General features: G+C 39.3%; 6 protein-coding genes and 1 long non-coding RNA gene across 24 annotated transcripts; 4 read left to right on the top strand and 3 right to left on the bottom strand.

The window, feature by feature from the left end:
- Nucleotides 1-9,726: 9,726 nt before the first annotated feature.
- On the top strand, nucleotides 9,727-13,364 carry LOC120568571. Of its 3 annotated transcripts, none has more exons than XM_039816170.1 (5): nucleotides 9,727-9,952; nucleotides 10,726-11,028; nucleotides 11,113-11,391; nucleotides 12,364-12,510; nucleotides 12,611-13,364. In XM_039816170.1, exons 1-4 carry the CDS (start codon nucleotides 9,904-9,906, stop codon nucleotides 12,492-12,494), a joined length of 762 nt encoding a protein of 253 aa, XP_039672104.1. In that variant the 5' UTR covers nucleotides 9,727-9,903; the 3' UTR covers nucleotides 12,495-12,510; nucleotides 12,611-13,364. The 3 variants fall into 3 exon arrangements, with proteins under 3 accessions (XP_039672104.1, XP_039672105.1, XP_039672103.1); XM_039816171.1 differs by having other exon boundaries at nucleotides 12,667-13,364; XM_039816169.1 differs by having other exon boundaries at nucleotides 9,729-9,952; nucleotides 12,664-13,363.
- An 11,609-nt stretch (nucleotides 13,365-24,973) lies between these two features.
- LOC120568569 lies at nucleotides 24,974-43,839 on the top strand. Of its 7 annotated transcripts, none has more exons than XR_005640735.1 (5): nucleotides 24,974-25,070; nucleotides 25,657-25,962; nucleotides 26,044-26,273; nucleotides 26,871-27,005; nucleotides 27,147-27,375. XR_005640735.1 is itself a non-coding variant. In XM_039816164.1 (5 exons), the coding sequence occupies exons 1-4, from the start codon at nucleotides 25,022-25,024 to the stop codon at nucleotides 26,993-26,995; spliced, it is 765 nt and encodes a 254-aa protein (XP_039672098.1). In that variant the 5' UTR covers nucleotides 24,974-25,021; the 3' UTR covers nucleotides 26,996-27,005; nucleotides 27,147-27,375. The 7 variants fall into 7 exon arrangements, 5 of the variants coding, with proteins under 5 accessions (XP_039672098.1, XP_039672096.1, XP_039672099.1 ...); XR_005640734.1 differs by having other exon boundaries at nucleotides 27,150-27,375; XM_039816164.1 differs by having other exon boundaries at nucleotides 26,044-26,328.
- A 1,049-nt stretch (nucleotides 43,840-44,888) lies between these two features.
- On the top strand, nucleotides 44,889-58,677 carry LOC120568570. Of its 2 annotated transcripts, none has more exons than XM_039816167.1 (4): nucleotides 44,889-45,017; nucleotides 47,367-47,666; nucleotides 47,751-48,035; nucleotides 57,396-58,677. In XM_039816167.1, the coding sequence occupies exons 1-4, from the start codon at nucleotides 44,969-44,971 to the stop codon at nucleotides 57,524-57,526; spliced, it is 765 nt and encodes a 254-aa protein (XP_039672101.1). In that variant the 5' UTR covers nucleotides 44,889-44,968; the 3' UTR covers nucleotides 57,527-58,677. The 2 variants fall into 2 exon arrangements, with proteins under 2 accessions (XP_039672101.1, XP_039672102.1); XM_039816168.1 differs by having other exon boundaries at nucleotides 44,890-45,017; nucleotides 47,751-47,980.
- Nucleotides 58,678-61,085: 2,408 nt separating this feature from the next.
- On the bottom strand, nucleotides 61,086-86,251 carry LOC120568565. 5 transcript variants are annotated; one of them, XM_039816157.1, is made up of 9 exons: nucleotides 85,921-86,248; nucleotides 78,933-79,050; nucleotides 74,175-74,254; nucleotides 72,085-72,269; nucleotides 65,897-66,193; nucleotides 65,528-65,812; nucleotides 64,617-64,667; nucleotides 63,884-63,927; nucleotides 61,086-62,074 (listed from the first exon to the last, which is right to left on the bottom strand). In XM_039816157.1, exons 4-9 carry the CDS (start codon nucleotides 72,161-72,163, stop codon nucleotides 61,892-61,894), a joined length of 939 nt encoding a protein of 312 aa, XP_039672091.1. In that variant the 5' UTR covers nucleotides 72,164-72,269; nucleotides 74,175-74,254; nucleotides 78,933-79,050; nucleotides 85,921-86,248; the 3' UTR covers nucleotides 61,086-61,891. The 5 variants fall into 5 exon arrangements, with proteins under 5 accessions (XP_039672091.1, XP_039672089.1, XP_039672087.1 ...); XM_039816155.1 differs by having other exon boundaries at nucleotides 64,557-64,667; nucleotides 72,085-72,147; nucleotides 85,921-86,247; XM_039816153.1 differs by having other exon boundaries at nucleotides 64,557-64,667; nucleotides 85,921-86,247.
- Nucleotides 76,481-77,562, top strand: LOC120568573. The gene is made up of 3 exons (XR_005640736.1): nucleotides 76,481-76,902; nucleotides 77,096-77,156; nucleotides 77,383-77,562. It is a non-coding gene; the product is annotated as an uncharacterized LOC120568573 (long non-coding RNA).
- A 10,559-nt stretch (nucleotides 86,252-96,810) lies between the features above and the next one.
- On the bottom strand, nucleotides 96,811-110,360 carry LOC120568566. 2 transcript variants are annotated; one of them, XM_039816158.1, is made up of 6 exons: nucleotides 110,102-110,360; nucleotides 100,850-101,152; nucleotides 100,474-100,764; nucleotides 99,481-99,606; nucleotides 98,824-98,867; nucleotides 96,811-97,294 (listed from the first exon to the last, which is right to left on the bottom strand). In XM_039816158.1, the coding sequence occupies exons 1-6, from the start codon at nucleotides 110,157-110,159 to the stop codon at nucleotides 97,127-97,129; spliced, it is 990 nt and encodes a 329-aa protein (XP_039672092.1). In that variant the 5' UTR covers nucleotides 110,160-110,360; the 3' UTR covers nucleotides 96,811-97,126. The 2 variants fall into 2 exon arrangements, with proteins under 2 accessions (XP_039672092.1, XP_039672093.1); XM_039816159.1 differs by lacking the exon at nucleotides 98,824-98,867 and having other exon boundaries at nucleotides 97,124-97,294.
- A 105-nt stretch (nucleotides 110,361-110,465) lies between these two features.
- On the bottom strand, nucleotides 110,466-127,958 carry LOC120568564 (ATP-sensitive inward rectifier potassium channel 10-like). 4 transcript variants are annotated; one of them, XM_039816152.1, is made up of 6 exons: nucleotides 127,674-127,958; nucleotides 121,412-121,725; nucleotides 119,350-119,561; nucleotides 115,409-115,540; nucleotides 114,182-114,359; nucleotides 110,466-112,935 (listed from the first exon to the last, which is right to left on the bottom strand). In XM_039816152.1, the coding sequence occupies exons 2-6, from the start codon at nucleotides 121,548-121,550 to the stop codon at nucleotides 112,544-112,546; spliced, it is 1,053 nt and encodes a 350-aa protein (XP_039672086.1). In that variant the 5' UTR covers nucleotides 121,551-121,725; nucleotides 127,674-127,958; the 3' UTR covers nucleotides 110,466-112,543. The 4 variants fall into 4 exon arrangements, with proteins under 4 accessions (XP_039672086.1, XP_039672082.1, XP_039672085.1 ...); XM_039816148.1 differs by having other exon boundaries at nucleotides 121,412-121,757; XM_039816151.1 differs by lacking the exon at nucleotides 127,674-127,958 and adding an exon at nucleotides 125,489-125,633.
- Between the last annotated feature and the right edge of the window lie 16,221 nt (nucleotides 127,959-144,179).

Consider the following 144,179-nt stretch of genomic DNA (forward strand, 5'->3'; position numbering starts at 1 on the left):
CCCATGGTAAATTAGCTCAGTAAGGTAGCCAGTGGCTACAAGTTTTAGATAACGTTAGCAGTATAGCTAACGTTAAATGCTAACTTAAAAAAGCTTTACTAGCTAGCTAGCTAGTAACTTAACACAACGAAACAACAAATGTCTAGTAACCATGCTTGTAACGTAGATCACAGATAATATATATATGATCAATACTTACACTTTATTAATCTTATAGTAATCCCCTGTGGAGTGGCTTGTGTGTCCTCCAGACCAGACTCTGAGTCTCTAACGTTAGTTTACCTGCACTGAGGCTGAGCTGTCACTCAAACTTTCCCTGAACTTTCCCTTAACACTCATTAGCCAATGGGGACGCACCCCTGTAAGACCCGCCGACGCGAGATATTTGTGTCAGAATCGCAAGCAAAAACTCAGGGAGCGCAAAGGAGAAAGCTGACTGCAAACGTGATGGAGAGAGCAAAAGACTGATCACTGAGAAAGAAGCAGAGGGAACTGTAAACAAAAAGACATAATATAAAACAAATAAAAGACCAATAGTTTAAAACTACACAAATGTTTTGTTTGCAAGTTTTAAGTTTTACCTTTGAGGTGACAATTTTTTTGCTTGAGTTAGTGTTTTTTGTTTGATACTTGAGAAGTTTTGCTTGGAATTAAAGTCACAAAACTAATCCCATATATGATATGCCAATTTGTATTCCATTTTTGCGTGTTATCAAGACGCATAATCGCATTTTTGCGTGTATATCAACGCAAATCAGCCGCCACCTACACTGCGAGTCAATTTCCGCCGTAGCGAGTACTATAAAGGAACGGGGGATTGAGTAAGGAGGTAGGTTGGGGTGGCGGATGGGTAAAACGCATGTGGCAATTTTTCAGCCGTTTCAGCTGTTTTTTTTTTGTTTTTTTTTAATAAGCCTTACCCAATGTTTCTTTCCTAAACCCAACCATTTATTGTTTTCCTAAGCGTATTTTTGTCGTTATTTTCCATGTTTTTGTCACTGTTTTGTTACTAAAGCCTTTCCCTGTGTTCTTTTCCTATTTATTTTTTAACAGGCGTGTGACGTTGTTCTCGCAATAGTACATCGCGTTCTCGCGATAACACGCAACGTGGCAAGGCCACGTGGTGGGTATGTTTACATCAGCTGTATACACGTGGATAGCTGAAAATGCGTACAATAACACGCTTTATGAAAGTGGCGTGTATATTTACGCAAAGTCATGATGCCATGTTGTCTATTACTTATAATATATAGGTAGCCTGCTGAACTCAGACCCACACAAGACACAATAACTTCTTCAGGGTTCGTTTATTATAATTTTATTATTATATATATTATTATAATATTGGCAGTACTTTCAATTTGACAAAAGGCCAAAACCAAAAAATAATGAAAACAAAATTATCCAAAACATATGTCAGTGGGCTTAGCACACTGACATAGAAAACAGCAATAAAACAATATAAAAATACCTTCACAATAAACTCCAGTTGATTCTTAAATGTACAGTTTGATTTAGAAAACAATTACATTTCACAGAATACAGACTCTGAAAAACGGGCTTCACCAGGGAGACACTTGTCACTCTGATGTCTAAATACAATAAAAAAACACATGTTGTACTTTACCAATAACCATATAAAATAGCATAGGTGAGGCTTTATGCATGCTAACAATACCTTGCTAACACATGGAAACACTGGCGTCGGCCGCTACACATGAAATCGACATCCATCCAAAGTAGGGTTGGGTACCGAAACTCGGTGCCAATAGGGAACCGGTGCCGACGTAAACGGTAGTAACGAGACCGAATAAGAACGAAAGTTTCGGTGCCTCATTTCGGTGCTTGACTTTACACTACACCTGACAGCATGTAACGTTAGCCTACCTTTAGCTAGCTGCAGCTGGATTAAACACCGGTAAAATGCTGACAGCTAACGTTAAACAGTGTAAAGTGTGACTGTATTTCACTGTGGAGGACTTCAACAGCGGGATGTAACAGTCTTCAATGCAGCGCAGCAGCAGCTGCCGTTGTCGCAATTCATAGATATACAGTATGTTTATATGGTCGGAATTAAACAACACAGACGGTGCTTTCACTTGCAGCTGCCGTCGTCGGAATTAAACAACACAGACGGTGCGTTCACTTGCAGCTGCCATTGTCGGAATTAAACAACACAGACGGTGCATTCACTTAAAACATCGTTTAGTAGCAATGCAGCCGGTGGTTATTTAAAGTTATTGTTATAGTTATTACCTTATTATTATTAAATCTTTAATTTTGACCATGGCCTTAGCAATAAACAAGTCACTGACTGTTGTTTACTACCCTTATTTTTTTTCTTCTTCTTTTTTTTTAACTTTATTGAAAAGTACCGGTTCAGGCACCGTTTAGGCACCGGCACCGTTTTTAAAAGTATCGATTTAGCACCGGAATCGAAAAAAAAAAAAACGATACCCAACCCTAATCCAAAGTCAATCTCATCTATAACATATCATCCAGTTAAAAGATTAACACAGATATCATTTTAACCTTTTGTACATACATGTTTTTAAACAGATATGCAATATTTATGTTGAGTTTTAACTCGGGTTGCTTTTATTACTATAAAAAAACACCAATGAGTAATACTATGCCAGTTCTTCAGTTCTTCTAGGATTTACAAAACTCCTATACCACTCTGTTGCAACACCCTGATACTGATATTTTTACATTCCCTGTTCCTTAGGAAGATTAGCTTAGGAAGATATATTTTAATAACACTAAAGGCACTTACACAATGACATATAAAGCAGTTAGAATAGACTTTAAAACGTTGCATGCTTCCTACAAAACTAATAGGAATTGCAGTTTCTTTCTCTCCGTGGCTTTAAGCAAACTGACTGATACAAATGACATCATGTCTTCTGATCATACATATAAATGCCCATCAGGTTATCGTGGCTTGCAAATGTTACTGTAAACACCAAAGAAGCTCTCTTTTCTGTGTGAAGTAGGAGCCTTCTGCATGTCCATGTGTTTTTAGAGTTACTAACATTGTTGAATTAACAACAAACATTTTGTCCAAGCCCCTTTTATTTCCAGTCTAGACGACAGGAACATGGGGAGGACCACCAGAGGGGAGTGCTGAGAATGGGAAAGTGATGTAGTAAGTCACTGATAATGATTCTATATGTGATGGTGAAGTGTGACAATGATGAAGCAAGGATGAGTATGATGGATATGAATATGTTGGAATTGGTATTTGTAACATTTTCTGAATCAACATTAATCTCTGGAATGTTAATAGTGTTTAAAGTGCAGATAGAGAGATTGAATTAGACAATTATTTCCAAAAAATGTGGTTTAATAAAGATGATTATGAGTTATTAAAGGCCATAGTTGTTTTGATATCTTGTACAGGCGGGTAGTAGAGTAAAGGATGTAAAGTAGATGTATCTTAAATTGATGGGAGCCATGACACAAGCCACACCCTACTGTATAGTACACACCATGCTCTATATATACTGGTTTTATTTGTGTTGCTCAAATAATAGTTGAAATTGATGAAATGGGACTATTTCTTTTCTAGAAACAGTTCCAGCTGAAACTCTTTACAGTGGATTGGCCAGAGACATTTCTGAGAATATACATTACCACTTCCTCATATGGAGCATTTTGCATAATGGAGCTTGTCGTACTTCTCTGTGCAGTTTCTCTGCTGCATTCATGTGAAGCACAAGGTAAGAAACACAAGGTTTTATTCATATTCCCTGTTGTTGATTGACTTAATCTGTTTTTAAAGTCTGTTTTTTAACTGTAGCACTTTTCAGCAATAGAAGTTGGAGCTCATTTTTGAATAATATAACATTCATTCCCCATCCAACACCTGACAATGGAAGGAATGGGGTAGCATTCAGTCATACAATGCCCAAATAACCATATATTGTGTGATTTTGATTGTATGGTGTGTCTACTGTTTTACAGAGCCCAGTGCTGTGACTCCTGTGTTTGTGAAGAAGGGAGAGGATGTGCTTCTGAATGTCACAATAGCTGATGATCCTAAAGAAGATGTTGTTTTCTAGAGATTCAATAAAACAGTTATTTTAGTATGATTTTTATAGAAACAATAGTCTCTAATGATTACTCTGGAAGGATTGAGTTGCTTGAGAAATACTCTGTGAAATTGAGGAATCTACAAGAGGCAGACAGTGGAGTTTATACTGCAGTAGTGTCTGGGGCAAGATGAGTTTGTAAACATTTCACTTAAAAAAAAAAAATTTAAACGGTTTCAAAACAGTATCCTGACTAAACTTGATATAAACCAGACTGTAATTCACTCAGCATCCTCTGATCTCAACTATTAGTCAAAATAATTCATACATTTTAAAAAGTGACAAAAGCATAGAAAAAAGGAAAAAGCAACAAAAAAAGTTCATTTTCAATTTGACCCGGAACGACAACAGGTTCATGGTCGACGGGAAGACAACACAGGGGTTGAAGGAACATAAAATGACGATAATATAAAAAATAAAAAAATAAAATGTGTTACTGTGTTTGGCATAGAATGGGCCATCTGCCATTGATTGTGAGTGTTTGAATTAGCACAACTACAACTACTGTGCAAGTGCACAAAGATATCTTAACTGATATGTTACGTCCAGTCCTGCTGCCCTGCAGAGTCACAGTGTGGATCTGTTGAGTGAGTTTTGTAATATTGTGTTCCAGGTCCAGAGAGTGTCTCTGCTGGTCTCTCTGTGTGCCTGCTGAAGACAGCCGTGTTGTCCGTCGGTCTGATCAACACGTGAATCCAAACAATGTAAGATTTAAAAAAGACAAATCTGGGAAAGATTTATTTAAACTCATTTGTAAAGCTTAAATTATACTTTAAATGCAGTTTTGAAAATATAACTTCATGTAAATATTGTTTCTTTCCAAGAAAACTCCACAGGGCACCTTTTACACAAATGCTGATGATTCTAAATAATCCATTGATTATACCGAATAATCACTGTGCTCACTTTGTAAGAAAAAATATTGGACAGAGATCCATCCATCCATCCATCTTCGTCCGCTTATCCGGAGTCGGGTCGCGGGGGGAGCAGCTCCAGCAGGGGACCCCAAACTTCCCTTTCCCGAGCAACATTAACCTGCTCCGACTGGGGGATCCCGAGGCGTTCCCAGGCCAGGTTGGAGATATAATCCCTCCACCTAGTCCTGGGTCTTCCCCGAGGCCTCCTCCCAGCTGGACGTGCCTGGAACACCTCCCTAGGGAGGCGCCCAGGGGGCATCCTCACCAGATGCCCGAACCACCTCAACTGGCTCCTTTCGACGCAAAGGAGCAGCGGCTCTACTCCGAGCTCCTCACGGATGACTGAGCTTCTCACCCTATCTCTAAGGGAGACGCCAGCCACCCTCCTGAGGAAACCCATTTCGGCCGCTTGCACCCTGGATCTCGTTCTTTCGTTCAATTCAATTCAATTCAATTTTATTTATAGTATCAAATCATAACATAAGTTATCTCGAGACACTTTACAGATAGAGTAGGTCTAGACCACACTCTATAATTTACAAAGCCCCAACAATTCCAACAATTCCAGTAATTCCCTCAAGAGCAAGCAGTGCGACAGTGGCGAGGAAAAACTCCCTCTTGGGGATGAAACCTCGGACAGAAACCCAGGCTCTTGGTGGGCGGGCGACTACGAGCGGGCCAGGGGTGTGTGATGAACAGTGGCGATAGTAGTCACATTAATAATGGAACAGTGACTGGATGTAGTGGGAGGCTGCAGGGTTCAGCAGGACGCAGCATGACATTGCAGGGCATCGCTGAGCTCAGCAGGGAGTGCAGCAGGACCACGGCGACAGCTGCAACCAGGATCTTGGTGCCAACGTTCTCCAAGGAAATACGCTGGGGAAAGAACATAAGGACTCGGGGAGTAAACTCCCCAGAAGCTAGAATTAGTAACAAGCATTTCTGGGGTTGGCTGCACACAAATAGTAATAGTAATAGTAATATAGTAACAGTAATAGAAGGAGAGAGAGAGAGCAGCTCAGTGTGTCAAAGGAAGGAAGTCCCCCGGCAGTCTAGAACTATAACAGCGTAACTATAACAGGTAACTAAGAGAGACAGGTCATAAGGAGAGGTAGCTTTTCGGGCTTAGAACTCTCCCCCGGCGGACTGGGCTTGGCGCTGGCCTGCCTCCTTCTACTTTGTTATGTATTATTAATCTAACAATTATGAAGAGAAGCAGTTGGGCCAGTTAGGTGAACACTGCAACTCCTCACCCCCTAACTATAAGCTTTATCAAATAGGAGAGTTTTAAGTTCATTCTTGAATGAGGTGACAGTTTCTGCCCCCGAACCCGGATCGAGCTGGTTCCATAGGAGAGGAGCCTGATAACTGAAGGCTCTAGCTCCCATTCTACTTTTAGAGACTCTAGGTACCACCAGTAACTCTGCATTCTGGGAGCGTAGTGCTCTAGTGGGACAATAGGGTATTAGGAGCTCTTCTAGATATGATGGTGCTAGACCATTTAGAGCTTTGTAGGTCAAGAGAAGGACTTTAAACTCAATCCTGGATTCAACAGGAAGCCAATGCAGAGAAGCTAATACAGGAGAAATATGATCTCTTTTCTTAGTTCTTGTGAGAACACGCGCTGCAGCATTCTGGATCAGCTGGAGAGTCTTAAGAGACTTATTTGAGCAACCTGACAGGAAGGAATTACAATAGTCCAGCCTGGAAGTAACAAATGCATGGACTAGTTTTTCAGCGTCGTTTTGAGACAGGATATTCCTAATTTTGGCAATGCTACGAAGATGAAAAAAGGCTGTTCTTGAGGTTTGTTTTAGATTGGCATTAAAGGATATATCCAAAATACTTTAAGAGCATGATATCTACTTAACAAAAAAACTACATTTATATGTATATGATCAAGAGCAACGATACAACAACTAGCCTTGATGTAACCCTGAATGTTATTAACAATGTTCTAACCATATATATGTGTATGTTTATATGTACAGGATGTTATTATATTTGTTCATCTTTGGGTGAATGCAGTATCCGAGATTCATTAAAACTATACTCATCTTATACTTTGTGGTGATTTTGTGAATTCATGGAAGGATCCTGGCCTGATCCCACCCCCCACTTGTATATTGTGAGTTTTTCAGCAAGGAATCCATCAGTGCTACTGAATTGCTATAGGAAACACACTGACTGTAAAACAAAATATTAATATTTAATGACACAATAAAAAAATTTTATGAACTGAACTTGAAGGAATACTTCACTGAAATTCCATCTTTTGAGTATTATGTAGCATCAAAGGCTTCCTTTGTTACTTTTGGTTGGTTTTCTGATAATTGTGGCAGTTTCCTAGTGCAGAGTGGTTATTTACGGTGGCCGGGAAGTGCAATGCAACATTACAAAGAATGAAACACTTTTACATTTTGGAAAACAAATTTACATTTTGGAAAACAAATTTACATTTTGGAAAACAAAATAACATTTTGGAAAACAAATTTACATTTTGGAAAACAAAATAACATTTTAGAAAACAAATTTACATTTTGGAAAACAAAATAACATTTTAGAAAACAAATTTACATTTTAGAAAACAAATTTACATTTTGGAAAACAAACATTTAAACTTTGGAAAACAAAATAACATTTTAGAAAACAAATTTACATTTTGGAAAACAAAATCACATTTTAGAAAAAAAAAACAAATTTACATTTTTGGAAAACAAAATAACATTTTCGAAAACAAATTTACATTTTAGAAAACAAATTTACATTTTGGAAAACAAAATAACATTTTCGAAAACAAATTTACATTTCGAAAACAAATTTACATTTTAGAAAACAAATTAACAAGATGCAAAACACTTTTACCAGGCCCCAAACAAATTTACAAATGACAGATTCTTCCGACGGAAAGGGAATGTACCACATACCGGAAGTGATGAGATGTTGTTGGTGAGCGCAGTCAATTTGTGTTGTTGTGAGTGAGTATATGGCGTGAATGAAGTTTATGGTGACTTTACGTGTGGTCGGTGTTTGGAGTTTTCATATGACGCGAACCTGACGGAAACACAGGAACGATCGACAGCCGCGGCCGGATCGAAGCTACAGCGGAGGGGGCAGCTGAGTCCGTCTGCAGCTGCAGGACCTGGAGCTCACTGCCCATTCCTGGGAGCCAAAACCGACACCACGCAGCTGGGAGACCCGCGTATTGCTGGGCCCGCTGGAGGAAAGGGAAGCCCGGGAGAATCAGATCCAGGACTGAACGGAGCGGACTGTCACAGCCTGCTGAAGTTTAAATCACAGGTTTCCTAAAGGGAGTCTGGCGGGACTCGGACTGTGGAGCACGCTAAACACCGTACTTAAAGTCTAAATAAATACATGCAGAAATAAATGAATCATTAGTGGGGAGCGGCAGCACATTTCAGTCTGTTTAAACTTCACTTTGAAGCAGAACCTCTTAGTTCAGAAGGGTGAAGTTTCCGTTGGTACTCATATCTGTGAACTGATTATAATAAATATTCTTTGTATTAACACATTAATTAGTCTCTTTGTCTTTTGTTTAAAAAAAACTAGAACATCGCATGAGATTTTGACGATTTATAGTGATTTTATTCGCTAGACCTTTGCCTACATTGACGCTGATGCATTAAGGACGGCCCATAGACAGTATATAAGGCAGTGCCTCCCTGTTCCAAGATGGCGGCTCTATTGACGATTCGATCCATAACTGCCGTAGTCAAGGCGACATGTATACAACACCTCATCACTTCCGGTATGTGGTACATTCCCTTCCCGTGAAGAATCTGTCATTTGTAAATTTTCGTGACTGGTAAAAGTGTTTTGCATCTTGTTAATTTGTTTTCGAAAATGTAAATTTGTTTTCGAAAATGTTATTTTGTTTTCCAAAATGTAAATTTGTTTTCTAAAATGTAAATTTGTTTTCGAAAATGTTATTTTGTTTTCCAAAATGTAAATTTGTTTTCTAAAATGTTATTTTGTTTTCCAAAATGTAAATTTGTTTTCTAAAATGTTATTTTGTTTTCCAACATGTAAATTTGTTTTCTAAAATGTTATTTTGTTTTCCAAAATGTAAATTTGTTTTCCAAAATGTTATTTTGTTTTCCAAAATGTAAAAGTGTTTCATTCTTTGTAATGTTGCATTGCACTTCCCGGCCACCGTAGTTATTGTGTAAAGAGGCCTGTGCAGGTTCTCCTTTCTTCAGCAAACAATGTCTGTATTCAGAGAGAACATACAAGTAGTTTACCAGTTTACCAGAGGTCTGTTTAGTTTTTCACACTGAGTCATCGGAGACGCAAGAGGTGTTAATCATAGAGCTATGAGAGAGGAAGTGGTTATTGTTGCAGTGCAATGAGCCACCAAGAAGACACACAGTATAAACTACAGTAGTTTGTAGTTTTTATGCAGTGGACTCAATTTTGATGTATTTTACTTCTTTTGTTCCTCATCTTTTTGTCCTTTCAAATGACATGGAGAAAATTATATTGAAGCTAACTCTCGGGGGAAACTATTTCCTCCTAAGTTGATTAAAAAGACATAAATATACTGCTACCATTTATTTAAATTACCCAAAGGAGACTGCATTACTCTTGTTTAGCATATTTTCCATGACTTCAATGTTCAAATCTGCTTCCATGGATGGATTGAATTTAATACCTTCAGTCTTTCTCAATAGATCTCAAGCCTTATAGCAGAGCTTAGAGAGGAACGTCTAATAGAGAAGTTCATGAACATGGTAACATTCTGACAGTGTTTGTGGTTTTGATAGGAAAACTGTGACAAAGGTTTAACCCTGTAGTGTGTCTGTTAGAGCAAAACACAACCCCCACACCGTTGTGTCGTGCAGTCAGGCAGGACAACTGGACTGGACTCTGGCATGTCTATCTTTGTGATACTGGGACTGCTGGTCTGCATAGAGGCACAAGGTAGGATCAGAACACTGTCTAATAACATTTGATTAACAGATACAGCAATGATACGGCAGGCTTCTTTATGAACTGAGGACCATAAGGTTGCTTCAGATTTCATCTTATGATTACTGATACACACGTCAGGAGAGTGATTGAATTAGCTTTCCTTTGTTTGTATAACCAAACAAATTAACTAAATGGTCACATATCTAAGTAGAGGGACTGATTTCTAAGAATTAAAGGAAAAGTGGTTTTATTCAAATAAATATTTTGCTGGTTCTTTGTGTAGATAAAAAATAAAAATAAAAATCAGTTACCAGTTTAAGATTTAAAACATTTAAAGGTTAGGGATTGGGTTAAGTTTCCTCTCTATCCTGGGCCAGCTGTGTCAAAAGTTAATATTATTAGTGGTCATAGTTGTAGTCATTTGGAATAAAATGGTGAAGCATTTGTTTTATTACACGTATGTTCACAACATGTATTTTTGATGATAATGATGATCCAATACAGTATGTCATACATGAAGTATATAAATGGAGTAACAGTCAGTATTGACTGAATGACTTTATAATATGTGGTATTTTGATTGTGTGTCTACTGTTTTAGAGTCAAGAGACATATCTGATACAAGGCATTTTTAGAGACATTTGCTAACGCTGAAGTTAATTAATAATTTTGAACTAATGATCCAATATGTCAGAAATATAGTAGTAACCCAGTAACATTTAGTATTGACCAAACAACAATATACTGTGTGTGATTTTGATTGTGTGTCTACTGTTTTACAGAGTCCAGTGCTGAGACTCCTGTGTTTGTGAAGAAGGGAGAGGATGTGCTTCTGAATGTCACAATGGCTGATGATCCTGAAGATGATACTGTTGCCTGGAAATTCAATAAAACAGTTAATTTAGTACGATTTTTACCTGGTATAGGACCAAAAGTCTCTGATGATTACTCTGAAAGGATTGAGTTGCTTGAGAACTACTGTGTGAAATTGAAGAATCTACAAGAGGCAGACAGTGGAGTTTATACTGCATTAGTGTTTGGGGATAAAGAAAAACAAATAACTGGATACAAGGTCACAGTTCAAGGTGAGTTTATTAACAATCAGACACTGATGGAGAGTTTTTGCTGCCATGTTTCTAAAACCTCTCCACCTGCCTCTCCCCCCTCAGATCCAGTGTCTCCAGTTAAACTGTCAGTGGACTCTGTGTCTAACAGCTCAGACTGGTGTAACCTGACAGTGAGCTGCAGAGCACAGGACTCTCACATTAACAGCACCTTTAGATGTGAGACCCACACCTGCAGTCAGGAGGGAGGAGAGAGACCACAGGTCACACCCTCTGCTGCTGCTCTCCATGTCTACCTGTCCAATGGCTCCATCATCTGTACCCATAGCAACCATGTCAGCTGGAAAAAGGACACAATTAAAAATGTCTGCTCCCGACTTGCTGGTAAGACTGAAAGACTAAACCACAAACAGCTGATAATAGCCTAATGAACAGTTTGAACAAATTGAAAAACACATATTTTTCAACAAAAACCTATATATAAGTTCTGAACATGACTAAATCACCTTGCAGGGTGAAATAGAAACGCAACAAATGTACAGAAATGTTATGTAACCCTTGTGTTGTCCTCGGGTCAAATTTGACCCATTTTCAAAGTTTGTTATATGAGAAATATGGGTTTCTTTGAACCAAAATGTCCAAAACTAACACGGATATATAGGTATACAACGTATATCTATATATCCATATATAATGTTCTTTGCAGGTAAAATTAATGATTACGTTCATTGAATTTTGGGTGTTTTATTTCATTTATAGCATTTAAATTTTTTTTTTAAATAGTTTCAAAACAGTATCCTGACTAAACTTTTACATAAACCAGACTGTGATCCACTCAGCATCCTCTGATCTCAACTATTAGTCAAAATAATTCATAATTTCTTTTGTTTTATTAAAAAAGTGACAAAAACATTTTAAAAAGTGATAAAAAAGAGTTAATTTTCAATTTTACCCGGAACGACAACAGGTTCATGGTTGACAGGAAGACAACACAAGGGTTGAAGGAACATTAAATGGCGATAATATAAAACAAATGTGTTACTGTGTTTGGCATAGAATGGGCCATCTGCCTATATATGTGTATTATTAAGCACAGAACATATGGGACGGCCCTTGATTGTGAGTGTTTGAATTAGCACAACTATATACCTGTTAAACTGAAGAACAAATAAACAGCATCAACATCATGCTGTTTAACAGTCTGTAGAACTCAACTGCACTTTACTGTGCATGTATTTTGAAATGTTGGAATTAAGTACACAAAGATATCTTAACTGATATGTTATGTCCAGTCCTGTAGCCCTGCAGAGTCACAGTGTGGATCTGTTGTGTGAGTTTTGTAATGTTGTGTTCCAGGTCCAGAGAGTGTCTCTGCTGGTGTCTCTGTGTGCCTGCTGAAGACAGCCGTGTTGTCCGTCGGTCTGATCATCATGGTGGCTGCTGTCATCACTGTTCACCTCATGGAGAAGCTCAAGAAGCACGAATAAAAACTCCAAGTTAAAGGTACACTGTGCAGCTTTTGACTACTTATAGCACTATGGAGCAGGTTTTTTTAATGAGTGAGTCCCTGTTTTGTTTGTATTGTGCATGCACAAACCCTCAGAGGGACGTTGTACATTCCTCCCACTGATGTCATGCTGTTCCACTGATTGACAGTAGGTGGCAGGAACACTCCAGGAAATGCACCAACAAAGGAGAGGAGGTAGAATGCTGCAAGCCAGAAAACGTGGATGCAAACAATGTAAGATTTAAAAATATTTGAACAAAATCTTTGGAAAATGTATTTCAACTACATTTTTAAAGATTAAATGATACTTTAAATGCAATTTCACAAGTATAACTGAATGTAAATATTGTTTATTTCCAAGAAAACTCCACAGGCACCTTTTAAGCAAATGCTGATGATACTAGATTATCCATTGATTATACCCAATAATCACTGTGCTCACTTTGTAAATAAAATGATTGTACAGAGATGAAGATACAAGAGCCTTGATGTAACCCTGAATGTTATTAACAATGTTTTAACAATATATATGTATGTTTATATGTACACACATACAGTATGTTATTATATTTGTTCATCTCTGCGTGAATACAGTTTCTGCTACATGCACCATTATCCGAGATTCATTAAATATATACTCATCTTATATTTTGTGGTGATTTTGTGAATTCATGGAAAGATCATGGCCACTGACTCCCATTTAAATACGTGAACAAAATTTGGGAAAATATGAATCCCAACACATTTGTAAAGCTTCAAGGTTTTTTACAATGCAATTTGGTGAGTACAACATCTTGTAAATATTATTTCTTTCTGAGAAAACTCTACAGGGCACCTTTATTACAAATGCTGATAATTCTTGATTATTCATTGATTATACCCAATAATCAATGTGCTCACTTTGTTAATAAAATTATTGTTTGTTTATTGTTTATTATTGTTCATTAAAAGGATCCCTATTAGCTTATGCCGTAGCAGTCAGCTACTCTTCCTGGGGTCCACACTAGACACGCAATACAAGATTACATCACATTATATCACAGACGTTCCATTAGAAAATGTGATTAGAAAAATCACATCAACATGCATTTAACTTATCCACGCCCACATACATACACATGTATGTGTACACCCACAAACATTACACAGGTACATTTCCCATAAAACATTTCCCAGAATCAAACTGACAATCACACTCAGTAATTATCTATTATATAATATTATAATATTATTATAACATACATTGGTGCTCATAAGTTTATGAACCCATGCTTAAGTTGACTAAAAAGAGGAAATAAAAAAGCATCTTTTGGAAATTGATCTTACAGTTTTTTTCGATTGCTAAACGACAGTGGGCACAACTGGAGTCACATGTGCAAAACTCTAACTACAGTCTGCACAGCAGCAGTTCATGTGGACCAAACTCTAGTTCATTTTTCATTGCTTGAACACAGTTTTCAAAACTCTACACACTTATCCCATGACTTTAACCACAACGTGCAAAACACTGTAGATTTACAGCACTTTGTTCCAAATACTAACACAGTGCTGTCAAAACTTGTAAACCACAACACACAATCAAAACAACAGATTTCAGTCTGGTGCCTATCAAACACTGCTGATTGCAATTTTAGTGGAAAGCCTAAGCAGGTGTCTTGTTTTAGACTAGTTAGTGAACATATATGGTATTTATACAAAGAAAGCTCAGAAAGTCTTTTTTGTATACAAACACCAAATAAGAATGAAACAATCATACACTGTACTGTTTGAGAGAAACGGGTAAAAGAGCAAAGATACCAATATGTCCAGGTAAGATGTCTGAGGTTATGTACACAGCTATAAAAAAAAGTGAAAAACACAATATCTTTACAATAGTAAAACTGCATTCTTACTGTTTTTCAGAAAGTAATGGAGGTGAAAGCAACAGAAACACCACATTCATTTCTATTTAGAGATGATGCAGACATCCAATGTGATGAAGAAAACCTGCCACATGATGCTGGAGAGAGGCAGGATTAGTCACACTATTCGTTGGTACTGTTATGTACCTTTAGTTTTTTTCCCCAGTAATTCCATAAATTACTAGAGACAAAATACTTTATTGAAGAAAACTGCTGATTTTCATTCCTTCTTGTTTACCTTATGTAAAAATTGGTATGCTCTACAATCTAAATTTTTTCCTTAAATAAACTGTTGAGTAGTGTCAAGTCACTCAAATTGTTCAAACTGTAAAGATGAGAAAGTTTGTAATTTCTGTATTGGTGTTTGATGCTAGTGTTTTTACCCTCAGTGTGTTCTGAGTGACAGTGTGTGTTATCTCAGTGAGGCCTGTGCATACTGTTTGAGACGTGTGTTAAGAGTTGTGTTGCTTTGAATGAGTTTTGCAGGTGATGTGAACTGTTTAGCTCAGGTGACTGTAGGTAGTGCAGACTGTAGTTTGAGTTTTGCACATGTGACTCCAGTTGTGCCCACTGTCGTTTAGCAATGGAAAAAAACTGTAATGCCTTAATAAAAAAAATGAGGAAAAATCCAACCTTTAAGGACACCAATTTCTTTGTGAATGAATAATGAATCTTAAATAAATAAATGTTCTTCTAATATACAGGGGGCATAAGTGAGTACACCCCTATATTAAATTCCCATAGAGGCAGGCAGATTTTAATTTTTAAAGGCCAGTTATTTCATGGATCCAGGATACTATGCATCCTGATAATGGTTTTATTTCTGTTAATAATAGCTGGTTTGATTTGCATCGAGAGATGATTTTGTGGAAAGTACCCCATGCCAATCTCTAGTTATGGTGAAGGGAATGTGATGATGTGAGGCTATTTTAATTCCAAAGGCCAAGGGAACTTTATCAGGATGAATAGCATCCTGGATCCATGAAATAACTGGCTTTAAAAATAAAAATCTGCCTGCCTCTATGGGAATTTAACATAGGGGTGTACTTACTTATGCCCCCGGTATTTTAAGGACGAACATTTATTCATTTATTCACGATACATTATTCATTCACAAAGAAAATTGGTTTCCTTAAAGGCTGGATTATTCAAATTTGTTTTAATTAAGGCATTAAGATCAATTTCCAAAAGATGATTTTTTTTATTCCTCTTTTTAGTCAACTTTAGCATGGGTTCATAAACTTATGAGCACCACTGTAATAAATAACCCACAGTCGAAAACCTGTTCGCACGTAACAAACATTTTTATAGAAAAATAATTATTAATAAAACACAATAGGAATATTTTACAATAACAGTGTAAGAATCGTACAAGACCTATACAGTTACTTTCCAGTATTCAATCTTTCATGTGCTTGCCAGACAGATGCCTCTGCACATACTTTTTGAAAGATGATTTATCCTTAATCAACCGGATATCACCATTACTAGGAAATGCAAATCCGTATTATTATAGTAAACAATTTGGTCGAATAAAAACGTTGGCATATTTGAATTTATAACACAACTAAAAAAAGTAGCCATACTTAAGGAGATCCTTTGTTCAACAGCGAGACAAGAAATGGTGGCGAGCATCTTTTCTCACAGAGCAAAACAAGTCTAGCAGCCCTGTTTTGTGCAATTTGTAATTTTGCAAGATTTGTTTTAGATGCAGAGGAGATTATGCAGAGATGATCAAGAAAATTTATACAGTATGTTTTAATATTAATTGTTTCTGCTACATGCACAATACTTATAAAAGCTATACTCATCTTATATGTTTTGTAATTTTTTGTGAATTAATGGAAAGATCACGGCCATACACACATACACACATACACACACGCGTTACATCTCTCTGATAAATCGGGAAGCCTCTGTATGTGTGTGTGTGTGTGTGTGTGTGTGTGTGTGTGGTCTGTCTTTGAAATATCTCATGAACCGTTCATCCAGTCTACTTTGCACTTGGTTTCCTGGGTACCCAACAAACATCGGGATTGGAATTTGGAGCAGTTTGTACTGCGTTGGATATTAAACTGTGAATAAAACTAAAAGGCTGCTGAAAAAATGCTATGGATAAAGAGGGCTGCCATAACACTGGCTCTTTCGTGTCTACCCTTCACAATAAAGGTCCATCTTAAATTCACTCAGCATTTTTCTAAGAGGAAACTCAATAAAAAACGCTTTGGGTGGCGCATGCCTGTGATTACTCCACATTTTAATTGTGATATTTTGTGATTAAATTCTGAAACTGCCACATCTGTCAGGTAAATGTGGCAGTACAATGTTTTTCTCTGAAGTAGGAGTACACAGTAAGTCAGTAGTAGGCTATAGGGCCTACAGTGTGGTTGCTAAGTGCTTCGGGGTCCTTCTGTAAGTATTTTGAGTTACAATGGTGCTGGAGAAAGCTTCAAGCAGCAAAACCACAGGCCAAGCAATCGGCCCGCGCACTGTAGTAAATATTAACATAACACTATAAAAAATACTAATAATATTACACTGTATTACCGCTGTTTTCATTGAAATGTTGAAACAACATTAGGAGCCAAGATTACACATTTTACTGCCGTAAGCATGTAGCTACATGCGACAATTAGAGGGTGACACGGGAATCAATTGTCGCTCCCATCCCATCCCTAGCCCCCGAAAATACTCCCGTCACATCCCGATCACATTATTTATTTATTTATTTGACAGGGACATTGCACAACAAATGTGTTGCACAGACCAGAGATAGCTGCAAGCAAATTTTCATCTGTAGTCCCTGGGCAGAGGCAAAGTGACAGCAGGTATAAACAGTGGATGATGAGCATTCCTACTAATAAGTTCATTCACAATATAAAATACAGATAAAATACAGTTACAGCACCTACACAAGGATCGCCTCAACAGAAGTGCAATTTCAATATTTACAGTACGTACAATTATTACAGTTTTTAATTTTTTTTAATTTATTTTTTTAACTTTTATTATTGCCTACCTAAAATTTTAACAATACCCTAGTTTACCAGTTTTGGATTAATGATCACAAATCTGACCGTCTTTCAACCACTTCTTGAGGTTAACTTTAAACTGTTGCAAAGTAACACTCTCTCGAACAACAACTGGCAACACATTCCACATCCCTGCGGCTTTCACAGAAAAGCAGTTCTGCCCAAAAGTAGAGGACCTAAAGTTAACATAACAATCTCCTCTGGAAGAGGCTCGTGTAGTTCTAATACCTGCCTCTTCACAAGGTTTCACAAACTTTCTCAGGGGCTGTGGGGCCAAATTATGAAGAATCTTGTATACTAAACTGACATTTAAAAACACAATGAAATTGTCAAACGTTAATAATTTATATTTCTTCACAATGTTACAGTAGTGGTATGAAAAAGTTTTTTATCTAAAATTTTAAGTGCCTGCTTGTACAATCTTTGAAGTGGCTGTAACGCAGAATTAGTTGAAAGAGTCCAATTTGTGATGCAGTAAGTAAGATGAGAAAATATCATTGCATGCATATAAAGCTTAGCAGCATCTGTGCTCATTTGAGGACGAATATATCTAAACTGTGATAAATTAATTTTTACAGTTTTTATCAATTTTGAAATATGCTTTTTAAACGATAGTGTCCTATCCAACACTACGCCCAAATACTTGACCGACCTTTTACCACAATTTCCGGCGCATAGTGAAAGGTATTTCTTATTGAAAAGAACATGCTGACTGTTTTACTAAAATGTAATGTCAAGCATGATTGTACCATCCAATCTGAGATTTTTTCCATCGCTCCCTGGAGCACAGCTGCTGCTTTTTGACCTGATTTTGCATGGACATATATCACCGCGTCATCGGCGTACATTTTTACATGAACGTCAGGACAGATAGCTGGAAGATCATTTATAAAAACACTGAACAAAAGAAGGCCCAGAATGGAGCCTTGTGGCACCCCAACTGGGCAGACAAAAAAAGAAGACATAGTGCTCTTAATTCTTCTGCAGTGCTTCCTATTCTCTAAATATGATTTAAACCATCTTAATGTCTTGTTAGAAATATTGTGAGTGGACAATTTAGATAGCAGGATGTTATGGTTTACCGTGTCGAAAGCTCTTTTCAGGTCTAAAACTATGGCACCCACCACCCCTCCTTTATCCAACCCGGCTTTAAGTTGTTCAACAAAATAACAAAGTGCCGTTTCAGTTGAATGATGTTTTCTAAAACCGAATTGAAGTGGATTCAGGGGGTACTCTCCATAGTTCAAATGATCCATCAGTTGCCTGGCCACTACTTTCTCAACTAACTTCGATATTACAGGTGTTTTTTTCCGAGAAATAGTATTAATGTGCTTCCAGTGATTGTTTCCTTTAGCTTGTGTTATCAAATCAATAAAAAAGTTCGCTTAGTTCTTAGTTCGAAGTCCTTAGTTCTTTCACTACTTTATTCCGATAATCCTTGAATAGACGCATATCATTTTCAATGTTTGATTTTAAGGCTTTTTTAAGCAAGTAATCTCTTCTCCTCATCAATTTCCAAAAGTCTTTTGTCAACCAGGGTAAATGTGCTTTTTGCACAAGTTAACACACTTTTTAATAAATTTCACCTTGATATTGTTAATTAGATCTAAAAAGGTCCCACAGAATGAGTCTATTTCATCATCAGAATTCAAAACATTCTAGTCTACCTTCACTAACTCTTGGTCAAAATGTGTCAAATCTTTATTAGGTATTTTTAAAAAGGTCTCTTTCTTATTTGTTCTGAATGTAAATCTACTTTTGTTTAGTTTCCGTGCTATAAGAATCAAATTATGATCTGACACGCCTGTAATAAAATTAAAAGATTTTATTATTCTGTCAGATTTATTTGAAAATACCAGGTCGATTTGTGTTTTAGAAGTTTTGGTTATCCTTGTTGGTCCTTTTATTAGCTGTTCCAAGTTATAAAGACCTGTTATTTCCTTTAACCTTTTCCTACTGTTATTATCTAACCGATTTACATTAAAATCCCCTAGTACAATTACTTCTTTACCAAGGGTATTTAGATATTTTAAAATCACCTTAAATGATATGTAAAATTTAGCATCAGCAGAAGGTGGTCTCTAAACACCAACTAAAATGAATGACATCTGGTGTGACACATTTATGGTTAAAGCAATACATTCCATCTCTACATCCAGTTTATCTTGCAGATTTATCTGTTGGCATTGTAAATACTCCTTAACATAGAAAAGTAGTCCACCACCTCTTCCAGTAGCCCTATCCCTTCTAAATATGCTATAGCCCGGAAAGCAGAAGGCTGCCTGAGGAGATGTGTTTGTTAACCAGGTCTCCGAAAGACAAATAAAGTCCAAGTTCGATTCAGTAAGTAGTTTTTCCACCTGCTCGGTCTTAGAGGAAATACTCCTAACGTTTAAATGTCCCCCCAGCAGACCTTTAGGTTTCGATTTAGCGTCCCAGATAACTTTAGCGTGGTTGAGTGTATGAAGAAGTGTCAAATCATACCTCCGTGATTGTAGTTTTGACTGAGGTAAGTTACTTCTCTTATGTTGCAAATTAATCCGTTCCGTGGCGTTCAACCGCCACATGCTCCCCGAAGCTCCATGTCGTTCTCCCTCTGCTCCTCGGCTACTGTTTCCCAACTGATCCAACTCCAAACTAGACTGATCGTTTGTTGCTCCTTCAGGCGCACACAGAGTCGCCACAGCCCCTCATTTCGTCAGATTCGCTGCTATTGAAGATGGGGCCTGGGCATTGATGAACGTCTCCCGATAATAGGAGACACAGGATAATGATCAGCGTTTGAGTCTTTTTTTAAATGAGGTCATGAGGCTGGGAAACATGAATGTAGCAGCCACAATGGTCTTTCCGTAGCCAAAGTGCTTTCCCCCAAACTTGATGGCAACATTTGCCTCCACCGGGTTACCAAATCTATTTAAATTCAGGTGCCGTGCTCGTTCCTCAAACTGTGGAACTGATAATGTCAAAATAAACACATAAAGCAGGAATGGCCCCAGCACACCAAACCTGCTGCACCTGCCTGCCGCCATGTTGCCACATGACTGCCCCCCGAAAAAAATCCTGTCCTGCAAAATCCTGAGAGAAAGATTCCCGAATCCAGTCCCGCTCCCATTTCATTCCCTATGTTGTCTAAAGTTATCAGACTCAAAACGAAATGCCTCGCAATCTTTGGGTGCACTCACCGCATTGCTATGGAGGAAATATTTATTCATAATTCAAATTGAAAGTCCAAAGAGAAATTGAAAGTCCAAAGGGAAAACAAAGCGAGATCAAATTAAAAATATTACTTATTATTTATTTTTTTTCCATTTGGCTTTGGCTTTTGAATTTAATATTTGGCTTTTGAATTTCAATTTAACATTGGCTTTTAATTTTCATTTAATATTTGGCTTTTGAATTTCAATTTAACATTGGCTTTTGATTTTAATTTCATATTTGGCATTTCAATTTCCATTTAACATTGCCTTTTCGTTTGGACTTGACACATGTCAATGTAAATGAGGAGGCATGGCCCAAAGGCTGGTGGGAGGGTCTGAAACGAAAGGGGTGCAGAGGCACCTTATGACCAGCAGGGGGAGCAGACTGCTGAGGAGCATCTGTCTGCAGCTTCAGGCTTGATGGCCTCTTATTTCACATGATAGAAAATGATGATGTAGGCTAAACACAAACGACATTTCATGCAACAACAGTGAAGTTTTCATGTAGTTACTATAATTGGGCCTGTGTTACTGAGGACTAGATTAGGACTGTATTTAAACCTGATTCTGGTTCCCAACTTTGCCCCAGGTGTGTCTGTTTAAAACACGGACTCAGACAACTTTTCTCTTTTGATGTTATATTTAATTAAGCAACAGTAGAAACATGGGTGTGGGTAGCTCTGCTACGTGTGTTTGTGTGTGGTCAGATTTCGAGGACGCACACACACACACACAATCTCAACCGGATAGTCATCGTCCGAACTCCGACCTCTCTCTCTTTTTCTTTCTCTCACTTTTTTCTCCGGGTTGTGCGCGCGGTGTGAGTGCGTGTCCGCGCTATTCTCCAACATGTAGGCTACTCACAACAATCACTCCTGATTGACGGCCTTTTGTACAGCCCGTGTACTTTTTCAGACTTCCAGCTGACAGCGGTGTCTGTGAGCATCACCGGCCGGCCAGCAGGGAGGCGATCCCGGCCGCCACCAGCTGGCTGTCCCGTCAGACTGAAGCTTCTGACAACATCGGAGAAAATGTGCAGTTGGCCATCAACGTTTGTAAAACTGCCCATATTCAAACTCTACACAATTAATTTATTGCATAAAAAAAGTCTCAGAAGTGAATTTAGTGGTGAAAAAGCAGATGGAAATTATAAAAAAGCAATCGATTCTATAATCTAGATCGAGAGTTTGCAGTAGTAGCAGCAGCAAACAACTGGAAACTTTTTACAATTTTCATCTGCTTTTTCACCACTAAATTCACTTCTGAGACTTTTTTATGCGATACATTAACTGTGTAGAGTTTGAGCAACTCAATCCTTCCAGAGTAGCCTAATAATTAGAGACTATTGGTTCTATACCAGGTAAAAATCGTAGGCCTACTAAATTAACTGTTTGAATTGAATTTCCAGAAAACAGTATCTTCTTCGAACATCAGCTGTGGTGACATTCAGAAGCACATCCTCTCCCTTCTTCAGGAGTCACAGCACTGGGCTCTGTAAAACAGTAGACACACAATCAAAATCACACACAGTATATTGTTCTTTGGTCAATACTAAATGTTTCTGGGTTACTACTATATTTCTTACATATCGGATCATTAGTTTAAAATTATGAATTAACTTCAGCGTTAGCAAATGTCTCTAAAAATGCCTTGTATCAGATATTAGAGTTCGGATCGGGCCGAATTTTTCTGTCCGAGGCCGGCCCACGTCCGACAGGTATTAAGAAATTTGTGTCCGAGCCCGACACAGTTAAAATCTTTAAATCTTTTTTTTCCCTCATACTAATGACACATGTAGGCTACGTTTGTTTGTGTGGAAAGCCCGCTTTTGTTAAGCAACTGTAGGAAGGCATTCAGAAATGTCAACAGATGAGCGCATCAGCGTACGGGGCAACAAGCGCACTTTAATAAGCAGTTAAAATGTTCAATGGGTCGTTTACAACTGTGATCAGAAAACCAGGGGAGACTGGTTACCTCCAGGGCCGACGTTATAAAATTAATAACCACTAACTCTGCTCCGGTTGCATCTACAACACGTCTGCTTCCTCTTTCTCTATCTCTCTTCTGCCCACTTACCACACACACACACACAACACGCACACACACACATGTGCATGTTAACAATACCTTGCTAACACATGGAAACACTGGCGTCGGCCGCTACACGAAATCCATCGACATCCATCCAAAGCATACCTGTCAAGTAGGCCCTATCCCGTTTTGGCCGGGAAAGTCACGTATTTTACCCTTCTTTCCCGCCGTCCTCCCGTATTAGTATTTTCCCGTAAATCTCCCGTATTTTAATCTGCGTTATTAAAAAATAATAATAGCCCGGGCCCGAGCGGAGTAAAAAAAACAAAACATTCCCAATCTGAGCTCTGTCACTAGCCTCGCAATAACTTGCAGTAGGCAGTAGCCTACTACAGCATATATCTATGCCTATACTGTAGGTGGCAGTTGACGCAAGGTTAGTGTGTGAGGTCAGATGATGAGTGACAACGCAGGGGAAAAAAAAGAAAAAAAAACAGAGGGATGATGGACGCTACGACAGAGACGGTGCGCTGCCAAAACTTATGAAGGCTTTACTATGTATTCCCCATAGTAATGCAAGTTGAGAAAGGGTGTTTAGCATGGTACAAAAGATTGTTACAGAGAATAGGATGACGTTAGCAATGAAATATAATTAAAGCAGTTAGAATAGACTTTAAAACGTTGCATGCTTCCTACAAAACTAATAGGAATTGCACTTTTTTGTCCAAGCCCCTTTGATTTCCAGTCTAGACGACAGGAACATGGGGAGGACCACCAGAGGGGAGTGCTGAGAATGGGAAAGTGATGTAGTAAGTCACTGATAATGATTCTATATGTGATGGTGAAGTGTGACAAGATTAAAAAAATTGAAATCTGGGAAAAATTTATTTAAACTCATTTGTAAAGCTTAAATGATACTTTAAATGCAATTTTGCAAGTATAACTTCATATAAATATTGTTTCTTTCCAAGAAAACTCCACATGGCACCTTTCACGCAAATGCTGATGATTCTAGATTATCCATTGATTATACCCAATAATCACTTTGCTCAGTTTGTAAGAAAAAACATTGGACAGAGATGTTTCAAAATACTTTAAGAGCATGTAAACTCCTTAACAAAAACAACATTTATATGTATATGATCAAGAGCAAAGATACAATAACTAGCCTTGATGTAACCCTGAATGTTATTAACAATGTTCTAACCATATATATGTGTATGTTTATATGTACAGTATGTTATTATATTTCTTCATCTTTGGGTGAATGCAGTATCTGAGATTCATTAAAACTATACTCATATTATACTTTGTGGTGATTTTGTGAATTCATGGAGCGGAAAGATCCCGCCCTCACCCCCCCCACACACACACACACACTTGTATATTGTGAATTTTTCAGCAAGGAATCCATCAGTGCTACTGTATTGTTATAGGAAACACGCTGAATGTAAAACAAAATATTAATATTTAATGACACAATAGAAAAATATTTATGAACTGAACTTGAAGGACTACTTCACTGAAAATCCATCTTTTGAGCATTAAGAAGCTTTAAAGGCTTCCTGTGTTACTTTTGGTTGGTTTTCTGATAATTGTGTTACAGTTTCCTAGTGCAGAGTGGTTATTGTGTAAAGAGGCCTGTGCAGTTTCTCCTTTCTTCATTAAACAATGTCTGTATTCAGAGGGAACATAAGTAGTTTACCAGTTTACCAGAGGTCTGTTTAGTTTTCCACACTGAGTCATTTGAGGATGCGACAGGTGTTAATCATAGAGCTATGAGAGAGGAAGTGATTATTGTTGCAGTGCAGTGAGCCACCAAGAAAACACACAGTTTACACTACAGTATTTTGTAGTTTTTATGCAGTGGATTACATTTTTATGTTTTTTACTTCTTTTGTTCCTCATCTTTTTGTCCTTTCAAATGACATGGAGAACATTATCCTGAAGCTTACTCTCGGGGGAAACTTGCTAAACTATTACTCCTAAGTTGATTAAAAAGAAATAAATATAGTGCTACTATTTATTTAAATTAGCCAAAGGACACTGCATACTCTTGTTTAGCATATTTTCACTGACTTCAATATTCAAATTTGCTTCCTTGATGACGGATTGAATTTAATCCCTTCAGTCTTTCTCAATAGATCTCGAGCCTTATAGCAGAGCTTAGAGAGGAACGTCCAGTAGAGAAGTTCATGAACATGGTAACATTCTGACTGTGTTTGAGGTTTTGACAGGAAAACATGTGACAAAGGTTTAACCCTGTAGTGTGTCTGTTAGAACAAAACACAACCCCCACACCGTTGTGTCGTGCAGTCAGGCAGGACAACTGGACTGGACTCTGTCATGTCTATCTTTGTGATACTGGGACTGCTGGTCTGCATAGAGGCACAAGGTAGGATCAGAACACTGTCTAATAACATCTGATTAACAGATACAGCAATGATACGGCAGGCTTCTTTATGGACTGAGCACCACAAGGTTGCTTCAGATTTCATCTTATGATTACCGATACACACGTCAGGAGAGTAATTGAATTAGCTTTCCTTTGTTTGTATAACCAAACAAATTAACTAAATGGTCACATATCTAAGTAGAGGGACTGATTTCTAAGAATTTATGTAAAGTGATTTCATTCAAATAAATATTTCCTGATTCTTTGTGTAGAAAAAAAAAATCAGTTACCAGTTTAAGATTTAAAACATTTAAAGGTTAGGGATTGGGTTTAGTTTCCTCTCTATCCTGGGCCACCTGTGTCAAAAGTTAATATTATTAGTGGTCGTAGTTGTAGTCATTTGGAATAGAATGGTGAAGTATTTGTTTTATTACACGTATGTTCACAACATATATTTTTGATGATAATGATGATCCAATACAGTATGTCATACATGAAGTATATAAATGGAGTAACAGTCACTATTGACTGAATGACTTTATAATATGTGGTATTTTGATCGTATGGTGTGTCTACTGTTTTACAGAGCCCAGTGCTGTGACTCCTGTGTTTGTGCAGAAGAGAGAGGATGTGCTTCTGAATGTCACAATAGCTGATGATCCTAAAGAAGATATTGTTACCTGGAGATTCAATAAAACAGTTAATTTAGTACGATTTCTACCTGGGAACCTCGGAGCAAAAGTCTCTGATGATTACTCTGGAAGGATTGAGTTGCTTGAGAACTACTCTGTGAAACTGAAGAATCTAACAGAGGCAGACAGTGGAGTTTATACTGCAGTAGTGTCTGGGGATACAGATAAACAAATAACTGGATACAAGATTACAGTTCAAGGTGAGTTTATTAACAATCAGACACTGATGGAGAGTTTCTGCTGCCATGTTTCTAAAACCTCTCTACCTGCCTCCCCCTCAGATCCAGTGTCTCCAGTTAAACTGTCAGTGGACTCTGTGTCTAACAGACCAGACTGGTGTAACCTGACAGTGAGCTGCAGAGCACAGGACTCTCACATTAACAGCACCTTTAGATGTGACACCCACACCTGCAGTCAGGAGGGAGGAGAGAGACCACAGGTCACACCCTCTGCTGCTGATCTCCATGTCTACCTGTCCAATGGCTCCATCATCTGTAACCATAGCAACCAGGTCAGCTGGACCAAGGACATGAAAATAATTAAACATTTCTGCCCCCGACATGCTGGTAAGACTGAAAGACAAAACTATAAACAGCTGATAATAATGCACAATTTGGAGTTAGGACTTACATACAGAGCATACAAACATTTATTTTTAAAGAAAACTTGTATATGTCGAAATTAATAAGTTCGGAACACGACCAAACCACCTTGTCAGGCTGCAAGGGTGAAATACAAACTAAACTAGTTTTTTCAGAACCTGTACACCTCCAGCACGCTGAGGAAGGCAGGAAGGATTGTAGCCGATCCCTATCTCCCTGGACACTAACTGTTTGAACCCCTCCCCTCTGGCATGAGGGGATGGCCTCATGCCATCCCTAGTCACTACACTTTGCTCTAACCTTCATCCTTGTCTATACATCTGCCCATTGCACATACTATATATTTTGCACATTCTCCATTCAACCCATTCAGCCTCTTTTTTTCTTTTTTCTGTATTTATTGTTTATTTCATATTAATGTTCAGTTGTTTATGTATGCACCAACCACCAAGGCAAATTCCCTGTAAGTGTTACTTACTTGACAATAAACCTGTTTCTGATTCCAGAGAGTGACCCTGCTGGTCTCTCTGTGTGCCTGCTGAAGACAGCCGTGTTGTCCGTCGGTCTGATCATCATGGTGGCTGCTGTCATCACTGTTCACCTCATGGAGAAGCTCAAGAAGCGCAAATAAAAACTTGAAGGTACAGTGTGCAGCTTTTGGACCACTAATAGCACCAGCGATCAGTTTTTATGCTTGAGTCAATGTTTTCTTTGTATTGTGCATGCACGAGCCCTGCTACACATTCCTCCCACTGATGTCATGCTGTTCCACTGATTGACAGCAGGTGGCAGTCACACACCAGGAAATGAACCAACAAAGGAGAGGAGGTAGAAGTCTGCAAGCCAGAAAACATAGATTTTAATATGTGTACAAAATCTGGGAAAATATGAATCCTAACACATTTGTAAAGCTTCAACGGTTTTAACAATGCAATTTGGAGAATATAACATCATGTAAATATTGTTTCTTTCCAAGAAAACTTCTCACCTTTAATAAAAATGCTGATTATTCTTAATTATTCATTGATTATACCCAATAATCACTCTGCTTACTTTGTAAATATTCCATTGTCCGCATTCCAAAGGCTTGCTGTTGCTTCACTTTTTGACTTGTATACTCCTGCCAAAATGAGCAACCCAATGTAGGCATGGAGGTCTGTCACATCCACACGACTTCCCTCTGAATTTGTCATCTCAAGTATATCTTTTTCAACTGATGGTGTCATGAAAATATCTTGGACATGGCTGACAGCATATCTGGTGGGGCCTGGAATCATTTTTATCACATTAGCAGCACTAAGTCTACCCTGTCGTTCAAGTGGGGAGAGGGACCATAATAATTTTCCATTTTTGGAAGGTAACGTGTCTGCTGGTGGTTGAGAGACAACAGAAGGGTCAACCCCAAGAGTCTCATTTTCTTCAGAGGAGGATGCCTCATAATCAGGGTCCTCTTCAACATTATCCTCAGTCTTGGACACATTCTCCTCTATGTCACTTTCGGTGAAAGAGCTGTGACAAAACTTCACTGACAGAAAACAGAAAAGCCATTTTCAAATGAAAGTGAGTGTACAGAGAAAGCACATCGAGCACCAAGAGAAATGGTTTAGAAGGCCGCGGTGCCTGCGTATGAGTTTTTATATGTTTGCCCCTCCCCTGTGTATCATGTGATGCAAACCATCCCTGCGAGAACCATATTTTCCCTCCCTCAGAGTGCGGGAACAACATTTTCCCTCCCTCAGAGTACGGGAACAGTATTTTCCTTCCCTCACAGAGGATGGGTGCGTGGGTGCGTGTGTGGGGTGGGGGGAGGGGAGGGGAATTGAAGATTGTGAAATTGCAACAACCTGCATGTGAAAGTGACCTCAATATCAGCCAAAACAATCTCAGCAAATTTGTGTAAAATGTTCATATTTTCTGTTTTATACAGCTAAAACAGCCTGGAGTCAAATTGACCCCAAGGAACACCGATGCGTACAAAATGCATACAGGACATTGAAAATATATGATCATGTTAATTTTATGTTTACCCAGTTGTCCCCATTAAATTAGGAAAAGTCATTCAATATGAAGCAAAAAAATTATATCAAGCACTTTTTTAGAGATGTTAAACATTGAAAGGGGTCAAATTGACCCCAAGGATAACAGGAGGGTTAACAGTTTCTACTACATGCAGACTTATTCAAGCTATACTCATCCTATAGGTTTTGTATTTTTTGTGAATTAATGGAAAGATGATGGTCATTGACCTTTTCCCCCTCTGGTATATTGTGAGTTTTTCAACAAGGAATCCATCAGTGCTACTGTATTATTATAGGAAACACACTTTATATATTGAATGTAAAACAAAATATGACCTGACATGGCTCAATTAAAAACAATCATGAACTGAACTTGAAGGAATACTTAAAAAATCTGTCTTTTGAGCTTAAGAAGCTTGAAAGGTTTGAAGCTTGTTCCAGCATAATCTACACTGCTGTTGATCCATATGTTCAGAACAGCTACAGACTTTGCAGAGTTGTGGTTGGTATCCTATCGTTTACTGGCTTGACCTCTGGGAGTTGATTCTGAAAGCAGTTACGAGCTTGGAAAACAAAGTGACACGAAGCAGGGTTTAGTTCACAATGTTCTTAAGGTTTATTGAGACACACAAGAATATATACATTTTATAACAATCGCTCCATTCACTTAGATGAGTTTTTATTACAGTTATTTTAGCACTTTCGTAACAATGCATGCACGCACGCACACACACACACACATGAATATTAACCAAACATAACACTTAATCAGTAACTACACATTAACTAACCATTCATTCCTCATTCATTCCTCAGTAGCTACCTACATTTTTGTGTACCTTATTGTAAAGTGTTCACAATAAGTACACTCCAATAAGCCATCTTTCCATACCAGAGCAGGTCACATAAACTTAAACATCAAAATCTTGGACAATACTTAAATAAAAACTGTGAATTTATGCCGGTGTAGTAGAATGTAGAACACCATGCTGATTACTTCTTTAAGGACCTGGCAGGTTTATCCACCTGAGCATACAGACACTGGATCTGAGGGGGGAGAGGCATGTGGAGAGGTTTTAGAAACATGGCAGCAGAAACTCTCCATCAGTGTCTGATTGTTAATAAACTCACCTTGGACTGTGACCTTGTATCCAGTTATTTGTTTTTCTTTATCCCCAAACACTACTGCAGTATAAACTCCACAGTCTGCCTCTTGTAGATTCTTCAATTTCACAGAGTAGTTCTCAAGCAACTCAATCCTTCCAGAGTAATCATCAGAGACTTTTGGTCCTCTACTAGGTATAAATCGTACAAAATTAACTGTTTTATTGAATCTCCAGATAACATAATCTTCTTTAGGGTCATCAGCTGTGGTGACATTCAGAAGCACATCCTCTCCCTTCTGCACAAACACAGGAGTCACAGCACTGGGCTATGTAAACCAGTAGACACACCATACAATCAAAATCACACACAGTATATTGTTCTTTGGTCAATACTAAATGTTACTGGGTTACTACTATATTTCTTACATATTGGATCATAAGTTCAACATTATGAATTAACTTCAGTGTTAGCAAATGTCTCTAAGAATGCTTTGTATCAGATATGTCTCTTGACTCAGCTTGCCTCAGTATAGAAGACTTGGCTAAACTAAGCCCACTGAGAGTAAGATGTTACTCAAAGTCCTGATTTTGATTTTTTGCAACGTGAAAAAGTCTTACCCTTCTGCCTCTTTCCCAAAATTAGGGAACTTTTTGTTCACCTTGTCCTCTTTTTCTCTCCCCTCTTACCCACATTATTGTTCCCCAGCTTGTACAGAGGAAACAGACAGACTATTAGACAGTCAGTGGCTATAACCACAGAGTGAGGTTGTTACACTATGGGAGGAGTAAAGTTTGCACATACATCTTGAAAAGACAGACATGTTTTCAAGATTTGGTAATGCATCTCAAACCACCTCCAGAGATTTGTTTTTGAAAGTTCCAAATTTGAATATGTATTATAATGTAAAGCAGAAATTAAAAAAAATAACTACAACAGACTTAAAGAGTGCGTACCTCCACCAAAGACACACAATCCTATAGATGTGTTACTTAAATAACACAAAGTGTTTACAGTATATCTAAATCTGTGTCTGGATCCACATCTAAATCAGAATGCAGATACAATTGAAATACAGTAATAAAATTGTTGACTGGCTGATAACTGTTTGAGAGAATGATCATTCTGTCTCAGCATAGAGATTAGGGCCTTGTACAAGAATGAACACATTTTAGTTAAATGTATCACTGTATTGTACGATAATTTTGGGACCCATGGGTAAATAATGGGGTAATAACTGCCATAACTGTTTATCTGAATATATATCAATTAAAGTTTTAGTTTTACATGTTATTAGGATTACTTTTGAAATAATTGACAATTAGAATATTACAGATAATTCTACCTAGATTTGTATACATGTCTCAATACTAAATAATTCAAAAATTAGTTCCAATAAAACATTTCTTACCTAACTTCTATACTGCTGAAATAGTGCTACAGCAACTTTTACAACTTTGACTTTTAAAACCTACTAAGTCAATCAACCACAGGGAATATAAATAAAATAAAGTTCTTAACTTGTGCTTCACATGAATACAGCAGAGAAACGGCACAGAGAAGTACGACAAGCTCCATTTTGCAGAATGTGCAATATGAGGAAGTGGTATTTATGAACTGAGGAATGTTTCTGGCCAATCCACTGGGAAGTGTTTCAACAGGAACTGTTTCTAGCATGGTGTGTACTGTACTGCACGATGTGGCTTAGCCTTAGCTCCCATCAATCTAATCTACTCTACATCCTATACTCTAATACCTGCCTGTACAAGACATTAAACCAAATATGGCCTTTAATAACTCATAATCATCTTTATTAAAACATTTTTTAAAGAGAGTTGTCTAATTTGATCTCTCCATCTGCACTTTAAACACTATTAACATTCCAGAGCCTAATGTTAATTCAGAAAATGTTACAAATACATGCAATTTCCAACATATTCATATCCATCATACTCATCCTTGCTTCATCATTGTCGCACTTCACCATCACATATAGAATCATTATCAGTGACTTACTACATCACTTTCACATTCTCAGCACTCCCCTCTGGTGGTCCTCCCCATGTTCCTGTCGTCTAGACTGGAAATAAAACGGGCTTGGACAAAATGTTTGTTGTTAATTCAACAATGTTAGTAACTCTAAAAACACATGGACATGCAGGAAGGAGAGCTTCTTTGATATTTAAAGTAACATTTATAACCCATAATAACCTGATGGGCATTTATATTTATGTATGATCAGAAGACATGATGTCATTTGTATCAGCCAGTTTGCTAAAAGCCACGGAGCGAAAGAAACTGCAATTCCTATTAGTTTTGTAGGAAGGAAGCATCTGTTTTAAAGTCTATTCTTACTGCTTTAATTATATTTCATTGTGTAGAACACAACAGTGGTGATGACTACAAAATAATAGTAGTACCAGTTCAGGGCATTGAAGGGCGTAGCAGGGCACCGAGCCGGACCACGGCAGCAGCTGCAACCATGGTTCAGGTGCCACCCCAATCCAAGGAAAACTGCGAGGCGAGAATACATAAGGACTCCGGGGAATCAGCTCCTAAATAATAGCAAACTAAATAAGGAACAGAATAATTTGTGATATTTGTTTTTTTAAGCTCAATATGTGTCTGGTTGGCTGTGTTACATACTGCTTCCTGCAAGATTTTCAGTAATAAAATCTGACGTAGGAGTTCATCAGTGATAAATCATGTGACAAGATGATATCGTGCATATTCCCAATACATTTCCTCTTTGTAGGGGTTGGTGAGCTGAGCTCAGATGGTGTGAACCACTTGCCTGACAAAGTGTAATTTAGTTTGAGTCTTCTTTGCTGCAAATTAAGAGGACTTTCCATCTGTGACCATATGTTATTTCTGAAATTATTATGCAAGTGTGTCAACTTCAGTTTTTCTATTCTTTCCTGCATCTTTACGTACTTTTTCTCCCTTCAGTACCGACTTTCATTTTCTTGTTTCCTTACCCTTTCTGGCTATTTGTTTCCTTCACCTGTTCATTATATCTGCTTGGCAGCCACCACACTTCTTCTTTCTCCTTTTAATGGTGCATTGCCATATTTCTTGGTGCATTACCCCCACAAACAGTTGACCAGACCATTTGTATCATCTACCTGTGCATCATGAGCATCACAAGATACAAAAATATTGGGACCCGCTCACAACATTACTCTATAAGTAAGTAATTTGTAAGTAAGTAATTTATTTGATATAGCACCTTTCACAGACAGAGTCACAAAGTGCTTCACACAAAAGACATTTGATTAACATACATAAAAATACAAAACAAAAATATAAACAAGCAACAACAAATGCAGTTTGAATGAGGATTAAAAGAATAAAACCCAAAATCACAAACATTAGACAAAAGCCAGTTGAAACAAGTATGTTTTCAGATGCTTTCTAAAAGTGTCAACCGAGACTGTAGCACTACTAGGTCAAAAACTCAAGTGTACCTTTAAGCAGGGTTTTTTCCTACCATTGTAACGCTTAGGGGCGGCACCCAAGACGTTTTGGGCATCACCTAAGCCGAATGATTGTGTCAATGTGAGCATCAAAACTAATGTTGGGGACCAAGAAGCTGGTTAAACAGTGATTTGGCTCAGACTGAGCTGACTGCAGAGACACAAGGCAAGACAAAGGATCTTGGCCTACATGTGAATCCCAAAGCCAGTTTCACCAAACTCATACAGGCAGAGTCGCCAAGATGGAGATTCTACCTTCACCACATGCTAGGCAAGGCAGACTGGTGGTGAGACAAAGAACTGCTTCACACCTGTGACAAAGTTGCAGCTTTCCCATTGGCCGTCGGGCCTTTGAATGCACCACCCCGCCACTAGGAGGCGGGGGAAGGATAAAAGCTGTCCACGTTTGTGTTTCTTCGCTTTCACGGTAACCCCCGGTTGCTGACAGAAAGCACTAGTCCGGACTAGCTAGCCAGCATCACCTCGCTGGTCGAGTTGAGCTGGGACAATTTTATATCGGTCTGATATACAAAGGGGATCCGAGGAAATACTGGCCGGGTATTCCCTTTATCTGCAGCGGGTTTAATCAGCCTGGATTCAAGAAAAGGACGGCGTTCTGTTTCTTGCTTGTCGACCTGGATCACGTATCATCCACTGCTCTGGACGAAACGGATCGTTAAACTCTGGCAGGAGATTAACTGACAAACACAGTTCTGGGCAGATGTTAGAACTAGTGCGTTTTGGTTTGTTATTAATGAGCAAAGGGTTCGCTACCGCTTGTGCCATTAATGTGATCTGATTGTAATCATGTATTGGCCATATCTGGTTACTAATCTGTTGCTGTGAATGTATAACTGATCACTATACCGTTTGATTTTGTTGTGTTAAGTAGCTGGGTTAAAACCATAAGCGCTACCTGCTAAACCACTCCTTTCACGGAGTTAGTTACTGTCCGCGAGATAATCGCGGTGAATCAGCTGTTAGCCACTAGAGTGGTTATAGTGGCCGTTTCCCTCGGTAAATCAAAAGTCTCAGTCTGTCTTAACTACATTTGGGGTCCAGACCTGGGTGGCTGAGGGAGCTGGCCATCATCGATAACTAAGATCAGAGTGTTTCTTTTCTTTTCCTCTTTATTCTGTTCCTTTTACTAACACACACACGGACATATAAGCTAGCCATGTAGCTCCCGAGCTAACGCTGCTACTTTAACCACGTGGAGTCTGTATAGAGCTAATAGGTAACCTAGCATATGGTATAAACGTGCGCGTTGCCTAGCAACCCCCACCTCGGCTTCTTCAGCCCTCTCTGGGCACCCAGCACCACTACCACCCTCTTGAGGCTGAATAGTTATGTGCTGCTCACAGGAGTAGCCATTTTTGGAGTTGTTTTTGTATTAGAACTACATCTCGACACCGCCCCCTCCTCTTTCACTCACTCTCTCTCACACACACTCACACACACGCACACACACACACACACACACAGACACAGACGTGTCCACAAGACATGCTGCTTTTGTTTTTGCTTTGTTTGGTTGTGATATTGTAAAATGTATATACGTTTTATTTTTGAAGGATTATTGATTGGCTACTGATAATTGTGACGTTAATAAATTTGATTATACTTAATTAGCAGTTGCTGGTGATTATTTGTGTATTTGTTGTGATAATTGCTGGTCGAACGGGTAGCGCTCAAATTCACCCCTTCCTCTAATTCCTTTTAAAGGATTTTTACAGAAATGAGACTGTTCCACAGTTTGATTATTGGTCCCTGACTTGCAGGGTGGTGCCCCGTTTTGATTGTTTGTCGATTTAATAAAGTTATTAATAACCATATTCATAACTTTATTAATATTGATAAAACATATTTGATAATTTGGCAATGATCAAATCTGTACCCTACGTGAATCCTACACTAACTAAATGATTTTTCTCAGATCTAATGATTGTAGTTGATCCCCAGAGTTTTGTCTTCAAGCTTTTTAAGTTATTTATCTGCTCGAGCTTTTCCAACATTTTAGACACAGATATGGTAATAAAAACGGTCCAAATTGATGTGAAATTGTAATTTTTTAATTGAAAAACCTAAAAAAAATTTGAGGGGGCTAAAATCCCCGCCAAATACGTGCAAGTCATGTCAGAAAACTAGGGAAAACACTTTAAAGTTTTGTATTTTTTTATTAATTCTTATTTCCTCTCCCATTTTCCTTTTCATCCTCTTCCACTTATTTTCACACCCCTATGTAATGTGCCATCTCCACCCATCTCATGTACTTCCCCCAGGTGGAGGCCAGATTCTCTGGGGTTATGAGTTTCCACCTGTAGTCTCCCTTTCCCCATCAGGGAAAATACGTAGTGGACTTTGCCTTCTTCGACAAAGTGGTCAAGACCAAGCCCATGCTAGATAGGTCTGGTAGCTGTTTCCAGTAACCTAGGCTCAGCTATAAAACCTCACAGACTTTGATGCATGAGTGGAAAAAAGGGCGTAATGGTTTGAAATGTTAAAGTGGCATGTAGTCTATCATCTCCCTGAGGTTTATGATTGATTGATTGATTTATTAGACAGTAACAGAAATAAATGCATAACAAAAATGCCAACACAGTGACATTGTACATTTATCAGAACTGTCGAGGATAACACAAGAAAGTTACAAACTTATTTCCATTGTGGTCCTCATATTGAGGTACATTGAGGTATCTTCTTTAGTTTGGCCATCCAGCCCCCAGCATGGGTACCAGAGCAACGGGGTGCTGTGTCTGAGGGGTCGAATCCAGAGAAGATCCGTCTGGAGCAGAGCTACAGGGAGAGAGGGGAGGAACGTGGCCGCGTCAGAGACACTCCTCTCAGCGTTCGCATCAGCAATGTGTGAACAGATGAAATGGTTGAGAAGGGAGCGTGTCCTAGAGAGCAACACGCAGGAGACAGCCAAGTGCAATGTCAATAGCAAATGAATCAAACATCATCAAAACCACTCTGGAGACTGTCTTCTTAGACTGTTTTAACTTTTGAAAGATATCTATGCCCAGATGATGCAGAAAGGAAATATGGAAGACTATGGACAATAGTCCAGCAGCATGGTTGCCCAATGGTTAGCACTGTGGCCTCACAGCAAAAAGGTTCTGGGTTCGAATCCAGGTCGTTCCGGGCCTTTCTGTGTGGAGTTTGCATGTTCTCCCCATGTTTGCGTGGGTTTCCTCCGGGTGCTCTGGTTTCCCCCACCATCAAAAACATGTACTAGGTTCTCCAGTCAGTGCCCTTGATCGAGGCATTGGCTCAGATCTGGAGTTGGTCCCCGGGTGCTGTGATTGGCTGCCCACTGCTCCCTTGAGGGATGGGTTAAATGCAGAGAATGAATTAAAATCCTGGATGACCTATAATTTTCTGATGTTAAACCCTAACAAAACTGAAGTTATTGTGCTGGGCCCTAAACACCTCCGAACTTCATTATCTAGAGATATAGCTACTCTGGATGGTGTTGCCCTGGCCTCCAGCACCACTGTTAGAAATTTAGGAGTTATCTTTGATCAGGATATATCCTTTAATGCCAATCTAAAACAAACCTCAAGAACAGCCTTTTTTCATCTTCGTAACATTGCCAGCCAAAATTAGGAATATCCTGTCTCAAAACGACGCTGAAAAAATCCATGCATTTGTTACTTCCAGGCTGGACTATTGTAATTCCCTACTGTCAGGTTGCTCAAATAAGTCTCTTAAGACTCTCCGCTGCTCTGCCAGAATGCTGCAGCGCGTGTTCTCACAAGAACTAAGAAAAGAGATCATATTTCTCCTGTATTAGCTTCTCTGCATTGGCTTCCTGTTGAATCCAGGATTGAGTTTAAAGTCCTTCTCTTGACCTACAAAGCTCTAAATGGTCTAGCACCATCATATCTAGAAGAGCTCCTAATACCCTATTGTCCCACTAGAACACTGCGCTCCCAGAATGCAGAGTTACTGGTGGTACCTAGAGTCTCTAAAAGTAGAATGGGAGCTAGAGCCTTCAGTTATCAGGCTCCTCTCCTATGGAACCAGCTCCCGATCTGGGTTCGGGGGGCAGAAACTGTCACCTCATTCAAGAATGAACTTAAAACTCTCCTATTTGATAAAGCTTATAGTTAGGGAGTGAGGAGTTGCAGTGTTCACCTAACTGGCCCAACTGCTTCTCTTCATAATTGTTAGATTAATAATACATAACAAAGTAGAGGGAGGCAGGCCAGCCAAGCCAGATCCGGCAGGGGGAGAGTTCTAAGCCCGAAAAAGCTACCTCTCCTTATGACCTGTCTCTCTTAGTTACCTGTTATACTTACGCTGCTATAGTCCTAGACTGCCGGGGACTTCCTTCCTTTGACACACTGAGCTGCTCTCTCCTCTCCCTTTCTATTACTGTTTCTATTACTGTTACTATTACTATTACTATTTGTGTGCAGCCCGTCCCAGAAATGCTTGTTACTAATCCTAGCTTCTGGGGAGTTTACTCCCCGGAGTCCTTATGCTTTTTTCCCCCAGCGTATTTCCTTGGAAAACGCGTTGGCACCAAGACCCTGGTTGCAGCTGTCGGGCGGTCCTGCTGCACTCCCTGCTGAGCTCAGCGATGCCCTGCAATGTCATGCGCGCGTCCTGCTGAACCCTGCAGCTTTCCGCTACATCCAGTCACTGTTCCATTATTAATGCTGATTACTATCGCCACCGCTCAACCGCCTGCCCACACCGCCACCAACGCCGGCGCGAACTACCCAAAGAGCCTGGGTCTGTCCGAGGTTTCTTCCCAAGAGGGAGTTTTTCCTCGCCACTGTCGCACTGCTTGCTCTTGAGGGAATTACTGGAATTGTTGGAATTGTTGGGGCTTTGTAAATTATAGAGTGTGGTCTAGACCTACTCTATCTGTAAAGTGTCTCGAGATAACTTATGTTATGATTTGATACTATAAATAAAATTGAATTGAATTGAATTGAATTGAATTTCGCTATGTATATGTGACAATAAAGTACCTTTACCTTTTTTATAGTCAACTTCAAGTTTGTCATTGTCAGAGCTGGAAAAATATTGTACTCAAGTAAAAGTACCAATACTTTGATGAAATATTACTCAAGTACAAGTGAAATTACCTAACTGTAAAATGACTCAAGTAAAACTAATAAGTAGTTCATTTAAAATGTACTTTAAAGGTCCCATGACATGGTGCTCCTATGGATGCTTTATTTAGACCTTAGTGGTCCCCTAATACTGTATCTGAAGTCTCTTTCCCGAAATTCAGCCTTGGTGCAGAATTACAGCCACTAGAGTCAGTCCCACAATGAGCTTTCCTTATGAGCTCATAAGGAGCAAGATTCCAGATCGGCCCATCTGAGCTTTCATTTTCTCAAAGGTAGAGCAGGATACCCAGGGCTCGGTTTACACCTATCACCATTTCTAGCCACTGGGGGACCATAGGCAGGCTGGGGGAATGCATATTAATGTTAAAAAACCTCATAAAGTGAAATTTTCATGCCATGGGACCTTTAAGTAAAAGTTACTTAGATTAAAAAAAACTGTAAAACGGGGTGGGGGATCTCTCCCATGCAGCGAAAATAGGACTGAAACAGTCTCTGAACCGTCGTCGCTCAACTGATCCACCTCCATCTCAATCTCTTACAGAAAGACTTGGTGCCTGGTAGGCAGCCTAGATCAGGGCCGGAGTGGGACTCATTTTCAGCCCTGGAGTTTCATGCCTTAGACCGGCCCACTTTACTTCATGAAAAATGTAATCAAAACCTTAATACATAAGTCTGCAATAGCACCCTGTTCTCTACAGCCATGTGATTCAGTGGATTTTGTAAAATATCACTATTTCCAAGTGTTGCTTCACAATGTAGATTTGTTAGAAAAGTTAACATCTTAAGAACAACCCAGTGTTGTTCAACAATATCAGAATCTATTTTCTGTGCAAATAAGTAATCACAGATATCCAAAACATGAAATTAAATAAAGAACAAGATACATTGTATTGCACTTTCTAATGACACCATAATCTATTTTTTCCTTTGAATAATATTTCATATAACTATCTCTTCCCTTTTAGTAGTGGGCTTTGTATATTTACTATCATAATTTCGAGGATAAAGGCATAATGAGTCACAAGTAATATTTGGGCATAAAAAGTGATTATATTGTTACTAATCTGATCATGTTTGCTTGTTCACACACTGTGATACAACATCTTACAGTAGATGTGCCATCCACACTGACAGCAGCTATCCCTAATGCACACTACTGGCTCTGCTTCTGACACTAAATCACATTTTATAAATTGTCATAATTCTCAGCACAAATCTCTCCTTTTTACAAAGCTTTCTGATCAAGTCAAGTCAGTTTCATAATGGTAGTGCCATATCATCTGGCATCATTAATTATCCCAGGGCATTTTTCAAATAGAGCAGGTCTACACCACACTCTTATTAATTCTTATACTATTCAGTCAATGAGCGACCCTACCTGCCCAAACTGGAGTTCTGGGCTCATATAGCTGGTGCTTGGTAACGTTACTGGCTCTTCATTGTCACTGTTAGCAGCAAACTGGACTAGCAGCTGCTGCTGCGGAGCTACAAGAAAAAGTTTGATTCATAAACATAAACGCTGGTTTGCAGGCAACGTTGTATTGTTTTGCAAAGACCACTAGCATCCTGCACTTCTCCTAACTAACTTAGCTTACCCGTCTCATCGTCTTCATTTGGTGTTTCGCCAAAAAAAAAAAAAGTTAATCTGGCCACATCACTTTCTAGAGCTTTCCTTTTTAAATTGTTGCCTTTTCAGTGCCGTTTTGTGCTTTCTATTACCCGTTTAAAACAGCTTGTTTTTGCTCGCTGTGGCATCCTCCAACAAGCCCCAATGACTGAAGTGTACATAGGACGCGCCATAGGACGTTTTTTTTTGGCAAGGTGTCACCGTCCGGGGTCATCATTAACCAGGCTGCACCCTGCGAGTGGGCTGCAGGAATGTAGAGAACGGATGGGATTTGTAATGTAGCGAAATACAATACTTCACTCAAAACGTAATCAAGTGTATTTTAAATTAGCGATTTTAAAAACTACTCAATACAGTAACGCGAGTAAATGTATTTCGTTACTTTCCACCTCTGGTCATTGTTATACATTTGCTGGGATGACTCATGTTTTACACTGGTTTGAAAGCATAACACACTGCCTAATTGCAGCTACGTTTTACATTTGAGTGATGCAAGTGCACATGCACCTCACATATTAGGGCTGGGTATCGGTACTCAATCCCTTTAAGGCAGGGGTGTCAAACTCAACTTCACTCGGGGCCACGCTGGAAAATAAGAATCACATCAAGGGCCAGACATGTTTACTTTATTGATATGCTTTTATTTAATCGAAAAAGTCAAATATCTTTGACTGTATTATTGCATGTGTCATAGTCTTCTCACTTAAAATTTGGTCCTAAGGAAGTCAGGAAAAAGTTCCTCAGCCAAAAAGCACCCAAAAACGTCAGAAAAAGTTACAAATCGTCAAAAAGAAAAGATAACAAACGTCAGAAAAAGCGATATGCGGGATGCTTCCATTCAGATGATGTGGAAAAAAGGTATCAAGGGAAGTCTATTGGTATCTGTATCACTTTAAGGGAAGTTGTATTGTAATTGTTTGTATTGATATCCAGTCCTATCAAATATACTGTATACCATTTTCTAACTAAAATAACACATCAGGTTATTTATTTGCAAATAAATAAACATAAAAAAGATACAAAACTGAAGTAAACAAGCAGAGAAGACAATGGAAACCCCAGTTGTCTATTTTGGGTCCTCCCCAGCTTACTAAATGTTGAATCACAAAGAGAAAAACTTGTCGGAGTCAATATAAGTGGGGTTTTCCAATTTCAAGGGTTAACAGGGGACCGTAAGGTTAGTGTGATAAGGGGACAGGAAACACTCACAGACAGGGTAAAACCTTCTATACTTAAGTTATAATATATATGTAGCCTGCTGAACTTAGACCCACACAGGACACAATAACTTCTTCAGGGTTTGTTTATTTCTATAATATTGGCAGTACTTTCAATTCGACTAAAGGCCAAAACCTAAAAATAATGAAAACAAAATGATCCAAAACATACGTCAGTGGGCTTAGGACACTGACACAGAAAACAAAAATAAAACAATATAAATATACCTTCACAATAAACTCCAGTTGATTCTTAAATGTACACTTATATTTCACAGAATACAGAAAAACGGGCTTCACCAGGGAGCACACAACTCCACACACTTGTCACTCTGATGTCTAAATACAATAAAAGAAACACAAACAGTTGTTGTACTTTACCAATAACCATATAAAATAGCATAGGTGAGGCTTTATGCATGCTAACAATACCTTGCTAACACATGGAAACACTGGCGTCGGCCGCTACACATGAAATGCATCGACATCCATCCAAAGTCAATCTCATCTATAACATATCATCCAGTTAAAAGATGAACACAGATATCATTTTAACCTTTTGTACATACATGTTTTTAAACAGTTATGCAATATTTATGTTGAGTTTAACTCGGGTGGCTTTTATTACTATAAAAAACACCAATAAGTAATGCTATGCCAGTTCTTCAGTTCTAGGACTTACAAAACTCCTACACCACTCTGTTGCAACACCCTGATACTGATATTTTTACATTCCCTGTTCCTTAGGAAGATTAACTTAAGATATATTTTAATAACTCTAAAAGCCCTTACACAATGAATATAATTGAACATGAAGCAGTTAGAATAGACTTTAAAACGTTGCTTGCTTCCTTCAAAACTAATAGGAATTGCAGTTTCTTTCTCTCCGTGGCTTTAAGCAAACTGACTGATACAAATGACATGTCTTCTGATCATACTTACATATAAATGCCCATCAGGTTATCGTGGGTTGCAAATGTTACTGTAAACATCAAAAAAGCTCTCCTTCCTGTGTAAAGTAAGAGCCTTCATGTGTTTTTAGAGATACTAACATTGTCGAATTAACAACAAACATTTTGTCCAAGCCCCTTTTATTTCCAGTCTAGACGACAGGAACATGGGGAGGACCACCAGAGGGGAGTGCTGAGAATGGGAAAGTGATGTAGTAAGTCACTGATAATGATTCTATATGTGATGGTGAAGTGTGACAATGATGAAGCAAGGATGAGTATGATGGATATGAATATGTTGGAAATTGGTATTTGTAACATTTTTGAATTAACATTAATCCCTGGAATATTAATAGTGTTTAAAGTGCAGAAGGAGATATTGAATTAGACAATTCTTTCCAAAAAATGTGGTTTAATAAAGATGATTATGAGTTGTTAAAGGCCATATTTGGTTTCATATCTTGTACAGGCAGGTAGTAGAGTAGAGGCTGTAGATTAGGTGTATCTTAGATTGATGGGAGCCATGACACAAGCCACACCCTACTGTACACACCATGCTCTATATATACTGGCTTTATTGGAGTTGCTCAAATAATAGTTGGAATTGATGAAATGGGACTATTTTTTTTGTAGAAACAGTTCCAGTTGAAACTCTTCACAGTGGATTGCCCAGAGACATTTCTGAGAATATACATTACCACTTCCTCATATGGTACATTTAGCAAAATGGAGCTTGTCATACTTCTCTGTGCAGTTTCTCTGCTGCATTCATGTGAAGCACAATGCAAGAAATGTATTTTATTCATATTCCTGTTGATTGACTTTCTGTTTTTAAAGTCCATTTTTTAACTGTAGCACTTTTTCAGCAATAGAAGTTGGAGCTCATTGTTGAATAATATAACATTCATTCCCCATCCAACCCCTGACAGTGGAAGGAATGGGGTAGCATTCAGTCATACAATGCCCAAATAACCATATATTGTGTGATTTTGATTGTATGGTGTGTCTACTGTTTTACAGAGCCCAGAGACTCCTGTGTTTGTTAAGAAGGGAGAGGATGTGCTTCTGAATGTCACAATAGCTGATGATCCTAAAGAAGATTCTGTTATCTGGAGATTCAGTAAAACAGTTAATTTAGTAAGATTTATACCTAGTAGAGGACCAAAAGTCTCTGATGATTACTCTGGAAGGATTGAGGTGCTTGAGAATTACTCTGTGAAATTGAAGAATCTGTTTGGGGCAAGATGAGTTCGTAAACATTTCAGACACTTTTAAAAAAAAATTTAAACGGTTTCAAAACAGTATCCTGAGAAATACTCTGTGAAATTGAGGAATCTACAAGAGGCAGACAGTGGAGTTTATACTGCAGTAGTGTCTGGAGCAAGATGAGTTTGTAAACATTTCACTTTAAAAAAAAAAATGTAAACGGTTTCAAAACAGTATCCTGACTAAACTTTGACATAAACCAGACTGTAATCCACTCAGCATCCTCTGATCTCAACTATTAGTCAAAATAATTCATACATTTTAAAAAGTGACAAAAGCATAGAAAAAAGGAAAAAGCAACAAAAAAAGTTAATTTTCAATTTGACCCGGAACGACAACAGGTTCATGGTCGACGGGAAGACAACACAAGGGTTGAAGGAACATTAAATGACGATAATATAAAAAATAAAAAAATAAAATGAGTTACTGTGTTTGACATAGAATGGGCCATCTGCCTCTATATGTGTATTATTAAGCACAGTTTGTGAGTGTTTGAATTAGCACAACTACAACTACTGTGCATGTATTTTGAAATGTAGGAATTAAACTACAAAGTACACAAAGATATCTTAACTGATATGTTACGTCCAGTCCTGTAGCCCTGCAGAGTCACAGTGTGGATCTGTTGTGTGAGTTTTGTGTAATGTTGTGTTCCAGGTCCAGAGAGTGTCTCTGCTGGTGTCTCTGTGTGCCTGCTGAAGACAGCCGTGTTGTCCATCGGTCTGATCAACATACTTTGTAAGTATAACTTCATGAAAATATTGTTTCTTTCCAAAAAAACTCCACAGGGCACCTTTTATGCAAATAATGATGATTCTAGATTATCCATTGATTATACCCAATAATCACTGTGCTCACTTTGTAAAAAAAATATTGTACAGAGATGTTCCAAAATATTTTACGAGCATGTAATCTCCTTAACAAAAAACATTTATATGTATATGAAGAACAAATTTACAAGAAATAGCCTTGATGTAACCCTGAATGTTATTAAAATTTTTTTTACCATATATATGTGTATGTTTATATGTACAGTATGTTATTATATTTGTTCATCTTTGGATGAATGCAGTATCTGAGATTCATTAAAACTATACTCATATTATATTTGTGGTGATTTTGTGAATTCATGGAAAGATCCCGGCCACTGGCCTGTGCAGGTTCCCCTTTCTTCAGCAAACAATGTCTGTATTCAGAGGGAACATACAAGTACAATTTGCCATAGGTGTGTTAAGTTTTTCACACTGAGTCATCTGAGAATGCAAGATGTGTTAAACATAGAGCTATGAGAGAGGAAGTGGTTATTGTTGCAGTGCAGTGAGCCACGAAGAAGAAGCACAGTATAAACTACAGTATTTTGTAGTTTTTATGCAGTGGACTCAATTTTGATGTTTTTTTACTTCTTTTGTTCCTCATCTTTTTGTCCTTTCAAATGACATGGAGAAAATTATCCTGAAGCTTACTCTCGGTGGAAACTTGAAAGACTATTTCTTCCTAAGTTGATTAAAAAGACATAAATATATTGATACTATTTATTTAAATTAGCCAAAGGAGACTGCATTACTCTTGTTTAGCATATTTTCAATGACTTCAATGTTCAAATCTGCTTCCTTGATGATGGATTGAATTTAATCCCTTCAGTCTTTCTCAACAGATCTCGAGCCTTATAGCAGAGCTTAGAGAGGAACGTCCAATAGAGAAGTTCATGAACATGGTAACATTCTGACTGTGTTTGTGGTTTTGACAGGAAAACATGTGACGAAGGTTTAACCCTGTAGTGTGTCTGTTAGAACAAAACACAACCCCCACACCGTTGCATCGTGCTGTCAGGCAGGACAACTGGACTCGACTCTGTCATGTCTATCTTTGTGATACTGGGACTGCTGGTCTGCATAGAGGCACAAGGTAGGATCAGAACAGTCTAATAACATCTGATTAACAGATACAGCAATGATACTTTATGAACTGAACACAAGGTTGCTTCAGATTTCATCTTATGATTACCGATACACACATCAGGAGAGTAATTAGATTTCTTTTGTTTGTATAACCAAACAAATGAACTAAATGGTCACATATCTAAGTAGAGGGACTGATTTCTAAGAATTTCTGTAAAATGAGAAAAGTGATTTCATTCCAATAAATATTTCCTGATTCTTTGTAGATAAAAAAAAATCAGTTACCAATTCAAGACTTAAAACATTTAAAGGTGAAGTATTGGGCTTAGTTTCCTCTCTATCCTGGGCCACCTGTGTAAAAAGTTAAAGGGGTGATAGAATGCAAAACCGATTTTACCGTCATAGTTGAATAACGACAGTTCGGTGGGTAAATAGGACATACTCAAAATCCCATTGACACCCCTTTACTATGAAAATCTCATATTTTGAAACTGCCGCTGAAAACGGGCGAATCCCAACAAAGCTGGAAGTTGACGTCAACCTCCCAAAAACCGGAACCTTTGTCAGCCCATGGGTGTATTAAGAGAACGGTCACGCCCCAACATTTACATAGGCTACACAACTGACCTGAGATCAGGTAGTTTTCTGAATCTAGCTAGGTCACGCAGATCTCTGTTATTCCATTACAAAATTCACTTCTGAAACTTTTTTATGCGAGAAATCAACCATATAAAGCTCAAATATGGGCCGCTTTACGAAAATGGATGGCTAATTGCAAATTTTCTCCGACTGTGTGTCGGAGTTTAGTGCAGGTGTTGGTGCTGCCTGGGTTGCTACATCGCCGCCCTGACCGCAGTGTCAGCGAGCTTGTTACGCCCGCAATCTTTTACCGCAGCCCGCAGGTTCCAGTAAATCTTATAATGGGTATGTGTGTTGAGTTATTTAAACAAACAATCGGGGAAATAAACGCCTCTTGTCCGCGAGTCTCATTGATAGAGCCGCGGTGAGATGGAGTCCATCAATGAGAGCTAGCTAGCCTCCTCCTAACTCTGACATTCACAAAAATACATTCAATTGAAATCCGAAATCGGACAAGTGTTAGCTAAGCTTTGTAAGACTTTGAGGAACCTGTAATATTCATGCCGTGACAAAATTCAAACTGTAAATATATTTCAGTTATGCGAAAGTGAGCAAGCTGCGATACTTCCCCATTGTAATGAATGGGACATATAGCAAGCAGCTGCTCGTCCTACAAAGACGCCTCCCTTTCATAAAAATGCCTTAAAATCAAATCGGACACAACGGTTAGCTTTATAAGACATTGGGGAATGATGTTGTATAAGTGGCATGACAAAATTCAAACTGTAAATATAATTTAGTTATGGCGACAGTGTAGCCAGCTAGCTGCGGTATTTCCCCATTGTAATGAATGGGACATATAGCAAGCAGCTGCTCATCCTACAAAACCGCCTCGCGTCCGTAAAAATGCCTTAAAATCAAATCGGACACAACGGTTAACTTTATAAGACATTGGGGAATGATTTTATAAGTGGCGTGACGAAATTCAAACCGTAAATATATTAGAGTTATGCCGGCAGCTGGCCGCGGAGCCCCGTAGTGCAGTATCCACAAAGGGTGACTTTGCGCTGGGTATGGAGCCCAGCAGGCTGCCGCTTTCTCGTCAGACTGTATGGAGCTCCTAAAGTCCGACACGTCTTACCAAATTTGCAATTAACCATCAATTTTTGTAAAACGGCCCATATTTCAGCTTTATATAGTTGATTTCTCGCTTAAAAAAGTCTCAGAAGTGAATTTGGTAATGAAACATTGCAGTGTCTGGAATATGAGATTCTGTCGCTTCTCTAATGTATGTGTATTGGGGATTCGCTCAACCAATCAGCGCGCGCCTCTAATGTCTGTGTATGGCAAGTCGCTCAACCAATCAGCGCGCAGCTCATCTAAATATTCATGACCATACCATATTTGGAAGAAAAGCTCTTGTTACAAATAGGGCCAAAACACAGGGATGCATAAGGGCCAGTAAAATATCAACCAGGCCATTTTCAGCCCAACCAATGTTACATACCCCATTAGGAGACCATAAGGAACAGTGTGAAATACCCTATATAATCATTCTATCACCCCTTTAATATTATTAGTGGTGCTAGTTGTAGTTATTTGGAATAGAATGGTGAAGTTTTATTACACATATGTTCACAAAATGTATTTTTGATATATGATAATCCGATACAGTATGTCATACATGAAGTACATACATGGAGTAACAGTCAGTATTGGCTGAATGACTTCATAATATGTGGTATTTTGATTGTATGGTGTGTCTACTGTTTTACAGAGCCCAGTGCTGTGACTCCTGTGTTTGTCCAGAAGGGAGAGGATGTGCTTCTAAATGTCACCACAGCTGATGTTTCTACAGAAGATATGGTTTTCTGGAGATTCAATAAAACAGTTAATATAGTACGATTTTTAGCTGGTACAGAAACAATCTTTGATGACTACTCTGGAAGGATTGAGGTGCTTGAGAACTATTCTGTGAAATTGAAGAATCTACAAGAGGCAGACAGTGGAGTTTATACTGCAGTAGTGTCTGGGGGTAAAGAAAAAACAATAACTGGATACAAGGTCACAGTCCAAGGTGAGTTTATTAACGATCAGACAATGATGGAGAGTTTCTGCTGCCATGTTTCTAAAACCTCTCCACCTGCCTCTCCCCCCTCAGATCCAGTGTCTCCAGTTAAACTGTCAGTGGACTCTGTGTCTAACAGCTCAGACTGGTGTAACCTGACAGTGAGCTGCAGAGCAAAGGACTCTCACATTAGCAGCACCTTTAGATGTGACACCCACACCTGCAGTCAGGAAGGAGGAGAGAGACTACAGGTCCCACCCTCTGATGCTGATCTCCATGTCTACCTGTCCAATGGCTCCATCATCTGTAACCATAGCAACCAGGTCAGCTGGAAAAAGGACATGAAACCAATTAAAAATGTCTGCCCCCGACTTGCTGGTGAGAATGAAAGACAAAACCACAAACAGCTGATAATATCCTAATGAACAGTTTGAAATTTAGACTTAGAATATAAAAACACACAAACACACTTTTTTCAACAAAAACTGAAATATGTCTGCCCAAAATGTCTTGAGATAAGGGCAAGACCAGAACATATGTATGTGGTCAGCTGGCTGACTTTTACAGCAGGGACAAGCAGGATCAGCACTAGGGAAAATCTTGGCCAGTTTAGCCTTGGTCCAGTGTACTCTAAGAAGGATTTTAAGTTGAATTAGGCTGTGTCTGGCACAAGGAGAGGAGGTGTGTACTAGGCCAAGTGCTGCCTCCCATTGGTCCTCTCTCATTGCTTCCCCAAAGTCATCCTCCCAGAGCTGTCTTATTCCTTGCAGCGAAAGGGGAGAAATGTTGCAGATATCATTATAAAGAGTTGAAATTAAGCCTTTCCGATGCGCAAAAAAAGAGAGAAAATTGTCTATTGTATTATCTGTTAGAAAGTATGGGAAGGAGATCAAAGTGTGATCAAACACTTTTTTCAACAAAACCTATATATATATATATATATATATATATATATATATATATATATATATATATATATATTAGGGATGGGCAACGATTAAAAGTTTTAATCGCATGATTTCCCTGATTAATCGCGATTAATCACATTGTTATACACAAATCCAATAATGAATTCAAAAGTAGTGTATAGCGCAATTTTATTTTAAATGTTCTGCCATATGAACGAAAGTGCCATAACGTTTGTTCTGCAAACACTTAACATCAGCATTTTGTTTATACAGTAGCAGTTAAATAAAATATTTAGTGTAAATCTCAACTTAAACAATGTAATCAAAGCAAATACAAAATTAAAGCTTATTGCCACTGCCAGGGCATTCATGTTATCCTGTTTGTTATATATAAAATAAAACTGCCCACAAAATCCTGAGCCAAAATCATAACATTAAAACAGGCAATTTCTGAGATAACAGCAGAAACATGTTTTTCTTTTATCAGTGAGTAGCATAACCAGTCTATGTTCAGTACCAAATGTCCCTCTTAGAGTGAGGTGAGGCACAAATGTTTCAGTATAATGTCTCTACTGTTTTCATTACAGTCAGAGCATGTAAATGCAGCGCCCACTGTTTATCAATATAATGCACTGTAACTCCGAGGTAATTATGGTTACTCAGTGATGTCCAGTAGTCCCCAGTGAGAGTAACATGTTGTAAAGTTGTCGCTTTTGCGGTCCTCTCCTTTTCATACAACTCGTGTATTCTCAGGGGCGTAGCACAAGACCCTGGGCCCTATGCATAGGCAGTCCTGATGGGCCCCCATGTTCCTCACCCCCCCCCCCCAAAAAAGAAAATAATAATAACAATAATAATAATCGGGCCTCTGTACACATGAATCTGTAGATGTTAATAGGGTGATAACTATTAACTGTAATGCTTAGAGTAGCGTGATAACACACATTTCAAACCTCCTTTCTCAACATTCTCTAACCTACTTTACTGTGGTTACTACTACATTTTGTTGCTTGCCAGCCTGCCACATTTGATATTAACCTCTTATCCTGTAACCCAGAGCCGGATTAACCATTAGGGCAACTGGTGACTTGCCCAGGGGCACAGGACATCTAAGGGGCCCTGGGCTCCGTCAAATATTATGTTAGATCACATTATAAACGCAGTCATCACTTTCCGAATTATATGTGGATTTTTGCAACCTGTTCCATGAAAATATTATGTTAAATCACGTCAAAAACAGTGTCTGTAGCTTCCTGCATAGCGAGCGAGGAGAGAACGAGCTGACGCAGACGGTGGTAAAGTTGGTTTTATATTGGAAGGTCAAGCTGCATAATAGTTTATTCGAATGTGTCGAATATCCAACGTCCAATATAAAACCAACTTTACCACGGTCTGTCACATCGAGTCTGCTGTGGTGTGGTGGCACTGTATCCTGGCAAAGACTGGAGCGATTGAGCTGCACCCCGACCCTATGAAAGTGAAGTCAGTTTCCCCAGGTGAAGTTTAAACACACATTTAATTAAAATTTTTATTTGTAATGAATGTAATGTATGGTAAAGGCGAATCAGCATCAACAACAGCGCGTCTATTAGGTTAGCCAAAAGTCAAATTGCTCCCTCGTGATTTGTAGAGCTCAGCCCTTTGATTAGTTTTGATATTAGTAAAAACAAGAACAGCACAATACAAAATATTATAAACTGGCATGTTTGAATTCATAACGAGGGTCACTGTTTTGGTGGCGTTAAGTTACAACACACAACACAGTGCTTGCTGAGACCAGTGCACAGGAGGAAGAGAGGGAGGGAAATGAAGAAGGAGAAGGCAGTAAACTGGAGAGACCAGGCGGGTCAGAGCAGGAGAAGACCACAGAAGGAGATGCAGAAATGAGTGAAAGAGAAGAGGGAAAGGAAGAATTGACTGTGAGGGATGAAGAGGAAGCTGCAGATTCAGAGAGAGGGACAGAGGCAGAGAGTTCAGGAAGAGGCATATGAAGATGACAGGGATGAAGAGGAGGCTGCAGATTCAGAGAGAGCAACAGAGGCAGAGAGTGATCAGGAGGATGAAGATGACAGGGAGGAAGAGGAGGCTGCAGATTCAGAGAGAGAGACAGAGGCAGAGAGTGATCAGGAGGATGAAGATGACAGGGAGGAAGAGGAGGCTGCAGATTCAGAGAGAGGGACAGAGGCAGAGAGTGATCAGGAGGATGAAGATGACAGGGAGGAAGAGGATGCTGTAGATTCTGAGAGAGGGACAGAGGCAGAGAGTGATCAGGAGGATGAAGATGAAGATGACAGGGAGGAAGAGGCCAGTTGTAAGGCCATTTGTTAAAATAAAATAAGAATATATATAGTGCATCAACATAAAATGTTGATATAGTTGATTGTGAAACCATAAACCTAATCTTGACTTTGAACTACATGCAACAGTGTAGCCAATAGTTGACTTTTACTCCATACACACTAATTGCCTGCTTCATGATGATGATGTGATAATTTCACATTTTGCATTTTAGAAATAATCTCTGGTTTTAAGTTAAAGCTTCCCTAGCTGTCTGCTTTATTCACTGTTACAATCAAAAGATAACTGATTGGCTATATATTGCAACATTTAATAATTACTCTGTAGCCACCAAGTTCTGTGATAGATTAATTGTATAAAGTTATGTTAAACATTTGTGCATCTGTTCTGTCTCTTGAATGCACTCTTGAATGATTTGTTAGTATAGAAGTATGGGCTATATGCTCTTGATGATAGCGACTTTGCAATTGTTGCTTTGGGGCGGGGGGGCCTTGAGTCTTGTTGCCCAGGGCACATGAAATTGTTAATCCGGCCCTGCTGTAACTTAATATAATAAACACCTTTCAGTCAAAATGGCTAAACATGGTTTGCTTTAATTTTGATATAAGCTCACCTTGTCTCAAATCCAAAGAGGAGGATGAGGGGTCTGTTGCTACTCCACTCCCTGGTGTGACAGTTTCTGAAACTGAGGGCCATGTGTTTCACAGTGTTAACATCTGCTTCTACTGAATCTGACATAACTATAATGTTGACATGATATGTATCTACCGATGAGCTAAGACAATGATTAGCCTATTATTATTAATTATAGACATTATAGCCTATTAATTTAAAATTAAACGTGTTTTAAATTAGGCTATTACAATGGTGTGTTATATGCAAACAGCATTGTTAGTGTAGTTTATTTATTTAGCCTTTACCTCAGATTACATGTACAACCAAATTATCATTTGAAAGTGTATGTTCTGCTCTTTCAATGGGTTGTCTCAGTCCGTTTTTAGCACTAACAGTCGCGGAGATATTCAAGCCGTTTAGCACCATGGATTTCGCTTTTTAGTTTGTGCTCACCTTTCTTTGAAAAGAAGTCAGTTAACCCTTGTGTGGTCCTTCGGGTCCCAGTGACCCGAAGGACAACACAAGGATTATGTACTTCCCTTTACAAGAAACAGGGTTTAGAGAGCAATTCTCAACAAAGTAAAGTAAGTAAGTAAAGTTTATTTCTAGAACACATTTAAACACAGTTTAAGCTGACCAAAATGCTGTACAAACAAGAACTAAGGTGCTCTATTAACCCTTGTTTAGAGAGCAATTCTCAACAAAGTAAACGGAAGTACATAATCCTTGTGTTGTCCTTCGGGTCACTGGGACCCGAAGGACAACACAAGGGTTAACAATTGTTTCCCCTCATTTTGTTTTCTCTCCTTCTGCTGTCTTTCCTTTCTTTTTGGTAACCTGATTTGGCTTTCTTTGAGAAAGACATTTCTACAGCAGAAGTTTACGCTCCACCAGACGCTCAACTGAACTAACGTAAACAAAATGCGTGCAGATGGACTAAACCATTCGGCGCATTAGCAAGGGGTGGGTGAGACCTTATTAGATTGTCTTTTTTTGTATACAAAATGTAGTCAGTCAATCAACCAAGTTATTCAGCCAATACACTAACTTTACATTTCATCTGACAAGCATTAGGAAATTTAATTAGGAAATGAAAATATCCGGTAAAATAAAATATATTCCAGACTTTTCAAGGGCCCTCTCTCCCCTTGGGCCCTGGGTTGGTTTTACCCTCAGTCCAACGCCCCCGTGTATTCTTCTTGTGATGGTGCGTCTTGTAAAATCTCATACCTGCCGTCATTTGTTGCGATTCTCAGATTGTTTCTCAGACCGACGTCCTACACTAATAACACTAATCGGCCTGCAGTCTGCTGTCCACTTCGCTATGGCATTTGTTAGCTTCTTTTGCCTTTGTTTATCTGTACTTCTCCCACACGCTGCATCTTATAGCCAGGACACACCGACCAGACGGCCGACCGTCAACAGAAAAGCCAGTCGAAATGATCAGTCTCCCCGTGTTGGTCCAAAAAGTGCCACAGAACACGCCAAAGAGACGAGACGTAATACGCCTCCATAACAGCAGGCGGTGCTAATCTGTATTGTTGCCCAAGAAATTAAAACTGGCAACTGATTGGACGAACGCATCACAAGTGTTTGTTTTCTCCGGAAATTCAAAGCCAGACTGTCATGGCGGCCCTTCAGAATACGATTTCATATTGTACTAAAATAGTTAACTGAAACATGTTTCTGAAAACATTTGAAGCGAGAAATAGGCCGTGCAGTTGCTGAATCTGCCAATTATTTTCTTTTCCGGTTCCTGTAAGCGCGGCAGCAGTCAGCACCAAGGGGGTAAGCTAAAGGGGGTATGCTTCGCTTCAGTACTGGAACCTCCTCTGGCACCATTTTGATGCTACAAAGCGATCACCTCCCGTTAGCATTCCATTGACTGCCATTCATTTTGACGACACTTTGACAGCGAATAACTTTACATCTGAAGCGTTTAAAGACTCTATTTGTCCATTGTTTATTTCTAAAGAAACATGCCAATGTATACATTACCTTGTACCTCACGTTATGGCTCGGTAGCAGACGTTTTTGTAAAAATAGGCTAACGATTGTGTCATAACCACAGACTTACTGTCACTCTCTCAGTTTGAGGCGGCGCAGTAACGCTCAGCGCTCACCGGAAAAGTGCTTCTAATATCCTTCACTGGTCTCCGTCCAGAGCAACGGATCTGTTGATCCAGTTTATATACTGTCTATGGGTAAGCTTCGCTTCAGAACTCAAACCTCCTATGGCGCCATTGTGATGCTACAAAACGATCACCTCCTGTTAGCATTCCACTGACTGCCATTCATTTTGACGTCACTTTGACAGCGAATAACTTTACATTTGAAGGGTTTAAAGACTCTATTTGTCCATTGTTTATTTCTAAAGAAACACGACAATGTATAAAAGGCTCCATTACCTTGTACCTCACGTTATGGCTCCGTAGCAGATGTTTTTGTAAAAATAGGTTAACGATTGTGTCACATAGTAGAGGAATTACCGTATAGTACAGGAGAAGCTCGCAGGCAGTTTTGTCTTACATGAGCTGTTTAGGTTTAATTACTAATGTTAACTAGCATGTTAGTTAGCAATAATTAGCCTGTGCCCATGTTATCTCCTTACATACAGTACAGGCCAAAAGTTTGGACACACCTTCTCATTCAATGCGTTTTCTTTATTTTCATGACTATTTACATTGTAGATTCTCACTGAAGGCATCAAAACTATGAAAGAACACATATGGAATTATGTACTTAACAAAAAAGTGTGAAATAACTGAAAACATGTCTTATATTTTAGATTCCTCAAAGTAGCCACCCTTTGCTTTTTTGATAGCGCTGCAAACCCTTGGTGTTCTCTCAATGACTATGTTTACAAGCAGCCAATAACCCGTTCAAAACTGGAATATTAGCAATAATCCGGTCGCGCACGGCCATGTAAACACCGGCAAAAACACGAATATGCTCATATTCCTGTTTTTAAAAACCCGAAAATGATCCCTGGGTTACCCCTTTTCTAACCCGAAATTTTGGTCATGTAAACGCATATCGGAATATCCCCATCAAAAGGAACATTGATTTGTGTTCTGCGCATGTTCTATACGCAAGGAATCTTGGTCTTTTGAGTAGAGGAACTTCTTGTATGCGCCAGAAAACCTGCGCGCAGTATACCGGAAGTAAACAAGAGGTAGAGGTAAACATGGCGAGACGCAGCACAGCACCTCACTTTTGGAGCGAGGAGGAAACCAATTTCTTTATTAGTGTGGTGAAAACCATGAATATAATGTCAACTTTTGTTGACGGCAGAAAGTACCGAGATACTGGGATTTATAAGAAGGTGACCGAAAAGTTACGCGAAGCAGGGTTTGTCCGTCCAGACACTGACCGTGCGTCGCCGTTTACATCGGGATATTGCCAATTGATTACAAATTCCATGTATACAGGAGTAACTCTCTCTGCTCACGCATGTAAACGGGTTATTCCGAATGTTTCAGAAACCCGAATAGTGACCTTAACCCGACCATAACCCGAAAATTGACAGCTTGTAAACGTAGTCAGTGAGCTTCATGAGGTAGTCAACTGAAATGGTTTTCACTTCAATTAGTGGAATTGTTTCCCTTATTAATGGGGTTGGGACCATCAGTTGTGTTGTGCAGAAGTCAGGTTGATACACAGCCGACAGCCCTATTGGACAACTGTTAGAATTCATATTATGGCAAGAACCAATCAGCTAAGTAAAGAGAAACGAGTGTCCATCATTACTTTAACAAATGAAGGTCAGTCAGTCCGTAAAATTGCGAAAACTTTGAATGTGTCTCCAAGTGCAGTCGCAAAAACCATCAAGCACTACAACGAAACTGGCTCACATGAGGACCGCCCCAGGAAAGGAAGACCAAGAGTCACCTCTGCTGCTGAGGATAAATTCATCTGAGTCACCAGCCTCAGAAATCGCAAGTTGACAGCAGCTCAGATTAGAGACCAGATGAATGCCACACAGAGTTCTAGCAGCAGACACATCTCTAGAACAACTGCTAAGAGGAGACTGCGCAAATCAGGCCTTCATGGTCAAATAGCTGCTAGGAAACAATTGCTAAGGAGAGGCAACAAGCAGAAGAGATTTGTTTGCGCCAAGAAACACAAGGAATGGACATTAGACCAGTGGAAATCTGTGCTTTGGTCTGATGAGTCCAAATTTGAGATCTTTGGTTCCAACCGCCGTGTCTTTGTGCGACGCAGAAAAGGTGAATGGATGGATTCTACATGCCTGGTTCCCAGTGTGATGGTGTGGGGGTGCTTTGCTGGTGACACTGTTGGGGATTAATTCAAAATTGAAGGCATACTGAACCAGCATGGCTACCACAGCATCCTGCAGCGACATGCCATCCCATCCGGTTTGTGTTAAGTTGGACCATCATTTATTTTTCAACAGGACAATGACCCCAAACACATCTTCAGGCTGTGTAAGGCTATTTGACCAAGAAAGAGAGTGATGGAGTGCTGCGCTAGATGACCTGGCCTCCACAGTCACCGGACCTGAACCCAATCAAGATGGTTTGGGGTGAGCTGGACCGCAAAGTGAAGGCAAAAGGGCCAAAAGTGCTAAGCATCTCTGGGAACTCCTTCAAGACTGTTGGAAAACCATTTCAGGTGACTACCTCTTGAAGCTCATCAAGAGAATGCCAAGAGTGTGCAAAGCAGTAATCGGAGCAAAGGGTGGCTACTTTGAAGAAACTAGAATATAAGACATGTCTTCAGTTATTTCACACTTTTTTGTTAAGTACATAATTCCATATATGTTCATTCATAGTTTTGATGCCTTCAGTGAGAATCTACAATGTCAATAGTCATGAAAATAAAGAAAACGCATTGAATGAGAAGGTGTGTCCAAACTTTTGGCCTGTACTGTATATCTACCTACGCTCTCTGTCTCTGTAAGATTCGGAAAGTTTGAGATTTCTCTTGGCACAGCTACCAGAAGACTTACAACTTTCAGACAGGTTTTTCACGTCAGATTTACTTCGTCTGCGGAGGCTGTGCAGTAATGCTCAGCGCTCACCAGAAAAGTGCTTCTAACATCCTTCACTGGTCTATGTCCAGAGCAACGGGATCTGTTGGTCCATTCTTATATACTGTCTATGGTCAGCACAGACTTTTCAAAGTTTTTTGAAAAATACTGAGAAATATGGGTTTCTTACCAAAATGTCCAAAAATAACATGGATGTATAGGTGTACGTTGTATGGAACCCATAGAACATTCTTTGCAGGTGAAATTAATGATTACTTTCATTGAATTTTGGGTGTTTTATTCATAGCATTTAATAATGTTTTTTAAATGGTTTCAAACAGTATCCTGACTAAACTTTGACATAAACCAGACTGTGATCCACTCAGCATCCTCTGATCTCAACTATTAGTCAAAATAATTCATAATTTCTGCTTTTTTAATTAAAAAAGTGACAAAAACATTTAAAAAAGTGACAAAAGCATAGAAAAGGTTCATTTTCAATTTGACCCAGAACGACAACAGGTTCATGGTCAACGGGAAGACAACACAAAGGTTGAAGCAACATTAAATGACGATAATATTAAAAAAATAAAATGTGTTACTGTGTTTGCCATAGAATGGGCCATCTGCCTCTATAAGTGTATTATTAAGCACAGAACATATGGGACAGCCATTAATTGTGAGTGTTTGAATTAGCACAACTATATACCTGTTAAACTGAAGAACAAATAAACAGCATCAACATCATCCTTTTTAACAGTCTGTAGAACTCAACTGTACTTTACTGTGCATGTATTTTGAATTGTAGGAATTAAACTACAAAGTCCACAAAGATATCTTAACTGATATGTTATGTCCAGTCCTGTAGCCCTGCAGAGTCACAGTGTGGATCTGTTGTGTGAGTTTTGTAATGTTGTGTTCTAGGTCCAGAGAGTGTCTCTGCTGGTTTCTCTGTGTGCCTGCTGAAGACAGCCGTGTTGTCCGTCGGTCTGATCATCATGGTGGCTGCTGTCATCACTGTTCACCTCATGGAGAAGCTCAAGAAGCACAAATAAAAACTTAAAGTTAAAGGTACGCTGTGCAGCTTTTGACCACTAATAGCACCATGGAGAAGTTTTTTTTTTTTTTTAATAAGAGTCCCTGTTTTGTTTGTTTTGTTAATGCACGAGCCATCAGAGGGACGTTGTACATTCCAGCCACTGATGTCATGCTGTTCCACTGATTGACAGTAGGTGGCAGTAACACACCAATAAATTAACCAACAAAGGAGAGGCGGTAGAACGCTGCAAGCCAGACAACATGGATGCAAACAATGTAAAATTAAAAAAATATTTGTACAAAATATGGGGAAAATGTATTTCAACTCATTTGTAAAGCGTAAATGATACTTTAAATGCAATTTTAGTTTTAGCAAAGTATAACAAGAAAACTCCACATGGCACATTTTATGCAAATTCTTATGATTCTTAATTATCCATTGATTATACCCAATAATCACTGTGATCACTTTGTAAATACAATTATTGTACAAAATATGTTCCAAAATATTTTAGGAGCATGTAATCTCCTTAATAAAAAACATTTACATTTATAGATATATTTATATACATGTATCTTTATACATTTATAAATATAAAGATACAAGAACTAGTCTTGATGTAACCCTGAATGTTATTAACAATGTTCTAACAATATATATGTGTATGTTTATATGTACAGTATGTTATTAGTTTTTATTTATCTTTGGGTGACTGCAGTTTCTGCTACATGCACCATTATCCGAGATTTATTAAAGCTATACTCATAATATTTTGTGGTGATTTTGTGAATTCATGGAAAGATCACGGCCACTGACTGTCACTGTCCCGTTTAAATCTGTGAACAAAATTTGGGAAAATATTAATCCCAACACATTTGTAAAGCTTCAAGGTTTTTTACAATGCAATTTGGCAAGTACATCATCTTGTAAATATTGTCTATTTCTGAGAAAACTCCACAGGGCACCTTTATTACAAATGCTGATAATTCTTGATTATTCATTGATTATACCCAATAATCAATGTCCTCACTTTGTAAATAAAATGATTGTTTGTTTATTGTTTATTATTGTTCATTAAAAGGATCCCTATTAGCTTATGCCGTAGCAGTCAGCTACTCTTCCTGGGGTCCACACTAGACACGCAATACAAGATTACATCACATTATATCACAGATGTTCCATTGGAAAATGTGATTAGAAAAATCACATCAATATGCATTAAACTTATCCACGCCCACGTACATACATGAATGTGTACACCCGCAAACATATACACAGGTACATTTCCCATAAAACAAGAATTAAACTGACCATATATTAAAAAGATAAGTGTAAAACTAGTGGTAATAGGTTGGAAAGAAGTTGGCTAAAAAGATGTAACACAGAATTGGGTGATAATTTATACTTCATGCTTTATAAACTGGCGAAACAGACCGGGTCAATTTTGACCTGGGAGGACAACAAGTGCATGGTCGACGGGAGGAAAACACAAGGGTTAAGGTGCTAGTTCTCACAGAGCAGCCCAGAACAAGTCTAGAAGCCTTGTTTTGTGCAACTTGCAATTTTGCAAGATTTGTTTGAGATGCAGAGGAGATTATGCAGAGATGATCAAAAAGATTTATACAGTATGTTTTAATATTAATTGTTTCTGCTACATGCACCATTACTGGAGACTTATTAAAACTATACTCATCTTATATGTTTTGTAATTTTTTGTGGATTAATGGAAAGATCACGGCCACTGACTCCCCCCCGCCTGGTATATTGTGATTTTTTCAACAACGAATCCATCAGTGCTACTGTATTGTTATAGGAAACACACTAAAAGTAAAAAACAAAAACAAAACAAAAACATGATGTGGTTCAATTAAAAACCATCATGAGACTGAACTTAAAGGCATACTTTACTGAAAATCTATCTTTTGACCATTAAAAAGCTTGAAAAGTTTGAAGCTTCTTCCAGCATAATCTACACTGCTGTTGATCCATATGTTCAGAACAGACTTTGCAGAGTTACCCTTAAAGTCTACAAGACGTATGTGATTACACATTGGATTTTTCAGTTGAGTAGTACTGTAAAATCAAGTCTTTAGGAACAAGACAAGAACAGTTCATAATAAAATTGAGAAATTATAATGTATAATAATCTAAAAGCTTGACCCCAGGTATTGAGATATCCAGGGTTTGAGAGACATACATACTGTTAAAAACAATCCTATCAGGATTATTTTGTGGTTGGTATCCTATAATTTACTGCAGGGGTCATCAACTACATTTTTTCAAGGGCCAGAATTTTTCTAAGCAGACACTCTGGAGGCTGGAATTTGAAATAAAATGAATTTATACCTAATACGCCTATTCTTGTTCGAAATTTTCACTTTCTTACTGAATTAATGCTATATTTTTTTTTTTATATATTAGTGTGAGCAAACTCCTAAAAAACATGGAAACCCCATAATGATAACTGGCTCTTTAACTAGAAAATGATCTCAGACTAGGAGGCAGTTCACTGAGGAGTGATGGTTAAAGTCTGTGATTAAGGAAACATTATTGTAGTATGCAGCGTCCTGATTGGTGGAAAATGCTTGCAGAAAGAAAGGCTGTTGTCAGGTAAACATGTCACTGTTAAAGAGGCTGAAGGGAAAAGTTGATGTGGAAAAGCCAAAAGCCCAGCTTTAATGATGAATGACTGATAAGCTATGCACTCGTCATGTATGCCTCATTTGCAATAAAAGATGCTGTTGCAAAATAATACAACCAGCAGCATCATCATCAAGAATGAAGAACTCGAACATAACGATCGCGTCATTCACGTGCATATTAAGTAGCCACTTATAATACCTCCATAGATTTACCGCTCTAGCGGAGAGTTTGGTTTGTTCAGCCAGCAGTGAGTTTCACAAGACTTTGTCCAAATTTCCAGATTCCCGGCAAACTAAGATAAACAGTTAGACTACAAACCGACAGCTTTTGTTTTAGCTTGTTTGTAAAAATTCGCTATTTGCAGAGTAGAGCTGTGTTTGCATGAAACAGCACGGTGGACAAGAGTGGACTGAGCAGACAGAGCAGATTGAAATATCACTTTCTACATGTTTATGCCAGTCTACACAGGTGAGTGCATTGATAAGTATTGACTTTTTACTCACAAAGGTTTAATTGTAGCCTATTTATAGAAAAGAGACTAGCGTGAGTTCATCTGCCCCAGCGGCGTTGGTAGCTAATCCTCTCTGTATCGTTCCCAGTCAGGTGCTGCGTGTTTTAACGTACACACATCTCGGCTCAGCCGTGTGTGTGGATCTCAGGCATCGCTGTACAGAATCCCGGCAAGAGATGCAAATACAGGGGGCTGGGTTTTTGCTCTAAATGCTTGAAATTATAAATAACAGAACACATTTTTTCCTCTTTACATTTTGTGAATTCATGATTCTGCGGGCCAGACTAAAAGCTTTGGCGGGCCGGAGGTGGCCCGCGGGCCGCCAGTTGACGTTCACTGATTTACTGGCTTGACCTCTGGGAGTTGATTCTGAAAGCATTTTGAGTACGAGCTCAGAGAAAAAAAGTGACACGCAGCAGGGTTCAAGTTACACTGTGCCAAAGGTTTAATTAGACACACAAGAATATCTACATTTTCTAAAAATTGCTCGATTCGCATTTATTTACATGATGAGGTAAGAGTTGAGAGAGAAAGGGGCACCAGAGGAACAAAGGTTTGGTTCAAGGTAGACATAATATATTATTCATTATGGTACTCTCACAGGTTCACACAAATATATCTTCCAGGACCTCCCTGAGACACACATACATACATACATACATACATACATACATACACATACACACACATACACACACACACACATGTTCATCTATCTGATAAACAGGGAAGCCTCTGTATGTGTGTGGTCTGTCAACAAACTTCAGGATTGGAATTTGGAGCCGATTGGACAGCGTTGGATATTAAACTGTGAATAAAACTAAAAGGCCGCTGAAAAAGAGCGCTGCCATAACGCTGGCTCTTTCGTGTCTACCCTTCACTACCAAATTCACTCAGCATTTCACTAAGAGGAAACTCAATAAAAACGGATTGGGTGGCGCATGCCTGTGATTACTCCACTTTTTAATTGTGATATTTTGTGATTAAATTCTGAATCTGCCACGTCTGTCAGGTAAATGTGGCAGTACAATGTTTTTTCTCTGAAGGAGGAATACACAGTAAGTCAGTAGTAGGCTATAGGGCCTACAGTGTGGTTGCTAAGTGCTTTGGGGTCCTTCTGTAAGTATTTTGAGCCTCAAAAATACCATTGTACCTCAAATTTTGAGGTACAATGGTTCTGGAGTCGCATATTTTGAACGTGTAGCAGTATGTAGAATACCATGCTGATTACTTGTTTAAGGACCTAGCAGGTTTATCCACCTGAGCATAAAGACTCTCTGGCAGAGTCGTGCCTCTTGTCGTAATGGAATCCACAGGTCCAGTGTGAGGCCCTACCAAGCAGTAGGTGGAGGTTGGCGAAAGACCTATACCTTCAGCTGTTGGACTCTGAGGTAAGGTTGTATGTCCGACCTGGAAAAGAAATCACATACAACATTTAGCTTAGTTTTTGTTTTCCATTTTTACTTTAATTCTACTTCTTCACATCTAAAACATCCAAAGTTGAGTTCATCAAACTCTCTTGGCCGTGAGAACACACACTGCAGCTTAAACACAAGCACATAAAGAAAGCATCTACACCACTGTGACAGCACATACAGTATGTTGCATTTTGAAAAAATAACTGAAAATTACAGTTTTTCTACTTTACTTGATTTGTTCTAGGACTGAAAATATGGTTTGCAAAAGCGTCGACACTGAGTGCAGATTTCACCTGTCTTTTGCTCACAATATTTATTCTCTTAGAGAATGCAGAAGTTAAAACAGTTTGGTTCAGGAGGAAGTCACATGTAGCTTTGGTTAACTGGTGTGTGCTAAAAAAAAACGGAAGAAAAGGGCGAAACAAAATTCAGCTGTGATCATGTAGTTGATGTGATGTGCATAGAAACCTTTGGCTTAATGTAAATTATATTGCTGCAGTATTGTCTTTCAGGCACCAGTATGAGATCTGATATTAGTATGAAGGTTTGAGAACACAACACACACACACAAAGTAGAGCACAGTTTGGTCTTTTTGTTCCCTTTTGTTTCAAAAAGATGCAAAACACAAATAAACAACATGTACGCAGCATAAAGAAAACACACTGCAGTTTAAGTATACTACTTGCCAGACCTTTGCAGCAGCAGGTTTGCACAGAGATATTCTGGTGCATCTGGAAGTTTACCATGTCCAAAGCATAATAGTTAAAGGACAAATCTGGCGCAAAATGAACCTAGGGGTAAATAACACATTTGTACTGAGTCGGCCGTTCTCTGGGATTGTATTTCATGCTAATCGAATATGACCAGTTTAAGTGCAAACCGCTAATTAGTTTGTAACGCTAGTCGTCGGGGCACGCAAAAGTAAAAAGAAATCGGTAGTTCTATACCACTAACAAGGCTCAAATAGCACCACACTTCCACGGTAGCATAATGAGGGTCCCTACATGTAAACCGAAGCATTGAGAACTTTGTAAGTGTACAAACAGTTTATTAAAAAGATAGATTATAAAGACAGTAGCATTCACGTATACAAGCAGGCGCCATCTTGGGAACACTTTGGTCACGATCAGTCGAACGACGAACACCGTGCTTGAGCTATTGTTACTGGTTACTGGTTGCACGGCGTTTGTCGTTCGACTGGTCATGACTGTTTTCCCAAGATGGCGCCTGCCTGTATACGTGAACGCTACTGTCTTTCTTTTTGGAAATGTGGTGCTTTTCTGAGCCTTGTTGTATAGAAATAGAGATTTCTTTTTACTTTCGCCTGCCCCAACAACTAGCATTATACGCTAATTAGCGGTTTGTGCTAAAACTGGTCACATTCGATTAGCATGAAAACAAATACCAGAGAACGGTCAGCTCTGTACACGTGTTATTAACTCCTAGGTTCATTTTGCGCCGGATTTGTCTTTTAAGCACAAAGTAACAGCACAAGCTGTGGTGTGTGCATGAGGCAGGTAGGAGCAAGCAGCAGGAGCTGGAACAGCTGATGATGCAGAAGTTGGTGTAGTGAGGAGTCACAGGTTATATACAGTAAATAGATCACCTGTTCAAGAAAATGTATAGAAATTGGTGTGCATAGGGATAATAAATGTAATCATGAAAGGCTCCAGTTTTTCATTTATAAAACTTTGCTTAACTTTGCCATTATCGTCAAACTGGTTTCAATTATTGAAATTGTGTTCCTCAGTGTGTCAGGCAAATTTGGGAAAGTGATTGTTTTTAAAACTTGATGCTTACCCGAGGAACTTCATATACTGTATTCTCCATGCTCTCTCTTTTATCTGCAGGCAGTCATAAAAAAAAACATGTTGATTTGCTATAATTTTACTTTTTTCAGCTTTACCTTAACAACTTTACATTTACATGACTTGAGCTGCAGTAACATTGAGTCCAGCTTTTGTGTCTAAAGTTCTCCATCTTCACACAGCAGCACACTTTAAAGCCTCTATGTGTAGGATTTGGTAGGTTGTGATGTTGGCGAACTCCTAGAGGTTGTGTTATAAAGTAAAATGTGCTTTGGCAAACGACAATGGTTGCTGGGATCTAACCAGGGGATGCTAAGAATGAATGGACTAAAGCATGAAGAATTCACAATGATGAGATCTTCTCTTTTGTTGGTAATAGAATGATCTGAAAGATGGAATAATCACATATAAATCTACATATAAGGACTTGATGTTACACATATCTTTGGCACAACATTGGCTATGGTAAACATTTGTGGATTCCCATCCACACTGTATACTGTATGAAAGGTTACCTAATAACACAGGTGGGTTTACAGGTATGGGTGATAATGGACTTTTCTACAACACTGAAATCCCATGTACAGGTAACATATATAATAATAATAATAATAATAAATTGAATTTATATATCTTTGTTAATTAAAATGCACACTTGGACTTACGTCCTCTCTTTTGAAGATAACAAAATGCTGCTGCTGCAACACAACACAAGAGAAAGATACCTATGCCAATAGCACCAGCTACAGAGATGGCATTGGTGGAGTGTTCCTGAACTGTAAAAAAGAAAAAAGAAGCCAGGTAAGAAAAGTAGGCCTGGTTTAAGCCATGCAGCGTAATTGAGAGTGTGTCACTGTTGCTTTTGACGGACTGCAGTTTGAATTAAACAAATTCATTGGTAATAGATCTCAACTGTAAGAAATAATTTAGTTTGTTTCATTAAACCCTAATGGGTGGAACTAAACTGTCACAATTTCACTTTAAAACTACCAACCTTCCAAAGGTCACTGAATGATCTAATTTAAACCCCACCTGCCTCTTAGCTTTATAACATCAACCTGGTAGAGGTTCATACTGATAGCTAGTTCTGGAGTCAAAATGTTTAAATTCCACTGAATTATTTCTTTATGACCTACTGTATACTAACACTTGATGCTAGCTGGTAGATAAGGCTTATATTTTTTTAGTGTTTTTGCTAGGTTTCACCGAAATATGTGTTAATTTAAAAGAAATATGTAAAAACTACATTTTATATCCCTTTTCCCTACAGACACAAGTTTATGTGTTCCATGTCCAAGAAAACACTGTTCACAGCAGCTTACAGTAAAAGTGATGAGGACACAATATCATTAACAGGTTTTGCATTGCAAATGGTGCTTTTAAAATACCAAACCCAATATGGTTTAACTCAAGTAATGATTAATTTCTGCCACCAGAACAACTCTTAATTGAGAAAAGCTAAAATCCTACAGCCTACACACCCCTTGAAAAATACATGGGTTAAACCTAACCATGGTACGAGACATAAATAAAAAATGTATTAACTTGGACATATAAAATGATACGTATACAAAAGCTTAAATAACTCTAACCAAACTGTGCATTATTATGTTTGTGGTTTGTCTCTAAGTCTTACCAGCAAGTTGGGGGCAGAAATTTTTAATTGTTTTCATGTCCTTGATCCAGCTGACCTGGTTGCTGTGGTTACAGATGATGGAGCCATTGGACAGGTAGACATGGAGATCAGCAGCAGAGGGTGTGACCTGGGATCTCTCTCCTTCATCCTGACTGCAGGTGTGGGTGTCACATCTAAAGGTGCTGCTAATGTGAGAGTCCTGTGCTCTGCAGCTCACTGTCAGGTTACACCAGTCTGAGCTGTTAGACACAGAGTCCACTGTCAGATTAATTGCAGACACTGGATCTGAGGGGGGAGAGTAAGGTGGAGAGGTTTTAGAAACATGGCAGCAGAAACTCTCCATCAGTGTCTGATCGTAAATAAACTCACCTTGGACTGTGATCTTGTATCCAGTTATTGTTTTTTCTTTACCCCCAGACACTACTGCAGTATAAACTCCACTGTCTGCCTCTTGTAGATTCTTCAATTTCACACAGTAGTTCTCAAGCACCTCAATCCTTCCAGAATCATCAAAGATTGTTTCTTTTCCAGCTAAAAATCTTACTATATTAACTGTTTTATTGAATCTCCAGAAAACAATATCATTTGTAGAAACATCAGCTATTGTGACATTCAGAAGCACATCCTCTCCCTTCTTCACAAACACAGGAGTCACAGCACTGGGCTCTGTAAAACAGTAGACACACCATACAATCAAAATCACACACAGTATATTGTTATTTGGTCAATACGAAATGTTACTGAGTTAATACTATATTTCTTACATATTGGACCATTAGTTCAAAATTATGAATTAACTTCAGCATTAGCAAATGTCTCTAAAAATGCCTTGTATCAGATATGTCTCTTGACTCAGCTTGCCTCAGTATAGAAGACTTGGCTAAACTAACCACATACATATGTTCTGGTCTTGCCCTTATCTCAAGACATTTTGGGCAGACATATTTCAGGCCTACTCCAAAATGTTTGGTATAGACATCCCTCCAAGCCCAATATGTGCCATATTTGGCTTTACACAAGAAACTAAATCTCTTAAAGGCAGGGCTTATGCTGTTATAGCATTCCCCTCTTTGCTTGCTAGACGCCAGATATTACTCCTGTGGAAGGAACAAACACCACCCACATTCAGTAGATGGATGAGAGACATTATGTTTTTCCTGAAACTGGATTAGATACACACTGAAAGGCTCCATACAGAGCTTTGAGAGGACTTGGACCCCCTTCATGACATACTTTGAGAGCATACAAAGACCTTTACAGGAAACTGACTAGATGATGACACCCCCCCCCCCCCTCTTCTCCCCTTTTCTCACCCCTGTGATTTTGCATTTATTTATTTTTTGGGTATGTTTTTTTTTTACTGTGTTTATGTTTATAGGTATTTACTTTATAGTAACATACTTTACTATACATATTAATGTGCCTATTTCTTAGGACAGACTGTAGGGTTTGGACTGGATGGGGTTGAGGTTGGGATGAACGGACTGGATGAGGGTGGGGTGGGTGTTTTGATTATTGCTGTTCTATACCATTTGTACTGCACTTTTACGGCCAAGATTTGAACTGCTTTTTGTTCAGAATTGTCTTTTTACTGGCAAAAATCGAAAAAATGTGTTAAACAGAAAGTTCCACTGATGTTATCTACTGTAAATTTAAATATGTATTAAAATGTAAAGCAGAAATTTAAAAAAAGAACTAGAACAGACTTAAAGAGTGCGTACCTCCACCAAAGAAGACACACAATCCTATAGATGTGTTACGTAAATAACACAAAGTGTTTAGAGTATATCTAAATCTGTGTCTGGATCCACATCTACATCAGAATGCGGATCAAATTGAAATACAGAAATGAAATTGTTGACTGGCTGATAACTGTTTGAGAGAATGATTGTTCTGTCTCAGCATAGAGATTAGGGCCTTGTACAAGAATTAACACATTTTAGTTAAATATATCACTGTATTGTACTTTCTCTTAAATAAATCAGAGAGAAACACAATCATTTTGGGACCCATGGGAAAGAATGGGGTAATAACTGACAAAACTGTTTATCTGACAGAGGTGAAAAGTAACAAAATACATTTACTCACGTTACTGTATTGAGTAGTTTTTAAAATCGGTAATTTAAAATGTACTTCTTTATGTTTTGAGTGAAGTATTGTATTTCGCTACATTACAAATCCCATCCGTTACTGAGTAAAAAACAAAAAAATTGACAAACGAAAACCAAAAGGAAGAAAAAAAATTGCGCCCGGAACAACTACAGTAACGAATGATCAGCATCTAGGCCAGGCTTGGATTGGCAAATCGGGAGCACCGGGAGAACTCCCCATGAGCCGGCCTGATTTTTTGGTCATGAGGGCCAGGTTGAAATCATAGTTGAATATTATTGTCCCTATAGGCTGCCTGCACTGTTCACTGCCCACTCTTTGTATTTACATTTATTTATTTTTTCTTGCATCCCACCGTTCTCTACATTTATGCAGCCCACTGCAGCCTGGTTAATTATAACGCATTTATGTTTTGAGTCCTCCGACAGCAGCACCTTGCTAAAAAAACTAACAACCCGTCCGATGGCGCGTACACTTCAGTCACTGGTGCTTGTTGGAGGATGCCACCGCGAGCAAAAACAAGCTGTTTTAAATGGATAATAGAAAGCGCAAAACGGCACTGAAAAGGTCACAATTTAGAAAGGAGAGCTCTAGAAAGTGATGCAGCCAGATTAACTTTTTATTTTTTTAGCGAAACGCCAAATGAGGACGATGAGACGGAGCTATGAGACGAAGCTAAGTTAGTTAGGAGAAGTGCAGGATGCTAATGGCCTTGCAAAACAATATCTAATATCTAATAACTAATCTGATCAGTCACAATATAATCATATAATATATATAATATAATATAATTACTATGACCCATTATGCTTTTATACTGGAATTTATGATAGTAAATATACAAAGCCCACGACTGAAAGAGAAGAGATAGTTATATGAAATATTATTCAAAGGAAAAAATTGATTATGGTGTCATTAGAACGTGCAATAAAATGTATCTTGTTCTTTATTTAATTTTAAAATTAAACTTAATTAAGTTTTGGACATCTGTGATTACTTATTTGCACAGAAAATAGATTCTGATATTGTGAACATCATTGGGTTTCTTTAATTCAATTCAATTTTATTTATAGTATCAAATCATTATTATTATCATTATCTCAAGACACTTTACAGATAGAGTAGGTCTAGACCACACTCTATAATTTACAAAGACCCAACAAATCCAGTAATTCCCCCAAGAGCAAGCAGTGGCGAGGAAAAACTCCCTGTTAGGAAGAAACCTGGGACAGACCCAGGCTCTTGGTAGGCGGTGTCTGACGGTGCCGGATGGGGGTGTGATGAACAGTGGCTATAACAGTCACAGTTAAGATAATGGAACAGTGACTAGAATTAGTAGTTGTAGTAGTTCATGGCATAGCAGGGCACTGCAGGGCGTTACAGGATGTAGCATGGCATAGCAGTGTAGCAGGACGTAGCAGGGCACTGCAGGGCAATGCAGAGCATAGCAGGGTGTAACAGGTTGTAAGAGGGCATAGCAGGGCGCGCAGCAGGACCACGGCGACAGCTGCAACCACGATTTAGGTGCCACCCCAATCCAAGGAAACATGCTGGGCAAAAAAAAACATAAGGACTCCAGGGAATAAGCTCCCCAGAGCTAGGTTAGTAACAAGCATTTCTGGGACATGGAAACACACAGATGGAAAGAGAGAGGAGAGAGAAGCTCAGTGTGTCAAAGGAAGTCCCCCGGCAGTCTAAAACTATAACAGCATAATTAAGAGAGACAGGTTAAGGAGAGGAGCCTGGTCGGGCTAGAACTCTCCCCCGCCGGATCGGGCTGTACTGACCTGTCTCTCTCTACTTTGATTATATTATTGATTATATGGTAGATTAATCTGACGACTGTGAAGAGAAACAGAGAAGAGAAGGGGTGCCGCATCTAAAGACACACAACCTCTGGCTGAACGCTGCAACTCCTCACTCCCTAACTATAAGCTTTATCGAAGAGGAGAGTTTTAAGTTTACTCTTAAATGTGGTGACGATGTCTGCCCCCCGAACCCAGACTGGAAGCTGGTTCCACAGGAGAGGAGCCTGATAGCTGAAGGCTCTGGCTCCCATCCTACTTTTAGAGACTCTAGGTACCACAAGTAACTCTGCATTCTGGGAGTGCAGTGCTCTAGTGAGACAGGTACTGGGAGCTCTTCTAGATATGATGGTGCTTGACCATTTAGAGCTTTGTAGGTCAGGAGAAGTATTTTAACCCTTGTTTTGTCTTCCCGTCCACCATGCATCCTTCCGGGTTAAACCTTTTTCCGAGGTTTTTGAAGCTTTTTTTTATTTTTAGCTTTTTTTCTGCCCTTTTTTTCACTACCTCTGGATAAGTTGATGTTAGTGGTAACAAGTAGTTATGATTTAGTGGATAATCACAGACTGTCAAAGTTTAGTCAGGATACTGTTTAGAAACCATTCCATAGTTTTTTCAAATGCTGTAACATTTAATAAAACACCCCAAATTCTATGAAAGTAGAGATCTGGGGTCTCATTTATAAAACATAGGATCCTTACTATAAGTGTACGTACGCCCAAAAGCCCAAAATGGCTTGGTGTTTATGGAACAAGTATCACTCAGTACAAGCGCAAATAACATTGCTGGATTTCATCTTCATGGTATTGTGGATGATATATGAGTGAAAAAATTTGCGTGAGGCATCAATACTTGAAAATATTACGAGTAATCTTATTCCCATTTACTTTCTGCAGTCTGACTTCAGTTCACCATCTCACCATCTGTGTCGTCAATTCCTATTTTGTCTACAAAATGTGCGTACGCATGGTCAGAGTTTGAGTGGAGGACCACACATTCTCCCGTCAAGTTTGTTTTTTATAAATCACAACCTTTGCGTGGGAAGTGGCGTCGCACATTTTCAGCCCCGTTTTGAACATACGCCATGTTTATAAATGAGACCCCTGATCCTTATTTTTCCTTGAGAAGAGTGTTGTATGGAACAACCCATGTTATTTTTAGGCAATTTGCTTGGAAGAAACCCACATTTTCTGATGAAGAAACTTTGAAAACGGGTCAAATTTGACCTGAAGACAACAGGAGGGTTACATTCAATCCTGGATTCAACAGGAAGCCAATGCAGAGAAGCTAATACAGGAGAAATATGATCTCTTTTCTTAGTTCTTGTCATAACACACGCTGTAGCATTCTGGATCAGCAGGAAAGTCTTAAGGGTTTTATTGGAGCATCCTGATAGTAAGGAATTACAGTAGTCTAGCCTGGAAGTAACAAATGCATGGACTAGTTTTTCAGCATCGTGTTGAGACAGGATGTTCCTAATTTTGGCAATGTTACGAAGGTGAAAAAAGGCTGTTCTTGAGGTTTGTTTTAAGTGGGTGTTAAAGGATATATCGTGATAAAAAATAACTCACTAACTAGATTTCTGACACTAGTGCTGGAGGCCAGGGCAATACCATCCAGAGAAGCTATATCTTTAGATAATGAGGTTTGGAGGTGTTTAGGGCCCAGCACAATCACTTCAGTTTTGTCTGAGTTTAACATCAGAAAATTGTAGGTCATCCATGATTTTATATCTTTGATGCATGCTTGGAGTTTAGTTAACTGACTGGTTTCGTCTGGCTTAATTGATAGCTACAACTGGTGTCATTGCCACAACAATGAAAGTTAATTGAGTGTTTCCTAATAATATTGCCTAGAGGAAGCATATATAAGGTGAATAGAATTGGTCCAAGCACTGAGCCTTATGGAACATAGGTTAACTTTTTTGTTGAATCTACATTGTGAAGTAGCACTTGGAAATAGTGATATTTTACAAAACTACACTGAATTACAAGGCTGTAGAGAACAGGGCGCTATTGCAGACTTATATACTAAGGTTTTGATTACATTTTTCGTGAAGTAAAGTGGGCTGGTCTAAGGCATGAAACTCCAGGGCTGAAAATGAGTCCCACTCCGGCCCTGATCTAGGCTGCCTACCAGGCACCAAGTCTTTCTGTAAGAGATTGAAAATGAGATGGAGGTGGATCAGGCGAGCGACGACGGTTCAGAGACTGTTTCAGTCCTATTTTCACTACATGGGAGAGATCCTCCCCCTCCCCCGTTTTACAGTTTTTTTAATGTAACTAAGTAACATTTACTTAAAGTACATTTTAAATGAACTACTTATTATTTTACTTTTCAGATTTTCACTTGTACTTGAGTAATATTTCATCAAAGTATTGGTACTTTTTCCACCCCTGATATCTGAATATATATATCAATTAAAGTTTTAGTTGTACATGTTATTAGGATTACTTTTGAAATAATTGACAATGAGCATATTACAAAGAATTCTACTGAGATTTATATACATTTCGCAATACTAAATTTCTTACATAACTTCTATAATGCTGAAATAGTGCTACAGCAACTTTGACAACTTTGACATTGAAAACCGACTAAGTCGATCAACCATGGGAAATATAAATAAAATAAAGTTCTTACCTTGTGCTTCACATGAATGCAGCAGAGAAACGGCACAGAGAAGTACGACAAGCTCCATTTTGCCTGTAACATGTACCATATGAGGAAGTGGTAAGGCTGTATATGAACTGAGCTCAGCGTGTATCTTCTCAGAAATGTTTCTGGGCAATCCACTGAGTGGAACAGAGTTTCAACTGGAATTGTTTCTGTAAAATAAACCCCAAAAAGTCCCATTTCATCAATTCTCCAATTTAACTTATTACTCTATTATTTGAGCAACTCAAATGAAACCAGTATATATAGAGCATGGTGTGTACTGTACTGCAGGGTGTGGCTTGTGCCTTAGCTCCCATCAATCTAATCTACTCTACATCCTCTTCTCTACTACCCGCCTGTACAAGACATGAAACCAAATATGGCCTTTAATAACTCATAATCGTCTTTATTAAAACATTTTTTAGAGAGAGTTGTCTAATTCAATCTCTCCATCTGCACTTTAAACATTATTAACATTCCAGAGCTTAAAGGGAAACTTCACCGATTAGCATTAAGCTTTGTATCAATAGAAACCTGGTAGTATTTTTGAATGACCATGCTTCCCTCCCTCATGTCCCCCTGAGAGGGGAGATCTCTGTATTGTGGGTCTGGAAAAAAGCCGGGGTTTTTTTTGCCCAGAGGCAAAAGACTACAGCCTGTATTAGGAGCCACTTCCGCATAGCCCAAAGGGGGTTGGACTGTCGGCTTTTTCCGGAGATTGCCGAGGAAAAAACGAGTGTCAGCCATCTTGAATCCTCGCTTAGCTTCTCAGCAGGAGCAGAAATTGTTCATCCCGATGGAAATTTTAGAACAACAATTATGTGCATTCAAACTACCACACACGTGTACCACCGGGATACATTGGAACACATCGGAGAATATGCAGGACACTTTATTACAGACGCAATACTCCACACACTACGCAAGCTTTGCCTGCACGGAGACCAGCGGTGGTGCTCGATTCCTGTGGCCGGTAAAGTGACCTCATCAGCGGGGAGCGTTGAACGAGTGTGCCGGTGGAAAACGCTAGCCGGTCACCTGTTCACCAATCCTGCTTGCAAATTTCGCTCATTAAACAAACTGGACTACATCCAACTTCAACGAAACTCCCAACGCGAGTTCAGAGACTGCTGTGCTGTGTTTTTGTTGTTGTGGAAATATTGCTGTGGACAATCCAGCCTGCTGCTCGGTCACCGGGTAAGACTACTAGTGGAGGTGGGCTGTGTTACCCCGGACTGCCTGTTGCAGAAATGGGGTGATTTGTATCCAACTAACTGCTAACTGCTGGTGGAGTTTGTGACTGTAAAATGCCAACAATTCTAGCTACATCCCGACGAAATGTACGGCTGTGTTTATACTCGATGTTTATACCACAGCCCACCAAGAGCTAATGCTAGTAGCTATGTGTTAGCCTTCTTTTATTACATGGCTTGGTTGAATTCTAATGTAGAATGCGGTCTGTTATTTCTTGATAACACACCGTTGCTAAGGATAACACACCGTTGCCATGCATAGCAGAGCGTTGCCATGGACACAGTTCTGTTCACTCTGGAGCTATCAATCAATCCGCTAAAAGAAGTACGGATAATGTATCAGCTGTGGCCAAAAAAAAGCATGTTTTAAATGTGTAACACCACTTGAGCCACTGTGAAACGTTTTTTCGTGTATATGGTTGAAATGACAATAAAACACACTTGTTGAGTTGATCGTCTCACTGTCTGTCTGTAAAAGGGTGGCTTGGGCGGGGTGGCCTCATACAGCAGCAAAGCAAGTGCATTCTGGGATTTGGTGTCTTTCATCCGTATGAGCCAAAAACACATTTTCTGGCTTATCTCGGCCTAGAAGGCACCAATTTCAATTTTCTTTTCACATTTCTACTACATTAGTGACCCAATTTAAAGATATATTCAGCTTCCCAGCGGTGAAATTTCCCTTTAATGTTAATTCAGAAAATGTTATAAATACCAGATGAAAAAAAAGTTCAATTTCCAACATATTCATATCCATCAAACTCATCCTTGCTTCATCATTGTCACACTTCACCATCACATATAGAATCATTATCAGTGACTTACTACATCACTTTCACATTCTCAGCACTCCCCTCTGGTGGTCCTCTTCATGTTCCTGTCGTCTAGACTGGAAATAAAAGGGGCTTGGACAAAAAGTTCGTTGTTAATTCAACAATGTTAGTAACTCTAAAAACACATGGACATAAGAAAGCTCCTACTTTACACAGGAAGGAGAGCTTATTTGATGTTTACAGTAACACAACCCACAATAACCTGATGGGCATTCATATGTAAGTATGATCAGAAGACATGATCTCATTTGTATCAGTCAGTTTGCTTAAAGTCACGGAGAGAAAGAAACTGCAATTCCTATTAGTTTTGTAGGAAGGACACATCTGTTTTAAAGTCTATTCTAACTGCTTTAATTATATTTCATTGTGTAATTGCCTTTAGTCTAATCTTCCTGAGGTGCTAATTGTACATCATGTACTTCCATAAAGTGCTAACTTTCTGTTTTGAAACAGCAGTAACAGTCGTACAGGAAATGCTCACACCATCAAGAGATTCAGCACAGAGCACCATGAACACAGAATATTCATCTGAAGTTTGTCTACTTTCCAGTTGTAGTGCTACATTAGTTTAACAGATAGGGCTTTAGCTAACAGTACATTGCATTGCCATGTACAATACATATACATGTCGTGCTGTTTGTGTGTTTAAGTCAAGAACTTCCATCATTTTACAAAAGAAAATGTAAAAATATCAGTATCAGGGTGTTGCAACAGAGTGGTGTAGGAGTTTTGAAAGTCCTAGAAGAACTGGCATAGCATTACTCATTGGTGTTTTTTTATAGTCATAAAAGCAAACTGAGTTAAAACTCAACATAATATGACTTCTGAATGTCTAGACCATACACTGTATGAACCACACATTTTTAGAGGAAGTAAAGAAGGTTTTACCCTGTCTGTGAGCGTTTCCTGTCCCCTTATCACACTAACCTTATGGTCCCCTGTTAACCCTTGAAATTGGAAAACCCCACTTATATTGAGTCCCACAAGTTTTTCTCTTTGTGATCCATCATTTTACAACAGGAAATGTAAAAATATCAGTATCAGGGTGTTGCAACAGAGTGGTGTAGTCCTAGAAGACCTGAATAACTGGCATAGCATTACTCATTGGTGTTCAATTTCCAATATAGATGGATGACAGATAGATAGATTTTTATTGATCCCAAAATGGGAAATTACGGTGTTGCAGCAGCAAAATATCAGACACACAGCACACATACAGAATATAAATTAAATAATAGGATACAATGTACATGAAATAATAATAGGATAGAATAGAAGAACTAATATTTACAACTGTTTAACTAGTATTGATAAGTAAGGCTAACTTAACTAAACTAGCTAATGGTAGCCAGTAGAGATTTGCTACTATCACCAATGCACTTTATGTGTAGCACACTTGTTTCTATAAACAGTAAAACTCACACCGGTAAGTGACGCAGTGGGATGAACTCATGAGCTGAAAAACAAGGTGTGTAAATGTGAGTTCAAGATTATGTGACGATGTTCTGAGCAGCAAAGCATAAATTATATAATTTAGCGTTACAGCTAACGGAGGCTACTTGTCACCCCTCAGGCCCACAAATGACACTGTAAATTGTTGGTCATATGGAAATCTGTCAGACATCTCACCTTGGCTTACTTGCTGGCCTTTACTCACAAAATAAAACAGTTCTCTGCTTGGCTAGAGAGAGAGAAATGCTGATGGAGGACAGAGGCAGTCACAATGATAAAGACATTTAATTTAATGTGAATAAGGTACCAGAGTGCATACTGTAAAAAAACACAACATAAAATGTATCTCTGTTTCTACATTTTCCTGCTTTTTTGTCCTTTGCCAATCTCAACCCTGTTTTTTGACTGTTGGGCATATAAACATTAAAAACACATGAATTATAATGTTGCTAATATTTTGCTAATGTCTCTTCAGGCTCCCACCACCTACAATAACACACCGGGGCCAGCCAAACCCACCACCTCCACTGGGACATCATACCGCTAGGTATACTTTGATACTCATGTTTGTTGGTTTTTTAATTTATGTGGTGTAATGTTTCGGCATTAGTTCCAATCATGGTGGCATATTTTACACAACACCAGTATTTTGATTTAATAAATTGCTTATTGACAAAAAAAGGTTAATGTAATCGATCAATCGTATAGAGACCCCATGATGGCTTGACTTATCAGTAAGTTGGTTTGCATCTATAGTTTGCTTTCACAATGAACTAAAAACGTATTGCTCTCTTGTAATGCACAGGTGTCTGTGTTTTCATTGATTTCAGGTTCCCTTTCCATCAGTTCTTCAAAGGCCTGCTACACACTCACATTTTGTCAGAAAAAACAAAGCTTGCAAACACTATACAAGAGATGTTGTGTGCTTGCCTTTTTCATCAGCATCAACAATTCGCATTCCAAGGGGAGACTCAAGAGCAAATTTGGCACGAGATGGCCTTATTGGGAAGATCTCCTTTACATCTGACTGGTCTGAAGCACAACTTAAAGAAGAAATGACCGGCCATTTTCAGAAGAACGTTTGCATTGTCTATGCATTGTCTATGGGCCAGTCATTCCCATTCGAGTATTTGAGTACAGTCAAGGGATGCAAAAGACTAATGAAACCAAACGTCTCGAGCAGTTTTTTGTGAGGTGGAAAAGAAGTTGCCTCGATTAGTTCAGCCACTTGTCTCTATATAATGGCATTAATACGCAAACCTGTACAGGTAAACAGTTTATATGACAGTACAGAGTTTCAGTTATGGGCAATATTCAATGTATTAGAAGTAAAAATATGTATGTTACTTATTCTGCTTCTTTACATAAATAACATATCCTTTTTTTAGGTTAACTTAGTGTTAAATACTTTTGCTTTGCCACTGGTATTATATATCCCACATAACATACTTTTTTCTCCAGGAGGAACCTGAGGAACTCTCCAATAGTGACTTTGAAAGTCCTGTGGGCTGGAGAAGGAGAGGTGGGTCTGAGAATTTGAAATGTTGTTTCGCAACAGGTTGTAGGCACAGTAAACATTTATTTTCTCACAGCAATGGGTTTATCATTTATTTATAAAAATTTTATCTGTTCTAATTCTGCTCATCCCAAAATTCAGAAATGGGTAATTACATTAAAAATGTTAAGTATTGTTTCCAATTACTGATATATATTTTCTCTTCTTTTTTCCATAACATCATGTCATTTAGTTCATACAGTGTCACCTTCCACAAGTGAAAGTGAGCTCATCAGTCAAGGGAGTGAAAATGACAGACTGCAAGAAAGTCCATCGCGTCAAAGAAGAAGTAGGTTAAGCCCACCCCTGCTGCTGCAGGCAAAGCATAGCTCGTTAGCTCAGCAAGCAAGCAACATGTCGGTAAAGGATATTTGCCGTTTGCGTAACGATAATTTAGGAATAAAAGGCACCCTTTCAGGTTCCTGGTCCATATTCCAAAAGAAGGATCCAAGAGAAAAAAGCATTAGCGAGCAGCTAACAGAATTAGGGCTACCGCTGTCTGAAAATACTGGTTAGCTGATTGGATAAACCATCTGTCTATCACCACCTAACCCGCCTCAAAACCAACGCTGATTGGCCCGTTCGTTTGGCGAACTGCTCCAAATTTTCTCTATCTCAAGATGCCAGACTGTTCTGAGAGTGGAAAACTGGAGCTCGCGAGATCAGGATGGTCTCACGAGGCTAGGAAGGGGCACCAGAGTGTTTGAAGTTTAACCGGAATGGGACTATGGATAGAAAGAAGAAAGGTAAGTATAGAGAAGAGACGTAGGGAAAGTAACAACATAAATAAGTAAGATTAGACGAAAAAGTAGCTAAAGGTCTAAGAGCAAGTTCTAGAAACCTGCATGGTAATATAATATAAGAACAAAAGTATCAAATTACATGCATGCAAACATCCAAAAGGAATAAAACCTATAAGTGCTGGGTTGAAAGGGCCAGTAAAAATCATGCAAACACATCTAGCTGGCAGGAGAATAAATAAATAAATAAATAAATAAATACTGTAGAAAATAATAAATAATTAAAACAAGATATAATAAGTGCTTGGTGGTAAAATACATTAATGAAACATGCAAAACACATCTACTTAGTACTAATAAATATGAATAAAAAACACATCAAGAATGAAAAGAAAATGGAGGGGGGACAAAAAGACAATTGGGACTATAATTAAAGAAGATATGGGATAGGAGAAGAGTAGATAGGGCAGTGGAGGTGCTGATGCCCTAGCCCTGGGAGAGCGGAGTTTGACTCCAGGGTTAGGGGTTAGGTTTGGGTTAAAACGCAGTGCCCAGGATGCTGCGAGGGGCACGGGCACAAGGGGACCACTGGTGTGAATAAAACATTTAAAGAACTCCTTAAAAAGCCGGGTTCGGTTATATAAAAGCTGTTTAAAAGACGGTCAGATTAGGTGCCTTAAGTCAACGGTCGCAGCGCTACCTGGAAGGAGACGTTGGGGGCTTAAAACACCATTGAGCGTGCACTGTACTAGTAAATATTAACATAACACTATAAAAAATACTAATAATATTACAGCTGTTTTCATTGAAATGTTTGTGTATGGAAGAAGTCTTTCCATACCATAGCAGGTCGCATAAACTTAAATATCGACAGCTTGAGCAACACTTACAAACTGTACATTTATGCTGGTGTAGTAGAATGTAGAACACCATGCTGATTACTTGTTTAAGGACCTGGCAGGTTTATCCACCTGAGCATACAGACTCTCTGGCAGAGTATTACCTCTTGTCTTACTGGAATCCACAGGTCCAGTGTGAGGTCCTACCAAGCAGTAGGTGGAGGTTGGAGAAAGACCTATATCTTCAACTGTTGGACTCTGAGGTAAGGCTGTAGGTCACACCTGGGAAATAAACCACATACGTCTAGCAACGTGTTTTACTTGACTTTAATAGACTTTATTTTTAATGGTGCTATTATACTGTATTATATAGCATGTTCAGGTTCATACTTGTATTTTGTGTTTGTACTAGAACATGTTTACATGCTTTAATGTACCATAAACACTTTCTTTCTCATACTGCCCATGGCTAATGCACCTGTATTTACCCTCTGTCTGAGTGCCTGTCTCTTTAACCCTCCTGTTGTCCTCGGGTCAAATTTGACCCATTTTCAAAAACTTTCTATATCCACAATGTGGGTTTCTTTCAAACAAATTGTCAAAAAAAGCGATGGATGGTTCCATACAATGGTCTGCTGATGTGAAATAAATTATCAATTCACTACTTTAGTGAGTTTACTAACTATATATATATATATATATATATATATATATATATATATATATATATATATATATATATATATATATATATATATATATATTAATATATATATATATATATATATATATATATTTATATTTTTAGGCTACAACATTTTTAGTCACATACAGCAAACATCTCCTCACTATCCGCTAGCTGCCTGTCCCCTGAACACACTGTAAAAAAACATGGTCTCTGAAGACAGCCCAGGGTCCACAGATGGCGGCAACAAAAAAAAAAAAATTGCGCCAACCTGCCCCACGAACCATAACAAACAGTGTTCCAGCCAATAACCGACAAGAAGGAGCTGGGGCCTGTTTCACAAAAGCAGAATATATAAATCCAGGATAACTGATAAATCGAGGCTTGACCTAGTCTAATCTGTGCATCCTGGCTTGGTGCGTTTCACAAAGGCCGAGCCAGGCTGAGGAGGAGCGACTAGGTTGAGCCAGGCTGAAGTAATTCAGATAGATGCGCGTCCACGGCTTTCCTCAAAAGACCGCGAGGTCGATCACAGATTTACTGATGCCAAAATGGAGACTACGCATTGTACATACTTTATACAGAGTGAGCAGCAGCTTCTATGGAAGTACAGTGCCTTGCGAAAGTATTCGGCCCCCTTGAACGTTTCGACCTTTTGCCACATTTCAGGCCTCAAACATAAAGATATAAAACTGTAATTTTTTGTGAAGAATCAACAACAAGTGGGTCTAGGCCTGTCGCGATAGTCAATAAATCGAGTTATCGCACGATAAAAAAAAATGAGCTCGATAATTTTTCCGGCCGCGATAATTTCCATTTGCATGCTTGTTTGTTTTCCTCGTCTCTCTCTACCAAAGAGACTGGAGGACCACTCTCGGTTCCTTAGCGTAACGAGGAGTGAACCCTCTTGTCAGTCGCATGGTCTTTGTGGGGGCGGGACTGCGGACAGAGAGACAGAGACAGACAAACGCTAGTTGAGAGTTGGAGCAGGGTTTCCCGCAGCACTTTGCAGTTAAGGCGCCGTCAAAAAAAGATAGGCCTATATGAGCGATATCCACCGTGTTATTTGGCGTCTCGTTTCTCCCTTTCAATCCAAACCACACAGCTGACAACCTGCAGGTGGAGACTGTGGAGACGGGCTCGGACATACACGCCGCTGGTCAGTCTCGCAAGCGGTTTCAGGAAAGTGGCTGCATGTTTCCGACAATGCACAGAACATTAACGGTACAAGCCTACAGCTGTCCGCGGACACGGAGTGTGGAAAGTATGTCAGAGTTGCACCTGTGTGTGTGTGTGTGTGTGTGTGTGTGTGTGTGTCCGCCCGCCCCCACGAAGCTCCGACCTGAAGAGGAGCAGAAGCCGCACCTTCGCCAAAATGAAGACTGAAAAACAGAACTATTTTGGTACATTTACTCGCCATGTGGCAGATAGCCATACAGATAGATTTAATTTATTAATTATATATTATTTAAATTTAATATTTAGAGTTAAATAATTGTAAAATGTAGTACAGAGTAGGGCTGGGCGATATGGACCAAAAGTCATATCCCGATATATTTTGGCTGAATATCGATATACGATATATATCCCGATATTTTTTCCGCGAAGTGAGAGCAAATGTTCAGTCAAAGCCCAAATCAAATATGACATGTCAAAAGTAGTTTCATAGAAACAGTTGCAAAATCAAATAAATAATAAACCGGTTTCTTCACCTGGTTCATGATTAAATGCTCAGCTGTTCAAATAACAATAAAATGTAAACCTAAATACTGTATAACAGGAGTAACTTTTTTGAAATCAAAGCTCCATAGGCTATTTGTGATTCGTTCCAAAGGTCAATTAAGCTTTTGATATTAATATAATCTACTTTGTTCAAAATGTAATGCCTCATGCCTGTAAGCCTAGGTTATAGTCCCATTCTTCCACTTGATACTGCTTCCACTTAAGTAAACTAAAAGATGAACTATCGACTACAAAACAAAGAAATTTATTATGATCGGTTCACAGATCTGAGCAAGCAGAAAACTTCACCCTTCTGAACTACGAGTTTCTGCTTCAAGGTGAAGTTTAAACAGACTGAAATGTCCAGGCTCATTCCTCCACTATTTATTTCTGTATGTATTTATGCGTTACATGTAATTTTAACGGGCACTGAGCTCCAGATCCTGCAGCCGCAGACGGTCGCTGCCCCGCTGTAGCTTCTTTCCGTCCGCCTGCCGCCGGCAAACTTAGTGGAACTTTCCGCCGATATCGACATACAGTTCGTCCTGGACTACGTGTAAGATCCTACCGGTCACAACTCTGTCTTTGGCTGGTCCGATCTGGATCAGCGGGGACCGGCGCAGCACGGCAGGCGCGTGTTTTTGCCCGGGAAGAGACGCTGCGGCCCGCCACGGGGCTCTCCGCCTCCGCTGCGCCGGAGCTCAGATTGCTGGTGGCGGCGCTAATATATAATCATAAAACACATTGTCACCTGTTAAATGTTATCCATGCTGTTTGTTCTTTTCATTTCCTCTATCGAACATAATTAAGCAGTACAAAAGTCCGGCATCTTTAGCGTTGATCTGAATGCTTCGGACCCCTGTTCCAAGATGGCGGCGGGTTTTGACGTATGTTTAGAACCTCACGGCGACATATCTATGGGAGCAAGGATCACATTTGAACTATATCGATATATGCGATATGGTCTAATTCCATATCTCATTTAAAAATATATCGATATATTTGTTTATATCGATATATCGCCCAGCCCTAGTACAGAGTCTGTAGTCTGAGAACTTACGTGTCACAAATGGCAATTCCACAACTGTACATCAGCGTGAAAGATGACATACTAAAGGAGATCAAAGACATATTCTGGATATTTAAAATGTCTTCCAGTTCCAGTGTTAAATATTATTTAGAAATAAAAGTGTATTGATCTTTGAAAAGGTGTACCTGTATTATTATGCCATTATCATTATATTAGATGCAAATGGTCTCTCGATGACAATATTATCGTTTATCGCAATAATTTCTGGGACAATTTATCGTCCAGCAAAATTTGTTATCGTGACAGGCCTAAGTGGGTCCCAATTATGAAGTGGAACGAAATTCATTGGCTATTTCAAACTTTTTTAACAAATAAAAAACTGAAAAAGTGGGCGTGCAAAATTATTCAGCCCCTTTACTTTCAGTGCAGCAAACTCTCTCCAGAAGTTCAGTGAGGATCTCTGAATGATCCAATGTTGACCTAAATGACTAATGATGATAAATAGAATCCAGCTGTGTGTAATCAAGTCTCCGTATAAATGCACCTGCTCTGTGATAGTCTCAGAGGTCCGTGTAAAGCGCAGAGAGCATCATGAAGAACAAGGAACACACCAGGCAGGTCCGAGATACTGTTGTGGAGAAGTTTAAAGCAGGATTTGGATACAAAAAGATTTCCCAAGCTTTAAACATCCCAAGGAGCACTGTGCAAGCGATAATATTGAAATGGAAGGAGTATCAGACCACTACAAATCTACGAAGACCCGGCCGTCCCTCTAAACTTTCAGCTCATACAATGAGAAGACTGATCAGAGATGCAGCCAAGAGGCCCATGATCACTCTGGATGAACTGCAGAGATCTACAGCTGAGGTGGGAGACTCTGTCCAAAGGACAACAATCAGTCGTATACTGCACAAATCTGGCCTTTATGGAAGAGTGGCAAGAAGAAAGCCATTTCTTAAAGATATCCATAAAAAGTGTCGTTTAAAGTTTGCCAAAAGCCACCTGGGAGACACACCAAACATGTGGAAGAAGGTGCTGTGGTCAGATGAAACCAAAATCAAACTTTTTGGCAACAATGCAAAACGTTATGTTTGGCGTAAAAGCAACACAGCTCATCACCCTGAACACACCATCCCCACTGTCAAACATGGTGGTGGCAGCATCATGGTTTGGGCCTGCTTTTCTTCAGCAGGGACAGGGAAGATGGTTAAAATTGATGGGAAGATGGATGGAGCCAAATACAGGACCATTCTGGAAGAAAACCTGATGGAGTCTGTAAAAGACCTGAGACTGGGACGGATATTTGTCTTCGAACAAGACAATGATTCAAAACATAAAGCAAAATCTACAATGGAATGGTTCACAAATAAACATATCCAGGTGTTAGAATGGCCAAGTCAAAGTCCAGACCTGAATCCAATCGAGAATCTGTGCAAAGAACTGAAAACTGCTGTTCACAAACGCTCTCCATCCAACCTCACTGAGCTCGAGCTGTTTTGCAAGGAGGAATGGGCAAAAATGTCAGTCTATCGATGTGCAAAACTGATAGAGACATACCCCAAGCGACTTACAGCTGTAATCGCAGCAAAAGGTGGCGCTACAAAGTATTAACTTAAGGGGGCTGAATAATTTTGCACGCCCAATATTTCAGTTTTTTTATTTGTTTAAAAGGTTTGAAATATCCAATAAATTTCGTTCCACTTCATGATTGTGTCCGACTTGTTGTTGATTCTTCACAAAAAATTACAGTTTTATATCTTTATGTTTGAGGCCTGAAATGTGGCAAAAGGTCGAAAAGTTCAAGGGGGCCGAATACTTTCGCAAGGCACTGTATGATATCATGAAATACATTTGTATAAAAAGAAAAGAAACACGGCCGCTGTAATGAAACAGCGAGAAAGCGTGGCAGACGATTGCGGACCGACTGAATGCGTAATTGTAGCCTAAATATATACATTAACTGACAACTGCTCTGAATTGAAACCGTCATAATCATACCATTCAAGGATTAGGCTACTAATCATTTGCGCAAATTAACAGTTGTACTCTTTGCCTTAAAAGTAAGCAGAAGATAATGTTACTCAGGAAATTTACCATAAAGATCAATTTTCTACAACGCTAGAATATGATGCGTAAATATCTCTTTCACTCTGTTTCTCCCCTCTCTCTCATGGGCTAAAATATAAATGTCCTAAGTCATATTAACTTCCACTGCTCGCGTTTAATGCAAAGTGTACAACTGTTCGTTTTTGCCAATGACAGTGACTTATTGAATGGTTTCAGTTAAGAGCAGTAGTTCATAAATGTATATTTTTAGACTATCATTCAGTCTGTCCGCTATTGTCTGCACGCTTTTTTTTTTTTTTATTTGATAGAGGACGAGTTTCCTTCTCTACATATGATATGCCTTGCTCCCTGTATATATGGACATAGAAAATAAAGACTAAAGAACTTAGACTCTAAAATCTAGAAACTATGAAGATAAGTGATAAATTCCATGCACACTGTAAACATGAATGGAACAGAGTGATATTCATCAGTTATTTCCCCCCCAAATATAAGGTCAAAAACCATTGAGGTGTCCTCTCCCTGTTGTTACATGAATGTACAGTAGCCTACATCACTAGATAGTTACTGGTCCAGTGAACTAAGACTATAATTTGGGAGGACTGTACAATTAGGATATGTTCTTAAAATTGTACAATCCTCCCAAATTATAGTTGCAGTTTACTGGACAACACAAATTGTGTGCCAAGAATGCCAAATACAATGTACATGGAAGTGGAACAAACATGATACTTATTGTTAAAGAATAAAAAAATAAAAAAATGAATCAACCAAAATAATTCAAGGTGCATTGGTCAACTATAGAAATGTACAGCATTGTATGTATTGCCCTTAGTAACAGACTTCATTTAAAACACATTTGAAATTTGATCAGCCTTTTCTAATTATCTCAACAACTGCCATAATATATTAATTAAACTTCTAACAACAATATGAACATCAGTCTTCATACAGCAATATAACAGTAATAATGTCACATGAATAATTATAAAAATAATAAATTACAAGCTAAAAATAGGTACAATTTAAAAAAAAAATTTAAAAAAAAAAAATATATTTTTTTTTTTTTAAACAGGCTGATAACAATAGGGTAAAACCACTGCTGGGTGATCAGAAAAGGCTACAGGATTAAATAAATCCTGGCTGTTAGCCTGGTCAGGAGCAGGCTAGCTGTACAGAATAAATCTCTGTGGTGATTTATGTGCCTCCGCTTTCGTGAAACCGAATCAAGGCTTAATTCATCCAGGATAACTGGGAAATCCCGGCTTAATCCCTTATCTTGGTTTTGTGAAACAGGCCCCTGGTTGAGCCATCACTGCAGCGTTAGCACCATAGACAATGTGGCGGCACGAGAGCTGACAAAATCAAACACCGACTACGCCACCCTGGGAATTTCACCCAGAGAATTAGCTAGAACCAGTACTTACTAATGAATGGTTTTTTACTTCAGATTGCAAAATTGATATATTTAAGGTCACACAGGTCAGCATACAAAAGGCGCCAAAGACGAGGTTCAACCTTCAAAACAATAAGTTTTTTTTATTCCAAAAAATAAATAAATAAATAAATCAATAAATTTAAAAACAATCAATTTAAAAACACATTCACACCAAAACAAGGGGGAGAAATAATTAAGGCTGAGGCTTACCAGTGGAGGGGGAGAAGGGAACGAAGACGGTAAAGGATCCCAAGGAAGGTCACCCGTGAACACGCAAACAAAAATAGTGAACACAGCAAATGAATACGGGGAAACGCACAGCACACAGGAAAAGGGATACCACCACCCGGACACCAACACCTTCAGCTCTCAGCAACTAAAAAATGGGGAAAGAAATGGAAAACACACACACACACACACAATTAAAAGGGGTTCACTCCCCAACCTAGAGTCAAAACAATATTGAAAATAAACAAATAAAAAGAGCAAAATAAAAGAAACTTAACACAAGATATCAATTCCAAACAACAAAAGACACTTGTCAAATCAAAACAATACCAATAATAATAATAATTATCATAATTAGAACAAAACAACTGAAACAAAACAAAAGAAACTCAAAAAAACTACTAATAAAGAAATAAACTCAATAGTAAAAAAGAAAATTAACACACGTAACTTTTAACTAAGTTGAAAACAAAAATAACAAAAAGAGAAATAAACAACTTAATTCACTCCATTAATGTAGGGAGGGCTAACCCATTAAAAACTCAGGCCCACGTAGCAGTGGCCAAACAACAGTTGCTCAGTGGCCCCACAGCAAGCCTCTTCAGCTGCGGCAGCGAATGTTTGGATCGTGTGCCTCAAAACAGTCCACAGTTCAAATAGTAGTCTGTAGTAAAATCGTGTGTAGGTGAAAACAAACAGCAGCCGGTGATTGAAATGCTCCGGCTAACTAGACTCTCCAGCAGATTCAGTCCGATCCCTAGTATTTACAAAAAGAACAAAAATTAACACAGAATAAACCTAAACTATAATTCCTACCGCATTTAGCCCACATACCGTTCAGGCAGCGTTTGAGTCGATCCAGAGGAGAAAACGCCCGAACAGCAATACGCGTGCACAGACAGCTATCAGTGCTACTCTCTTTGCATTACTGCGTTACCTCGGCAAGGAGGGGGATGGACCTGCCAGCCGACGATCTACAAATATTTAATACATAGTAAAATAACGGCCACGAACGATTGACAAATGAGTGCAGAGGCAGCCCAACCGCTACCTTACCTGACGCCAGAACAGACAAATCACAGCAGTGAGCACAACCCGGAAGTGCAACGTACTTACGTCACCAACGAGCAAGAAATGCAGTGGGCGGGCTACTGGCCTCTTTTATACGTGGCTCCGACGTTATGATTGGCCAGAAGTGCGCAGGTAGTTATGACGTAGCTCATACTGCTACAACAGAATGGACCAACAGAGCCCGTTGCTCTGGACGGAGACCAGTGAAGGATATTAGAAGCACTTTTCCGGTGATCGCTAGCGTTACTGTGCAGCCTCCAACTGAGAGAGACAACGTAAATGTGAAGTGAGCAACATGTCTGAAAGTTGTAAGTCTTCTGGTAGCTGTGTCAAGAGAAATCTCAATCATTCCCAATCTTGCAGAGACGGAGAGCGTAGGTATATGTAAGGAGATAACATGGGCAAATGCTAATTATTGCTAACTAAAATGCTAGTTAACATTAGTAATTAAACCTAACAGCTCATGTAAGTCAAAACTGCCTGGGAGCTTCTCCTGTACTATACGGTAATTCCTCTACTATGTGACACAATCGTTAGCCTATTTTTTAAAAAACGTCTGCTACGGAGCCATAACGTGAGGTACAAGGTAATGGAGCCTTTTATACATTTTCGTGTTTCTTTAGAAATAAACAATGGACAAATAGAGTCTTTAAACGCTTCAGATGTAAAGTTATTCGCTGTCAAGTGACGTCAAAATGAATGCTAGTCAGTGGAATGCTAACGGGAGGTGATCTCTTTATAGCATCAAAATGGCGCTATAGGAGGTTTGAGTTCTGAAGCAAAGCTTACCCCCTTGGTTAGCACGTAGGCTACTTACACAATGTATATTCATGACTCAACCAACTTCTTGTCGGTTATTGGCTGGAACACTGTTTGTTATGGTTTGTTGTGCAGGTTGGTGCAGTTTGTTTGTGTTCCAGTTGTGGACCCTGGGCTGTCTTCAGAGACCGCGTTTTTTTACAGAGTGTTCAGGGGACAGGCAGCTAGCGGATAGTGAGGAGATGTTTGCTGTATGTGACAAAAAATGTTGTAGCCTAAAAAACGCGTCACATCACTTAGAGCACCTTTAACTGCTCCTCAGATCTCTGCAGGGTAAATCCAGACAGCTAGCTAGACTAAAACAACCTTTGAACGTACACATGTTCCACCAAAACAAGTTCCTTCCCAAGGCTATTTTGCGGAGGCACCGTTGCTCCGTCTGGCACTTAGCACGGTCCATGAAGATTATGATTGATTTAAAGAAATGCCAATAAACCAGAGCACGTTTTTCTCTCATCCCGAAATCATGGGAGGGAAGGTATGGCAAGACTATTTGGAGGATAATTAATCCAATCTAAATTAAAATGTAGCCTCACATTTATTATCCCTATGCACACCAAGCACTATACATTTTCCTCATAAATCCACTGCAGTTTAGAATAGCAACACAAAGAAAGAGGAAGGTAACGGACATCTGGCCCGAAATAAAGGACATCCGGCGGAATTTCCAGCAGCACCTGAACAATCCCAGAAGTGAAACGTCGTCGATATAGACTATCCTGAAAACTCGTCTCATTTATTGAAATTCTGCTAAGTGTGTCAGGCAAATTTGGAAAAGTGATGTTAAAAAAACTTGACACTTACCTGAAGAACTTCATATACTGTATTTCTTTTGATTCTTTCATCTGCAGGTCAGTCATAACAAAATACATGTTTTGATTTTTTAGCTTAACCTTTTCTGCAACTTAACTACTTTACATTTACATTACCTGAACTGCAGCTACACAGAGTCCAGATTTTGTATGTCTAAATTTCTCGATCTTCACACAACAGCACACTTTAAAGCCTCTATGTGTAGGATTTGATATGTTTTGAGGTTGTGTTATAAAGTAAAATGTGCTTCGGTAAACAACAATGCTTGCAGGGATCTGACCAGGAGATGCTAAGAATGAATGGACTAAATCTTGAAGAATGTACACACTTTGAGATCTTCTCTTTTGTCTACAGTAAATTCGGTAACAGGATGATCTGAAATGTGCCATTATGACATAAGACATCTACATGTAGGGGCTTTAAGTTACACAGACTTTTGGCTCAACATTGGCCATAGCCAATGTAAATAGTAAATAAAGCAGTTGTGGATTCCCATCCAAACTCAATACTGTATGAAGGGTTACCTAATAACACAAGGGATGGCTGTGGCTCAGTGGTAGAGCGGTTGCCTGCCAATCGGAAGGTTGGCGGTTTGATCCTTGGATTGAACCGCAGTCCCATGCCGAAGTGTCCTTGGGCAAGACACTGAACCCTGAGTGTCATCGGAGTGTAAATGTGTTTGGATGGTTATATGATGAGCAGGTGGCACCTTGTATGGCCATAGTGTATGATGATGTATGTGAATGGTTCCTGTACTATGTTAAAGTGCTTTGAGTAAAAATTAGTTAAAAAAAACTTCGCTACAATGCTGAATTCCCATGTACATGCATATATCTCATGATGATTTTATCTCTCTTTGGAAGATGACAAACTGTTGGAACAAATATGATCAGAAACTTACACACTGTAAAGAAAAACTGCAAAGTAATGCAACATAATTGAGAGTGCATGACTTAACACCCTCTAGTGTAATATTGCAATTATACAATGGTTACCAACAAAATAAGTTATATTCAAACTGTATTCACATGGTGCTATCAAAATAAAAAAGCAACAGAGATGATATCTAGTCCCTCCCTGTTTACTCAGCCAGCCAACTTAAAGGTGCCCTGCCACATGTATTTCATTACTTTGTGGTAATGTCTGAAGTTCTACCATAGACTCGGTAACATTTTTTGTGGAAAAAAATGCCTTGGTTACCTTGTTTCAAGCCATTCTATTGTGGTATAGAAAGCCTGCAGAAAGATTTGTGCCAGTTCTCATTAATATTCAACGAGCTAAGCTGCTTGACTCTGATTGGCTAACAGATGGCCAATGAGAGCCTGGCTATGAGCATCCATTACCCAGCACAACTGGGCAAGCTCATGAATAGTAATGAGCTCAGGCAACACCACGTCAGACTGACTAGCTTTTGTAATTGGCCTGATTTCTCTGCTTATTTCTTTTCAGTGGCTAGAGCTGACAGAGGAGGTAGCAGTTCATTTTCACATTCACCACATAACACAAACACATATGGACCTAATAAATAAAAAAAACTGTTTTGTGTGGCAGGACACCTTTAAGCTAACTTAAGCTTTGTAGAGATCGTGGGATGGTTTGGTAACAGACCTGAACTATAGTAAGAATCATTTAATTTGTATATTTAAAACCCTAAAATAAAATGTCACATTTCACTTTAAAACAACCTTCCTTCCAAAGGTCACTGAATGATCTAATTTAAACACCACTCTTAGCTCTTAGCTTTATAAAGCCACCCCAGTAGAGGCTCATGATGATAGCTAGTTCTGCTAGTCAAAATGTTAAAATTCACACTGACCAATTTCTAGTTTAGCTTTATAATCTACTTTATACTAACACTTGATGCAGCCAATAGACAAGGCCTATCATTTTGGGGTTTTACCAGGTTTCACTAAAATATATGTCACTTTAAAAGAAAATCCATTTTACTGATTTTAACTAGATTTTATGTCCCTCTCCCACAGACACAAGGTGTTGTGTTTCCTGTCCAGAAAACGCTGTTCACAGCAGTTTACAGTAAAAGAGGTCATCTTGTGACGAGGAAACTTGAGAAATACTTAAACCTACAGCCTGTAAAACACAATTAAATATACATGGATTCTAACCACTTTTGTAAAAAAAATATTTTTTTTAATCGCACCATAAAAGATATCAGAACTCCAAACTGTGCATTATTATCAGCTGTTTGTCATTTTGTCTTTTAGTCTTACCAGCATGTCGGGAGCAGAAATGTTGAATCATTTCGATGTCCTTGGTCCAGCGTACCTGGTTGCTATGGTAACAGATGATGGAGCCATTGGACACGTAGACATGGAGATGAGCAGCAGAGGGTGTGACCTGTGGTCTCTCTCCTCCCTCCTGACTCACATCTAAAGGTGCTGTTAATGTGAAATGTTCACAAACTCATCTTGAAATGTGATCTTGTATCCCGTTATTAGTTTAACTTTATCCCCAGACACTACTCTACTGTCTGACCTCTTCTTTCTGCTCTCAACGAAGGCGGTCGCTTTTCTCCCTCTCCCTCCCAGGCCTACCCTGCTTGCTAGCTTGTCTCGTGCTGTCTGCTGTTTCTTGTACTTTTAGAGTCTCTCTCTCTGCACTGCTCCTAAACTACGAATTATGGATTTGATTAACTGGTCTCTCGGCGCAATTGACACCATATTCTCGACGAGAAGCTCGGGTTCGGGGGAACCTGACTGACCTGCCGGGACGTTCGCAGCCGGCTACACGATGGACGCGTGCGTGGGAGAGGTGGCGGGTCGTGTGTCTGGCGGTTCTTTCCGTGGAGGACATTGAAGATATCTACCTATTCGGAACCATGATAACAGGTCTTTTGCTGATTGGCTCAGGCATTGCCCTGGTTTATCGAGAAATTAAAGTGAAGACGGGAACAGAGCAAATTACCAGGCTGCCCGTCATGGTTGAAGCTGTGGGCAGAGCTGTCGGAACTCAAATTGTGACTCTGAACTCCATGAGCCACAAATTGGATACTGTGATTATCATGGGCCCAAAATTGGATACCATCTTGGAGAGACAGTCAGCTCTGGACAAGCTGGACAACATCTTGGGGAAACTCACGGTTTTGGCAAGGAAATTTGATCGTTACGGAGACCAGAGGGGACATTTCAGAGAAGTCGGGAGTGACTAACTGCCGGCTTCCTAGACCCAAGACAAAACAAATTCCAACCTTATCTTTTCGGCTCCTGAACCAGCGCTGGCCTTGGCCAAGGCCGGTGTTGAATTCTCACTCCCCCTGGAGCACTACAGCGAGGCACACTCTTCATTTCCCCACCCGACTCCCACAGACACCTGTTGATTGTTGACTCGTACTGGGTCCTGTTTCAGGGCTGACTCCATGGCAACCGGCTGTGTATCGCAATGACAATCGTGCGGACTGAGTAAACCAGATTATGGGGGCCAGACGTAGCTTGACTTAACAGGCCTACACATACACAAACTTTGACATACATACAGATTTGCAACCACACCCCAGCCCCCTATCCAGCGCCTTCACCGCTTCTTCCCCCAGTCAGGCGGGCAGGTCTGGGGCCAGCGCCTTTGTTTGGCTGCAGGACCAGATGTCTGTTTGCCTGTCCTGGACTACCTCTACTCCATGACCCCCATCCCGATGCACCCATCATCCCACCCCCACTGCGTGTCATGTTATATTGTTATGTTGTGTTATGTGCAGCAGTGCAAATGTACTGTTATGTGGTGTGCAGCAGTGCAAATGTATTGCTTGTGTGCTTATGTGCTGAGGTGTTTTTTTCCTGTTCCCACACTGTACCCCTATTCAGGGGCATAGTCTGGGAGTTGCCTTTTTCTCCTCGTCTCTCCTCATGTCATGCTGTATTTTCTTCCCACTTATATGTGTATGTACCTTGTAAAGCGCTTTGTGATTTATATCTGTGAAATGCGCTCTATAAATAAATTTTACTTACTTACTTACTTCTGTAAATTCTTCAATTTGACAAAGTAATCATCGGAGACATTTGGTCCGAGGTTCGCAGGTAAAAATCATACTAAATTAATTGTTTTATTGAATCTCCAGATAACAGAATCTTTTGTAGAAACATCAGCTATTGTGACATTGAGAAGCACATCCTCTCCCTTCTGCACAAACACAGGAGTCACAGCACTGGGCTCTGTAAAACAGTACCACCATACGATCAAAATCACACACAGTGTATATGTTTTTGGTCATTACTGAATGATAGTGCGTTATTAATATATTTCTAACATCAGTTAAAACTGTAGTACCTTAAGCGTATCATAGTGTATCAAGGGTTTATCAAGTTTATCTTGACTCAGTTTGCCTCAGCATAGAATACTTTAATAGGTGAAACTACAGTGCCTTGCGAAAGTATTCGGCCCCCTTGAACTTTTCGACCTTTTGCCACATTTCAGGCCTCAAACATAAAGATATAAAACTGTAATTTTTTGTGAAGAATCAACAACAAGTGGGACACAATCATGAAGTGGAACGAAATTTATTGGATATTTCAAACCTTTTAAACAAATAAAAAACTGAAATATTGGCGTGCAAAATTATTCAGCCCCCTTAAGTTAATACTTTGTAGTGCCACCTTTGCTGCGATACAGCTGTAAGTCGCTTGGGTATGTCTCTATCAGTTTTGCACATCGAGAGACTGACATTTTTGCCCATTCCTCCTTGCAAAACAGCTCGAGCTCAGTGAGGTTGGATGGAGAGCGTTTGTGAACAGCAGTTTTCAGTTCTTTCCACAGATTCTCGATTGGATTCAGGTCTGGACTTTGACTTGGCCATTCTAACACCTGGATATGTTTATTTGTGAACCATTCCATTGTAGATTTTGCTTTATGTTTTGGATCATTGTCTTGTTGGAAGACAAATCTCCGTCCCAGTCTCAGGTCTTTTGCAGACTCCATCAGGTTTTCTTCCAGAATGGTCCTGTATTTGGCTCCATCCATCTTCCCATCAATTTTAACCATCTTCCCTGTCCCTGCTGAAGAAAAGCAGGCCCAAACCATGATGCTGCCACCACCATGTTTGACAGTGGGGATGGTGTGTTCAGGGTGATGAGCTGTGTTGCTTTTACGCCAAACATAACGTTTTTGCATTGTTGCCAAAAAGTTTGATTTTGGTTTCATCTGACCAGAGCACCTTCTTCCACATGTTTGGTGTGTCTCCCAGGTGGCTTTTTGGCAAACTTTAAACAACACTTTTATGGATATCTTTAAGAAATGGCTTTCTTCTTGCCACTCTTCCATAAAGGCCAGATTTGTGCAGTATACGACTGATTGTTGTCCTATGGACAGAGTCTCCCACCTCAGCTGTAAATCTCTGCAGTTCATCCAGAGTGATCATGGGCCTCTTGGCTGCATCTCTGATCAGTCTTCTCATTGTATGAGCTGAAAGTTTAGAGGGACGGCCGGGTCTTCGTAGATTTGTAGTGGTCTGATACTCCTTCCATTTCAATATTATCGCTTGCACAGTGCTCCTTGGGATGTTTAAAGCTTGGGAAATCTTTTTGTATCCAAATCCGGCATTAAACTTCTCCGCAACAGTATCTCGGACCTGCCTGGTGTGTTCCTTGTTCTTCATGATGCTCTCTGCGCTTTACACGGACCTCTGAGACTATCACAGAGCAGGTGCATTTATACGGAGACTTGATTACACACAGTTGGATTCTATTTATCATCATTAGTCATTTAGGTCAACATTGGATCATTCAGAGATCCTCACTGAACTTCTGGAGAGAGTTTGCTGCACTGAAAGTAAAGGGGGCTGAATAATTTTGCACGCCCACTTTTTCAGTTTTTTATTTGTTAAAAAAGTTTGAAATAGCCAATGAATTTCGTTCCACTTCATAATTGGGACCCACTTGTTGTTGATTCTTCACAAAAAATTACAGTTTTATATCTTTATGTTTGAGGCCTGAAATGTGGCAAAAGGTCGAAAAGTTCAAGGGGGCCGAATACTTTCGCAAGGCACTGTAACTAATCCCACTGAGAGTAAGACTTTACTTACAGTCTTTATTTTTCTATTCAACAAAGTCTTTCCTTTCTGCCTCTTCTGAAACTTTGAAAAAAAAAAAAGAAATCCTCTACCCCCTAATCCATTATTGTTCCCCCAGCTTGTACAAAGGAGGCAGACAGTAAATTAGACAGTGAGTGGCAATTTCCACAGACTTCTTACTGAGGTAGTTATACTATGGGAGGAGTAAAGTTTGTACTTTTTCAACATTAGGCTATAATGCATATCAAACAACCTCTGGAGGTTTTTCAATAGTTCCACTGATGGTATCTACTGTCAAGGCTAAACATTGACATTTAAAGCAGAAAGTAAATGAACATTGGCCTTGTACAAGAATAATCACAATTTAGTTAAATGTAGCACTGTATTGTACTGTCTCTTAAATAAATCAGAGATAAACACACTTCTTTCGTTTTGTGACCTACAGTATGGGTAAGGGATGGGGTAATAACTGACATAACTGTACATCTGAATATATATCAATATCTGTTTTAGTTTAACATTTTATAAGCATCCCTGTTGAAATAATTAACAATGAGCACATCCCTGAGATTTGTATATATTTCTCAGTGAGTTCCAATGAAACACTAAGTTTCTCATTTAACTTCTAAATTGCTGAAATAGTGCTACAGTTCAACAACAGACAGTCAATCAACAACAGGGAATATGAATGAAATAAAGTTGTTACCTTGTGCTTCACATGAATGCAGCAGAGAAACGGCACAGAGAAGTACGACAAGTTCCAAAACGTGCCATATAAGGAATAGGTAAGGCTATTGTGAACTGAGCTCAGCGTGCATCTTCTCAGACATGTCTCTCTGTGAAGAGTTTACTGGAACTGTTTCTACAAAATGTAATTAATTTCTCATTTATTTGAGCAACACAAATGATGACCATAGCATGGTTTATCATGTACTGTATGGTGTGGCCATGGACTTTAAAGATAATGGACAACCCTCCGAGCCTGAGAAGCTGAAGTGCCTTAAACCTACATTCACACCGGGGGTGCCGTGTCTAAACCCGGGTGTAAAAAGAAGCCCATTTCCATAGGAGTCTATGGGGAAATGACCCTACTGCTCAATTGTTTTAAGTCTTCTTCAATACAACATGATGTTAATTTTGTAAATTATAGTCACATTTTATTTTAATACTGAAAATCTAGCAGGAACACACAGCAAAAGCAGAAAACAATGAGCTTAAAGCACAAGATCTGACCATAATTACACTTGTGCTTTCCATAAACTGTCGTTGCTTTAGCCTATTATTTCAGTTGCAACCCTGGCAGTAGAAGCAATCATGAGAGCAAATAAAAAACATAATTCAAACCGCTGTGCACATACACAAGCCGAGAAATAGCCGATATGTAATATAAACATACCCATCAGGGAATGTTAACGGGGTTGTCGGTCTCTAAATGTTTTTTGTATGAGCGCACCCCTCTCTCTCTCTCTCTCTCTCTCTCTCTCTCTCTCTCTCTCTCTCTCTCTCTCTCTCTCTCTCTCTCTCTCTCTCTCTCTCTCTCTCCTCGCACCGAGCTCCGCCTGTATGTAAGTAGGCCAGAAAACCTAAATGTAAGATTTGAAATATTTCTACAAAATCTGTGAAAAAAGTAGATTAAACACATTTGTAAAGCTTTAAAGATACTTAATGCAAATTGACTGCATGTAAATATTTTTTCTTTCCAAGAAAACTCCACAGGGCACCTTTATACAAATGCTGATGATTCTTGATTATCCATTGATTATACCCAATAATCACTGTGCTCACTTTGTAAATAAAATGATTCTACAGAGATGTTATATTATAATACCACAAAAAAGAACTGCTATATTTGTACGATCAAGAATGTGAATGTTGTGAATGTGGTCCTGTTCACAATGTTCTAAAAATGATTGCATATATACAGTATGTACAGTATGTTATTATATTTCTTTATCTTAGGGTGGAATCAGTTTCTGCTACATGCACCATTATTGGAGACGTATTACTGTAAAGTTTTATAATCATCTAATATTTGTTTGTGATTTTGTAAATTAATGAAAAGATCTTTACCCCTCTGGTATATTGTGAGTTCTTCTGCAATGAATCCATCAGTACTACTGTATTGTTATATGAAACACACTTGACACACTGAATATAAAACAAAATATAATTTTTAATGACACATGGCTCAATGAAAAAAAATTACGAAATGCGCAGATATTGACCCCAGATATTTAAATGTCCAGGTGTTTAAAAACACACACACACACACACACACACACACACATACATACATATTAACATAATACTACAAAAATACTAATAACATTACATTATATTACAGCTGTTTCCATTGAAATGTTTCTGTATTGGAGGAGTCTCTCAATACCAGAGCAGGTCACATGAACTTACATTACTGTAAACATAGACAGCTAAACTGTAAATTGTATATGTGTAATACCATGCTGATTACTTGTTTAAGGACCTGGGTTTATCCACCTGAGCATACAGACTCTCTGGCAGAGTCGTACTGGAATCCACAGGTCCAGTGTGAGGCCCTACCGTGCTGTAGGTGGAGGTCGGAGAAAGACCTGTAACTTCAGCTGTTGGACTCTGAGGTAAGGTTGTATGTCCGACCTGGAAGAGAAATCACATACAACATTTAGCTTATTTTTTTGTTTTCCATTTTTACTTTAATTCTACTTCTTCACATCTAAAACATCCAAAGTTGAGTTCATCAAACTCTCTTGGCCGCGAGAGTACAGCACACTGCAGCTTAAACACAAGCACATAAAGAATGCATCTACCTCACTGTGACAGCACATACAGTATGTTGTATTTTGAAAAAATAACTGCAAATTACAGCTTTTCTACTTTACTTGATTTGTTCTAGGACTGAAAATATGGTTTGCAAAAGCGTCAACACTGAGTGCAGATTTCACCTGAGAGTATTTTGCTCACAACATTTATTGTGTAAGAGAATGCAGAAGTTAAAACAGTTTGGTTCAGTAGGAAGTTACATGAAGCTTTGGTTAACTGGTGTGTGCTAAAAAAAACGGAAGAAAAGGGCGAAAATTGTGATCATTTAGTTGATGTGATGTGCATAAAACCCTTTGGCCTAATGTATATTATATTGCTGCAGTATTGTCTTTTCAGGCACCAGTATGAGATATGATATTAGTATGAAGGTTTGAGAACACAACACATTTTGGAACATGCATTCGCTGTTTTGCAAAGTAGAACACAGTTTGGTCTTTTTGTCCCCTTTCCTCAAAAATGTAACTTTTCTTTCTAAAGGATGCAAAAACTATAATAAAACACAAGCAAACAACACGTACGCAGCATAAATAAAGAAACACACTGCAGTTTAAGTAGACTACTTGTCAGATCTTTGCAGCAGCAGGTTTGCACAGATAGATTGTGGTGCACCTGGAAGTTTACCAGGTCCAAAGCATTGGACAGGCACAGGTAGGAGCAAGCAGCAGGAGCTGGAACAGCTGATGATGCAGAAGTTAGTGTAGCAAGGAGTGACAGGTTATATACAGTAAATAGATCACCTGTTCAGGAAAATGTATCGTAATCGGTGTACATAGAGATAATAAATGTAATCATGAGAGGCTCCAGTTTTTGATTTAAAAAAAGGTTTCTTAACTTTGCCATTATCCTCAAACTGGTCGCAATTATGGAAATTGTGTTCCTCAGTGTTTTGTGTGTTTTTGTGATTTGCATTTTTCTGTCTTGTTAATATTAAAACTGTTTGCATGGAATGCCATATTATACTGATGGCACTCTAACAAGATACCATGGAGCCATTGACTATCTTTGTCTGGAGCCTGAGGCCAGAACATGCACTCCCGGACCAGATAGAGGAGACGACATTGACTCTGACCAGATAAAGAAGACTACATCGACTATTATTACTAGTATTACATAGTATTATGACTGAATTTCACTCATAAATAAGCTGATGTAGAGGGCTTCTCGTTAGTCATATCTTTCAGTGCTTTGCTGTAAGCGCTGCAAATTGACTCTGTTTACTTGCAAGTAAACTAACTATGACATTTTTAGTGTTTCTATCCATCTCTTGATAAAAAATTCTTTTAACACTCAGTGTGTCAGGCAAATTGAAAAAAAAAGTGATTTTTCAATGATTTTTTTACGCTTACCCGAGGAACTTCATATACTGTATTCTCCATGCTCTCTCTTTTATCTGCAGGCAGTCATAAAAAAAACATGTTGATTTGCTATAATTTTCCTTTTTTTCAGTTTTACCTGACTACTTTACATTTACATGACTTGAGCTGCAGCAACATTGAGTCCAGATTTCATGTCTAAAGTTCTCCATCTTCACACAGCAGCACACTTTAAAGCCTCTGTGTGTAGGATTTGGTATGTTGTGATGTTGATGAACTCCTAGAGGTTGTGTTATAAAGTAAAATGTGCTTTGGCAAACACCATGCTTGCTGTGATCTAACCAGGGGATGCTAAGAATGACTGGACTAAAGCTTGAAGAATTCAAAATGATGAGATCTTCTCTTTTGTCTACAGTAGACACTGCTAATAGAATGATCTGAAAGATGCAATAATCACATATAAATCTACATATAGGGACTTGATGTTACACAGAGCTTTGGCACAACATTGACTATGATAAACATTTGTGGATTCCCATCCACACTGTATACTGTATGAAAGGTTACCTAATAACAAAGGTGGGTTTACAGGTATGGGTGATGATGAACTTTTCTATAACACTGAAATCCCATGTACAGGTAACATATATATATATATCTTTGTTAATTAATATGCACACTTGGACTTACATTGTCCTCTCTTTTGATGATAACGAAATGCTGCTGCTGCTGCTGCTGCTACAATACATAGGAGGAAGAGAGAGATACCTATGCCAATACCAGCACCCACAGAGATGGCATTTGAAGGTTCACGACCTGTAAAAAAGAAAAAAGAAGCCAGGTATGAGGCCTGGTTTAAGCCATGCAGCGTAATTGAGTGTGTCAGTGTTGCTTTTGACGGACTGCAGTTTGAGTTACACAAATTCATTGGTAATAGATCTCAACTGTAAGACATCATTTAGTTTGTTTCATTAAACCCTAATGGGTGGAACTAAACTGTCACAATTTCACTTTAAAACTACCAACCTTCCAAAGGTCACTGAATGATCTAATTTAAACACCACCTGCCTCTTAGTTTTATAACACCAACCTGGTAGAGGTTCATACTGATAGCTAGTTCTGGAGTCAAAATGTTTAAATTCCACTGACCTATTTCTTTATGACCTACTTTATACTAACACTTGATGCTAGCTGATAGATAAGGCTTATATTTTTTTTGTTTTTTTGCTAGGTTTCACCGAAATATGTGTTAATTTAAAAGAAATATGTAAAAACTACATTTTATATCCCTTTTCCCCACGGACACAAGTTTATGTGTTCCATGTCCAAGAAAACACTGTTCACAGCAGCTTACAGTAAAAGAGATGAGGACAAAATATCGTTAATAGGTTTTGCATTGCAAATGGTGCTTTTAAAATACCAAACCCAATATGGTTTAACTCAATAATGATTAATTTCTGCCACCAGAACAACTCTTCCTTGAGAAATGCTAAAATCCTACAGCCTACACACCGCTTGAAAAATTCATGGGTTAAACCTAACAAACCTAATTTATGTATCGTACCATGGTAGAAATCAAAATGTACTTGGACATATAAAATTATACTTATACAAAAGGTTAAATAAGTCTAAACCAACTGTGCATTATTATCAGCTGTTTATAGTTTTGTCTTTCAGACTTACCAGCATGTCGGGGGCAGAATTTTTCAATTACTTCGATGTCCTTGGTGCAGCTGACCTGGTTGCTATGGTTACAGATGATGGAGCCTTTGGACAGGTAGACATTGAGATCAGCAGCAGAGGGTGGGACCTGTGATCTCTCTCCTTCCTCCTGACTGCAGGTGTTGGTGTGGGTGTCACATCTAAAGGTGGAGTTAATGTGAGAGTCCTGTGCTCTGCAGCTCACTGTCAGGTTACACCAGTCTGAGCTGTTAGACACAGAGTCCACTGACAGTTTAACTGGAGACACTGGATCTGGGGGGGGGGGAGACAGGTGGAGAGGTTTTAGAAACATGGCAGCAGAAACTCTCCATCAGTGTCTGATTGTTAATAAACTCACCTTGGACTGTAATCTTGTATCCAGTTATTTGTTTTTCTTTATCCCCAGACACTACTGCAATATAAACTCCACTGTCTGTCTCTGTTAGATTCTTCAATTTCACAGAGTAGTTCTCAAGCAACTCAATTCTTCCAGAGTAATCATCAGAGACTTTTGGTCCTCTACCAGGTAAAAATCGTACTAAATTAACTGTTTTATTGAATCTCCAGATAACAGTATCGTCTTTAGGATCATCAGCTATTGTGACATTCAGAAGCACATCCTCTCTCTTCTTCACAAACACAGGAGTCACAGCACTGGACTCTGTAAAACAGTAGACACACAATCAAAATCACACACAGTATATTGTTCTTTGGTCAATACTAAATATTACTGGGTTACTACTATATTTCTTACATATTGGACCATTAGTTCAAAATTATGAATTAACTTCAGTGTTAGCAAATGTCTCTAAAAATGCCTTGTATCAGATATATCTCTTGACTCCGCTTGCCTCAGCATAGAAGATTTGGCTAAACTAAGCCCACTGAGAGTAAGATGTTACTCAAAGTCTTGATTTTTATTTTTAACATGAAAAAGTCTTTCCCTTCTGCCTCTTCTGAAAATTAGAGAACTTTTTTTCACCTTGCCCTCTTTTTCTCTCCCCTCTTACCCACATTATTGTTCCCCAGCTTGTACAGAGGAGACAGACAGACTATTAGACCGTCAGTGGCTATAACCACAGAGTGAGGTTGTTACACTATGAGAGGAGTAAAGTTTAAACATGCATCTTGAAAAGACGAACATGTTTTCACCATTTGGTAATGCATCTCAAACCACCTCCAGAGGTTTGTTTTTGAAAGTTCCACTGATGTTATCCACTGTAAAGTTGAATATGTATTAAAATGTAAAGCAGAAATAAAAAAAAAGAACTAGAACAGACTTAAAGAGCGGGTACCTCCACCAAACACACACAATCCTATGTGTTACTTAAATAACACAAAGTGTTTACAATACATCTAAATCTGGATCCATATCTACATCAGAATGCAGATACAATTTAAATACAGTAATAAAATTGTTGACTGGCTGATAACTGTTTGAGAGAATGATCATTCTGTCTCAGCATAGAGATTAGGGCCTTGTACAAGAATTAACACATTTTAGTTAAATGTATCACTGTATTAGCCTAGAAATAGACGCACCCTAGTGGCAGCAAATTTATTTTGCAGCCAGGGTCAGTCTAGGCATCTCCGTTGGCTTGCGAGCTGGAAAAACCAAACCCTGGTCAGGCCAATCACATCGTGTATAGAGTCGGTGGGCGGGGCTTATGGCTGCTGCTGCTGCTGCTGCTGCTGGGAACAGCGGTCTTCTGGAAGACTTGGAGTTAAGCTTTTCTTTGAGAAAAGAATAAAGAACGGTACTGAAGTCATTCTTTAAAAAGGAAGATGTGTTCGGAGTTTTGCCAACCGGATACGGCAAAAGTTTAATCTATCAACTAGCTTCGCTACCTTCTTCGTTGCTCTTTTTTTTTTTTATTGACAAAATGTAGATTACAAAAATCAGGTAAGCAATGATAGCAAGTGAACAACAAGTGCACAAACTTATAATAAAAATAATAATAAAAATTAAAAAAATACAAAGGAGAGATTAAAAAAAGAGAAAATATATATGTATACAATATAAAAAAAATGTACAAGAAGACATCAATTTAGTCAGGAGGTTTGAGGGAAAAAAAGCTCTACAGTATCTACAATTTTAATACTTTTTTTGTTATCCAACGTTCTAAGTGACTTCAGTATAGATTTAAATTCTATGAGAGAAGGTACAAAATTAGGAGAAGAGTTAGAAAATTTCTGCTTGTGAATATAGAATTTTGCATACAGAATAACAAAATTTATAAGATACTCAAGAGCACCATTATCTGAATTATTGTAGAAACAGATCATATCTTTAAGATTAAAGGAGTAGATAGAGTTGGTGGGTTCAAAAAAGTAAGACTCCAAATCTGTCCAAAATCTTTTGGAGATTTCACAATCAAAAAAAAGGTGAGATATTGTTTCAATATTCTGTTTACAAAATGTACAGGAAGAGTCAATGTCAGTAAATCTAGCAACAAGGTGAATAGTAGGGTATATGTTATGTAAAATTTATGTAAAACTTAGCTTTGTTAGAAACACAATATTTATACGGTAGAAGCCAAGCCTTTCTCCAATTTATGTTTACAATTTCGGATCTCCACACAAACTTGCCCCTTGGCACAACTGCATTCTTTCTCTGGAAAATTTGGCAAATATGCTTATTGTTACACTTTATGTGTGTTACTTCAATTCCATCCAACAGGCTGTGATATAACATGTGCATCATAGGTTAAATAATTTTTTATAAGTAGAATTAAACCATTTGGGATTGCACGAGTTAAGGAATTAAATTCTCTGAAAGGAATTGGAAAATTGTGTACATTCATAAATTGTTCATAGGACAGCATATCACCAGATTCATCGAAAAGATTAAGAATGTGATTTAAATCTCTATGGAAACAATTAGGAAAAAATAAGGATTTGATCCTAATGACTATGTTACAATTTTTTCCAGAGGAAGGTCTTGTGCGGTGAAAAATTGCGGACAAAGGCTAGCTTCCAAGCTAAAAGGGCTTGCTGATGGAATTTTGATAATTTAATTGGCAATTTGTTTCCCTTCTTCGTTGCTCTGCCTGGTTGTAGCACTATCCTATTATGTGCAGAGGGAATTTGAAAGACGACCGCTTATCCCGCCCCTCGGATTGAGCCCTCTCAATGGTGAGATCCCAGACCCAACATCTTGATGTGGGTCTGGCTTGTCAGGCAATGACTGTATTGTACTTTCTCTTAAATAAATCAGAGAGAAACACAATCATTTTGGGACCCATGGGTAAAGAATGGGGTAATAACTGACATAATTGTATATCTGACAGAGGTAGAAAGTATACATTTACTCATGTTACTGTATTGAGTAGTTTTGTTGTGTATTTTGTATTTTTCAAGTAGTTTTTAAAATTGGTAATTTAAAATTTACTTGATTACGTTTTGAGTGAAGTATTGTATTTCGCTACATTACACATTCCATCCGTTACTGAATAAAATAAAAAAAACTTCGACTAACCAAAACCAAAAGGAAGAAAAAAGAATTTGCGCCCGGAACCACTTGAGCGTCAGCGTCAGTTCTGGCAGGCCAAGTAGTCAAGACACTGCTAACCGCTATTGGACAACAACACGGTCGCATCAGCTGAGCTGCAACAGCGCATCAGTTGGTCAACTTCACTCGCTAGTAAATGGCTATACACCCAAACAGGGCGTCCTACTTAAAGCTGCTTTAGTTTGCTCCTAACTGCTTGCTGTTCACATGTATGCAACCCACCTCCTCCCCTGCTCCACCTTGTCGTGTATAACGTGGCATTTGCTTCTATGTCATCGTTGTTGTTCTGTTCATATGGGGTATAATAGTTTAGCTCTCTTAAACTGTGTGAGCGTCCTCTAATGCTGTCCCCTGACTCTTTGCTGGTGAAAGGTGAAAGGTCAGGGGACTCTTCTGACCGCCAAATTTAATTCTTAATGTATTCAATAAAATGTCCTAATGCATTTTTATTGTCTGTGCTGTTCTTGACTTTAATGGACCTGGCAGAACAGTGACGAATGATCAGCATTTAGGCCAAACCAGGATTGGCTAATCGGGAGCACCGGGAGAATTCCAGGTGGGCCGTTCTGGTTTTTTGTTTGTGAGGGCCAGGTTGAAATCATAGTTCAATATCATAGATGCTGTCCCTAGGCTGCCTGCACTCACAGCCCACTCTTTGTATTTACAGTATTTATTTTTTCTTGCAGCCCAACGTTATTTATCTACATTCATGCAGCCCACTCACAGAGTGCAGCCTGGTTAATGATGACGTATTTATGTTTTGAGTCCTCCGATGGCGGAAACTTGCTAAAAAAAACAAATAAACCATCCGTGTACACTTCAGTCACTGGGGCTTGTTGGAGGATGCCACCGCGAGCAAAAAAAAGCTGTTTTAAATGGATAATAGAAAGCGTAAAATGGCACTGAAAAGGCGACAATTTAAAAAAGAGAGCTCTAGAAAGTGATGCGGCCAGATTAGCTTTTTCTTTTTTTAGCAAAACACCAAATGAGGACGATGAGACTAAGTTAGTTAGGAGAAGTGCAGGATGCTAGTGGTCTTGCAAAACAATACAACGTTGCCTGCAAACCAGCGTTTATGTTTATGAATCAAACTTTTTCTTGTAGCTCTGTTGCAGCTACTAGTCCAGTTTGCTGCTAACAATGACAATGAAGAGCCAGTAACGTTACCAAGCACCAGCTATATGAGCCCAGAACTCCAGTTTGGGCAGGTAGGGTTGCTCATTGACTGAATAGTATAAGAATTAATAAGAGTGTGGTGTAGACCTGCTCTATATGAAAAATGCCCTGGGATAATTAATGATGCCAGATGATATGGCACTACCATTATGAAACTGACTTGACTTGATCAGAAAGCTTTATAAAAAGGAGAGATTTGTGCTGAGAACAGGGACGGACTGACAATCTGTGCGTTCTGGAAAAGTCCAGAACGGCCGTCCAACCGACGGCCATCGGCACAAAAAAGTCTATTAAAGTGATATTAACAGCCAACAGCATATATATAGCCTACTTATATGCTACGTGTAAAAATAAAACTGAAGAAGAAGAGTCGGCCTACATCATTAGACGTGAGTTAATTTCACATCAGCATTACTGGTAAGTGCGAGGAGCAGGAAACTTATAGGCTGCCTTTATCCCTATCTTAGCGAATTGCATGTTGTCAGCTCAACACGAGTGTGCATCATGATTATGAAAATGATCGTGCCATTTAGTGCTGTCAAACTTAACGTATTTAATAATTTCTGTTAATTTGAAACATTAAACGCGTTAGAAATGAATCGCGGGTTGACCACGATTTCACTTGGTTGTATATGAGAGGTTGTAGTGAACTCAGTTTTGCTGCTAGGATGAAGACTATGGTATTAAATTAAACGGGAAAACATCAGGCATACATTGGTACCACTCTAAACGTGCTAACAAACAGGGAAGAGGGCTAAATAATTCACCAAAACCACCAAAAACCACAAGTTTAACCAAAAACTCCTAGCTTGCACTTTCTGTCTGTCTTCCATCAGAGTGCAGTTTTTCCTTGTCTTTCATATTTGCGTTTACTATTGTGGAACTGGCAAAGACCTGGTGGTTGGTTGTGAAAGCTTCACAGACAACATTGATAGGGCCTCGTCATTTTCATCATTTCACAGCCTTAATATGAATCAAAAGTGTAATATGACATTGAGAAAATATTAAATAGGTTATTCAATGCTAATTCTTTAACACAAAGTAACACATGTTATATACATTTATATTTGAATAGTTATAGTATATAATAACTAACACTCTCAGTGTAGTTTTGGTATAGGCCTACAATATATCTAATCCCCATGTTCAGGTACAGCAAGTAGCCTACTTTATCTCTGAAAGTGTTGTCAGTAATACTCTGTACTGTTTACAAGTTTGTGTAATTTGGGGTTTCTGCAGCCAGTGACATTTCATTATTTGTATTTTATTTTCAATGCAGATGTAATGGCATTGTACATTTTTTGTTTTTATTTGAAGGCTGAGGCTAATAAACATAACCCCATCATCATTTGAGATGTTACTTGCTGTGAATACCTTGTTCGATAGGCTACAGTATTGTGGCATAGTATCAGGACATCCTGGCTAGTGTCTGTCGCGCACGGCTACGGGCAAATGGCCGGATGATGGGCCTATTTGGGAGAAAGTCCAGGGCTGTTTTTTAGCCCCGGTCCGTCCCTGGCTGAGAATGATGACAATTTATAAAATGTGATTTAGTGTCAGAAGCAGAGCCAGTAGTGTGCATCAGGGATAGCTGCTGTCAGTGTGGAAGGCACATCTACTGTAAGCTGTTGTACCACAGTGTGTGAACAAGCAAACATGATCAGATTAGTCACAATATAATCACTTTTTATGCCCAAATATTACTTGTGACATTATGCCTTTATCTTCAAAATTATGATAGTAAATATACAAAGCCCACAACTGAAAGGGAAGAGAAAGTTATATGAAATATTTTTCAAAAGAAAAAATAGAGTATGGTCATTAGAAAGTGCATACAATGTATCTTGTTCTTTATTTAATTTCAAATGTTGGATATCTGTGATTACTTATTTGCACAGAAAATAGATTCTGATATTGTTGAACGTCATTGGGTTGTTAATTCAATTCAATTTTTTCAAGTTTTATTTATAGTATCAAATCATTATTATTATTATTATTATTATTATTATTATTATTATTATTATTATCTCAAGACACTTTACAAATAGAGTAGGTCTAGACCACACTTTATAATTTACAAAGACCTAACAATTCCAGTAATTCCCCCAAGAGCAAGCATTTAGTGTGACAGTGGCGAGGAAAAACTCCCTTTTAGGGAGAAACCTGGGACAGACCCAGGCTCTTAGTAGGCGGTGTCTGACGGTGCTGGTTGGGGGTGTGGTGAACAGTGGCAATAACAGTCACAATAAAGATACTGGAACTATGACTAGAAATAGTAGTCGTAGTAGTTCATGGCATAGCAGGGCACTGAAGGGCGTTACAGGGTATAGCAGGATGTGGCAGGGCACTGCAGAGCATAGCAGGGTGTAACAGGGTGCAACAGGGCATAGCAGGACCACGGCGACAGCTGCAACTATGATTTAGGTGCCACCCTAATCCAAGGAAAACAGCTGGGTGAAAAAAAACATAAGGACTCCGGGGAATAAGCTCCCCAGAGCTAGGTTAGTAACAAGCATTTCTGGGACATGGATGCATGGAAGGGAGAGGAGAGAGAAGCTCAGTGTATCAAAGTAGAGGAGCCTGGTCGGGCTAGAACTCTCCCCTGCTCGGGCTGTAGCCTACTGGCCTGCCTCCTTCTCCTTTGATTATATCATTGATTATACAGTCTTCTCTTCATACAGACTATGAAGAGAAGCAGAGAAGAGAAGGGGTGCCGCGTCTGCAGACACACACCCCCTGGCTGAACGCTGCAATTCCTCACTCCCTAACTATATGCTTTATCAAAGAGGAGAGTTTTAAGTTTACTCTTAAATGTGGTGACGGTGTCTGCCCCCCGAACCCAGACTGGGAGCTGGTTCCACAGGAGAGGAGCCTGGTAGCTGAAGGCTCTGGCTCCCATTCTACTTTTAGAAACTCTAGGTACCACAAGTAGCTCTGCATTCGGGGAGCGCAGTGCTCTAGAGGGGCAATAAGGTACTATGAGCTCTTGTAGATATGATGGTGCTTGACCATTTAGAGCCTTGTAGGTCAGAAGAAGTATTTTAACCCTTGTGTTGTCTTCCCGTCCACCATGCAACTTGTTGTCCTCCTGGGTTAACCCTTTTTCAGAGGTGTTTGAAGCTTTTTTGAGGTTTCTGTGGCTTTTTTTCACTATCTCCGGAAAAGTTGATGTTAGTGGTAACATCAACTTATTCCCATTAGTTGTACACTTTTTTTTAAATTCAAGGTCAATAAACCTCATTTATATGAAATTATACCTAATTTTTGAGTTAAAAAAAAAAAAAGTTTAGTCAGGATACTGTTTAGAAACCATTCCATAGTTTTTTCAAATGCTGTAATAAAACACCCCAAATTCTATGAAAGTAGAGATCTGATCCTTATTTTTCCTTGAGAAGAGCATCGTATGGAACAACCCATGTTATTTTTAGGCAATTTGCTAGGACGAAACCCACATTTTCTGATGAAGAAACTTTGAAAACGGGTCAAATTTGACCTGAGGACACCAGGAGGGTTAAATTTAATCCTGGATTTTACAGGAAGCCAATGCAGTGAAGCTAACAGGAGAAATATGATCTCTTTTCTTAGTTCTTGTCAGAACACACGCTGCAGCATTCTGGATCAGCAAGAAAGTCCTAACGGTTTTATTTGAGCATCCTGATAGTAAGGAATTACAATAGTCCAGCCTGGAAGTAAGAAATGCATGGACTAGTTTTTCAGCATTATGTTTTCCTAATGTTACGAAGGTGAAAAAGCTGTTTTTGAAGTTTGTTTTAAGTGGGCGTTAAAGGATATATCCTGCTCAAAAATAGGGCCAGGGCAATACCATCTAGAGTAGCTACATCTTTAGATAATGAGGTTCGGTGGTGTTTAGGGCCCAGCACAATCACTTCAGTTTTGTCTGAGTTTAACAAAATTGTAGGTCATCCCTGATTTTATATCTTTGATGCATGCTTGGAGTTTAGTCAACTGACTGGTTTTGTCTGGCTTAATTTATAGGTATAATGGGTGTCATCATCATAACAATGAAAGTTAATTGAGTGTTTCCTAATAATATTGCCTAGAGGAAGCATATACAAGGTGAATAGAATTAGTCCAAGCAGTGAGCCTTGTGGAACATAGGTAAACTTTTCTATTGAATCTATCTTATGAAGCAACACTTGGAAATAGTGATATTTTACAAAAATACACTGAATTACAAGGCTGTAGAGAACAGGGCGCTATTACAGACTTATTTACTAAGGTTTTGATTACATTTTTCGTGAAGTAAAGTGGGCCGGTCTAAGGTATGAAACTGCAGAGCTGAAAATGAGTCCCACTCCGGCCCTGATCTAGGCTGCCTACCAGGCACCAAGTCTTTCTGTAAGAGATTGAGAACGAGATGGAGGTGGATCAGGTGAGAGACGACGGTTCAGAGACTGTTTCAGTCCTATTTTCGCTGCATGGGAGAGATCCCCCCACCCCGTTTTACAGTTTTTTTTATGTAACTAAGTAACTTTTACTTAAAGTACATTTTAAATGAACTACTTATTACTTTTACTTGAGTAATTTTTCAGATAGGTAATTTCACTTGTACTTGAGTAATATTTCATCAAAGTATTGGTACTTTTACATTTTACATATTTAGTACAATATATTAGTACTTTTTTCACCTCTGATATCTGAATATATATCAATTCAAGTTTTAGTTTTACATGTTATTAGGATTACTTCTGAAATAATTGACAATGAGCATATTACAGAGAATTGTACCGAGATTTGTATACATTTCTCAATACTAAATAATTCAAAAATGAGTTCCAATAAAACATTACATTTCTTACCTAACTTCTATACTGCTGAAATAGTGCTACAGCAACTTTGACAACTTTGAAAACCGACTCAGTCGATCAACCACAGGGAATATAAATAAAATACATTTCTTACCTTGTGCTTCACATGAATGCAGCAGAGAAACGGCACAGAGAAGTACAACAAGCTCCATTTTGCTAAATGTACCATATGAGGAAGTGGTAAGGCTATTTATGAACTGAGCTCAGCTTGCACCTTCTCAGACATTTTTCTGGGCAATCCACTGAGAAGAGTTTCAACTGGAACTGTTTCTACAAAAGAAATGTCTCTAAACTTATTACTTTATTATTTGAGCAACTCAAATGAAACCAGTATATATAGAGCATGGTGAGTACTGTACTGCAGGGTGTGGCTTGTGCCTTAACTCCCATCAATCTAATCTACTCTACATCCTCTTCTCTACTACCCGCCTGTACAAGACATGAAACCAAATACGGCCTTTAATAACTCATAATCATCTTTATTAAAACATTTTTTAGAGAGAGTTGTCTAATTTGATCTCTCCATCTGCACTTTAAACACTATTAACATTCCAGAGCTTAATGTTAATTCAGAAAATGTTACAAATACCAGATGAAAAAAAGTTCAATTTCCAACATATTCATATCCATCATACTCATCCTTGCTTCATCATTGTCACACTTCACCATCACATATAGAATCATTATCAGTGACTTACTACATCACTTTCCCATTCTCAGCCCTCCCCTCTGGTGGTCCTCCCCATGTTCCTGTCGTCTAGACTGGAAATAAAAGGGGCTTGGACAAAATGTTCGTTGTTAATTCGACAATGTTAGTAACTCTAAAAACACATGGACATGCAGAAGGCTCCTACTTTACACAGAAAGGAGAGCTTCTTTGATGTTTACAGAGTGATATTTGCAAACCACGATAACCTGATGGGCATTTATAAGTATGTATGATCAGAAGACATGCTCTCATTTGTATCAGTCAGTTTGCTTAAAGAAAGTTTTGTAGGAAGGAAGCATCAGTTTTAAAGTCTATTCTGTTTTCATTTTATTTCATTGTGTAAGTGCCTTTAGTGTTATTAAAATATATCTTCTATCCTAAGATAATCTTCCTAAGGTGCTAATTGTACATCATGTACTTCCATAAAGTGCTGACTTTCTGTTGTGAAACAGCAGTAACAGTCGTACAGGAAATGCTCACACCATCAAGAGATTCAGCACAGAGCACCATGAATACAGAATATTCATCTGAAGTTTGTCTACTTTCCAGTTGTAGTGCTACATTAGTTTAACAGAAAGTGCTTTAGATAACATATTACCCTGCATTGCCATGTACAATACACATACATGTCGTGCTGTTTGTGTGTTTAAGTCAAGAACTTCCATCATTTTAAAACAGGAAATGTAAAAATATCAGTATCAGGGTGTAGCAACAGAGTGGTGTAGGAGTTTTTTAAGTCCTCGATGAACTGGCATAGCATTACTCATTGGTGTTTTTTTATAGTAATAAAAGCAACCCGAGTTGCCAATATAATTTTACTTCTAAATGTCTAGAACATACACTGTGTGTATTAACCAAATTTTTAGAGGAAGTATGTGAGTGTTTCCTGTCCCGTTATCATACTACCTTACGGCCCCCTGTTAAACCTTGAAATTGGAAAACCCCACTTATATTGACTCCGACAAGTTTTTCTCTTTGTGATTCAACATTTAGTAAGCTGGGGAGGACCCAAAATAGACAACTGGGGTTTCCATTGTCTCCTCTGCTTGTTTACTTCAGTTTTGTATCTTTTATGTTTATTTCTTTGCAAATAAATAACCTGATGTGTTATTTTAGTTAGAAAAGGGTATACAGTATATTTGATAGGGCTGGGTATCAATACAAATAATTACAATACCACTTCCCTTAAAGTGATACAGATACCAATAGACTTCCCTTGATACCTTTTTTCTACATCATGTGAATGGAAACATCAGTTGTGTGCCACACAAACCCACCATAGCTGCTGCTGCAGCAAACCAATCACATATAAATCGAAGAATGTTTGTGGTGGTTGGCTATGAGAAAAACCATACAAATACTATTTTCTTCTAGATCTGGGTACAAAAAGGATCAAATGTCGGCATTGTTTGACCAGAGAGAAGTTTCAACATTACTTGGTACTGGGATATTAGGGATTGAGTACAGATGCCCAGCCCTAATATGTGAGGTGCATGTGCACTTGCATCACTCAAATGTAAAACATAGCTGCAGTTATGCCGTCACATGAATAGAGTCAAACCAGTGTAAAACATGAGTCTTCCCAGCAAGTGTATAACAATGACAAACTTGAAGTTGACCATACAGTAGTCCAGTCTTCCATATTTGCTTTCTGCATCATCAGGTGCTACTGGGGCATATATATCTTTCAAAAGTTAAAACAGTCTAAGAAGACAGTCTCCAGAGTTGTTTTGATGATGTTTGATTCATTTGCTATTGACATTGTTCTTGGCTGTCTCCTGCGTGTTGCTCTCTAGGACACGCTCCCTTCTCAACCATTTCATCTGTTCACACATTGCTGATGCGAACACTGAGAGGAGTGTCTCTGACGCGGCCACGTTCCTCCCCTCTCTCCCTGTAACTCTGCTCCAGACGGATCTTCTCTGGATCGGACCCCTCAGACACAGCACCCCCGTTGCTCTGGTACCCATGCTGGGGGCTGGATGGTTTGAAGATGGGCGTGGTCTTGGTCTTGGCCACTTTGTCGAAGAAGGCAAAGTCCGCTACGTATTTGCCCGATGGGGAAAGGGAGACTACAGGTGGAAACTCATAACCCCAGAGAATCTCATCGGGCAGGTAGGAGGTGCGAACCTGGCAGGTGGCCGAGGTCGGCTCAACTGTAGCGCTCATGATGACCAGCAGCTCGAAGTCTGCCAACTCTGGATCTGTCCAGCCTCCACCTGGGGGAGGTACATGACAGGGGGGAGATCGCACATTACAGAGGGGTGTGAAAAGAAGTGGAAGAGGATGAAAAGGAAAATGGGAGAGAGGAAATAAGAATTAATAAAAAAATACTAAAAGTAAAGTCAGTTCTCCTTAGGTTTGTGGAAGACATAGGTGCACATATTTGGCAAGGGAGTTAAGGGGTAATAATAAAATAATATGTAATTTTACATCACTTTGGACCATTATTATTACCGTATTTGTGTCTGAAATGTTGGAAAAGCTTGAGCAGATAAATAAATAACACTCAAACAGCTTAAAGACAAAACTTGCTAAAGAAGCCCACTGGGGATCAACTACAATCATTAGATCGGAGAAAAGTAATTTACTTAGTTTTGAAAAGAAAAACTTCTAAAGGTACACTGTTATGTTTTTGATCCGCAGGAGTGCTATAGAGTAATGTTGTTATGAAGAGTTCCCCATTTTGTTTGTATCTTGTGATGCACATGTATGCACAGGCAGGCCATATGAATTCCTGCCAATTAACTGTTCATCGGGGGTAATGCACCAATAAATATGGCAATGCCCCATTTAAAGGAGAGAAAAAAGAAGTCTGCTAACTTCAATGCAGATATAATAAACAGGTGAAGAAAACAAATGGCCAGGAATGGTAAGGAAACAAGAAAATGAAAGTCAGTATTGAGGAAAGGAAAAGTATGTAGAGATACAGGAAGAAATAGAGGAACTGAGGTTGGAAGGAAAAATGATACACTCTATATTTACCCACAATAATTTCAGAAATAATTTATTGAAGTACCTCTCAGGTTGCAGAAAAGAAGACTCAAGCAAAAAATAAAATGATGTCAAGCAAGTGGTTTACACCATCTGAGCTCAGCTTACCAACGACTACAAAGAGGACATGTATGCGGAATATGCACGTTACAATCTTGTCACATGATTTATCAGAAATAAACTCTTTCTACATCAGATTTTATTACTAAAAATCTTACAGGAAAGCAATTTGTACCACAGCAAACATCCCAACTGATTCTGTTCTTTATTTGCACTAAAAATCCATCCTTGTTGCCATGTGGTGCTGCCAGAAAGTACTGCAGAGCTGTGTATGAGCTGTGTATCTCATTCTAAAGAGTTTTCTAGTGTATTCTACTCACCCATAGTGTTTGATGAACTCAGCGTAAGTGAAAAGATCACAAAGATAAAACACCTTCTACTTGCAACACCCACCAATTGTCCTTGTCTTACCCTTGTCTGCCCAGGCTCGCAGGGGGCTGTTGTCGTCGATGAGGTGGTAGAAGGTGAGGGGCAGGATGAGGAAGGGGCTGTCGCTAGACGTGTCCACTTGGAAGGGAACATTCCTCTGGTCCAGACGAACCGTCTCCCCTTCCTTGGTCAGAGATGTCTGGAGCAGTTTTCCACTCACCTGGGGGGAAACAATATGCAAAAAGGTTTTTCAGCTCAACTGGTTCACAGTTTGAGAAATTGTTCATACACATGACATCTACACATAACTTGTAGAATTTGTAAAAATGGTGGACACATATGGTAATATACATTCACCTAAAGCATTATTAGGAACACCATACTAATACCGTGTTTGACCCCATCCTATCAATATGGGCCAACATTTCTAAAGAATGCTTACAGCACCTTGTTGAATCAATGATACAAAGAATTAAGGAAGTTTAGAAGTTGAAAGGGATCCCCCACACCATTACACCACCACCAGCCTGACCAGTGGTAACAAGGCATGACGGATCCATGTTCTCATTCTGTTTACGCCAAAATCTGACTCTACCATCTGAATGTCAACAGATATTGAGACTTATCAGACCAGGCAACACTTTCCCAGTCTTCAACTTTCAAATTGTGTGAGCTTGTGCAAATTGTAGCCTCATTTTCCTATTTTTAGTGGAGATGAGTGGTACCTGGTGGGGTCTTCTGCTGGTGTAGCCCATCCGCCTCAAGGTTGTGTGTGTTGTGGCTTCACAAATGCTTTGCTGCATACCTTGGCTGTAACGAGTGGTTATTTGAGTCAAAGTTGATCTTCTATCAGCTTTAATCACTCGGCCCATTCTCCTCTGACCTCTAGCATCAACAAGGCATTTTTGCCCCCCAGGACTGCCACATACTGGATGTTTTTCCTTTTTCAGACCATTCTTTGTAAACCCTAGAAATGGTTGTGCGTGAAAATCCCAGTAACTGAGCAGATTGTGAAATACTCAGACCAGCCCGTCTGGCACCAACAACCACGCCACGCTCAAAGTTGCTTAAATCACCTTTCTTTTCCATTCTGACATTCAGTTTGTAGTTCAGGAGATTGTCTTGACCAGGACCATAACCCTAAATGCATTGAAGCAGCTGCCATGTGATTGGTTGATTAGATAATTGCATTAACAAGAAATGTAACAGGTGTTCCTAATAATCCTTTAGGTGAGTGTATATTCTCTATCTCTACACAGACATACTTACCTGACAGCCGAGCAGGAGACTCTTGCGCATGTTGGCCACCCTGATCATCAGGCAGGGTCGGCCTTCGTGGGTCGACACCACAGCATGTTGGCTAAACTTCACCGTCTCACCTCGCTTCTTTGGCCGAGCAACCTGAGCAGAGAAAGCTCAATCACTTCTGGTTTCAGTCATAATCTTTCATAGGACTCGTGGAAGAGTCTTGCACATTATGCATTTGGGGATTTTTATAGTTTATATATATATATATATATATATATATATATATATATATATATATATATAACAAAACAACAACAACACTGTCGGCGCGTCCACATGATACAAGCCTTACGTGATCGCGCACCAGCCCCACCCCTCCTCCACACAGTTGCTAGTAGCCACTAAGGCATGGATACCCGACCCGAGCCCGACGGTGCCCGACGGGCCAGGCCGGGTTCCGGCAGATATTTAGAAATGGTCGGGTTCGGGTCGGGCTCGGTCACATCAGCGCGATAAGGCATCTATCTATAAATTGCAGGAAGGTGTGTGTGTGTGTGTGTGTGTGTGTGTGTGTGTGTGTGTGTGTGTGTGTGTGTGTGTGTGTGTGTGTGTGTGTGTGTGTGTGTGTGTGTGTGTGTGTGTGTGTGTGTGTGTGTGTGTGTGTGTGTGTGTGTGTGTGTGTGTGTGTGTGTGTGTGTGTGTGTGTGTGTGTGTGTGTGTGTGTGTGTGTGTGTGTGTGTGTGTGTGTGTTAAGGGGGCGGCTGTGGCTAAGTGGTAGAGAGGTTGACTGCCAATTGGAAGGTTGGTGGTTCGATCCCTGGCCTTGCAGTTCCATGCCGAAGTGTCCTTGGGCAAGACACTGAACACCGAGTTGCCCCCGATGCTGCGCCATCGGAGTGTAATGTGTGTGAATGTTTATCTGATGAGCAGGTGGCACCTTGTACGGCCGCCTCGGCCACAGTGTATGAATGTGTGTGAATGGTGAATGATTCCTGTACTATGTTAAAGCGCTCTGAGTAGTCGTTAACCCTTGTGTTGTCCTTCGGGTCCTGGTGACCCAACTTTGTTGAGAATTGCTCTCTAAACAAGGGTTAATACAGCAACTTAGTTCTTGTTTGTACAGCATTTTGGTCAGCTTAAACTGTGTTTAAATGTGTTCTAGAAATAAACTTTACTTACTTACTTTACAAGAAACAGGGTTTAGAGAGCAATTCTCAACAAAGTAAAGGGAAGTACATAATCCTTGTGTTGTCCTTCAGGTCACTGGGACCCGAAGGACCACACAAGGGTTAAGACTAGAAAAAGCGCTATATAAAAACAGTCCATTTACATTTAAGCGCTTTTCTCTCAAACCGTTAGTCCGATGGATTTCAAACTTGACAGGTGTCTTGCTACGGGCATGAGTAAGTGCAGTGCCAAGTTTGACGTTGTTTGGATTAGAAATGCAAAAGATATCGTTAAATATATAGGTAAAAGAAGCAAACATTTGCTTTTACCGCTCTAGCCGCTGGCCACTCCCCCTCTCACACTGTATGCAAACACTGACTGAGCGTTTGTCGTGACTCACTCTACACTGTCTTTCTCTCTCTGCACGCGCACACACACAGGTTCTGGTGGTTGATGATCGCAAATATGTGCTGTTTAGCTCTCATAACGGACCAGGTGGGCAGCACACTGCCATGAGTCCATGACGCTAATGTCTGATTACTCCACATTTTAATTGTGATATTTGGTGATTTCATTCTGATTCTGCAATGTTCTCTGTCAGGTAAATCTGTAAGATAGTAGTAGGCCTACCGCCTCGGGCTTGGACCCCTCATACCACACGAGACAACACCATCTCTCTCTCTCTCTCTCTCTCTCTCTCTCTCTCTCTCTCTCTCTCTCTCTCTCTCTGTCTCTCTCTCTCTCTCTTTCTTTCTCTGCCCACACACACAAACGGTCCGGTTCTGGTGGTTGATGAACGCAGATATGTGCTGTTTAGCGGAGGGCCGGTGGGCAGCGCACTGCCATGAGTCCATGACGCTAATGTCTGATTACTCCACATTTTCACTGTGATATTTTGTGATTAAATTCTGAATCTGCAACGTTCTCTGTCAGGTAAATCTGTAAGTTAGGAGTACCACCTCGGGTTTCTCTCTCTCTCTCTGCGCACACACAAACGGTCCGGTTCTGGTGGTGATTAGATATGTGTTCAGGTCTCTTTCTCTCTCTCTCCCTCTCTCTCTCTCTCTCTCTCTCCCTCTCTCTGCGCACTCTCTCTCTGCGCACACAAACAATTGGTCCAGTTCTCGTGGTGATTAACGCAGATATGTGCTGTTTAGCGATCATAACGGGCCGGTGGGTAGGGCACTGCCATGAGTCCATGACACTAATGTCTGATTACTCCACATTTTCATTGTGATATTATGTGATTACATTCTGAATCTGCAATGTTCTGTGTCAGGTAAATCAGTAAGTTAGTAGTAGGGTATACAGGGGAGTTGCATTTGAAGTGGTTTGGGGTCCTTCTGTAAGGAATTTTGGGGTAGGCTACAATTTGGTTTTGATGAGTTCTACAAGCAGCAAGGGCCAAGTAATCTCCCATTCCAAACAGGCACATTTTCAACGGGCACTGCACTAGTTTGTTGTAAAATGGTGCTGCTGCTCCTTTAAGAGAGCTCTCTGTGTGTGTGTGTGTGTGTGTGTGTGTGTGTGTGTGTGTGTGTGTGTGTGTGTGTGTGTGTGTGTGTGTGTGTGTGTGTGTGTGTGTGTGTGTGTGTGTGTGTGGTAAGTGGTAAGTGGTAAGTGGGCAGAAGAGAGATAGAGAAAGAGGAAGCAGACGTGTTGTAGATGCAACCGGAGCAGAGTTAGTGTTTATTCATGTTATAACGTCGGCCCTGGAGGTAACCAGTCTCCCCTGGTTTTCTGATCACAGTCGGAAATGAAGCAAGCAGGAAAGGTTAACACACTGAACATTTTAACAACTTATTAACATGCACTTGTTGCCCCGTATGCGCTGATGCGCTCATCTGTTGACATTTCCGAATGCCTTCCTACAGTTGCTTAATAAAAAACAAAAACGTAGCAAAAACGTAGCCTACATGTGTCATTAGTATGAGGAAAAAAATTTGATTTTAACTGTGTCGGGCTCGGACACAATTTTCTTAATGCCTGTTGGGCTCGGGCCGGGTTCGGACAGAAAAATTCGTCCCAATCAGGACTCTAGTAGCCACCATGATAGCCACGGAGGACACGGAGGATTCAAAAAACATGATGGACTCTTCAGAAGAGGTAATTATCTTCACTCGAGTTTCTGCGTGCGAAAGTCACCGGACAACACAATCATCTGAACATAGCCATACTGAGAAATACAGAGAGATGCGTGGAGCCGATAGTCCTAATTAGCTTTGTAGCAACTCATTTGGCAATGGCTTGAATGTAACGGACGTTCATTAATATCAAAAAGCTACGCACTAAAGCTTTAGCATATACAGTTGTGCTTTAAAGCAACACTAAATAACTTTTCCTCTTCGGTCCCCCTACAGGTTGGAAGCGCAATTGTCCATTACCGTTACCATTACCATTATTCTTATGTCTCATTCGAACAACAGATCTGCTACCCGATCAAGGAAACTTACTCCAAAATAATGTACCTTAAAATAATGTTTCCAAAATTGTTTCAGTGGTTCGTCGACTTGTAACAGGGTGAATGGCACTTCTGCATTCACTTTGCGGCCCTCTATCGGCTATAACCACACTATGCAAGTTTGCCAGATCAGGTAGCTTCCAACCTGTAAAAGTTCTTTAGTGTTGCTTTAAGGTAAGAGAGGACACATCTGGTTTTATTTGAAAATGGTTACGAAAAACCATTTCTGTTTTACATTCTGTAACAATTTGTATGACTATGCAAACTGCATGGTTCTATGTTTAAAGAACTTTTGCTGCTCCCTTTCCAGCTGGATGTGTTATGCATTGGCTACCTTGGCCAGGAAAGTACCAGTGATGAAAATCTCCATCAGCATGGTGATGACGAGCTGGACTATGAGGAGGATGATGGCTGCGGGACACTCCTCAGTGATGCAACGGAAACCATAACCAATGGTGGTCTGGGTCTCCAGGGAGAAGAGGAAAGCCCCCGTCAGGGTCTGCATCTGCATCACACAGGGGGTGTGGTTCGACGGGGGGTCGAACTCTGGAGGAACACGGGTGAAAAGGAGACAAAAGCTCATCGCAGTTGTTCTAATGTCCTATTGTTGAAAATAACAACATCAGTTTGTGTGCTGTTTGGTTTTTTACTTCTTCTACCTATTATGCTGGTAATAGTATCTCAAAAACTAAATATTTCCAGGGCAAAATATCTAAGTGTCTGCCACAAAAATATCCTCTTCATATGCAACATTACACTGTGCTTTATATAACTTTTTCTTCCACACTCGCTTGAGCGAACATTGGAAATATGAGTGACAAAAGAGGAAGTGTGGGAGAGCAGGTGTCTTACTGAAGATATGAAATGATTTCCCACCCTCACAAATGTTTATTTTTATCAAGGTGAGTTTAAGCTCAAAATGCTGTACAGGAAATACAACAAACACCAACATCTATACATTTTTTTAGAAAGAACGCTCACCCTGTGTACAAGTGGATGAAGGTGTATTTAAATCTTACCGTATAAACTTATTGATTAGACACCTATTAAAATGAAGTACTTCATGTATGTAAACTTGATAAAACAGTTACACAAATTAGATTAAAAAGAAAGATGGAATCAAAAGGACACGTCTAACACATGGTTGCTCTGAAACTGTAGTTCTCACTGTTTCCAGTAACACCCTGTACCACCACTGTATGACTCAAACTCAGTTTCACTAAGATAAACTGGAAAATAAGAATTACATCCAGGGCCAGTCACATGCTTTCATTTCATCAAAAAAGTCAAGCATCTTTGACTGTATTGTTGTATGTTTCATATAGCCTTCTCACTTACTGACAACCCTGAAAACCCCCCAAAAGTAACTTAGCCATCAAAAAAAAAAGACCAAAAAAAGCGCAAAAACAGCCAATAAAACGTCGGAAAAGCAGCCAAAAAACGTTGGGGTGAAAAAGGGGCAAAAACGTTGAAAGAAAGTGAGAAAAGTGTCAGCAAAAGTGACAAAAACTTCAGAACAAGCGACAAAACATTGAAAAAGCTACAAAAACTAGGTGGGACAAATGTATTGTGAACGTAAATTGATATGCGGTGCGGATCAAAATTTCATATATTCCATATTCGGCCCGTGGGCCTCGAGTTTGACACCATCACGCCACCCTAGTAGTCATATTCTCAGCTACGGTCACCACCCAACCAGCCTCCTAACCCTTATACTTAAACAACCCTTGTACTTCATCACTTTACTTTCTACTCTGCTTTCATCATAACTACTAGGGCTACCAAAGTCCGCCGCCATTATAAACTTAAATATGAGTCATAATTACTGCTTGAACTAACGACTTATGGGGGTGTTTTTTGGGGAAGGAAACTCTCGCTTTTTTTTGTGTTCACACTTTTTTTTCTTTGGTGTGAATGATGCTGCTGATGCTGCTGAAGCTGTTGTGAAGTAGTAGTGACATGTAAAACCTGAGAATTTGCTGTTAAATCCTAAGCATCTATAGCATTACATATTCATGACTAAATAGGCAACAATCATAGTTTTAAAAACATCTGCAGTTATGTTAACACAAAAACGTTACTGTGGGTGTTATTTGATCAGATTTGACTGACAGTGAAACTACCTGCCAACTGTCACAGACTCAGAGAGTGCTCCATCCTGAATGGTGAACGGAAGTATTGTATGTCATCACCTTTTTCTAAATGAGCCCCTGTCTGACTCAGTTAAAGGGTCTATTCTGCCAAATTCTTTGTCATCCCTATGCAGATAGTTTTATTGCTTTTATTGAGGTTTTGAAATATGAGCTATTTATGGTGACCCACATAGAACTGTGGGTAGACCGTGTGGAAGTGAAAAGAATTTTGTTTATTCTGCAAAAGATTTGCCACACTCCTACCAAGCAGGTCTCCGTGCACCAGTGCCATCAGATACCACAGCACCCCGAACAAGAACCAGGTCCCCGCAAACGTGGCCGTGAACAGGAACAACTTGTAGCGCCACTGCATGTCCAGAAATGTTGTCCAGAGGTCCCGCATGTACAGAGCATTCCGGCCGCTGACGTGCTCGATGCGCACGTTGCTACGCCCATCTTTGGACAGGACGCGCCTCCTCTTCCTCAGAGTCCCACCCCCAGCGGATAAGCCACCACCCAGTAAGGGCTTTAAAACATCGGTCTGTGTTTGGGAGTGGCACACCTTCTGAGGGGAGGAGCTACGAGAGGAAGGAGGTGTGGCAGATGTCATCTGGTGAATAAAAAAGATGAAGAAGTTAAATCATTTCTCTGATTAACTTGTCTCCTGGCCAGTGCTGTTAATGGGCTTGTATGGGATTAGTTTGGGGTTATGTATCATTGTCAGACCTTCCTCCACAGCGCTGCGGAGGAGGGTCTGGCTAGTCCACACAGCATTCTGGGATGGGAGAAAAACGTGCTCTGGTTTATTGGCATTTCTTTAAACCAAATTACACTTGTCTTGGGTGGCGCCAAGCACCAGACAGAGCAACGGTGCCTTTGCCAAATAGCCTCTGAAAGGAACAACAGAAAACTCAGATTGGACAGATAATCTAGCTAGCTGTCTGAATTTACCCTGCAGAGATGTGGAACGTTGTTGATATAGATTAGTTTGTGGTGATTTTGGTGCATCATCAAGCTTTGGTAGCTTATGATCTGATTATGACTAGACTTTCTGTGCCCTACAGGGAAGGCTAGAAACTACCCATGGTGACTTGGTTTTCCCCTGCAGCCCCTGCTCTCATTCTCACAGGGAATTTATCTCATGTGAGCCTAAATACTTGAAACCAAACCTGTTATTGATTATATTTCAAATATGTTGCAAAAAATAAAACAATGAAACAACTAGCAAACAAGTTAACATCCAACTGTTACTTTGAATCATAAAGCAGGAAACCACAGTTTTAATCAGCAAAACAAATCGAAACAAACCTGAAAGACATGCACACCCACGCAAATTATTTGGCTAATTTTCAGTTGAAATTTGGTGGAAATTTAGTGGGAGTTCCATGAGGTCAACACACACACACACACACAAACTAAATTATACTGTAGGGATGTGTGAACAGTCTTTTCATTTGGACTCACACACTGTGCAATTGCTTCAGACTCGAAGCTGTTGAATTTAAAGCATACTGAGGCCCTGGAAAGATTAAGGGCTTCCGTTTTAAAGACTAAAAGATATACTAGGAGAAGTAACTTTCATTTTTGACATGGGAAGGAAGTTGCACACCTAGAAGGTGGAGTGAACGCTAACAGCTAACAGGAGGAAACTGCATTTCCTCATTTTTAACATCTTCTCCTATTGCTTGCTGAATATGAAGCGAAAGCACTGTTTTTTTTAGAATATATAGCTAATGACAAGACTTATATTTAAGGTATGTGTCAGTATTCTAGGCATTTGTTTAAGTAGGTTGGAGACTAAAGAGATTTATTCTAACACAAAAACGAATGAGTGAATGAATGACAACCGTGAGCATTAGGAACAGCTAAAATGAAGAGCCATACAGTTTCCTGTCAGTGTTTTTCTCAGAATTATCGCCACGTAAGTCGTAGACTGTGAACCACGTTTCAAGAACCACAACAACACATGAAACCAAAACCACACAAGAGAACACAGAGGGCAGACTAGAAAAGAAATACTGTGTCAGACCTGAATGATACCAGTGGACTATTGTCTATTCAAATGTGTCATTAAAGATGTTTTAAACAAGTGAAAAGGTTTGGAGCTACGTTGGTATGTCAAACATGTTGCTCCATAAGAAGAATTGCTATGACATTTTGTACAGACAACAATGGTCCCTAGATAATCAGTGATCCTCTCACTTTTCTTGTAGCCCCATCTTCAGGATGAAAGTTAATTGTGTCCTATACTTTAGTTCATGACCACATATCTGCAGAATAATGTCTTTAGCCTCATCTGGACTTTGTGTTTACTGCTAATTAGCAAATGTTAGCTTGCTAACATGCTAAACCGAAATGGTGAACATGGGAAACAATATGCTCTGCTAACATCAGGGTGTTACTATTGCTTCTGTGAGCCTTTTAGCATGATAACTACTAGCATCATTGCATTTACTACATTAATAAACTTTTAGCTATCTTACATTTAGTTTTTTGTAACTACAGCCTCACACATCTGCATGTGTGTAGATTCTTGTTAGGGCTTGACAGGATAAAGTAGGCTACTTGATAAAAAAGTGTCAACACCAACAAAATCACTTCCTGTTCCGCTGATATCTTTACGGTCTTTAAAGACATATTTGGGCAGACAGGGGACTGATTCTGAGCTCTTTTCACAAGAAAACACCCATGTATTATTGTCTGTAATATAGGGAAAATGAAGTGCAAAGATGGCCACAGTAATATATGTGTTTTTAATGCTTTACACTGTGGGATGTGTGCTCTTGTCAGGACATTCAGATGATCTCTACCCATGTCACAGACAGACAGACAGTTACTGTATCTCCAAACATTTGACACACTCACTTACGTCCAAGAAATTATGTAGGCCATTAGGAAGAGGATAGCCCACAAGAGAGGACGATAAGAGAAAAGAAGAGAAGAAGAAAGAGTACAATTAGGATGAAGATGTACTGCAAACAGAGTCACATTTATCAGCTGGAGGAGAGAGGAGTTTATCTAGATAAAGTTTGTTTAAGGCTTTAGTGTAGATTCTAACCAGAGAGGCCTTTAGTGGACAAAGAGTGAACTTCTGACTGGTAACTGGAGACGGCGGTAAGAGTTTGGTAGGAAAAGGGCCAAACGGTTGGCTTTCTGGATGCTCTGTCCTTTTGTAATCTTTCTCTCAGGTGTTTTTTAGTTTGTTTTTTATACTCTGGATCCTCGCAAGTCTCTGTTTCTCTATCTCACACACATAAATGCAAAGCATACAATTCCTGATGAAGATGTTGAAAGTGCAATATAAGGCCAAAAGTATATGGACACCCTGGGGTGACCTCTCCTCTAGCTCACCCGTTAGAGTGTGAGCCCCAATGTAGGCTGAGTCCTTTGCAGTGGCCGGGGTTTCAAATCAGACCTGCAGCCCTTTGCTGCGTGTCATGCCCTCTCTCTCTCTCTCTACCCCCTTTCCTAAACTATCTAATAAAGAAAAAAAGCCCCAAAAATGTATGTAGTAAGTGGACACTCTGACAAAACAATTGTTGAATATGTAATTCCAGCATTTTTGCTTCTGGTTTTAGGCTTTCCAGAAGATTTTGGAGTCTGGCTGCAGTGATTGGCTCCCATTTAGCCAGATAATCATTGGGTCACATAGGCACCATTTACAAGGGGACCCCCCCAAAAAGAAAGAAAATCACCAGACTGCAGAAAAGGAAGTATTTGACGTTCAGTTTCAAAATTAAAATTTTGCTCAAAAGTGGAGATTGTGTATTGTATACAGACAATAACAGACAATAATCTTCTTATCTTTCTTATCTTTTCTTATCTTAAATCTTATCTTAAATGGAAATGACTTTCCACCATTTAGGCTTGGCTTGAAGTCAGCGTTTCAGCTCATCCCAGAGGTGTTGATGGGGTTGAGGTCAGCGCTCTGTGCAGGCCAGTCAAGCAAGCAAAAAAACATTATTCAGACTTTCCTCACTTTATAACCCAAATGCAGAAAAACAGCCCGGGACCAAAGGGTGTCCATATACATATGGCCATATAGTGTAAATCAGAATAGCTTTTATGTAATGCTGATCATGGATTACACAAGCAATCAGCTTTAATTACATCACACTTTTGTGATTATGCAAGGGTGAGCCCCTCAAAAGCTTCATAATTACAATGACACCATTGAAAACTTCACTCTTTCAACTGTGTATGGCCCTCTCACCCAATCTTCTCCTCACACACACACACACACACAACACAAATTCCACTACAGCCATAGACTATATCAGATAACTAATAGAGCGGATGGCAGTGAGTGAGAGGGAAAAGAGGGAAATATTTTTGACCAACCTCTCCAGTAGGATGTATTCCATCTCCATGGCAACGCAACAACTTTACTGTAGTGCCGTGCCTCAGTGACCGAATCCAAAAACTGAATCAAAACTTTTTCTTTTGCCGAACAAAAGGGGCGCTGAATGTTTTTCCTGATCTCCCTCTTTCTCTCTCTCTCTCTCTCTCTCTCTCTCTCTCTCTCTCTCTTTCCTCTTTCTTTCTCCTTCCTTCTCTCACTCCTCTGTGTACACAGGAATGCTTTGTTAGGAGCTGAGATAAAAGAAACAAAAGACACCATTGACAAAAACGACTGTGCCCATCCGTTGTGTGTGTGTGTGTGTGTGTGTGTGTGTGTGTGTGTGTGTGTGTGTGTGTGTGTGTGTGGTTATGTGAGAGTGGGATTGCAATTACATGCGTATTTCTGCGTACGTGTGAGTGACTGTAGGCGTACATGTGTGATTTTGCATGCATGTATGTGTGTTTGTGTGCAATTATTTGAAAAAGAGAGTACAATTGTGTGTGTGTGTGTGTGTGTGTGTGTGTGTCTGTGTGAGAGAGAGAGGGAGAGTAAGAGAGAGAGAAAGAAAGAAAGAGATGAGTGAAAGGAAAAACGATAGAACGGAAGAGAGGAAGGGAGAGAGAAAGAGATCTGTGACAAAAGGCCCTCGTTAGTATTCTGGAGTGAGGAGTAATCCCCCTTCTTCTCTCCCTCTCCGTCTCCCCACACGCTATTTATTTTTCTCCCCAATCAGTTTGTTTCGCTCTTACCTTCTTTTCCATTTCTCATCTTTTCTTCTTTTATTTTGAATCATTTCCCCTCATCCACGCACAAGGCGCCAGAAGAAGACATGATTTGATATAAGAGAATTAAAAGAAATAACTTCCCAGTCACTCTCACTTAATGCCCTCCTTGTTTCCCTCTCTTTCTTCTGCAGTTCATATATCAGATTTCTTCTATAATTGTTCCTCATGTTATCAGATTGGCAGACTTAGATACTTAACTATATAACACTCCACTCTGGTATTGATGGGGATGCAGTGGAGGTGTGTTCAAAATAGGAAACTAATATGGGTTGAGAGAGTAAAGGGTTCCTTAGAAAGCATAAATGACTCCTTTATTGATTGATTGATTTAATTTGATCACTGAAACACACACACTCTGCATTCAGTCATTGGGAATAAAAACACAATAAAGCCCTATGAGTTATTTCTATTGTGCTCCTATAACTTTGTGTTTATTTGCTTGTTGAGTTGCATTTGAGCTGCTGTAATGAGGGAATTGTCCCAGTGTGGGATCAGTTTATCTTATCTTATCTCATCTTTACTTACTTCTGGTCCTTAAATAAATGTTTAATGAGCATTGCTTTTGTGTGGTCCATATTGTGAACTGATTTAAAGTCAAATGTTTTTTTTATCAATAACTTTTAAAGCTTTATTCTATCTTATTTGGTGCATTTGGAGAATAGATACCGTCTGTGTTCTTTTATACAATAACAGGATGAAAGAAACTGACAGTATATGTAAAATCTGATGCTCTAAGATCCAAATCACTGATAACATGTGAACACTGACAAAATTTTTCAGTTCCCCATAAACTCAGCTTCATTCACCTCTGATGAGCATCTCGTGAAACTTTGCACCAAACTCCGCGGATGTCTCAGCACAAAAAAAAATCAGAGGGTTATTTAGAGGACAGCTTCAAACTTGGCCACAGTTCATAATGCAGCTGTGAATAAAGTCATCAATCATTGTGATGCTTCTTACTGTCAGCTTATTACAGATTTTCCTAGAAAAATGAACATTATCCCTCCAAAGTTAAGAATTGGTCAATACCTTTAATGTAAGGACAATGTGGCTTCTGTGAGTTTATGATTTCACATTAATTTCAAACTTTAAAAAAATTGTCAAAATTACAGATTCCTAATTTGCTTATAAATTGTTTTAAAATGGATTTTTACTATTATTTTTAGCCCTTTTTTCCAGTGAAAAATAACAATGATGGAGCAAAACGCATATTTCCTTTCTGGATAAGTCCTTATCCAGGTAGGTAGGGGAAAAAAACTTACCTTAACCGTAGCCTATGAGAAAAAAACTTTCATTTCCAAATTTAAGAAACAAATACATTTTGTGGCCATGCAAAATTCTTTGTGTATTTCTCAGATATTGTCATTGCAGTGTATTGCTGATAAATGTGTTTGCTTACCTTTACAGCTGGGACTGCAATCTAACTTTGCGGCGCAGAGAGGAGTGGGGGAGCCCCGAGCCTCAGCCTTCCGTCCACATGTCTGCTTTGTTGTCATACGCCGGCTCACATCACTGGGACAACTGGCACTGTAACTCTGCAGGAAGAGTAACTTCAGCAGTCTGCGTCCCACAACACTGATAAACCATTGGGTAGAGTTATGGAGACAGTCATTGGCTCATGGAGCTCCTGTTTCTGATCCAAAGCCCGGTCTCACTGCTCGCAAATTCTACCAGAGGAGACAGGACTTGGCTTTATAAGGGGCATCTCTCTCTCACTTTTACTCTGTCTCTCTCTACCTCACTCCGGAATTCATGTTGTGTTCTACTCACGTCTGTGTAATTGCTGTAATAATTGATTGCCACTCCCCCCCACAAGTCTCAATTCGGAATCAGAATAGCACAAGGGACCACAAATGCAGTGCTTAAACTACTCAAACAGCTATTTTGTACATATTTGTTTGTGTTTCTGTATTTATTGTTCATTCTTATCAATGTTTAATATGTTTGTTTGTTTGTGTATGAATGCACCAATCACCAAGGCAAATTCCACATAGGGTAACCGCTGTGGCAATACATTCCTTTCTGATTCTGATTCTGTGGTCTTGAAAAAAGAACTGAATAAGGTTTAAAATGCAAATCTTTTTCATCAGGTTTTGTTGCTTTTGTTGTTGCTTCCTTCCCTCACTTCCCAACTTTATGCACAATGTCCAAATAAGTGCACGGAAACACACACACACACACACACACACACACACACGCACACAGATGCACATGTTTAGGACCTCACATGTACGTTCTCCACAAATGCACTCTGGCACACGTGCACACGCCAACAAACGCCCCCAACAGACCACCCTCTGCAGTGTGCACGCACACATACGCAGAAACACACACACAAACTCACACACTCTTTTAGGGGGCACCACAGAGCCCCCTATTCACAACTAGTGTGCCCGGGCGTTTGCTGTGTCCAAGAGTGTCTGTACGGAGCGTCCTGTTAAACTCAAACACATAAAGAGGGCCGTCCGTGAGGTGAATACGGCTAATTCTCCTGCCTCAGGAGAGGGTGACAAAGCATTATTTAACTGAAAGGGGGAGAGGTGGAGGGAGTTGATGAGGACCATTGGTCAAATGTGCTGAAGAGTCTGATGCAAAGTTCAGAAAAGGCCTCGTTTTAAATGTATTTTGTGGTATTTTTGTGTTGTTGATAGCTACTTGAAGGATGTTAAACAAAGATGGAGGCTAGTGTATAACATAACAGAGCAGCATCCTTGGAGCTGGAAAGGATTCAGTTTCCTGCTCAAGAGCACCTCAGTAGAGTGGCTGTCAATATGGAGGATTTGAACTCTTGTCTCAGGGCCCTGCCTCATCAGTGGCAGTTACCACTTCAAATGTGGGGTGGGCATAGGCAATTTTACGGGTACCAAATATATAAATCCTTAGGGACCCACCATTGACCTATTTGTATATTTTTTAGGTGGGGAACAGGGGGTCTTTAGGGGGAGATAGCAGGTATATGGCACATAGAAGTGATAAATCATCTGACAGCTAGTCATAAATCTGGAATTAACACTGTATTCTGGTTAGGCAATTGTTCAAATGTTGAAGGTTTAGAGTGTATAAGGACTTGGAACATTATGGTGGAAGTATGTGATGGCCCTTCCCATGCACACTCATGTCTTATAAGTTGTGGCACCAATTTCTGGGTTGAAACCATTTGTTACATAGATTTGGTGCAAAATGCAACCATTTATGACCACTCGAGAATTGATGAAAATGGTCAGAAACCCCTCCAAACTCCCACAATAAGACACTAAGACCCAGAGGAACACCATAAAAAATAGTCACTATACCTAGGAAAGCCATACATCCTGAATGCCCTAGGTGTCTAGGTTGTTGTTGTAAAGTTTCATGAGGCCGTGATTATTCTTGAGTTCACAACAGGTCATTTTAAACAGTGAGGTCAAGTTTCAGAAAATGGACTCATAATGAAATAGCTACTATGAGGACTAACATCATCGCACATCAATACAATGGGCTCATTGAATCCACAAGAGTTTCAGCTTTCCAGTCCCAATTTATGTAACTCTGAGACTGTTTATGGACCCCCGTATGCAGAAATATTCAAATACACTATTTTAGAATAAATCTTGGTTGCGGCAGTTGTGAACACAGCAATCACACTCGAGTGCAGACTAAAACAACTCTCTTGGTCCAGTTACAAGCAAACTATGGTAGTGAAAACCAGGGGCGATTCTAGGATCTGACCTGTGGGGGAGCTCAGCCCCTAATGAAAAGTTGATAGCAGTTAAGCTAGGGGGGTTCGGGGGCATGCCCCCGTAAGATTATTATTTTTTTTAAACCCTTAAATCATGACTTCTGGTGAGTTTTGGGGAAAGAAATGCAATTATGACAAACTATCAACAGATTTAAGGCATCTGCTGTGAAAAAAGATTGATTATTGCAGCACACATACCCAGGGGCGTCGGACTGGGGGGAAAAAGGGGACTGAGTACTCAGGGCCCTCATGTGAGGAGGGCCCAAAAAGATGCTAGAATTAATAGCTGTGGATGCAGGGAGGGGCCCATAGAAAATGCCTTTCTACAGGACCCAGAGCTACACCCCTGCACATACCTTGAACTGGTAAAATAAGCCTTAACATATTTTTAGACAGGTTCATGTTTTTTTCTGCTGTTAATTTTCAACTTTTTCATTTACACAATTGATAGAAACTGATATGGTTATATAGCTAAATGATGAATAATCTAATCTAATAATGCCTCTGAACCAGATGGGGAAGATCCAACATCTCTTTTTCTTAAGAGCCTAGTCCTATGTAAATATAATGTGAATGGAATATTTTAAGTGTTTTTGCCCGTATAATATATGTCCACTTTCTCACCTGGTTCTTCCAGGTCCCTCTCTTTGTCCACTCTCTCTCCATCCTTCTCTCTCTCTCTCCATCCTCCTCTCTCCCTCTATCTCCCTCCCTTTCGTCATATCACTGACAATCACATACAAAACATTTTGTAATCAACTAGAAAATAATCTTCAAATAAAAGAGAAAATAAAACACAGTAGTCCTACTATATGTCTTATAGGCTGCCTAGCCATTTTCTGACCTTGTTCATCTTGCTCTCTCTGCCCTTCACCCTCTCTATTCTCCTCACTCCTTTGTGCTGTCAACCAGAAGGCAAATGTAATCAACTAATCAACAGAGAATGTATGTGTAGGCTACCAAAGGTTATAAATTCACCTATTTATAACATATGTGAATATAGGGTTGCTGTTCAGTGCAGTGGGATCATGTTAAAGGCTTATCTTATACTTTCTCACCTGAACCTGGCTGTTTTCTTTAAAAAAAAAAAAGAAACCCATGTATGGGGAAACTGTGAGTCAGGGTTTGTTGTTCCAGTGTTTCAGTTCTGATATGAATGAGTCTGATGATCCGTCAGGTCGAATTATTTATTTTTCATTGGCATGAAAACGTCCTTATACTGCATGGTTTTTGCCCTAAAATGCATGGGATAAGCATACAGTGGGCACATCTGTAAAGGGAAGACTTGTACAACAAATTGCATTCAGATATATTGAGGTGGGAGGTCAAGGGACCTCTTTGAAAATGGCTATGCCAGTTTTTTCCTCATTAAAATATAGCCTTACTTTAACCTCCTTGAAAACAAGGCTGACACTTTGCATCAACTTATGCTGTCTGACTTCCTCTATTCAATTTGTAAATATACTGCAAAAAGGGTGCATCTGATTGCAGTATGAGGAAATTACTCACCATGGTTTGGAGCAGTAGCCTGCTTGATACCCAAAAAAAGAAAAGAAGAAACAGAAAAGTCACATTCCGTGCAACAGCAACCAAAACCTCAGATACTATCTATTCACATGACTTTAAAAAAATGTTTAAACAATCTCTACACACGGAGGCCCTGAGAGCTCAACACAATGCAAATGAGAAAACATTTTCAAAACCTTGACATTTAGAAAACGTGAAAAAACACAGCTGAATACAGAAACACGCTGAACTTTAGTGTGCCTCCTTGGGACAGTTTCCATATGTTCAAATACAAACGGAAAATGGTGATTACAAATTTGCATCTACAATCTGAATAGTGAGCTTGTGGTATTTTGAAGAAGGAAAAAAAAGACAAAGCCAAAAAAGATAAAGAGGAACAACACAAAATGTGTAAAAACAGCTGATCCACTAGGCAAGGCAGCTTTATTTGTATAGCACATTTCAGCAACAGGGCAATTCAAAGTGCTTTACATAAAACATTAAAAAAGATTAAAAGATTAAAAACAGATAAAATACGAGAATAACATTTGTTAAAGTTGAAAAGTTGCATTATGGGAAGTGTTTAGGATCTACATTTTGGTGCATGACTCTAGGGATTAAAAGTCAGGATATTTCAGCCTCTCCTGCTTTCATTGTGACTATTCTTTTTTTTTTCCGCGTCCAAATGATATTTGACAAAACTCCTAATCAAAAAGCCATATTACAAAAGTATTTACAATTTTAGTAAGACTTTGGTAAACTCATTTGAAGCACCAAAACAATTCCTACAACAGATCATAAATTAAGTTTTTTTTTCAAAAGAGATTTGAGGACACCAGATTATCTAGAAAAAATGTGGCCTTCACTATACTGAAAACTGAGTTTGTTCTGAACATGTTGATATGAAAGAAGATATGTGAAAATGCCCTTAGACCTCGGAGGGTTAAGAACTGAATAGTGGCAGCAGGACTCATCTGTATTTTTATTAATTGTCAGAATTTAATGTCCCTTTTTTATTTTGTGTGTCAATTATGAATTTTGTTTTTGAAAAAGAACTAAGAAGTGGCAACAGAACCTTAGTTAATTCACTGAGTTGAGACAATATATACTTAGCCCATACGCACAACAATGGTGCACACTTAGGTCGGCAGAAGAAAATAATTGGCAACCAAGAGTGACTGTGCATTTTCTGTCATGGGTGCGAGTGATATTGCGCTATATACAGACCGCTACTTCTGTATTTCCTTTATAACATTAGGTAAAAACAAACCTTTTAAACCTGCTTGTAATTGACTTGTATGATTTCATACATGCTGGAACATATTATATTTTTATTTCAATCTAAATTATGTGGTTTTATGTTTTATTTAAAAATTGTATTACTGTTTCTCATATCCTTTTTTGAAGCACTTTGTAACTATGTGAGGAAAAGTGCTACACAAATAAAGTAATGATCGTCATGTATTCATGTGGACTGAACTACAGCTGTTGATACGCCCCTGCAGCAGTTTCTTGTAAATGACATAAGGTAAGGTATACTTACAGCCAGGTATGCAGGTGATTTTATGGGGAAGTTGGACCAAATGTGCTGTTAAGATAGGAGAACCATGTGTTCCCTTTACTGTAGGTCATTGGCTGTAATTTCCCATGACAGCAGACAGAGGAGATATTTTCAGATAAATCACTACACAGCAGGTGTAACAGAGTAAAAACATTGATTTGGGCACACATAGTATTAAAAGTAATCAGTATGCTGCATCTTTGGAGTGGTCATGTGATCATTTTCTTGCTAGGCCTGCAGTGAGTTAAAGGGATGGTTCGGAGTTATTTCACCCTATAGGGTCCTTTGCACCATGACCTTGAGCCAAACCCCACCCCCCAAAAGCTTTTTCCCCTTGGTCTAACATTGGTGGAGTTAGCGCTATCAGCCAAATAGCTTAGTGCAGGCGCTAATGGAACCAAAGGTGTACTGTATCTCATAAATTACCCCACTAATGATGCCCGGAATGGTACCAAACTTCTACAGTAGTATAAATAGGTTCTGTTCTCCTAAAACAAGGCATTGGAAAGTTTGTAAGTACTTGTAAGTGTTGAATTCAATAGCTTTTCCCTTAAACTTGTGAGTTTTGCAAAGGACTTTTATGGGTTTTTCCCAAGCGTTAGTAGCAGAGAGTAGAAGCCATCAGGCAAGTGTTATTTAAATAAACTCCTGGTGTACTTACAATCTTTCCAATATCTCGTTTTATGAGTACAGAACCTATTCGTACTACTGAAGAAAATTGGTACCATTCCGGGCGTTATTAGTGGGGTAATTTACGAGATACACCTTTGGTTCCACTAGCGCCTGCACTAATGGCGTTTTTTTCATCACATGGTACCTGCTCGACTCACCTCGACTCTACTCACCTTTTTTGGTTTTCCAGTACCTGGTACCTGCTAACAGGTACTTTTTTTAGTACCACCTCAGTTGTGGTTCCAAGCGAGCTGAGGCGATACCAAAAGGTGACGTGAAAGCGACAGAGGGGGGTGTCCTGAACAAACCCGCCATTTTTAAATAGTTTAGCCAGCTGTGGGTTTTTTGCTGCCTCCAGCTTCATTTGAAACAAAATGTGTCTTCTGGCTGTGGCAACAACCACTATGACGAACAGCCACGCTGAGGCCGTACTAAAATCTGCAATGGAAAACGGACAAACAGTGCATCGAGTCGAGTCGAGGCGAGGCGAGTAGAGCAGGTACCATGTAATGGAAAAACGCCATAAGCCATTTGGCTGATTGCGCTAACTCGACCAACGTTAGACCAAGGGACAAAATCTTCTGGCTCGAGGTCATGGTGCAAATGACCCTAGTGTGAAATTACTCCGAACCATCCCTTTAACATCATATTACACATAACATTACTGCACTACCAGGCTCAGGGACAGCAGTGTGTGTGTGTGTGTGTGTGTGTGTGTGTGTGTGTGTGTGTGTGTGTGTGTGTGTGTGTGTGTGTGTGTGTGTCTGTGTGTGTGTGTGTGTGTGTGTGTGTGTGTGTGTGTGCATAATCACATTCAGTTTATTTATGCAATTACTGTCTAATTTATATTACTTTTAAATGTTGTTTGTGCTATATTTTACCCCTCATTTTAACCCGCTCTACTTTATGTTTAGATTCTCATTTTGTTTTTACTTTATCTTCTTTATATAAATCTTTAATTAGCACTGTTGGAAAACACGTAAGGTTCTCTCTGTAATTGTTGTGCACATGAACTTGAACGTGGAGCTTGACATGAGACATGAGCATGACTGATGTGTGATGTTCTCATCCCTTACAGTAATGGAGAAGTTGGTCAATTTTTTAAAACGTCAACATGTTCCACTGAATGTTGGTACATGTGTGACTGCATTATCACCGATTGTAGATGTAGATTGGGAAGGGAAGTTCAAAGGCTGGGGTTTGACTCCGACCTGCGGTCCTTTGCTGCATGTCATTCCCCCTCTCTCTCCCCTTTTATTTCTTCAGCTGTCCTGTAAAATAAAGGCCTAAAATGCCCAAAAAATAATCTTAGAACAACCGGGTGTGCTGGGGGTCATCCCCCAGAAAGATTTGAACGTCAAACACTCAATTTCCTGCATTCTGGTGAATTGTTTCACAACAATATATAGTGCAAATGTTTTTATTTATATGAAGGAAGTTATTATTCTCCTGTATTGGTCAAAACTTTCTGCATATTCAAAACATCACACTTGTTTCTGGATGTTTTTTAAGGAATCGTACTGTAAATTTCAACAGTAACAACCAATTTATTAGAGAATGAGACCTTGGTAAAGCCAGAAGGTCTTAAGTTTAAATCTACACAAAAGACGTTTAAAATCACAAGACATCACATCTTTATTTTTCACGCTCTTGATGTGTTCTTTAATCCCCCAAGGTAGCACACGTACACACAATTGCCCTAATCCTCTTCCTTCTTATGTGCAAGGCAATGCGTGTGTGTGTGTGTGTGTGTGTGTGTGTGTGTGTGTGTGTGTGTGTGTGTGTGTGTGTGTGTGTGTGTGTGTCAACCAAAGGGTGACTGTGCCTTTTCCGTAATGGCACCTACCACTACTTCTGTATTTCCTTTGAAACATTAGGTAACAATTGTGTGTTTTCCGTACATGTTTTGAGTCCCCCTTTTTTAGGTGGACAAATCAACCTCTTCTAAATATTGGAGGGACATATCCCCTGCATCCCCCCCCCATAAATCTACATCTATGTGTGTGTGTGTGTGTGTGTGTGTGTGTGTGTGTGTGTGTGTGTGTGTGGTGTGTCAGGGTCAGTAAGTTCTTCTGGCTCATGTCCCTGGTGGTGTTGGTGGACTTACCTCCGTTTCATTCATCCTTAGAAATTCCCTTTTCTCCCTCTCTCTCTCTCCATCCTTTTCTCTAGCTCTTTACCCCCTCTCTTGCATATTTATTTGCTGTTTTGCTCGCTTGTTCACTTCCATCCTCGGCGTCCCAGCTGAGATGCACACACTGACATGGGGGTCAGAGAGAGTTCAGAGACCTGCTTCAGTTTTCCATTAATCACATGAGTCATGATTCAATTCAATTCAATTCAATTTTATTTATAGTATCAAATCATAACATAAGTTATCTCGAGACACTTTACAGATAGAGTAGGTCTAGACCACACTCTATAATTTACAAAGCCCCAACAATTCCAACAATTCCAGTAATTCCCTCAAGAGCAGGCAGTGCGACAGTGGCGAGGAAAAACTCCCTCTTGGGAAGAAACCTCGGACAGACCCAGGCTCTTGGTAGGCGGGGTCTGACGAGCCGGTTGGGGGTGTGATGAACAGTGGCGATAGTAGTCACATTAATAATGGAACAGTGACTGGATGTAGTGGGAGGCTGCAGGGTTCAGCAGGACGCAGCATGACATTGCAGGGCATCGCTGAGCTCAGCAGGGAGTGCAGCAGGACCACGGCGACAGCTACAACCAGGATCTTGGTGCCAACGTTCTCCAAGGAAATACGCTGGGGGAAAAAACATAAGGACTCTGGGGAGTAAACTCCCCAGAAGCTAGGATTAGTAACAAGCATTTCTGGGACGGGCTGCACACAAATAGTAATAGTAATAGTAATAGTAACAGTAATAGAAACAGTAATAGAAAGGGAGAGGAGAGAGCAGCTCAGTGTGTCAAAGGAAGGAAGTCCCCCGGCAGTCTAGGACTATAACAGCGTAACTATAACAGGTAACTAAGAGAGACAGGTCATAAGGAGAGGTAGCTTTTTCGGGCTAGGAACTCTCCCCCTGCCGGATCTGGCTTGGCTGGCCTGCCTCCCTCTACTTTGTTATGTATTATTAATCTAACAATTATGAAGAGAAGCAGTTGGGCCAGTTAAGTGAACACTGCAACTCCTCACTCCCTAACTATAAGCTTTATCAAATAGGGGAGATTTTTAAGTTCATTCTTGAATGAGGTGACAGTTTCTGGCCCCCGAACCCAGATCGGGAGCTGGTTCCATAGGAGAGGAGCCTGATAACTGAAGGCTCTAGCTCCCATTCTACTTTTAGAGACTCTAGGTACCACCAGTAACTCTGCATTCTGGGAGCGCAGTGCTCTAGTGGGACAATAGGGTATTAGGAGCTCTTCTAGATATGATGGTGCTAGACCATTTAGAGCTTTGTAGGTCATGAGAAGGACTTTAAACTCAATCCTGGATTCAACAGGAAGCCAATGCAGAGAAGCTAATACAGGAGAAATATGATCTCTTTTCTTAGTTCTTGTGAGAACACGCGCTGCAGCATTCTGGATCAGCTGGAGAGTCTTAAGAGACTTATTTGAGCAACCTGACAGTAAGGAATTACAATAGTCCAGCCTGGAAGTAACAAATGCATGGACTAGTTTTTCAGCGTCGTTTTGAGACAGGATATTCCTAATTTTGGCAATGTTACGAAGATGAAAAAAAGCTGTTCTTCAGGTTTGTTTTAGATTGGCATTAAAGGATATATCTTGATCAAAGATAACTCCTAAATTTCTAACAGTGGTGCTGGAGGCCAGGGCAATACCATCCAGAGTAGCTATATCTTTAGATAATGTTCGGAGGTGTTTAGGGCCCAGCACAATAACTTCAGTTTTGTTAGGGTTTAACATCAGAAAATTATAGGTCATCCAGGATTTTATATCCTTAATGCACGCTTGAAATTTAGCTAGCTGACTGGTTTCGTCTGGTTTGATTGACAAGTATAATTGGGTGTCATCCGCATAACAGTGAAAGTTAATTGAGTGTTTTCTAATAATATTGCCTAGAGGAAGCATATATAAGGAGAATAGAATTGGTCCAAGCACTGAGCCCTTAGGAAACCCCATGGCTAACTTTAGTGTACTTGGAGGATTTATCATTAACATTCACAAATTGAGATCGATCAGAGAAATAGGACCTAAACCAACTCAGAGCAATTCCTTTAATGCCAACCAAGTGTTCCAATCTCTGTAACAGGATTGAATGGTCAATAGTGTCAAATGCAGCACTAAGATCTAGTAAAACAAGAATGGAGACAAGACCTTTGTCTGCAGCAGTTAAAAGGTCGTTAGTAATTTTCACCAGTGCCGTCTCTGTGCTATGATTCTTTCTAAATCCTGATTGAAAGTCATCAAATAAACTATTGCTATGTAGAAAATCACATAACTGATTAGCAACCCACCTTCTCAAGGATCTTGGATAGAAAGGGAAGGTTAGATATAGGTCTATAGTTTGCTAAGCCACGCCCTCAGGATCCAGGGGTGGGTTTTTTCAGAAGAGGTTTTATCACAGCTACTTTAAATGACTGTGGTACATAACCTGTTAATAGAGACATATTGATCATATCTAGTAATGAGGTGTTAACCACAGGTAATGCTTCTTTGAGTAGTCTCGTTGGGATGGGGTCCAAGAGACAGGTAGATGGCTTAGCTGAGGATATCTTTAACATTAATTGTTGAAGGTCTATAGGATAAAAGCAGTCTAAGTATATGTCGAGACTAGTCTTTATTTCTAACGACTCTGCGTTTAAAGGTGAACCGTTAGAAGTTGAGTGTAAAAGGTGATGAATTTTATCTCTAATTGTTGTAATTTTATCATTAAAGAAGCTCATGAAGTCATCACTACTCAGTGCTAGAGGAATAGATGGCTCAGTAGAGCTGTGGCTATCTGTCAGCCTGGCGACAGTGCTGAAAAGAAAGAAACTTAGGTTGTTCTTGTTTTTTCTTATTCAGTGATGAGTAATGGTCTGATCTGGCCTTTCTTAGGGCCTTCCTATAGGTTTTGAGACTTTCTCGCCAATCCAAACGGGATTCTTCCACTTTGGTGGAACGCCACTTACATTCGAGGTTTCGCGAGATTTGTTTTAATTTGCGAGTTTGAGAGTTATACCAAGGTGCTAGTTTCCTTTGCTTCATCATCTTCTTTTTCAGGGGAGCGACGGAGTCTAAGGTCGTCCGTAGGCATGTCGTAACACCGTCTACAAATGCATCAATTTGAGAGGGACTGAGGTTAACATACAGGTCCTCTGTTATGCTAAGGCATGACATAGAGTCGAATGCTGTTGGAATATCTTCTTTAAATTTAGCTATAGCACTGTCAGATAAGCATCTGGTGTAGGAGCTTTTATCTAATTTAATATAATCAGGTAGTAAGAATTCGAAAGTGATTAAAGAATGATCTGATAATACCGAATTCTGCGAAAATATTATTAAATCCTCAATTTCAATACCATATGCCAGCACAAGGTCGAGGGTGTGGTTAAAACAGTGCGTCGCCTTGTGCACACTCTGACTGAAACCGATTGAATCCGTTAATGAGTTGAAAGCAGTACTAAGGCTGTCATTGTCAAACGTCCACATGGATATTAAAATCACCTACAAGAAGTACTTGGTCTGATTTAAGGACTAAACATGATAAAAACTCTGAGAATTCAGATAAAAATTCAGAATACGGACCTGGAGCCCTGTAAATAACAACGAATATAATTGGCTGTAATGTTTTCCATTTTGGATGTTGAAGATTAAGAACAAGACTTTCAAATGAGTTATAATGTAATTTAGGTTTAGGAGTAATTAACAGGCTTGCATCAAAGATGGCTGCAACTCCCCCTCCTCGGCCTGAGCCTCTAGGAATTTGAGTATTAATATGGCTGGGAGGAGTGGCTTCATTTAGACTAACATAGTCTTCATGGCCCAGCCAGGTTTCAGTAAGACAAAATAAATCAATGTTATTATCTGATATCAACTCGTTTACCAATACTGCTTTAGAAGACAGAGATCTAATATTTAATAGTCCACATCTAATTTTCCTATTTTGTTCTATTGCAGTCGTTTTAATTCCAATTAGGTTGTTAAGTATAGGCATCTTTTGATTACCTTTGATTTAACCGATCTGAGCCGGGGGACAGACACCCGTGCTTATTAGACTATAGGTGGGCGCTGCTCCAACGGGAAGCACAGAGGGACGGTTGCACTGCACCTCTGATTACTAATATCAAACTTGGGTTGTCATGGTTTATGTCTGATAAACTCGTTCGGTTTTTTGATATGAGGCGCGCACCGTCCCAGGTGGGATGAATGCCGTCTCTCTCAATCAGACCAGGCTTTCCCCAGAACGCCCTCCAGTTATTCACATAGCCCACATCATTAGCTGGGCACCACCCCGACAACCAGCGGTGGAAGGATGACGTACGGCTGTACATTTCATCATTGGTCAGGTTTGGCAGATCCCTGGTCTAGATCTAACGCTACGCTTCCCTCGGACAGTCACCCACTCACCCGGCTGCTCGGGGTCTGCCGGGGGACAGCTAGCAGAAGCTACAGAAGCTACAGTATGTTGGCCCGTATTAACTACATGGTGCTGGCTAGCTACAGAAGCATACGATTCTGATTCCATGATGCGGAGCCGTGACTCAAATTCACTAAGCCTTGCCTCCAAAACAGCGAATATACTACATTTATTACATGTATCGTTATCACTAAAGGAGGCAGAGGAATAGCTAAACATTTGACACACAGAGCAAGAAAGAGCAGGACAGGGAGAGGAATTAGCCATTGCTACTGGCTAAGCTAAAGTAGCTAACAGTGTTTTAACAATTGTAAATTCAGCGAGTCAGTCACTGTAAGTGAGGCTAAGTATAAGTGCTTGAGTAAAACAATTGTAATTCAAATGCAATCCAGGCAAATAGCCGCTAATTTAAACAGTGAAGCAGAGTTCAGTAAGTTTTTGCCGGAGCAGCAAACTAGCGTTTGTAACACGGGAACACCGGAAGTGACACAATACGCTCACCTTACACGTCGGCACGTCGTTTCAGGTGACATGTGTTTACAATGATGTCGGCATTTGTTCCAGAATAGACCTTTGTTTCATTCATTCATTCATTCATTCATTCATTCATTCTGTTAACAATCCAATATTTAAGGTCTTTCATTCATCACATTAAACATGAATTAGATAATACAAAATCATTTGTAAAAACAATAGAATATGCCCTAAATCTGGAGCTATTCCAAAAGTGAATATGTAAGACCATGGCTGCTAAATAAGATTAGATTAGATTAGATTAGATTCAACTTTATTGTCATTGTGCAGAGTACAAGTACAAAGAAGTTTGCGTCTAACCAGAAGTGCAAAAAAGCAATGTGATATACAAAGTATAGACAGGTGGTGCATCAGCAGGACAAGTAGCAGTGACATTATAATAGTAGTCAGAATAATATAGATATATGCAGTGTATTAGCAGAATATATTATAAGAAAAACAGAATAAATATGGAAATTCAATATGAACCATATAGACAGAAAAAAATGGCATTACATGTTAATAAAAAATGGGAATATAAACATAAGTGTGCATGCAGATGTTGCTTAAGGATCTGATAACCAATGGAAATGTGGTTTCTCCATCTCCACTGACCCCCTGGCTCTTATTGATTAAATGCATAGAAAATATGCAGTAGACACACTTTCCGATGCGCTTTTTGCAGGTTTAGCCACCAGGGGGCAACAGATAACAAATTTTGTTTGCATGAGGACTTCCTCTGTGTGTTAGGAAAGAGGATCAGGGCCACATGTGAAAAATGTTTCTGAGTTTAAACTAAAGAATTCTGACATTTTTTTCCACAATTCTGACTTTAAACTCAGAAATCAAATACATTTTTCACATGTGGCCCTAATCTTCCTTCTTATGTGCAAGGCAATGTGTGTGTGTGTGTGTGTGTGTGTGTGTGTGTGTGTGTGTGTGTGTGTGTGTGTGTGTGTGTGTGTGTGTGTGTGCGTGCGTGCGTGCGTGCGTGCGTGCGTGCGTGCTTACTGAAACTTCCCAAATCTTCTCAGGATGGCTGTTCTTCTCTCTCGTGGGAACACGCCTTCAGTCTTCTTCAGTCTGCTCACCTGAAAGATGAAGCTCAGGTATGGGGTCAGAATTGTAGTTATAACCACAAATAACTACACAACATAAATGACTACTCAAAACAAGACTGGGCAAATGTGTGTGAAGATTTGTAAATACAAATAATTCCATCTGTATTTTCCTGTCCAAAAACAAACGTAAGCTCAAATGAGTAGATCTCCAACCCATTTGGGGTTTTTGTGCATAATTTTTACTTTATTATTTAACATAAGATATATTTGCATGTTATTTTCAGGTGTTTCTTGTCAACTGTCTTGTTTTTGGCAATTCTGCACAGAGCAAGAACCAATTCAAATGCTTATGTAATAAAACAATAAGCTCACAAGATGGATTTCCAATATCTGTTGTAATTATTAAAAACATGAGTCTAAGAGGCTGGTTTTGCCACTAGAGGTGCCCAGTATATAAACGAATGAATGTTTCAGATCCAATCCTCAGGCTGAACTGAATCACCAGCATCACGGACTGAATCTGCAGCTCTTTGCATTGGAGCGCCCCCCAATGGTGAAACAAAGCACCAGAGATCACCTGAGATTCAATTCAATTCAATTCAATTTTATTTATAGCATCAAATCATAACAAGAGTTATCTCAAGACACTTTACAGATAGAGTAGGTCTAGACCACACTCTATAATTTACAAAGACCCAACAATTCCAGTAATTCCCCCAAGAGCAAGCATTTAGTGTGACAGTGGCGAGGAAAAACTCCCTTTTAGGAAGAAACCTGGAACAGACCCAGGCTCTTGGTAGGTGGTGTCTGACGGCGCTGGTTGGGGGTGTGATGAACAGTGGCAATTACAGTCACAACAAAGATACTGGAACTATGACTAGAAACAGTAGTTGTAGAAGTTCATGGTGTAGCAGGGCACTGCAGGGCGTTACAGGTGATATGTTACTTCCTGGTATAAAGATTACTGAAAGTCACAGAAACAGTCCCGGTGCCATGATTCAGTTTCAGACGTGTTTTTGCTTAGTTTTCTACTGAACTGAACAAAACAGACTGAACTGAAGAATTATGAATGATGTTGTCATGACTGGACGAATGTGAACGGTGGTCACTGTGTTTAAAAAAAAAGAAAAAAAAAAAAACAGTGGCCACAAACCTTTTGCTGAGCTAAATGATCCAAATCAGCAAAGCATGTTGTAATTTCCACCTCTCGCTGCATCATGTCACATCCTAAGGGATGGCTTCATGTTTATGAAACACATAGCCACCTGTAGGTGCGGTGCAGGATCTTTTTCCATCTGCAAAGGCTGGGTCCCTGTTGCAGAGATAGTCCATCTGATAGTAGCTATAGTCGAGATATATTTTAACCTGAAGTAATGGACTGATAGACTCTCAACCAACCAAAAGTGCCATCTCTAGAGCCACGTTGTTTAAAGTCAATTAAAAAGATCGATGCATAGGCCTGTATAGACGATCAGATGGTACAGCACAAAGAGTTGGCCCAGTTTGTTTCCTGACAATAAGGTTAAATTGCCATTACTCCATAAGCATTGTATCTGTATGCACACCTATGTACACAGAAACCATGGAGGAAAATGGCTTCTAGGGCTGCTCCCTCTTAGTCGATTAGTCGACTAATCGGTCGTTTTGGTCTTAGTCAATTTAGATTTCTTTAGTCGATTAGTTATGTTTTATGCTTTTTTCATGCTGAATGCCTTATTTCCAAGAAACGTACGAGCACATCTCTGGTAAATACAAGAATTAAAGTGATGCTTTTGCATGACTCTTTGCGGAGAAACGGAGAAAAAAAGATTTACAGATCTGTCGATTAAATCATCTAATCGATTAGTCGATACAATTGAATGAGTGTTAGTCGACTAAGAATTTCTTCAATCGAGCACAGCCCTAATGGCTTCTAGTTCAATTTGCAGCTTAGAAACTGCATGAAAGAATGTAAAACTGTTACACTGTTTGATTTCTTATTATGTAACTGGAGCTGCAATTTAGACGAAAAATATGATTTTGTATATTACTACTACACTCATCAGAGAACAATGTGCAGGAAAGAAAAATAAATCATGACAATAAGAGAAACTATGAGTAACATTAACATGCCTGATAAAAACCCTGCTAACAAGGTTTTTCTGGAGACTTTCAAGGACAAACACAAACTTTATTCCTGAGGGCAAAACTGAGCAAAGTGACGTAAAAATGACACACAATCTGCAAAGAAACTAAAACTTGTGTATGCTCAGGTTTTTTTTTTTAATCAATGCAAATCTCTTCCACTTGTAATTAGTTTGCAGGGAGAGAGCAGCAGGTTTGGCTGGCACTCCAGT

The sequence above is a fragment of the Perca fluviatilis genome, chromosome 11 (genome assembly GCF_010015445.1).
Source record: "Perca fluviatilis chromosome 11, GENO_Pfluv_1.0, whole genome shotgun sequence".
Classification (NCBI taxonomy): Eukaryota; Metazoa; Chordata; class Actinopteri; order Perciformes; family Percidae; genus Perca; species Perca fluviatilis.

Coding starts and splice junctions, on each gene's coding strand:
- LOC120568571 (XM_039816170.1), top strand. CDS start 9,904: ATGTCTATCTTTGTGATACTGGGACTGCTGGTCTGCATAGAGGCACAA. Junction 11,029..11,112: donor ATACAAGGTCACAGTTCAAG/GTGAGTTTATTA, acceptor CTCCCCCCTCAG/ATCCAGTGTCTCCAGTTAAA. Junction 11,392..12,363: donor TGTCTGCTCCCGACTTGCTG/GTAAGACTGAAA, acceptor GTTGTGTTCCAG/GTCCAGAGAGTGTCTCTGCT.
- LOC120568569 (XM_039816161.1), top strand. CDS start 25,022: ATGTCTATCTTTGTGATACTGGGACTGCTGGTCTGCATAGAGGCACAA. Junction 25,071..25,656: donor GGTCTGCATAGAGGCACAAG/GTAGGATCAGAA, acceptor ACTGTTTTACAG/AGCCCAGTGCTGTGACTCCT. Junction 26,329..26,870: donor TTTCTGCCCCCGACATGCTG/GTAAGACTGAAA, acceptor TTCTGATTCCAG/AGAGTGACCCTGCTGGTCTC.
- LOC120568570 (XM_039816167.1), top strand. CDS start 44,969: ATGTCTATCTTTGTGATACTGGGACTGCTGGTCTGCATAGAGGCACAA. Junction 45,018..47,366: donor GGTCTGCATAGAGGCACAAG/GTAGGATCAGAA, acceptor ACTGTTTTACAG/AGCCCAGTGCTGTGACTCCT. Junction 47,667..47,750: donor ATACAAGGTCACAGTCCAAG/GTGAGTTTATTA, acceptor CTCCCCCCTCAG/ATCCAGTGTCTCCAGTTAAA.
- LOC120568565 (XM_039816153.1), bottom strand. CDS start 72,163: ATGGTACATGTTACAGGCAAAATGGAGCTTGTCGTACTTCTCTGTGCC. Junction 64,668..65,527: donor TTTCTGCCCCCAACTTGCTG/GTAAGACTTAGA, acceptor TCTTTTTTACAG/TTCAGGAACACTCCACCAAT. Junction 63,928..64,556: donor TTATCTTCAAAAGAGAGGAC/GTAAGTCCAAGT, acceptor GACTGCCTGCAG/ATAAAAGAGAGAGCATGGAG.
- LOC120568566 (XM_039816158.1), bottom strand. CDS start 110,159: ATGGAGCTTGTTGTACTTCTCTGTGCCGTTTCTCTGCTGCATTCATGT. Junction 101,153..110,101: donor GCATTCATGTGAAGCACAAG/GTAAGAAATGTA, acceptor ACTGTTTTACAG/AGTCCAGTGCTGTGACTCCT. Junction 100,765..100,849: donor ATACAAGATTACAGTCCAAG/GTGAGTTTATTA, acceptor CCCCCCCCCCAG/ATCCAGTGTCTCCAGTTAAA.
- LOC120568564 (XM_039816148.1), bottom strand. CDS start 121,757: ATGACATCTGCCACACCTCCTTCCTCTCGTAGCTCCTCCCCTCAGAAG. Junction 114,360..115,408: donor GTCTCCTGCTCGGCTGTCAG/GTAAGTATGTCT, acceptor GTTTCCCCCCAG/GTGAGTGGAAAACTGCTCCA. Junction 112,936..114,181: donor GCGAGCCTGGGCAGACAAGG/GTAAGACAAGGA, acceptor TACCTCCCCCAG/GTGGAGGCTGGACAGATCCA.